We start from the raw sequence: 144,179 nt of genomic DNA on the forward strand, positions 1-144,179 counted from the left end.
CATTAGCCAATGATGGGACAGTAGTAGTCCCATCATCCGGCTAATGTGTTAAATGTTAAAAAAAAAAAAAAAAAATACTACATACAGTACATACTACATGCTACATACATACTACATATATACTACATGCATGCTACATACATACTACATGCTACATACATACTACATATATACTACATGCATGCTACATACATACTACATGCTACATACATACTACATATATACTACATGCATGCTACATACATACTACATGCTACATACATACTACATATATACTACATGCATGCTACATACATACTACATGCTACATACATACTACATATATACTACATGCATGCTACATACATACTACATGCTACATACATACTACATATATACTACATACATACTACATACATGCTACATACATGCTACATACATACTGCATGCTACATACATACTACATACATACTACATACATACTACATACATACTACATGCATGCTACATACATACATACATACTACATGCATGCTACATACATACTACATGCATGCTACATGCATGCTACATACATACTACATGCTACATACATACCACATACATACTACATACATACTACATGCTACATACATACTACATATATACTACATGCATGCTACATACATACTACATGCATGCTACATGCATGCTACATACATACTACATGCTACATACATACCACATACATACTACATACATGCTACATGCTACATACATACTACATACATACTACATACATACTACATGCATGCTACATACATACTACATACATACTACATGCATGCTACATACATACTACATGCATGCTACATACATACTACATGCATGCTACATGCATGCTACATACATACTACATGCTACATACATACCACATACATACTACATACATACTACATACATACTACATGCTACATACATACTACATATATACTACATGCATGCTACATACATACTACATGCTACATACATACCACATACATACTACATACATACTACATACATGCTACATGCTACATACATACTACATATATACTACATGCATGCTACATACATACTACATATATACTACATGCATGCTACATACATACTGCATGCTACATGCATGCTACATACATACTACATACATACTATATGCTACATACATACCACATATATACTACATACATACAATACATTAATACAATACATACATAGACATACAGTACATATAACATAGAGTAACATACTTACCAATACTTGTCACATTGTTCCCCGAAGCCATTGTCTTTTCCGGAATAAATATTAACATAACAAACCACAAAAATACTCACCCACGATCCGAAGCAGTCCACGAGTGTGTCCCACGACGATCTTGGGTAGAGAACTGCAGCATCAGCTGTTGCTGCCGTTCTCTACGGGCTGCAGGAATCCAATGACGGAAGGTAGGTATCCTTCCGCACTGTATTCCTCCGCCACTTAAAAAAAAAAAGTCCCTAGTCTCACTTTATGCCATTGCTGTGTGGGAATTTCCCACGCAGCAATGGCATAAAGTGAGACTAGGGACTTTTTTTTTTTTTAAGTGGCGGAGGAATACAGTGCGGAAGGATACCTACCTTCCGTCATTGGATTCCTGCAGCCCGTAGAGAACGGCAGCATCATCTGATGCTGCCGTTCTCTACCCAAGATCGTCGTGGGACACACTCGTGGACTGCTTCGGATCGTGGGTGAGTATTTTTGTGGTTTGTTATGTTAATATTTATTCCGGAAAAGACAATGGCTTCGGGGAACAATGTGACAAGTATTGGTAAGTATGTTACTCTATGTTATATGTACTGTATGTCTATGTATGTATTGTATGAATGTATTGTATGTATGTAGTATATATGTGGTATGTATGTAGCATGTAGTATGTATGTAGTATGTATGTAGCATGCATGTAGCATGCAGTATGTATGTAGCATGCATGTAGTATATATGTAGTATGTATGTAGCATGTATGTAGTATGTATGTGGTATGTATGTAGCATGTAGTATGTATGTAGCATGCATGTAGTATGTATGTAGCATGTAGTATGTATGTAGTATGTATGTAGTATGTATGTGGTATGTATGTAGCATGTAGTATGTATGTAGCATGCATGTAGCATGCATGTAGTATGTATGTAGCATGCATGTAGTATGTATGTAGTATGTATGTAGTATGCATGTAGTATGTATGTAGTATGTATGTGGTATGTATGTAGCATGTAGTATGTATGTAGCATGCATGTAGCATGCATGTAGCATGCATGTAGTATGTATGTAGTATGTATGTAGTATGTATGTAGTATGTATGTAGCATGCAGTATGTATGTAGCATGCATGTAGCATGCATGTATGTATGTAGTATGTATGTAGCATGCAGTATGTATGTAGTATGTATGTAGCATGCAGTATGTATGTAGCATGTATGTAGCATGTATGTAGTATGTATGTAGTATATATGTAGTATGTATGTAGCATGTAGTATGTATGTAGCATGTAGTATGTATGTAGCATGCATGTAGTATATATGTAGTATGTATGTAGCATGTAGTATGTATGTAGCATGTAGTATGTATGTAGCATGTAGTATGTATGTAGCATGCATGTAGTATGTATGTAGTATTTTTTTTTTTTTTTTTAACATTTAACACTTTAGCCGGATGATGGGACTACTACTGTCCCATCATTGGCTAATGTGTCAATCACTGTCATGGTAGCAGGCATCGCCCGATGGGACTTGTAGTCCCATCGGACGATGCCTGCACAGACCCCCGAAGCCTGCACAGACCACCGGCAGGCCGGCACAGCCCCCCGGCAGGCCGGCACAGCCCACCGGAGCCTGCACAGACCACCGGCAGGCCGGCACAGCCCACCGGAGCCAGCACAGACCACCGGCAGGCCGGCACAGCCCCCCGGCAGGCCGGCACAGACCACCGGAGCCTGCACAGACCCCCTGGCAGGCCGGCACAGCCCCCCGAAAGGCCCGTACAGACCCCAGAGAGGCTGTACAAGGCAAAAACAGGGTTTTTCTTATTCCGATACCGGAAGTCCCATAGACTTGAATGGGACTTCCGGTATCGGAATCGGCGATACCGATACTTTTTTTAAAGATCGGCCGATCCATTCCGATCCGATACTTTGAAGTATCGGACGGTATCGCTCAACTCTACTTAGGACATTATATTTTGATCGTTGATTGCTCAGTAGGATTAGCATCTCCTTATAACCAATTAGAACAAAATATTGCAATGGAGGTAAATGTACAGCTCTTAGAAGAATTACTATCGCATAAACTAAGAAATATAAAAAGAAAACAAACTAAGAATTGCTGAAACAGAGGTGACTTTTTTTACATTTAGAAATAGTCTTCATGTTGCAATTTAGATTCCCACTAACGTGAAAATTACCTTTTGCATCTTTTTATGGATAAAAAAACAACGTGTGTCTGGTCTATTTTTGCAAAGCAAAAGTGGGGATTGTTTGTGTAGTAAATCACTTTGCAGGTTAGAATTGTTGGCTTCTATATAAATAATGACATTCTATTATGGTGTTATTAGAAATCTTTAAGGTGAAGTTACTTTATTTTTATTTTTAGAAATCATTATCAAAAAATATATAATTTATATATATATCCAGTGATAATTCTTCCTCAATTCAATGTTGCTCTATTCAGCCTTGTTTTTATGTAAATCCAATGAGGCGGAGTCAAGTCTAGACAATCAGTGTTCGTATATTAGAAAATTAATGATTAGCCATAACATTAAAACCACGCATCTAAACTTTTGTAGTTCCAATTTGTGCCACCAAACCAGACATGACTTGATTATGTTGAATCTTCATTAGAACTCTGAACATGTCCTGTATCATTGTGCAATTACTTAGTTCCAATTTGGGCCACCAAAACAACTCTGACTTGCAAGGCATGAACTTCAGAAGACCTCTGAAGATGACTAAGATTTCATTCAGATATCAGGGTTTTTCTGTATGAAAAAAACAGTTTCATCAGTAATGAATTCATCTAAACGCTGTCAGAGTTTTTCACTGACCCATAGACTTGCATTGACAATTTTGACACAACACTAAGATCAGTATTGGACATGTCTCTGCAATTTTACATAGTCCACTCGGTCCGATGAAAAGATAGGACATGTGAACAGCCTCTAGACTGTCATAGGTACAGGTTATATTTGTGAAAAACGGATAGTGCTCACACCTGAAATACCGGTGTATGAATGAGGCCTTAGATGTTAACACAGCAAATCTTTTGAAGCACACATGTCAGCTCTGGCCCATGGGCCAAATTTGGCCCACAGGGTAATAATATTTAGCCCACGCTGCTGGCACTCCCCCCAGTGTTGCACATTCAGCTACATAGGCATCCTAGATGCTGATACAGTTGAAGCAATGATGGAAGAGGGGGCCCATTATTTCATCTCTGAATCTGATATATGAGTGTAGCAGGAGCAATGATGTCACTATTTCGCGCCCACTGTGCCGAGCAGTGAAGAGCTGCAGAAGACACGCTGCAAAGACCGAAGCAGCTGGGAACCGGGGTGGAGGTTTTTTTTTAATATGGGGCCCTTTATACTGTATGGAGGACTACATGGGGCCCATTATTCTGTATGGAAGATTATGTGAGGTCCATTATTCTGTATGGAGGACTATGTAGGGCTATTATACTGCATGGGAGACTATGTGGGCCCATTAGTCTGAATGAAGAACTATGTGGGGCCCATTATACTGTATGGAGGAATATGTGGGAATATAATACTATATGGAGGAATTTGTCACGTGATCAGGGGTCATCAGTTCGTCGGCATGACAACCAGAGGTCTCCTTGAGACCTCTATGGTTGTTGATGACGGATTGCTAAGAGCGCCACGCTGTGGTTGGCGCTCATAGCAATGCAGTAATTCTGCTACATAGAGGCAATCTGAGCATTGCCTCTATGTAACAGAGGCGATCGAGTTATGGCAGCTTCTAGCCTCCCGCACTTGAAATTATTTTCCCTTTTTCTGTTACACAACATGGTAAAACCAATGGTGTCTTTCAAAAGTACAACTTGTCCCACAAAAAATAAGCCATCACAAGGCCACATTGACGCAAAAATAAAAAAGTTATGGCTCTGGAAAGAAGGGGAGCTAAAAACGAAAACACAAAACCGAAACCGCTCCAGTCATTAAGGGGTTAAACAACGTTTAGGTTGGTGGTATACGTAAAGGTAAAATTCACATGAATGCCATGATGAAAGAATTCCTAGCAGAACATTACCCAGTCCATGACACAGCCTCAACTGGTTTACCTTCTTCATGTATTGCATCTCTTCCTGAGGTAAGCAACGCAAATGAACACGGCCATCTACATTTCGTAAAATAAAACACGATTCATTAGACCAAACAACCTTCCTCCATTGCTACTGTCACAGTGATCAGCGCTCCTACTAGCCTGGAGCTACAAAGCCCTTTAAAGAATAGTTCGGACAAGTTTCCAGGTTTAGTGGACTACATGACCTAGCTTTGTCTACACACGCACATCAATGAGTGTTGGATAACTGGATGTCCTTCGTTGGACAACATTTAGTAGGTATGAGGCCGGGATCACACTACCGTGTGTGATGCGAGAAACTCACAAGAGTCTCTCTCATCATCACCCGGCACTGTCGTCGGCGCCCAGGACCGGAGCTGCGGCTGCATGTATTTCTATGCAGCCGCAGCTACGGTCCTACGGGCATTTTTAAGTTTTAAATAATGTTTAATTTGTTTTAATATTCTACAAGTTGCAGTGCCGCAATGCAGGGCACGTACACACCTATTTATTTTCCAGAGCCCAGCTGGTGGCACTTCTCCCTGGTGTGATCCTGCTTTCACAGCTTATCGCTCCCTGCTTTCAGCCACTGCAGAACCAAGACCTCAAGCTTCACCATTTGCCGTGCTTCATTATGCTCCTACTGACTCATCTGCAAGAAGAGGTGGGTACAAGTTAGGAATTGTATCTGCTGTTTGTGATGATCAACATAGCAGTAATGATCGCAAGCAGCTCTGTCAGAGATTAGATTTAGTGAGTGTGATCAGTGTGTGATGAGTGTGATGAGTGTGATCACGGGAGCTTTGTGCTGTCTGGATGGTGCAAGATTACATTTCTCAATGACACACAGCACCGATCGGCTAGCATTGAAGCTCCGAGCACAGTCTTAAAGCACTGCTTGTAATGTCCTGCCAATACTCCTCTGATCTGGGCTATGGAGTAGGTGTCCCTTTGGTTGGCGTCGGTAGAAAATGGACCGATTCCAAAAATATATAATAAATTGGGTACAGTAGTATAATACAGTATGTGCAATAAATTTTTTCATAACAATTTGGGAAAGTTATGAAATGTCCTATAAATGTCTGTTCTGTACCTGATCGAAAGGATCTCGGATTTTAATTGAGATGAATCTGTGCTGCACTTTATGTACATGCTCTGTAGGGGGCAGTGCTGTGGAGATGGGAGTCAGGGAATTTAAAGAGTTGGAGCCTGAAGTTTAACTTACCGTCTCCACAGCCCTGGTTCTGATGAAACAAGGCTTGTACTGGTCCACTGGCCCTTAACCCCATTTTCCCCATCCAGTGGGGTGCATATGTTAAAGAGAACATGACAGCAGATACATGCTGCCTGTTGTCCAGGCAGCATATAACAGACACTGAATATATCATAAAAGTCAGTTATGTTGTACTCTAAAACACTGCAGCATTTCAGAGAAAACATACATTTAGAGGCTGACCGAAGACCATGATGCATGGAAGTCTAGTCCAAAAGGCTAATCCTCAAGTGTCATCTTCCTGCTCTGATACCCTTTAAGGAGATAATTTTATTTTTCTTCTCATGAGGCTAAGAACATACAGGCCGGTAGTTGCTAATTACATGCCTGTCCAGCTTGGCACTGATCTCTGCCAACTTAGAGCACTCACGGACCACTCTTGCTGGCGATTCTACAACTTCATTTGACTCCACATCATCAGAGCAGCTCTTTTTCTTCCGCTCTGAAGGACAAAGACCATATGTGCACTCTACCAAGGCACTTCAAGTTATTCCATCAGTGTGACCCCAGTGGCCTCCTGGCGAGAGGTATAGATCAAATTGTCTTGGGGGTTAGAGGTGGTGAAATTAGTCGTCCTCTAGATCATTTGGAGATGAGGTGGATCTTGACCCTGGAATCAGTGCATCCAAATGGGCTCAATAAGGCCCTTAGCTTCGCTCTATTTCGCTATGTCGTCCCCATCAATTTTAATCATACCTGTTTGTTTTTCTTTCTACTTGATTTTAATATTTTTGTTTTTTATTTCAAAGCATGGTGTTATTGTACATTGTATGGACTCTATTCATTGGGTATCACATTGAGTGTATATTGGTCACCAGTCTGTGGAGAAGTTGTTGGATTCTGGACCCTTTTCCTTCCCTTCCTCCCCCATCTTTTCTTTTTTAGGGGCTTTCTCCAATCAGAAACGTTAGGAAAATTGAACAAGAACTACGTGAAACTTTTTTCAAGTTGGACTACCTATACTAATATTCTGTATCAAGCACTATTCCTTGAAGTTAATTGGGATTTACCCTATGGATTTTTACATAGTTTATAAACTTCTTTAAATATAGTATTACATATCTCTCAGTATGTCTTATTTATGCATTATGATTTTCTATTGACCCTCCTCTTTTCTTCTATTTCTTCTTTCTTTCTTTTTATATGCATATATGCCATCCCATTTATATTTTCTCCATATTATTTTCTTTTTTTAGTGGTGATACACTTTGTCTCAATTTAACACACATTTCACTGCCCCTTCTACCTTCCTTTCTTCTTTATTGTGTAATATTACTTACCTTTACCCCTTATATAATGTAGGGTCACACGATCATATAGATTGGTTTACACCTACAGTTGTGGCCAAAAGTATTGACACCCCTGCAATTCTGTCAGATAATACTCAGTTTCTTCCTGAAAATGATTGCAAACACAAATTCTTTGGTATTATTATCTTCATTTAATTTGTCTTAAATGAAAAAACACAAAAGAGAATGAAGCAAAAGCAAAACATTGGTAATTTCACACAAAACTCCAAAAATGGGACAAAAGTATTGGCACCCTCAGCCTAATACTTGGTTGCACAACCTTTAGCCAAAATAACTGTGACCAACCGCTTCCGGTAACCATCAATGAGTTTCTTACAATGCTCTGCTGGAATTTTAGACCATATTTCTTTGGCAAACTGCTCCAGGTCCCTGATATTTGAAGGGTGCCTTCTCCAAACTGCCATTTTTAGATCTCTCCACAGGTGTTCTATGGGATTCAGGTCTGGACTCATTGCTGGCCACCTTAGAAGTCTCCAGTGCTTTCTCTCAACCCATTTTCTAGTGCTTTTTGAAGTATGTTTTGGGTCATTGTCCTGCTGGAAGACCCATGACCTCTGAGGGAGACCCAGCTTTCTCACACTGGGCCCTACATTATGCTGCAAAATTTGTTGGTAGTCTTCAGACTTCATAATGCCATGCACACGGTCAAGCAGTCCAGTGCCAGAGGCAGCAAAGCAACTCCAAAACATCAGGGAACTTCCGCCATGTTTGACTGTAGGGACCGTGTTCTTTTCTTTGAATGCCTCTTTTTTTCTCCTGTAAACTCTATGTTGATGCCTTTGCCCAAAAAGCTCTACTTTTGTCTCATCTGACCAGAGAACATTCTTCCAAAATGTTTTAGGCTTTTTCAGGTAAGTTTTGGCAAACTCCAGCCTGGCGTTTTTATGTCTCGGGGTAAGAAGTGGGGTCTTCCTGGGTCTCCTACCATACAGTCCCTTTTCATTCAGACGCCGACAGATAGTACGGGTTGACACTGTTGTACCCTCGGACTGCAGGGCACCTTGAACTCGTTTGGATGTTAGTCGAGGTTCTTTATCCAACATCCGCACAATGTTAACTGATACTCAAAGACAAGCACAGCTATACATATAGCAGCAAATCTCATAGCTGTATATAATATAGTTATATAGGGCTGTCAAGAGAAGAAACTCCGTAGCATATATTTAAAACGAAGAAATGGAGTGCTGACTTCAATATTACATAAATAGCAATAATTTTTATTAAATAAATTAACATATATGACACAAAATACATAAAGCAAGGCAAGATTCCACAAAAATACTCCTAGGGAAAATTGACGTGGGAAAGCTATGCAATAATTAGAACTATATCAATGGTTGCTGTACCACCCAAATGGGACACAAAATTAGAGCAGTAACTACAAAATGGTGCATAAGGTGAGCATAAAGTGCATAGTGCAAATATTTTAATCACAGCCATTTAGGCAAGCTTACCCATATTAGTAATCGCAAGTGCTGAACAGTTCCCTAGGAGAGACCCTGGATGCGCGTTTCGCGGGATGCTTTATCAGCACAATCTTACGTTGAAATCTCTTGTCAATTTTTCTTTTCCGTCCACATCTAGGGAGGTTAGCCACAGTGCCATGGGCTTTAAACTTCTTGATGACACTGCACACAGTAGACACAGGAACATTCAGGTCTTTGGAGATGGACTTGTAGCCTTGAGATTGCTCATGCTTCCTCACAATTTGGTTTCTCAAGTCCTCAGACAGTTCTTTGGTCTTCTTTCTTTTCTCCATGCTCAATGTGGTACACACAAGGACACAGGACAGAGGTTGAGTCAACTTTAATCCATGTCAACTGGCTGCAATTGTGATTTAGTTATTGCCAACACCTGTTAGGTGCCACAGGTAAGTTACAGGTGCTGTTAATTACACAAATTAGAGAAGCATCACATGATTTTTCGAACAGTGCCAATACTTTTGTCCACCCTCTTTTTTATGTTTGATGTGGAATTATATCCAATTTGGCTTTAGGACAATTCTTTTTGTGTTTTTCATTTAAGACAAATTAAATGAAGATAATAATAACAAAGAATTTGTGTTTGCAATCATTTTCAGGAAGAAACTGAGTATTATCTGACAGAATTGCAGGGGTGTCAATACTTTTGGCCACAACTGTATTTAAAGAACTCTAATATATTTAATATTTACTCTATCTGCACTTACACATATATGCATTGTAATATAGATACCATTTCCCCCTAGGTTGCTCCAGCTTCTTGGCAGGATAATGTTTAAATACGTGTGCCCACATCGCAAGGATGAGAGGTGATGTGGGATTTCACGGTTCTATGTCCTGGAGTGCAGCCATGCGGAGCGTGTCTCTTGGGTTGGCGCTCCAGTCATGTGACTCAGCCCATGCCTACGTGGGCGTGGTTTGACTCGCCGCCAGACCGCCGGTCTTGACCCGCTCCATGATTCCGCCTTCCCCACTTGCCGATGCGACATGCGCCGGCACAGTGCAGCACTCCTGGACATATACTGGACCTATTTTTTGTTCCAGCAAAAACCAATGTATAGGCACTACATGTTCATAATGTGGAGGCTCCTTCATATGCCTATCATGTGTGACATGCCTCAGTGACGCCCCTTGGGACACATGACTGGCTGAGTAATATCATGCTCATTTAAATTATTCTAATTACTCACATATTTCACATGCACTCTATCAGCCTTTCCATAAGGGGCTGTTTTCCTATTCATGAGACACAGAGATATGGAGATCAGTATAGTGATGCCCCAACTATATTACTGGTTGGCACTATACACCACTCCCCAAACATTACTACCTCCCACCCCATACTTTTGCATATTAAGTTCCAGACCTTCCTGCATATCTTTGACCATACAGAAACCCAGTTAGAAAATCCCTTTTTGCGATTCTTTCTATGATTGGTCTGCCATAAACTATATAACCATGCTCTTACTGGTGTGATGCCATCTCCCGGAAGAAGGCAATAGTCGAAAAGTGCGTAGGGGCAGGCACCATCACCCACACCCCACACGAGGTAATCTTTGTATTTGCTTGACTTTTTCCTTCTATTGTCCTTCACAGCTCGTTGAGAGCTATCCTATTTGGAGACGTGGTCTTTTTACTTCTTCACATTATGCTGTATTGTATTCTATTTACTTGTATGTACAACCTCTACATGTGATGTGGTGGGTGTATGGTGCCAATTCTTTGGTTTCCCACTGTATTACATTTTGTCTGTACTTTTTCTTTACTTTGTTAATAAAATGTTGTATTTTTTATTATAATTGGTTCTCGTGTACAATTTTTCTGATTCCGCGCTGCTCTGTAGATGGCGCATGACTGCTGAAGGTGCACTTAAATGTTTGGCCACACCAAGGGTGCATCGAACGCATACATTTGGATTGAACAATGATTCTTTGCTGACAGAGTTCCTTTACCAATTGCATTCCAGTAACAACTCATAAAACCTGCCATTTTGGAGATGCTCTCACGCAATTGTCTAGTCATCACAATTTGTCCCTTATTGAAATCACTCAGATTCCTTGACCTTTTTTATGGTTTGAACACATCAACAAGAACTGACTGCTCACTCGCTGTCTAATACACCTGACCTCTTCATAGCCATGACATACCAGTAGCTTATTGTTAGAGCTGGTCTTGTTAGTAGTAGAATCCATGATACTGGAATATACTGTTGATCCCTAACATAAAGTGTGAATGGATTCCTGAACTAGTCGCATCAATCACTTTGCTAGGGTGGAGTTTGGAAAAGACAAAGGACTACATCAGCGTGACTCACTGAAAAGAATCATTGTTAATTGGAAGAGATGAGAATAATCTTTTTTTAAGTGTAAAATATATGCAACAAAGTTATTTGGGAAAAAAATAACTTCTAATCTTTAATATCTAGAGATATTTCCTTAATTGGCAAAAAGATAGATTCCAATCTTCACATAATTCTACACTAATAATCTCTGTAGGGCACCGGAGAGGGTGGGATCCAAAAAGGACTGTGATAACTGATCACTCATTTTAATCAGAGCTTTCTTTCAACCATACGTAATCCATATCCACTGAGACCACATGTGATTAAGAATATTGGTTTATTTCTTTGCATATTTTTATGTGCTTTAATTTATGAACTACCCATTTACAAAAGCCCACTCTTTTGTTGATTTCCTCCATTTTATATCACTTTAATGCCTCAATCATACAATAATGTAAAAGGGCCCATGTGGTTTTCTTACTGTCATTTCTCTGGATTTATGTGTGCTAATGTGCCACTAAATGGTGCCTGCATACAACTTTTTATTACAGAGGTGTTCTCCCAAAGCAATACATAGTGGTAGATACTACTTTTGGATAGTAGCACAATTTTATTTAATTAAAATTTAGTTGCATTAAACTGAGAGGCATACGGAGTCACCGTATGAACTCCGACTTCTAGGTGGTGATATTACAGATCCCAACAACTCAGAATTTGACAAATTTACAATACAACTGTGCATAGGATGACTTATGCAGGAAAGAACAACTTTTTTTTCATTTAAATGACATATCTTGACTAAGGGCCCCGTTACACGTATCAATGTCCCAGCGATCCCACAAACGATCCGACGTGGATGGGATCGCTGGTGAGCTGTCACATAGACAGCCCCTCCAGCGATCAGGACCAGCGAGCAAGCTGGTTTCCTAGGTAAACAGCGGGTAACTAAGAGCCACGCGGCTCTTAGATACCAGCTGTTTACATTGGAAACCAGCGTAGCTGATCGCTGGTCTCTCGCTGCCACATGCAGCAATGCGCGCTGACCAGCGGGAGACCAACGATCAAAAAACGGCCCAGGACGTTCGAGCGCGATCAGCGATACCCAGCAGGGGGGGCGGTCGCTGATCCCCGTCACACACAGTGATATTGCTGGTGAGATCGCTGTGGTGTCACAAAATCAGCAATCTCGCTGTGTGTGACGGGGCCTTTAGCCCTTAAAAGGGGCTTTTCCACAATGTACATTTTAATCAATAGATGTAGGAATATTAATAAGTTCCACTATTGGATGTACCTGTATAAAAAAAATGTTCCTGTGCTGAGATAATCTAATAAATGTGCCCTTGCTGTTTACTGTGTAACGGCTGTGTATCACCGTTCAGGAACACGGTCTGATCATACCACATCTCCTGGGCATGGGAGGAAGCAGAAGTGTATACAGGCAGGACAGCTTGCGATCACAGCTGTTTGTGTGAGAGAATACATTTCCCTGCCTGTTTGTTTTATCACAGAAGCAAGGGATTGAGCCTTGTCACCAACCATGTGAGCTCATGCTAAAGCAAGTCAGTGATGTACAAGCTCGGCAGACACTAAGCTCTTATGTTACTGACGTGATTTATGAAGCGTTCACAGGATTGATGAGAAGGCAGAAACAATCAGTCATCTGAGAAAAACAAACAGATCCCTCAGAAGCGGCCAGTCTTCTAGGCAACGAGCCAAGGTTTGCAAACCTTGCTATAGAGCTTGAAAGTGCTCCTATTAAGCTGGCCAAATCGCTGGTTCCAGCCAGATTTGGTGCCCGTACCCACTTCTAATGCTACAGGCAAAAATCTACCTCTACCAGCAGCAAGGAAGAGTGCACAGTTCAAGCTAGCAGCAGAACCATGCCGCAGCTCAGAATTATCAATCATGAGCCCTCCTATTAAAAAATTTCATAAGATCACTTTAAAATGTGCTAAATGTATTGAACAGCATGGACTATTATGATGAATCTGGTGCATTTTAAGTTTGCACTGTATAAGAATTTGACAGTAATGATAAATCTTCCTCAAGATGTACAATTTTCAGTACTTATCACTACAGAAGCTTTGAAAAAAAGATGTCTCCTGAAATCCTAGGATGGACTATTATTTTTGTAAAGATCAGTGCCATTCTGAAAGCTATGTAAACAACCCTATTTTTATAATTTTTTTGGTTTTCAATGACATTCAGATCAGAGGACTGTGAGGGCGATTGTAAAACCTTCGGCTTCTGCCTTTTCAAGTCTACTGTGGATTTTGATTTGTGTTTAGGATCATTATCCATTTGTAGAAGCCATCCTCTTTTCAACTTTTTTTTTTTTTTTTTTTTTACAGTTGGTGTTACTCTTGCATCAAGAATTTGTTGAAATTTCATTGAACCCATTCCTCCCTCTGTCCGTGAAATGTTCCCGTGCCATTGGCTGCAATACAACCCCAAAGCATGATTGATCTATCCCCATGCTTAATAGTTGGTGAGATGTTCTTTTCCTGAAATTCTGTGCGTTTTTTTCTCCACATACACCTATAATCATTGTGGCCAAAGAGTTCTATTTTAACCTCATTGGTCCATAGGACTTGTTTCCAAAATGCATCAAGCTTATATAGGTGATGATGTTGCTGATGACCCAGGAGAGGTTTTCTTCTGATGACTCTTCCACGAAGACCGTATTTGTGCAGGTGTCTTTGAACACTAGAACAATGAACCACGACTCCAGAGTCTGCTAAATCTTTCTGAAGGTCTTTTGCAGTCACACAGGGGTTGATTGGTCTTTCTAGCAATTCTACTTGCAGCTCTCACTGAAATTTTGCTTGATCTTCCAGACCTTATATTGACCTCCACTGTTCCTGTTAACTGCCATTTCTTAATATTACATTTCAAACTGAGGAAATGGCAACTTGAAAACAAAGTTATCTGAGAATACAAATTCCTAAGGGTGCCCAAACTTTTACGTCAGCCCATTTTCATTTTTTTAATTTTTAAAATGTGAAAGATTTTTTTCCCTAAAATTCAAAGGAAATGTGTCATCTTTAGGTCTTTTAGAGAAAACTTCATCTTCAACTTGCTTAACTGCTCACAATAACAATAATTTCAACCAGGGTGCCCAAATTTTCACATGCCGTTGTATGTGAATAGAGTGTTTTTGTTGTGTTTTTTTTTTTTTTTTTTTTTAACGAAACCTCTCCAAATCCACCTTAAACATTCAAAACTCCTCAAAAACTTGGGAGGTTCTTCTCAGTTTCTGTTTGGAAAACTGCTATAAAGCAAAAAAAAAAAACACAGTGTACACATACTCTTAGGTTGTATAGGTATTGTTGTCACTTCCTTCTGCTGGAAACCAACTTACTTAAATGTACATTGAAAATTCAAAGTGTATAAGTGTATATTTACATGCAGCGTTTTTGCTACAGATTTTTCTGCAGAAAAAAAAATAGTATTGGTAGGAAGAATTCTGCGTACAATACTCAGGTTTGTCATGCACAGCTTTGTTTTCCAACATAATGTATTTTTCCCCAGAACCACCATGACCCTTTATTATTATTATGCATTTATATAGCCCCATTTATTCCATGGCGCTTTACATGTGAAAAGGGGAAATATAGACAAGTATAATAAACATGTGTAATACAAGGGACACACAAGTACATAAGGAGAGGGGACCCTGCCCGCAGGGGCTCACAGTCTACAGACTACAGTCCCTTGACCTTGGTCTTTCTAATCTTTCACTCTAGATTAATTTTACCTACATTTAAGAAGATTATGTTCATTCTAAAAGCCACACAAAAAACTCCCCTCAAATATACATTTCATATAGCTACAGTAATAGTTCCAAGATTTTTAGATCCGCACATGGCCTGTAGGTTTATATTGACCATAACAGTGTTGAAATAGTTGCCCACTTTCGAATCAACAACCATCCTTAGGAAAGATAGTTACGGCATATTGTTAAATGGTCATTTATCAATATATATTGGTAACAAATGGCAATTGTAGCTGGAGCAGAAACCACGTCACTCGTCTCATTTTATATGTCAAGTAGATTCTGAAAATGCACTTTCAGATGTAACATTTAGTTTAGATGTTGTGAAATAAAAAAAAAAGTAAAAAAAAACCCCAAAATCACATTCATAACTCAGTATTAAAAAAGTCCCATAAACTGAGTAAAAAACACAACGAAAAATAAAACCTTCACAAAATAGCCACTTGTTTAAAAAATTAGATGTGACATCAGATATAACAAAAAATGTTGTATCTATTTCTGCATGGAAACTAAAATGTTGCAAGTGCACTTATGCAGCAAAAAAAAAACCCAAAACAACACATTGTAGTTTCATTCACATAGTTTAGCTGCGGTGTGCAGTGCAGTTTTAAAGAAAATAAAAAAAAAAAAAAACGAACAATGAAATACTAAAAAATACAAACAATATTTAGCATGCACTGGAACATTTGTTAAACGAACAGTTCCAGAAAATATTAGCCAAATTTTTTATTTTTTTTTCACGAAATGGCTAACATTTAAAAAAAAAAAACAAAAAAAACCCATGTACATGCGTTATTACCTACTTTATGTCAATGAGCGAAAAGCAAGCAAAATAGAACCTTATTTAGGATAATAAAATCTATTGTTCTACAACGAGTAACGAGTGCGGAAAAAGAACAATCGTGCTGCACAAGATTAGAAAAAGTTATGCAAATTTGGAAAAAAAAAAAAAAACGATTCAAAATTCACTCTAAGGATATTTTTTTTTTTTTAATACTAAAGCATTTTTTTTTTTTTTGCAGTGTGTTGCCAGGGAATAACCTATTGTTTGTAAAAGCAATTTTCTATGTGGTGATTTTTATTACTTGTAATTTTTGAAGAGAATACAAATTCTCATGTAATTTCCAAGGACGGAGAAGAAAAGAAGAAATGCGCGAGCTCGGGCTACACAAAAGGTGAGCGTAAACATTTTCCTGATATTTTATTATAGCCATCTTAAAAGCAAGAGAAAGAGAAGACAACACCTTCGCAAAAATCTCAGCCTCCGAGTCCATGTTAACCATTTCGTGAAGGTGCTACAAAAAGCCATCTGAACGTACATCAGGCAAGAAAAGATATATTTTATGTTCCCCCCACAAAGGATGACATCACGGCACAACACTGGCAGTCAGTCCGGAAGATCCCTAAGGAGAGAACTGTGGTTTTTTCCTGTTGGAATCACCGCAGGGTAGGTTTCATCTTTGCCACCGCGATCTTGTTTACAATCTGCGCGCTTTGCGTGGACGGCAACCATTGTGAGGGATCGGGGTGTTGTCTGTAATGGAGATCACTTCCAGTCCTCCCATGGTTAACCCCTTGATGGCATGCTGTGAAATAAAAAATAAATGAAATAATTAATAGAAGAAAACCCACTCAGGACCTCACGTCTTTTCTATGGTTAATTGTGTAAGACAGTATATTAGTTGTTCTTGTGGATAGACGGAATGATTTAGCCTAGGTCATGTTTACATGCAGCATTTTTGCAGCAAAGAAGCCGTATTTTACAGTAACAGAAAAGTTGAGATTTCAAAAATATCAGGAACGGACAGCATGTCACTTCTTTCAGCATTTTTTAGTGTTTTTTTTCACCCACAGAAAAGAATAAGTAAAAAAAAAAAGCTACAGCTGTTTTTGTGAAAAAAAACCCCTAACTACTAAAGGGAATCTGTCACCTCAATTTTCCGATATGAGATACGGCCACCGCCATCTGGGGTTTATCTACAGTATTCTGTAATGCTGTAGATAAGCCCCCGATGTAACGTGAAAGATAAGAAAAACGAGTTAGATTATACTCACCGGGGGGGGCAGTCCGGTCCGATGAGTGTCGCGGTTCGGGTCCGGTGCCTCACATCTTCTAGCGATGACGTCCTCTCCTTACTTCTGTCGTGGCTCCTGCGCAGGCGTACTTTATCTGCCCTGGTGAGGGCAGAGCAGAGTACTGCATTGCGCAGGTGCCGGGAAAGGTCAGAGAGGTCCGGCGCCTGCGTACTGCAGTACTCTGCCCTCAACAGGTCAGATAAAGTACGCCTGCGCGGGAGCCGAGGGAGAAGCAAGGAGGACGTCATCGTATGAAGATGGGAAGCGCTGGACCGGACCGCGACACCCATCGGACCGGACCCCGGGGTGAGTATAATCTAACTCGTTTTTCTTATCTTTCAGGTTACATCGGGGGCTTATCTACAGCATAACAGAATGCTGTAGATAAGCCCCTGATGTCGGTGGACGCATCTCATAGGCCAAAAATGGGGTGACAGATTACCTTTAAACATGTACCGTATACAAATTTTATATGTAATCCGCAGCAAAAAAAAAAAAAAAAACGCAAAAAAGGAGGGAAACCTATATTTTGAACGCAGCGTTTTTACTGCCAAGAGAGTAGGTTTTGACTGCAAAAGAAAATCACTTCAAAAGCACTGCGTGTGAACATAGGCTTATTTTCTTAAATGGGTTTTTCCAACCCTAAAAAAATGTATTTTACACACAGCATACAAACTTGATATAAATACAGAAGTAGTACAACTCAGCTTACCAGCCCCCAATCCACGCTTCCCCGATGTCTATTCACCTGGCTCTAGCGATGTGTTGATACAACATGTGACCCCTGCAGCCACTCACTCACAATGATTGGTTACAGTGGTTAAATGTCACCATGACACAACATTATTGGAGTCTGGTAAACAGACAGAAAAGAAAAACGGAACCGTGGAGCTCGGAGATTGGTTAGGTGACTTATGCTTTTTTGGAAATTTACACCATTGTAAACCAATAATAATAATAATAATAAAAAAAAAAAAAAAAAAAAAAAAAAGTTTACCCATTTTATTTTTAGATATCTTTGGAAAAAACAGCAATTATTTCAAAGGCCAAACATATCTATAGATCTATCCATGCCTGGGCCAGTATATAAATCATGGAATCATTTACTGAGTGGCATTCTGAGGTCTCCTTAAAAACTGTAGACTCAAACATGAAGGGCCCATTTTATTATTGCATTTGCAATTGTTTGTTTTGTAGTTTTTGCTCCAAATTCTTTTCTCCATTTGCACCTTTTTTTAGTCTATTTTATGTGGTTGCCTGTTTTTTTTACTTTACACTTTGGGTGTGGTTTAGGGTTTTCAGATGTTTTCGCCCGATTTGGAATTTCCGACTTTTTGAAAAACCAAAGAACGTGTCACAAATGTATCCCGGTCAACCACTTTGGGGTGATTCTATGTTCAAACATTTTTGAGCAATTTTTGTGACATTTGGAAAAAGATGCAACTTTTTTGTTCAAAAAGTCACAAAAGTGGTTAAAAACTGAAAAATAAGACCATTTTGGAATTTGCCCAAAATTCACGATGAGTGTGTGCCATTTTGAGGAATTGGGTAAATAAACATCAGCAAAAGCCACAAGATAAAAAAAAAAAAATAGGGACTTAAAAAAACCCTCAAATGTTGAATTAAGCCCCAAGATATTAATAACCAAATGCACTGGGACAATTAAAATGTGACCCTTTAACTCTTTATTGTAGGCAGTGTTCATATAATTTTCAAGTCGCGACCACATGACTGATATGGACGTCTCTGGCGACATCCCGCATCTGCAGTTATTTTCAATTGAATCCATTATTGATGCCAGTGAAGGACAAAACCTGAAGGTCATCTATCCATCATATAATCGCAGATAATAAATGAACCTAGATCTCAAGCATCTTGTCTATTTAGAGACAAAGACAAGCTACAGCAGTTATGTATTGCATTTGTGTATTTCTTACAAAATAACTATAAGCCAGCCATATAGTTGTGCTGAATAGCCAATGCCCCAAAGAGATTACCAAAAATGAGCCTAAAGATATGTCTTATTACCATTTCCAATTCCCACCAGCTTTTTCATGGACGAGTACACGGAAGCCTGTAGGATATGGTTTCCTCACGGACTGCTCACATAACAGATTGTTGCCTGGATTTTGGAGCGAAAAATGTGCACATTCCGCCTCCCATTATTATCAATGGGAATCTGCTCTGTCGTTCATATGAGGTATAATTTTCTGCATTTGACATCGGCTTTGCGGAAAAAAAAAAAAAAAAAAAGTAGTGACACTAATGTGTAGACAGGGCTTCTACACTGAATCTGCCACACTTGGAATGGCCTCAGTAATAAGGTGGCTTTCAGGTGTAGATCCAATAAAAGGCAAATCTGCGGTAGAAATCCAAGATCAGTCTCCGTTTTCGCACGATGGATTCTGCAAAGGATTTTTTTGTAACTTTGTGTGCTGCACAATTCCAGCTATTCATGAGTGAATGGATTACCACAGCTCTATAGCTAGTAAAAGTAATGTCCACCTTTTGAGTATTATTATTGGATATTTATTAAAACCATGGTTGCTTATAGGCAGAGAACTTTTGGTTGCTGACATACAGTGGGTACGGAAAGTATTCAGACGCCTTTAAATTTTTCACTCTGTTTCATTGCAGCCATTTGGTAAATTTAAAAAAGTCCTTTTTTCCCTCATTAATGTACACACTGCACCCCATATTGACTGAAAAAAAAAACACCCAGAAATGTAGAAATTTTTGCAAATTTCTTAAAAAAAAGAAAACTGAAAAATCACATGGTCATAAGTACTCAGACTCTTTGCTCAGTTTTTCACATCTGGATTTGGGGATCCTCTGCCATTCTTCCTTTCAGATCCTCTCCAGTTCCATCAGGGTGGATGGTGAACAGCCATTTTCTGGTCTCTCCAGCGATGCTCAATTGGGTTTAGGTCAGGGCTCTGGCTGGGCCAGTCAAGAATGGTCACAGAGTTGTTCTGAAGCCACTCCTTTGTTATTTTAGCTGTGTGCTTAGGGTCATTGTCTTGTTGGCAGCTGAACCTTCGGCCAAGTCTGAGGTCCAGAGCACTCTGGAAGAGGTTTCCATCCAGGATATCTCTGTACTTGGCTGCATTCATGATTCCTTCAATTGCAACCAGTTGTCCTGTCCCTGCAGCTGAAAAACACCCCGATAGCATGATGCTGCCACCACCATATTTCACTGTTGGGACTGTATTGGGCAGGTGATGAGCAAAAAGTTCTATCTTCACCTCATCAGACCAGAGAATCTTATTTCTCTTAGTCTGGGAGTCCTTCATGTGTTTTTTTTTTTTAGCAAACTCTATGCGGGCGTTCAAATGTCTGTCACTGAGGAGAGGCTTCAGTCGGGCCACTCTGCTATAAAGGCCCGACTGGTGGAGGGCTGCAGTGATCGTTGACTTTGTGGAACTTTCTCCCATCTCCCTACTGCATCTGTGGAGCTCAGCCACAGTGATCTTGGGGTTCTTCTTTACCTCTCTCACCAAGGCTCTTCTCCCACGAGTGCTCAGTTTGGCTGGCTGGCCAGGTCTAGGAAGACTTCTGGTGGTCCCAAACTTCTTCCATTTAAGGATTATGGAGGCCACTGTGCTCTTAGGGACCTTGAGTACTGCAGAAATTCTTATGTAACCGTGGCCAGATCTGTGCCTTACCACAATTCTGTATGAGCCCCTTGGCCAGTTCCTTTGCCCTCATGATTCTCATTTGGTCTGACATGCACTGTGAGCTGTGAGGTCTTATATAGACAGGTGTGTGCCTTTACAACTCAAGTCCTATCAGTTTAATTAAACACAGCTGGACTACAATGAAGGAGTAGAACCATCTTAAGGAGGATCACAAGGAAATGGACAGCATGTGACAAATATGAGTGTCTGAGCAAAGGGTCTGAATACTTAGACCATGTGATATTTCAGTTTTTCTTTTTTAATAAATTTGCAAAAATGTCTATATTTCTATATTTTTCAGTCAAGATATGGTGCAGTGTGTACATTAATGAGAAAAAAATGAACTTTGTTTCATTGCAGCCATTTGGTAAATTCAAAAAAGAGTGAAAAATGTAAAGGGGTGTGAATACTTTCTGTACCCACTACTGTAATAATGACATGTACTGTGCAGACAGCCCTAACCTTTAGGCACTATTTCTGCGCTTTACTGGTGTTCATTAAAAAGACTTCCCCATTTCCTCTGCCAGGATGATTTATTCTCTACAGTATAATATATCTATCTGCAGTATATCACAAAAGTGAGTACACCCCTCACATTTGTTTACATTTTTTTTATGGGACAACACTAAAGATATGACACTTTACTACAATATAAAGAAGTCAGTGTACAGCTTGTATAACAGTGGAAATTGCGTGTGCCCTCTAAATAACTCAACACACGGCCATTAATGTTGAAACCGCTGGCAACAAAAGTAAATACACCCCTAACTGAAAATGGCTAAAATTGCGCCCAAATACCCATTTTCCCTCCCTGGTATCATGTGACTCACTGGAAGTTCAACATGGCACCTCATGGCAAATTACTTTCTGAGGATCTGAAAAAAGAATTGTTGCTGTATTTAAAGATTGCAGAGGCTGTAAGAAGATTGCCAACACCCTGAAACTGAGCTGCAGCACAGTGTCCAAGACCTTTCAGCGGATTAACAAGGCAGGTTACACTGAAAACTGACCTCACCCATGGTCGACCAAAGTAGTGGAGTGCATCTACTCGGCTTCATATCCTCCAGTGGTTATTTCAAAAACGTCATAGGAGTTCTGGCAGCATTGCTGCAGAGGTTAAAGTGGTGGTGAGGTAGTCCGCCTGTCAGTGTTCAGAATAGCTGTAAACAGTGTGCTGAAGACAAGCAAACTAAGGACATGGCTTACTGGAGTCATGTCCTGGGGTCTGATGAGTTCAAGCTAAATATATTTGAAGAGTACAAAGACAAGCGTGTCTTGCCCACAATCAAGAATAGTGGTGGGAGTGTCATGATTTGGGGCTGCATGAGTGCTGCTGGCAGTGAGGAGCTACAGCTCATTGAGGGAATTACGAATGCAAACATGTAGTGTGACATACTAGAGCAGGGTTCCCCAACTCCAGTCCTCAAGGTCCACCAACAGGTCATGTTTTCAGGATTTCCTTAGTATTGCTCAGGTGATAATTGCTTCACCTGTGCAATACAAAGGAAATCCTGAAAACATGACCTGTTGGTGGGCCTTGAGGACTGGAGTTGGGGAACCCTGTACTAGAGTAGAGCACGGTCCCCTCCTTCCGGAAACTGGACCACAGCATTCCAACATCATAATGACCTCAAACACACCTCCAAGATGACCACTGCCTTGCTAAAGAAACTGAGGGTAAAAGGTGCCGGCCTAGCCAAGCATGTCTCCAGACCTAAACCCTATTGAGAATCTGTGGGGCATCTTCAAATGGAAGGTGGAGGAGCGCAAGGTCTCTAACATCCACCAGGTCCTTAGTGTCGTCATGGAGGTGTGGAAGAGGATTCCAGTGGCAACCTGTGAAGCTCTAGTTAACTCCATGGCCAAGAGAGTAAAAGCAGTGCTTAAAAATAATTGTGGCCACACAATATATAGATACTTTGGACACAATTAGGCCATTTCCACTTAGGGGTGTACTCACTTTTGCTGCCAGCGGTTTTGACATTAATGGCTGTGTGTTTAGTTATTTAGAGGGCACACCAAATTTACACTGTTATACAAGATGTACACTGACTAACTTGTATCAAAGTGTTATATCTAGAGTGTTGTCCCATGAAAAGATAATAAAATATTAAAAATATGAGTGGTGTACTCACTTGTGATATACTGTGTATATACAGTATATCACAGTAATATATATATATATATATATATATACACACACACACACAAACACACCGTATATACTAGTGTATAAGCCGACCCCCCTAATTTTCATAGGTTCCCATTCAGATGGATACTTCAGTCTTAGTGAGGATTGGCATAGAATAGGGACCTGGAAAACGAGAAATGCCTTAACGTGGCTTCCAGGTACACATAACTTGGCCATTTTATGCGCTAAACTTTCTCAATTTTTCATACTTCTAATGCAGTAATGCAATTCATTATTCATTTTTCATGTTTGCAAGGTTTGGCACTACAGTATGCTTCCTTTTGTGCTAGAATGTATACGAGTTGGTGACTCTAGGTTAAGCACCTGTTCACACTATGCTTATACTTGGATGTGACAATCAGTTTTTGAATTTGACCCCCCTAATTTTGTCACAAAAAAACTGGGAAAACTTATTGACTCGCGTATAAGCCTAGGGTGCACAGTGAGTGGCCCCAGATTAATGCTGCACAGTGAGTGGCCCCAGATTAATGCTGCACAGTGAGTGGCCCCAGATTAATGCTGCACAGTGAGTGGCCCCAGATTAATGCTGCACAGTGAGTGGCCCCAGATTAATGCTGCACAGTGAGTGGCCCCAGATTAATGCTGCACAGTGAGTGGCCCCAGATTAATGCTGCACAGTGAGTGGCCCCAGATTAATGCTGCACAGTGAGTGGCCCCAGATTAATGCTGCACAGTGTGTGGCTCCAGATAATGCTGCACAGTGTGTGGCTCCAGATACTGCTGCACTGTGGCCCCATCATGTTGCTGCTGCTGCCACTGCCTCCGTTACAAAAAAAAAAAACAAAAAAAAAAACCCCAAAAAACTGTATACTCAGCTCCTGCTGCTCATCAGCGTTGCCGGCTCTGGAACGGGGACAGGTGAATATGGCTTCCCCCGTTCATACTCACCCCCTCCTGCCTCTTCTCTGCAGCGCAGCTCATGCTTGTTCATGTCCTCAGCGCTGCTGCTCTTCCTGCTTCAGCGGTCACGTGGTACCGCTCATTAAGGTCATAAATATGCGCATATTCATGAGTTTAATGAGCGGTACCACGTGACCGCTGAAGCAGGAAGCGCAGCACCGAGAACATGGAATAAGCAGGGGGGCTGCAGAGAAGAGGCAGGAGGGGGTGAGTATGATCTCTGACACCCCCAATCCCCCTCCCCCGCCGACCTCCCCCCCCGGTATATGACTGCTGTATAAGCCGAGAGAGGGACTTTCAGCCCAAAAAAATGGGCTGAAAATCTCGGCTTATACATGAGCATATACAGTATATATATACATATAATATCATTATCTTCTATGCATACATTTTAACACATACGGATATTCAATATAATTGGTCCTTGTTTACAGTAAGATATAGAAAAGGTTTATACAGGAGAAGATAAGCGTCCGCTTTCTTGGTTTTTCTCTGCACAGTCCATTTATTACCCTTAACAATCAAATGCTGGTCTAAACGTAAAATGATCACATGTGCACAAAAAAAAAACAAAAAAAAAAAAACAGACCTTTATTAATAAAAGCTGATTTTACCGAAATGTTAAAACAATCCTTATATACAGAGATGTAAAAAAAACAAAAAACAAAAACAAAAAGCAATGGAGGAAGATGAGAAACGATTGTAAGCAAATTTAATACAGTAGTTAGATGTGCGTAATAATATATAAACGAGTTTCACAAAATACATAAAGTATAACAAGGAACAACCATACCCCACTGATACGTTGGACAAGGATGCCAGCCTTTGATCATGTGCTGGGAAACATTTGATAGTAACTGAGGGATCAATGCCTATGGGGGCATAGAAGACTTGCAATCATCATTCGCCCCTACACTCCCTGAGAAAGCACATTTGCGAAACGTGTGTTCTAGTGAGGGGCAGAGAAGCGATTCTTAGATGATATCATGAACCCAGGTCATTCAATAGCAGCCTTACTGATAATATTGTGGTTACAGTAGCATCCATATTACCAGTAGGCTGCATTTAGTCTTGCACCGTTATCTCAGCCCGCTGCATAAATATCAGTGCGGCATTGGTGTACCTGGTAATACTGGGTGTTTTGTGACATTCATGTATATTATGATGGACATCCCACTATAAAATACACTTATGACCTCTGCTTCTGTTGTTTTACATGCCTCTTGTCTATCTGTGTTGTTTCCAACTTCGCTGTATAATCAGCTGCTATTAATAAAGGTCATTTTGGTTTGTGTTTTTGCATTAGCAGTAATTGTCATCTTAAACCTGGCTTTGGTTGGTTTTCTCTAGTGGTTAGTACCTGTATTGTTCAATTGGACCTGGACATATACCCAGGTGATTCCTTCATTATGGCTACGGTAATTTGTTTATAGGATTTATTCTACTTTCTACAGTTTCATCAGGCTGTCATAAATGGGCTACAGATCTAGAATACAATGGCTAGCCTTACAAATAAAATCTGGAAATTGGGGCATCTCACGCTTGGTTCTCTTACAGACAAAAACGATAAATTCGAAAAACCCTCAATTGAAATCTAAGGCAGTGTACACAGTACCAGCCTGATTTTTATCCAATCCAACCTTTTTTTTTTCAATTAGACTGATCTGCGGATTTGACCAAGAATCACGCTGTGCTGGAAAACAGCACGTTTATGCATGAGAAGCACTTGATGACACAAAGAGTTAAAACATGCTAATAGCTGGGCTACTTGTGTGTTGGTGGCACCTCGTGGTCTCAGACCCTGCAGATGCCTCACTGACCCTATGTGTCACATCTACCAGTCTATATTTTGGAAGCACAAATAGCTATTGACCTTCACCTTACTGTAGGTCTCCTCACATCAGTAAATGTCAATTGAGGCACTTGACATACATAAATGAGGTAAAGTACATGATTTAAAAGGTTATGTGCAGGTTTGACATCAAATTTGGTCCCAAAAGAGCTGTCAAATTAACTTCCTGGCCTGATATAGACATAGGCATTATCACCATTATGATCAGTTGACTGTCTAGGAAAAAAAGAAGCCACACGAGGAAAACCTCACAGGTCTGTTGAAAAATTGGATTTAAAAAAAAAAAAAAAACCCACAAAAGACTGTGTGAAGGTGTGATTTAAACTTTTATATATATATTTTTTACATTATGTGTAGTACTCCCACTAGGAGACTTTAAAGAGGTTGTCGGGTCAAAACCAATAAGTATGCAGTCACTGTGTGACTGCAGATTTATGAATACCCCCAGCCCCCCTACTGTGCGCTGCTGGGATTTGACGGTTTCAGACCCGACAAAGGAGGGTACGTATGAGTTATACATGCCAGTGGGCACGGCCTTGTTCACCATACACTTGTGTGGACTAAGGCCGTGCCCTTTAGCTGGACGCGCCCTCTGATCATCCGCGTCAGTGGTCGGGGAGCAACCTCCACTCCACACAAGTGTATGCAGCGAGGCCGCGCCCACTAGCATACATGCCCTACGTACCACATAACTCAAACAATCCCTCTGTACCGGGTCTGAAACCTCCGAATCCCCGCAGCGCACAAAACGTGCACTGGGGAATTTCGAAAGTCTGCAGTCACACAGCGTGACTGCAGACTTATCGGTTTTGACAAGACAACCTCTTTTAATCTTTGATTAGATATAGTAGACTCATGTGAAGATACGCCTATAGAGGAGCTTCAAAAGAGGAACAAGATGGAGGCAAAAGGGGTCATCAGCAAGCCCCCTAGCTGCCATGCTAACCCATCGGTGTATCACAAGGCGCCGGTGAGTGCTGGTAAGAATGCGCATCAGTGATTGCGCTAATTAAAATGCTGCTGTCAGTAACTGGCAGAGGCATTTAAATAAACAATAATGATCACAACTTGCAACAATCGCTTTTGTTAGGAGCAAATGCCGGCCATTTATTACAGCTGGCATCTGCTGTGCATACAGCGAGCACAGCTCCTGAGCCCGCTCCTGGCTGTGACAGACATGTATGGCAAGGTGCACAAAGGGGTTAAAGAGAACTTGTCAGCTTGTAAATGCTGTGCAAGCTAAGGGCGTCATGTCATAGAGCAGGAGTTAAACATATTGATTTACAAGGTTGTGGGAAAAGATTATTTGTATTTTCCTCACTGAAATCCCTGCCCATTCCGGGCTTAGCAGTATAGTGGGTGGTCATGATGAGTGATTGACAGGATTCTATTTAGAAGAAATTAGGTCTGCTCACTTGACTGTCAAGAACAGAACAAACAGGAATTTCAATTAATAATAATAATACAAATTATACTGAATCTTTTGCCACAAACCTACAGTACTGTGCAAATATTTTAGACTGGTATGTAAAATATGCTACACAGTGTTTGAAGGAACTTGACAGGGAGGTTATTCTCAACCTGTTGGAGAACTAACCAGATCTTCTGCGGTTGTAGACTTGCACAAATCCTTCTGTCTCTTCTTGTAATCCCACACAGACTCGACAGACACAAGATCGGGGCTTTGTGGGACCATATGGAGATAGTTCTTAATGACACTGGCTGTATGTTTGGTGTGGTCCTGCTGCAGAATAAATTTGGAGCCAATTACACATCTCTCTGATGGCATTACAAGATGGATATATATGTGTCTGTATTTCTCAGCATTGAGAACCAACATTCATCCTGACCAAATCCCAGAAACCAATTACTGAAATGGAACCACAAACTTGAAAGTGTCTTCCACCATGCTTCACCATTTCCTGCAGATACATTATTGTATCACTCTCCAGTTCGTCGGCAAACAAACTGCCTTCTGTTACAGTCAAATATTTCACATTTGGACTCCTCAATACAGAGGGACTGTTGTCATTTTTTTTTCCAACCCAGTTTCTATGTTTCTGTATATAGTTTACTTACTTTGCCTTGTTTTTCCATGTAAAAAGTAAAGTTTTTGGTAATAATTCTTCCATTAAGACCATTTCTGGCCAGACCTCTAAAAAAATAGATGGGTGTAGCTGGTTCCACTGGTTGCTTCTAGTTCTGAGCTGATGGCACTGCTGGACATCTAATGATTTCAAAGGGAAGCAAGATGTGTCTTGCATCTGCTGCACCAAGTTTCCTTGGTTGACCACTGCGTCTACAGTCTTGTCCATTTCATGATAACGTCAAAGCTGAGAAATACAGGCAGATACTTATCATCAAGTAATACCATGAGGGAGGCGTGTGATTGGCACCAAACTTATTCTGAAGCAGGACAAAGACCCCAAACATACTTCCAATGTCAATAAGAAATATCTTCAGTGTAAAGAAGAACGGGGAGCCCTGGAAGTGATGATATGGCCCCCACAGAGCACTGATATCAACAGCGAGTATGTCTGGGATTACATGAAGAGACGGAAGGTTTTGTGCAATCCATGAAGACCAGTGGTTAGATCTCCAGTTTGTTTAGTACAATCTCCCCATTGAGTTTCTTTAAAAACAGTGTGCAAATGTATATAGAAGAATTTACGATGTTTTCAAAGAGAAGAGTGGTCACACTAAATATTGATTTGGATTTGCCTTTTGTCCATTCACTTTATTTTTATGAATTTGTAAACTTTTAAACACGGATATTTTTTAAAGCATTCTTTGCAGCATTTTTTTCCCACAGCTGCCTAAAACTTTTGCAGAGTACTGGTCATATCATTCCGCTCAGCTCTTCTAGCTCTATAACATTATGTAGGCTGACGAGGCACCATGTGTGATAGGTTCCCTTTAAATGACAAAACGATACTAATGTCAGTGACAACTTGTGCAATAATGCTTACCACTCTCCCGGGTCCCATGCCTTTCACAACCACTCTGACATGAACAACTCCTTTATCGACAGCTTTCTGAAACAATAAAAAACAAGATAAATGATATTAAAAAAAAACAAAAACAAATAGGCAATACACATTTTAAAATACTATGAATTCAGGAAGTCCCAGGCGTCTGAAGCGACAGTACGGAGTTGACTGAATGAGCACGTGCAGAATTCCTACATGAGCTCTTATATATGCAATCTAAGAGAAAACAAAATTAAAAACACAAAAAGGGGGGAAGTGCAAATAATAATTTGTCTTAATGTAGTGAGGAAACACCCATACTGATCTACCTAGCAATAAACAAATGCAAAGTGGCAAACAGAGAAAATTATTAAGAGAAAAAGTGGCTTATAAATTAAGCTGCAGGGGTACCAGCTTGAAAAAAATGGAACAATAAGGTACTAATCCACACAGAAAATTCCTTTTAACAGAACACCTACTGACCATCAAGCTGAAGGACGCATTGTTTGTAAATGGCATGGAGTTCGGGAAGAGGGCCTTCCATTTCTAAGTAAGAGACCGTGTTTTTGTCCGTGCCTTGATGCAGATGCTTTGGTTTTTTTTTTTTTATACAAACCACATCATCTCCCCCCCACCACCCCAATCTCATATCCATTAAAATAAACAGTCTGGGGTTTTCCTGTAATGTAATGCAGATTTCTCCGAAGACGTTAATGGTAGTCATACTTGGACGGGACGTAGAAACATGAACACCTGCTGTTGCCCAGACAACTTAGTAGACGGACTAGATGTCAGCTCCCGTCGAGATAAAAGACTATGGGAGGTCTTAGAAAGCAGAACTGTCAGCGAGCTCAAATTTCAACACTTCCTAAAAGCAGAATCAGTCGAGAAATGGACAAGCCATTTCTAAAACGTGCGAGGCTCTGAAACCTCCCAGTCATTGTAACAAGGGCCTCCAGATATATTCACGGCAGCTTACGGTCTTCTCGCAGGTGCAGTGTGTAACCAGCAGGATTAACACTGACAAACCCACCTAATGTAAAGCCATTGCATGACCATTTCCTAATACAGAATTAGCAATCAGGCCCTTGAACAGCAAAAGGCAAGCCAGATACGGCAGCCTGTAGTCGGCGGTCCATAAACTGAGCAAGGGAATTCAATCTTCCTAATCTCTGTTCTTACTTTCACAGGAGCAGTCCACAATTAGTGGCAATATGTCTGGCTGTCTACTGTGCTAAGGCTGCATTCACACATCAACATGTACTGTACTGGTCCGAGCGTGAACAGTTATTCACGGACCAACTGTGGCTCTCCTGACCTGAACTTGGCAGCCACAAAAGCACATCTGAGACTGTAGAGTTCAAGTCAGGAGACCTATGACCTGTCTGTGTACCCTGCCCATAGCTGAATTGCATTATAGAAGTTAAGGAAAGCCAAGGCAGCAGATTCTTGATACAAAGACTGGTTCTTTATTCCTTGTCAATTAAAACCATAACAGGAAGACAGAGCAGGCAACGTTTCGGCCATACGTTGCCTTTTTCAAGAGCCCCAAAAATTCACACAGCACTTTTTTTGGGGGCTTTCGGCTTAACTGAACTTCTATATTGATTTTATTCCGTACAGCCCACAACATCAGTCCATCAAGCTTTGGTCTATTTTTCTTATAACTGGAACGAATACTATCTGGTTGGCAACATATTGGGCTTTCTTATGGTACAGCCACATGGCAGATTTCCAAGACACCATCTCAAGGTTTCACTGCAAATCTGGAGCAAATTCCACAGATATCTGTGATCCGATGTCTTCTTCCAGAGAAATCACCATTATCCCATATGTAAATAAGCTGTTCCTGGACTTTGGCCGGACACTGATCTGCATGAAAATCTGCCTCCAGAGATTATTATAAATGAGAAGAGGAGTTACCAGTGTGATACATGTACAGTCCTGCTCGTCGTTTTTGGCACCCATGAAGTTTAAGTACATAATGTGGAATATCTCCTGAAAAAAATGAATCAAGTGAAACGGTTTGGTTGTATAGAGCACTCGTGCTAAATGCAAAAGAGCAAATGATAAACAATAATTTAAAACAAAAAACAATGGGAGGTAAAAATAGAAAAACCTAAAGCTTGCCGTGACTCTGGTATTGGCACCCTTTACATTAAATTAGTATAGAAACACATTTGGAATTGCCTGTGGCAAATGACAAACGAGAATCACCTCTGATTGTCCGTGCTTATGTGACATGGATTAGCCAATGAATGATGGCTTCAGTGCTTTAAAAAGCTACATGTAGGCCCTGTTACTACATCATAACTGCAATTATTAGCAAACACAAGACAAGGGTATAAGGCGAAGACCTTGTTATCTCAGTTTCAACAGGGCACAGTGTTATTAAGAAGTTTGCCAAGCATGGAACCATTAAGAACCTCCTTGAACGTGGGGGAAAGAGGAAAAATGACAAGCGATGTCTTCGAAGGTTGGTGCGAATGGTGGAGAAAAAAAACATGTCAATCATTCAAAGACCTCAAAGCCACCCTGGAACAGTCTGGGGTTATGGTTTCAACAAGTACCATATGCCGCAGAGCTTTATGGGAGAAGGACAAGGAAGAAACCATTGGTGAAGAAAATTCATAAAAAGGAAAAAAATGAGTACCCTGACAAACCACAATCCACCAGCGTAAATGTTCTGGGCACATATGGAACAAAAATAGAGCTTTTTGGCAATGCAAAGCAAAAGTTTGTTTACAGACAACGCAATGAAGCTCATAAAGAATAGAACACCCTACCAACAGTTAGGCATTGTGGAGGATCCATAATGCTGTGGGGTTGTTTTGCTGTATCTGGTACTGGAGGCCTTTACCGTATTACAGGAATCATGAAATTAGAGAATTATCAAGAGATTTTACAATGAAATGTTCTACCCAATGTAAGAAAGCTTGGTTTGAGTCCTCCAGCAAAACAATGACCCAAAGCACACATCCAAAAGGACACAGGAATGGTTCAAAAAGAAAACATGGCCATCAATGAGACCTGACCTCAATCCCATACAAAATGTTTGGGGTGAGCTGAAATCTGCCATTGGGAAAAAAACCCTGCAAACATTCAAGAGCTTGAACAAACTGCAAAGGAAGAGTGGGAGAAAATACCATCTGAGAAATGCAAGAAGCTTAACTGGATGGACTAATGTCTTTTTTTGGCCTTACTAACTATGTTACTATGGTTATAGATGGCTACAAGAAATGTTTGAAGGCTACCATCTATGCCAAAGGGTGTGTGGCCAAGCATTAATTAGAGGTACCTTTATTGCTTCACATGTTGTTTATTCTGTTTCTTCTTTGAAATTGAAACATGTAAGTTGAAAAAACAACGTTTTATTGTTGTATTATTTGGACCACTAATTAAATGTACCAGTTATAGCCTCAGGATATTTTTTTTACATTTATTTCTGAAGAGAATATACAGTCTATGAAAAAAATGAAGGGGTGGCCAATAATGGTGAGCAGCGCTGTAACTAACAAAGATAGTAGAACTGCAATTTGTCTCCTTAAAAAACATTTTTCACAGCTCTCTGAGCTCTGCTATATTTTGACATTGCAGCCCTGTCTGCCTGTGAGATGAAAGCTGAGAGGAACCTGCAGATGTGACAGTTATAATCACACACAACACTGCAGGTAGATCAGGAGAACAGAGAGTGGCCATTACACATCACACTGATAATGACCCCTTACAGGTAAAAAAAAAAAAAAAAAAAAAAAATCTCTGGAGTCAGATTTTAATGCAGATCAGTGTCCGGTCCATAGTCCTAGAACAGCTCATTTACATATAAGAAACACACAGATTATTGTTGAATAAGACCACAGATATCAAGGCATCATTTTATTCAGCATCCTATGACCTACATGCCCGTATAGACGGTTGACCCTCAAGTTAAAAAATAAAGGATATGCTCAACCTTTATGCTTTTTACTAGCTGGTGCGAGATTGTATTGAATTGGTATCCTGAAAAAAAAAAATCTTAATAGGGAATCTGTCACCAGGTTTTTGTTACCCGATCTGAGAGAAGCATGATGTCTGGCAATGTTCCCCAACTCCTGTCCTCATAGCCACCAACAGATCACATTTCAGGATTTCCTTAATTCAATTACCTGTGTGATACTGCTGCCTGTGCAGGGGATGCAATTATCCCCTGTGCAATACTAAGGAAATCCTGAAAACATGATCTATTGGTGGCTATGAAGACTCGAGTTGGGGGACAATGATGGAGAGGCAGAGATTCTGGTTCCAACTATATATCACTTAGGCTAGTTTCACATTAGCATGTGGAGGAGCTGCGGACTTTCTTCGTGAAGCTCCACCCCCGGCCGCACCTCCTCCGGTCAGCTCCGCCTCTGTCGGCATGCGTACCCCATCTTTAGCATTAGGTATGCAGGCCGTGCCGATGTATGTGGATGCCTCCGCATGTGTTGTTTCGACGGTGCGGCGACCGCACCAAAATGCAACAAGCTGCGTTTGGCGCAGGTCGCCGCACCGTCAAAACGATGCATGCGGAGGCATCCGCATACATCGGCACGGCCTGCGTACCTAATGCTAAAGATAGGGTAGGCAGGCCGCATGACTGAGGCGGAGCTGACCGGAGGAGGTGTGGCCGGCGGCGGAGCTTCACAAAGGAAGCCCGCAGCCGTCCGCAGCTCCTACATACGCTAGTGTGAAACTAGCCTTATTGGGCTATTTTTCTGCGGTATTGATATCATCCCCATTTTCTCTGCTGCAGATCCACCAGTTCTCTGAATGCTGAGCTCTGTATATGTGCACCCACACCTCTGATTGGCAGCCCTCCGTGTACACTGGGCATAGTGAGAAAGCTACCGATCAGTGGTGATGGCGGGGTTATATAGGGATCATGAATATAGAGGATTACCCGGAAGCAGGTTTACTAGTCCTCTAGTGATAAAATCACTGATTTATCAGCAGGAGATTAACAAACCTACAGCAAAGGGCCTGGTAAGTGACATCACTGGAATAAAGGTCTCTGGCTTTACATCATGACACTCTCAGAATAAATGAGAAAAACCTGGTGATAGATTTCCTTTATTTTAAGGCAATTTAAGAAATGTCTGTCCAATCAGTATGCCACAATGTACAGAGGAAGCGCATATGTATACACACACTTTAGCCATAAGGTCCAGTTACATTTAGCGATGCACCAGCGATCCCGACGATACGACCCGGTCAGGATTGCTGGTGCATCACTAAATGGTCGCTAGTGAGCTGCCAAACAGGCAGCAGTCGGGGGTCGTTACTTACCTGTTAGACGGTAGCGATGATGACGACTTCTCCCGCATCCAGGAGTCGCTCGTCGACGCCAGCAGGAAGCCAGCGACGAGAAATGGACCAGGACGTTCTCGCACGATCAGCGTTATCCAGCGCGGGGGCTGGTCGGAGATAAGTGTCACATGTAGCAATATTGCTGTTGCATCACAAAATCGGTGACAGTTTAGCGATATCGCTAGGTGTAAAAGGCTCTATAGGCTTGCTTGATATTTTTTGTCTGTGAAGCGGATACTTATTAACACTGTTGGAAAACGTTCTGAGGCCGTACCATGGGCAACATGAAATGGTGATTTCAGTAACAATGGGCGTGCAGGTCATGAAGGCCTTTCATGTAACCGTGCACAGAAAACTCTGATGAGTTTATCATTTCACAGCCTTGCCCTAATTAGCTTTATTTTGTGAAGTGAAACATTGTGACCTGCCTGTGCGGCTTAATCACGCTGGGAGAGCTTGGCAGGAAGAAAGAAAACACAATCTATGGAACGCTATGGTCTCCTATCTGGCAACCTAAGGAGGGGGCTGCCACCTAGTGGAAAAGTTACAGCCCTGGCCTCTCACTTTCCAAAATCACAAATTTTAGGCATCGAAACAAGAAGAATCCTAGTGTTTGCAACCTGCGCATCACTCTCCACAATATTTCTATTAGGACGTTCAGCTTTTGTCCATTGCTGCCAATAATTTATCCCCAGGATTAGTTATAAATTGTAAATTTAACTCAAAAGGAGAGTATGAAAAGAATATGGCACAAAAAAGTTGCTTTGTTGCTTACTGGTAAACGAGTGATCACACAATAGGTAAGCATTGCCAATGAATCACATCTTTTGTATTCATGGGATTACAGTCTGAAAATAAATTCAATATCTTGAAAAGCATTCTAAAATGTCAACCTTTATTGTGAAAAGCACCACAAAATATAACACGTGCATGAAGATATACACAGTATATAATGTCACGGATACTTACCGTCGCTGCCGAGAGCCCGGCCGTCTGAGCGGCCACAGAAGAGCTCTTCTTGGCGTTTCGGAAGCCTTCCGTTCCGCAGGAGGTGCGTGTTATGTACTTATTGTCGGGCTGCATCACCTGGATGTGTGTGCTGCAACACAAAGACAGACAAGACACTTCTAGACTGAATGTATACCTGTACATGGCTGGACACATCTTTATCAAACCACACTTTGCCAGAAACGTTAACCCATTAATGTGTTGGTGGTTGCCATAACTGCAATAGCATTCATATTGGTCATCTGGTCTTCAATCTGATTTCTCCAAAGACTAATATCTTCGTCAAAACACTATAAAATATCATTCCATTTTCTATTAATGTTGTGATGCAGTGACCCCTGTGACAGCTAGGGGGCGCTGTATGGGTCATGCACACGGGCATATCCATTATGGTAATGGAGAAATGATGAATGGCAAGATGGTAGATGACTGATATGTATCCCAGGGTGGGTGGCCCTGGGATGGAAGCTGAAATATGTTTTAATCAGCAGAGGTAATGCTGAGTGTTTGTTACTAGGTATCAGGGAAGGCTTTCAGGTGGCTTGGTGATATGGGCGGTACCAGTCACCTACAAACCCACCCAGCGGCATGTGTCTGAATGCCCACAGTATAAGCTGTATATGTGTGTGAATGGCTGGGTGTTTGAATAAGACCTGCGATGAGTTCATAGCCATGTGATCCAGTGGGCATGGCTACGGACCATATAGGGTGACCAGGGTAGGTCTCATGGAGGAGAGTGTGTACATGAATGGTTCAGGGTGGAAGGTCCTGGAAGGTCTAGGTGTTGGAAAGTGTGCTGCCTTCCTGAATAGCACCTGATGTGACCTTGGACCTGGTGAGGCCAGTGTGTTGGGAGTACCTGGGAGTATTGACGGATCCCTGAATAGCACCCAGTAAAGCGTGAGTGTTGGACAGTCTCAGGAGGGGACGGACGTCCTAAATAGCACCCGCTGAGGCCCTGGACCTGGTGAGGCCGGTGTGTTGGGAGTCCCTGGGAGTAGGGACGGATCCCTATTAGCACCCGGTGAAGCGTGAGTGTTGAACGGTCTCAGGAGGGGACGGACGTCCTGAATAGCACCTGCTGAGGCCCTGGACCTGGTGAGGCCGGTGTGTTGGGAGGCCCAAGGAGTAGGGCTGGATCCCTGAACAGCACCCGGACAGGCCACCGGGTGTGAGCAGAGTCTGTGACAGCCTGCGTTTGGGGAAGCCACTGCCCGGCTCTGGTTCTGGAACAATTAGGCGGCCTAGTGATTAAGGCACTGTCCGGATCGGTAAGCCCAGTGTGGGCGCTTCCCCAGGAGAAAGGACTAACCAAGAGTCGGCATCTGGAGCAGGAGCTCCTCAGAGGTAAACCCCAAAAGGGGGAAATAACTGTGTTGAGGCTATAGAGCCTGTTACTGGACATGGCACAGCCTGTCTGGCCTCAGAACTGAGAAAGTGGAGCTCTAATGTGAACACTGATTTATCTGATACAAGACTGTTTTCTTTGTGTTGCCTTATATGGTTTATGGCGTTCAATAAACCACAGACTGTTTAACGGAAAGTGTTCCTGTGTAACGTGAATGTGCTGCCAAGCGAGTGTCCTCCAATACACTCGGTGAGCGCTACCTTACAATGTCTACAAAATATTTTTTTAAAAAGTTACCCCGGGGCAGTCTAACATGCCTTTCATATATACAGTATTGAATGCTAGGGATGGTATATGTCCATTCACAGGTCCCAATAGAGCGGCAACTTCAGTAATCAGTGGCTGCTGGATGAGAACCACCTTCTACCTCTAGGTACTGCGCCTCCTCTTTCGATTAGCCGGCCTAGTGCGACATCATCATCGTGTAGTGAAGCACATGTAACCTCGCACCAGGCCAGCTAATGAAAAGAACAGCCGTGGCTGCTAGGAGAGGTGGCTCTAAAGGCTCCTGTTCAATGGACAGCGATTAGGAATGTGGCACTGGATCGGGTGCTGTGAATCCATTTGCACCATTAATACTAAATACAATCGTAAATTGGGACGCATTTCCTAATTTACTATGATTTCTTTTATGAAGAAACCTGGAGTATATGGCATTGCTTATTTCAACCTTTAATGTATTATTACAGGGTCCTCGATGTAGACATGGTTCCATTATTAAATGGGTTCTCCATTACTCGGACAACCCCTCCTTAATCCCTATGTGCCCCCTTGTGAAATATTAATACGTATCACCCTTGCTGCTGGCGCTGTTCCAGCAGTGTTAACATTGGCAATCTATTATGTCTCCGATCAGCACTGGCATCACTCTCCTGCCTTCAGACAAATCACGTACATCTGGAGGAAGGCAACGCTGTTGCTCTCTCACTTCCTCCGAATGTATGTTATACGTCTAAAGAAGAGGAGAGTGAAGCCAGAGGGATCACGTAGCATAATAATGTCATGTGATCCCTGGGAGAGCCACTGCAGACACCACTGGAACGGCGCCGGCAGCAAAGGTGAAAGTATTATTATTTTACATGGGGGAAACTGGCATTGAGACTGGATTGATTGTGAGAGTATTGGACAACCCCTTTAAAAAAGTCAGCAAATCATATCTATAAATCAAGTTAACGATATTGTTCACTTACCACTTTCCTCCACAATGTTGCACATATTTGTCATGAATATAATTATTTGATTAGTGTTTATGTGGCTATGTGCACATTTGCAAGCTATGCAGAAGCAAAGCCAGAGATTATGGGGCAGATTTACCAATGCTGTCCAAATCTTAGTGTTCATACTTAGACTAGATAGTCACATAATGCAGCAGATTTATCATAGTGAGTCAGTGTTGGATTATTCTGGCTAATTTTAAGAGTGGAAACCAAGAGAGAACACCGAATATATGGTCAGAAAAGAGTATGGAACATAAGATAGAAGGACCTCACCCCATGACGAAATGCGCGTCGGGGTGTGAGTTGCACTTGGACTGTGAACCACCAAGGTAATCGTCTTTTGCCTGTATACTCATCTTGTATCGACATTTACTGCACAAATAGATTTCTACCATGCAGGCGCCGAGAAAGGTCAGAGAGGCTCAGTGCCTGTGCACTGCAGTACTTTGCTCTGCCCTCAACAGGGCAGATCAGTACGCCTGTGCACGAGCGTGGCACGAAGCAAGCAGGATGACGAAATCGCATGAAAATGGGAGGCGCCGGACCCGCGACACCAATTGGACAGGACCGCCTCCGGGTGAGTATAATAAAACTTGCTTTTCTTCTCTTTCAGGTCGGACCGGGGGCTTATCCACAGCATTATAGAATGCTGTAGATAAACCCCAAAGGCAGTGGCCGCATCTTATAGCAGCAAAACGCGCTGACAGGTTCTCTTTAAAAAATAGAAAAGAAAATATAATAAATAACAAATTGAAGCTCAATTAGTGATCCTACTGCAGAACGTTAAAATGAATACGATAAATTATTTGCCTTCATTCAACATTCTAATTTTTTGTGTAAACAAATTACAACTTATGCCCAGCAACTATGTACTGCGATCCCGGCAATCACATGATCAGTTATGAGATCACTGGGCCCAGTGGAAGCAATGGTTATGCCGCCTCCTTTTAATATATAGCATTGCTACTGTACTTCTGGTTTTTTTTCTCCTGGATGCTCATCAGTCACTGACCTATCACTCAACTGGCTTACACCTGTGTCATAAACGTGCATCGGTTTAGGATGAAATCCAATGTCTGATCGGACAGAGTGCGACACTAGACACCCCTGATCAGCTGTTTTCTGTGTCGGCGGCGGACAGAAGTGCTCAGTTATGGAGCTCCTGAGTCTACTGACAGTCTTGATTTGAATAGGGGACAGACTTGCAGTACCAGGCTGTGCCCACTATCAGCAGATGGAGCAGCTCCTTAACTCAGCACTTCTGACCTCCGCCAGCACAGAGAACAGCTAATCCGCGAAGGTGCCAGGTGTCGCACCCCCACCAATAAGACATTGATGACCTAGCTGTGGAGTCAGGGAAATTGAGGAGTCGGAGGTTTCGCTTACCAACTCTACAGCTCTGCTGTTGATCAGCGTTTTCCTTCTATTGGGTAGAAGAAACCAGGCAGAACCTAGATACGCTATGCTGATGTTGACCGCAGACCTGGTGGCATATCTGATTTATGTCCGGGACCTTAATGCTGAAACAGGTAGTTATAAATAATGATACCATGATCTGGAGTAATCATTCCTCATGCATCCCTTCTGAAGAATTCCCAAAATGAGCGTTAAAGGGTTACACTGTAGCTGTCTGAAACCTAGGTAACTAGGTTTAACACTTGTCATACAGCATACATTATGTAGCCAGGGTACTGCAATTTAAGGCTATCTGATTAAGAGAATCTATGGTGATGTTACCTCTGGGTCTCTCTGTGGAATGATTACTCCAGATCATGGTATCAGAATTATTGTTGTATAACTACCCGTTTCTGCAGTATAGACCAGAGATAAACCCAGCACCTTCCAGCAGTATTCTTTTCTGTGCCTGTTGATACAGCTATCCAGCTGTCTGTTTGCACTATATTGATAATGATTATCTTAGTATATCAAAACAACTTTGTGTGTATAATTGATACTTTATCCGTCCACTCATAGTTTATTCCCCCCTTCTATGTGCGATCAGGGACACAGTATACATAGAATTTGGTTTGTAAGCATCTCTGCACTTCTAACCCCTTAACGACCGCCGATACTTCTTTTAATGGTGGTAGTTAAGGGTACTTATTCCTCAGCACCACTTTTTGACTGTGCTGAGAAATAAGTGTATAACGCCCCCCAGCGTCACAAAATCTCCGAGGTCTCGGCTACCATAAAAATTTTAAAAAAAGTCTGGTTTTCCATTAATTTCTCTTCCCTCTGATGAGATCTAGCATATGAGAGGAGAGAGAAATGGGGCCCTCCGTGCCCCTCCGCCATCCCCGGACCCACTTGCTCTGTCCCCCGGCCCTCCACATCATCCTCCCGGAAGAAAATGGCGGAAGCATGCACAGTGCGCCCACCGAGATCTGCAGGCCAGTAACCGGCAACTATAGGAGATTTTTCCTATTGGTGAATTTTCATCACTGCAATAGACCCCATCACAATGATCAAAATAAAAATAAAAAATAGTAAATCAAACCCCCATTTGTCACCCCCTTAGTTAGAAAAAAATAAAATATTTTTTTTTTAATTTTTTCCATTCTTTGCAGTTAGGGTTAGCATTGTGTTGGGGTTACGATTAGGGTTGGTTTTAGGGCTGTGTTAGGGTTGAAGTGAGAATTGGGGGGGGTGGTTTCAACTGTTTAGGCACATCATCGAGTCTTCATACAGCACATGGTGCCTCGCCATCGATTCCAGCCAATTTTGCGTTCAAAAAGTCAAACGGTGCTCCCTCCCTTCTGAGCCTTACCATGTGCCCAAACATTAGATTCCCCCACATATGGGGTACCGATGTACTTAGGAGAAGTTGCACAACAAACGTTGTGATCCATTTTCTCCTGATACCCTTGTGAGAATAAAAAAAGAAGCTTGGGTCTAAAGTAAATTTTATGTGAAAAAAAAGCTAATTGTTAATTTTTTCCTTCCACATAGCTTTAGTTCTCGTGAAGCACCTGAAGGGTTAATAAACTTCTTGAATGTGGTTTTGAGCACCTTGAGGAGTTTTAGAATGGTGTCACGTTTGGGTATTTTCTGTCATATAGGCCCCACAAAGTCACTTCAAATGTGGTGTGGTCCTTAAAAAATGGTTCAGTAAATTTTGTTTGAAAAATGAGAAATCGCTGGTCAAGTTTTAACCTTTATAAATTCCTAACAAAAAAATATTTAAAAAATGATGCAGATGTAAAGTACAGTTGTGCTCAAAAGTTTACATAACCCACCAGAATTTTTGCTCTCTTGGCCCCTTCTCAGAGAATATGAATGATAACAAATGGAATCCAACGGCGTAAATTCACTTATCGGTCTGTTCACCAATTTATTATACATAAAAACATGGCACGTCACTATGGCCGTAGCTTCAATTTCTCTATCGCTTCACTGGGGGACACAGAGACCACGGGTGTATGCTGCTGCCACTAGGAGGCTGACACTATGCACAAAAAAAGGTTAGCTCCTCCTCCGCAGTGTACACCCCACCGACCGGCAGGAAATTCCTCAGTTTAGCTTAGTGTCAGTAGGAGGTGGACACGGGTCTTTCATTAGAACCATATCTACCTCGATGTGTGTCGTTCGTTTTCAGGTTTCCGGAGGGATACAATGTGAAGAGTCACAACTGTACTCCCACAAAGAGGCTATGCGTACGTCGTGTACTGCCACCCCGTATCCTCATAGCTCTCCGTGCGGCCCAGAAGCTCAGCACAGGTGCGTGCCAGCAACGGATGGTCCTTGCCCCCTGCCTCCCACCCACCAGAGCCTGTCGGTCGGACGAGGCGCGGACACGGAAAAGATTACAGACAGCGTTGGATAAAGAAGGTCCCTTTATGGAGCGGCGCCAAGGCAGGTTCTTATACGCTGCCCGCGCCTCCCGACGGTCGCCGCATTTCATCTAGGCCCCGGTGCAGGCCTTGTTCCTCCCCTGCCTGTATTCATCGGGGGGCTTCATCTTAGAGCACGGTTCTGGCGGTGTCTTCTTTGTGGGTGGCCGCGGTAGCGTTGCGGGACTTCCGCGCCGGCCCGTGCTGACAGGCGGCTGCCGTCTCAAATTTAGTCCCCGGCTTCATTTTGGGCCTTCGCGCTCGTCGCGGCCACGCCCCCCGTTCACTCACATAGGCCGGCTGCGCTCCCGCCCGTTCCTAGGCCCTCCCACCGCCTCTCTTGACCTGTGGCTGGGTAGAGGGGGCAGTTTCCCTTGGTTCAGGCGGCTAGCTCCGCCTTTCTTCTTGTCCCTCCTGAACCGCGCTTTTTCCTTCACCTCAGGCTGCCGCCATCTTTGCAGCCTGTCAGCCGGAGACAAAAAACGGATGTCAGTTTTACCCCCTGTTGGGGCCCTGCAATTTTCACGAGCCTGGTACATCGCTTTGGGGACACCGGACCGTGAGTAGTTCTGCAACTGCAGACTGACACCCTCCTCTGCCTTTCTGTCCCCCAACCTTCTGGCATTTCTTCAGGGTCCTTCTTTTCTTCCTTCATTATGCCTAACTCTAAGGCTGAGCGTGGCCGTCCACCGGCCCCCAAGGGCTCTCTAGTCCAGTTCTTCGCATGCTCCTCTTGCAATCGCAAACTTCCCTCAGATCAGCCTACTCCCCTCTGCCTGGACTGCAGCAATCCCATTCAGCATGACCCCGTCCAGGAGCAATCTATTGCATCACGTGAAAGCGAACCCCCCATTCCTGGTTGGGCTTTGTCTCTTTCACAATCTGTGGCAGACCTCACCAGAGTGTCTCAGTCCCTAGTAGCCGTCCTTGATAAGTTGACCCTGGACACTTCTGCAGGGTCCAGCAGGTCACATGAAGCTCCATCTGAGCCAGCCAGAAGCCACAAAAGGCCCAGACAGGATCTCCGGCGGGATCCTCTTCTAGCCTCACATCCCCACATAGTCCTTCCCAGCAGTCGCCCTCCCGTGCCTCCTCACCCGAGTCAGGTAAAGCGTTCTCGGATGTGTCATCCGAAGAGATCTTAGAGCTGGATTCGGACCAGGACGCGGACATGAAGGTTACGGCACAGAACCTCATTGCTGCGATTAACCACACCTTCGAAATCTCAGACTCCCCTGCGAAATCCTCAGAACAGGAGGTTTCGTTCAGACGGGCAGAAACACCTTCCAGGGTCTTCGCCTCCCACTCCGAGTTTGGCAAGATCCTTACCAGGGAAAGAGAAAATTCGACAAGGCGCTTTCAAAGAGGGAAGCGCCTCGGCGTGCTGTACCCGTTTGCCAAAGAGCTCACCGACAACTGGTCTGCTTCCCCCTCGGTAGACGCACCCGTGTCCAGACTTTCTAACAACACGGTCCTCCCGATTTCAGGTGTGGCGTCACTAAAGGGTTCTAATGATAGAATTCTAGAATCTTTAGCAAAGTCAACATTTGAAGCGGCTGCAGCGGTGCTAAGCCCAGCCTTTGCTTCATCTTGGGTAGCGAAGGCCATAGCCACTTGGGCAGAGGATCTCCGCAAGGGCATCCTAGATAAGGCCCAACCAGAGCAATTGGCCGAACTGGCCAACCAGATCTCCCATGCAGGGGATTATCTGCTCTCTGCCTCCTTGGATGCCGCGTCTTGCGCAGTTCAGGCGTCAAGCAACGTGGTGGCAATCCAACGTACAATTTGGCTCAAGGCTTGGCAGACGGATCTGTCTTCAAAAAAGTCCCTTACCAATCTGCCTTTTCATGGAACACATCTCTTCGGATCCCAGCTGGATCAGATTATTAAGGACACCACTGGAGGCACGAATTCCCTCCTTTCTCAGTCCAAGCCTCGCAGACCTCCGCTAAGACGTCAGTTTCGGCCCTTTCGGACTTTCCGCCGCTTCAATACGGCAGACAACTTCTCTAACCAACAGAGAGCGCAAGCACGCCAGGATAGAAAGGTGTCTTTCAGACCCACTCCCTCCGGTTGATCTCACTCATCCCAGGGCAGATCCTCCAGGTCCAGATCTGGACGTTCCACATCAGCATGACTATCAACGAACTCCCGAGGGTCCTTCACAAATGGGAGGTCGACTCCTTTTCTTCAGAGACGTCTGGCTTGCCTCAGTAGAGGACGCTTGGGTCAGGGAAGTTGTATCATCAGGATACAAGATAGAGTTCGTTTTTCGTCCCCGGGATCATTTCTTCGAGTCCCGACCTCCAAAAGATCCTGCCTTATTTCCGGGGTTCTTTGCGTCCATCGCCTCTCTCCTCAGTTCCGGAGTGATTGTGCCCGTTCCCGAATCAGAACATTTCACAGGGTTTTATTCAAACCTGTTTGTGGTGCCGAAAAAAGGCGGTACAGTTCGCCCCATCTTGGACCTCAAGTTACTCAACAAGAGAGTCCGACTGCGTCATTTCCAAATGGAGTCTCTTCGGTCGGTAATCTCTTCCATGGAGACGCAGGAGTTCATGTGTTCAATAGACATTCAAGATGCCTATCTACATGTTCCCATATTCTCCGTGCATCAGAAATTCCTGCGTTTCGTGATTCGCCAGGAACATTACCAGTTCGTTGCACTGCCGTTCGGTTTCGCCACCGCACCCAGAGTATTTACAAAGATCATGGCGGCGTTGATGGCCTTGTTGAGAATCAGAGGTCTCGTTCTTTTTCCGTACCTCAACGACATTCTGATCAAAGCTCCATCCTTTCATCAAGCTCGCCAAAGTTTTACCATCGTCCTCGACACCCTGTCCAATTTCGGGTGGCTCATCAAAAAAAAGAAGTCCTGCTTTGTTCCGACACAACGTCTTGTGTTTCTGGGTCTATTGTTCGACACTCGTCGATCGAGGGTTTTTCTCCCATAAGAGAAGATTGGCTCCCTGCAGCGGGATGTACGATCGCTGCAGATAATACGACTTCCATCTCTCCGGACAACCATGAAAGTCCTGAGAAAGATGGTGGCGGCGACAGAGGCGGTTCCCTTTTTGCCCAATTTCCCTCCAGACCTCTCCAACACACCATCCTGTCTCGGTGGAACAGGTCTGTTCTTTCCCTGGATCGCCCATTTCGTCTTTCATACTGGGTCAAGCAGTTCCTCAATTGGTGGCTGACGTCTCCTCTCATCTCCCTAGGACGATCATTCCTTCCCATTCACTGGCAGATTGTGACAACGGATGCCAGCCTCCTCGGCTGGGGGGCAGTGTTCCGCAATCACACTGTTCAGGGTCGATGGTCAGCTCAGGAGTCAGCCCTGCCGATCAACGTCCTCGAGATACGAGCGATTTATCTGTCTCTCGTTCACTGGGAGACTTCTCAGGGGCCTGCCTATCCGGATTCAGACAGACAATGCCACAGCGGTGGCATATGTCAACCGCCAGGGGGGGACACGGAGTGTCTCAGCCCTGGCAGAAGCGTCTAAGATTCTTCATTGGGCAGAGGTTTCAGTCCCGGCAATATCCGCGGTGCACATTCCCGGCGTGGAAAACTGGGCCGCCGATTTTCTCAGCCGCGAGTGTCTCGCGGCGGGAGAGTGGTCCCTACATCCGGAGGTATTTCTTCAGCTTTGCCGTCGTTGGGGTACGCCGGACGTAGATCTGCTAGCTTCTCGCCTCAACAGGAAAGTCCCACAATTTGTATCCAGGGCTCGAGATCCTCTCGCAGTGGGCGCCGACGCTTTGGCCATTCCTCGGCCGCAGTTCGAGCTCCCCTACCTGTTCCCTCCCCTGCCTCTTCTTCCCAGGCTGTTGAAGAAAATCAAGGCGGAAGGAATTCCAGTCATTCTCATCGCCCCGAATTGGCCCAGGTCTTGGTTCGCGGACATCATCAACCTTCTCGCGGACGCCCCCTGGAAGCTTCCAGACAGGGCAGATCTACTGTCTCAAGGTCCGATTTGCCACCCCAATTCTCGGCCGCTCAATTTAACGGCGTGGCTGTTGAGACCGAGGTTTTGAAACGATCAGGCTTTTCGGATCGAGTTATTTATACCATGATCCAGGCCAGAAAGCCATCGTCTTCCAAAATTTATTACCGTACTTGGAAGGCCTATTTCACTTGGTGCGAGGCCAACGACATTCCGCCCATGCGTTTTTCGCTCCCTTCTGTCCTGGCGTTTCTTCAGGCAGGGCTTGATGCAGGCCTTGCCCTCAGCTCTTTAAAAGGTCAGGTTTCGGCGCTGTCCATTTTATTTCAGAAGACGTTGGCCTCCCGTCCTCAGGTCAAAACCTTCCTTCAAGGAGTGGCTCATACGGCTCCTCTGTACCGAGTGCCCGAAGATCCTTGGGATCTTAATCTGGTTCTCGAGGTTCTGCAAGGTCCTCCCTTTGAACCTCTCAGGGAAGTTTCCCTATCTCTCCTTTCATGGAAAGTAGCCTTCCTAGTAGCCATCACCTCCATCCGGCGCATGTCGGAATTGGCGGCCCACTCTTGCTGCTCTCCTTTCTTGGTACTCCACCAGGACAAGGTAGTTCTGCGGCCTCCGCCCTCTTTCCTTCCTAAAGTGGTGTCCACTTTCCACTTGAATGAGGATATTGTTCTCCCGTCCTTTTGTCCGGGTCCAACTCACCCTCGGGAGCGCTCCTTGAACAAGCTGGACTTGGTCAGGGTGATGAAGGTCTACCTAGCTAGGACGACTCCTTTGCGGAAGACAGACTCTCTCATCATTCCAGATGGGGCGCGGAAAGGTCAGCCGGCCTCCAAAGCTACTATTGCTCGCTGGATCAGATCGACAATTTTGGAGGCCTACCGGGTCAAACATCGATTGGCCCCTCCGGGAATTAGAGCTCACTCTACCCAGGCAGTGGGTGCCTCCTGGGCGGTGTGCCACAGAGCTTCCGCGCTGCAGCTTTGAAAAGCTGCAACCTGGTCATCGGTTCACATGTTTGTGAATTGCTACAAAGTCCACACCTACGCTTCGGCGGATGCCAGCTTAGGTAGAAGGATCCTGCAGGCAGCGGTGGTGAGTCCGCTGGCCTGATAGAAGTTTGTTCTCCCTCCCCAGGGACTGCTTTGGGACGTCCCATGGTCTCTGTGTCCCCCAATGAAGCGATAGAGAAAACAGGATTTTTGGGTTGCTTACCGTAAAATCTGCTTCTCGGAGCCTTCATTGGGGGACACAGCACCCTCCCGTGTTCTACAACTCCTGTTCTTACAGTATGTTTGTTGGTTATTTACAGTTGAGTTGTCTGTTGTGTTTTTCAATCTATTCTGTTACTTCTCCAACTGCTTTCTCACTAACTGAGGAATTTCCTGCCGGTTGGTGGGGTGTACACTGCGGAGGAGGAGCTAACTTATTTTGTGCATAGTGTCAGCCTCCTAGTGGCAGCAGCATACACCCGTGGTCTCTGTGTCCCCCAATGAAGGCTCCGAGAAACAGATTTTACGGTAAGCAACCCAAAAATCCTGTTTTTCCCTGGCCTTTCCTTCAAACCGCACATCCAAACTCTTGCCACCTCTTGTCGTCTCCAGCTCAAAAATATGTCCAGAATCCGACCTTTCCTCAACCCTCACTCTACCAAATGCTTGTGCATGCCCTAATTCTCTCCCACCTCGACTACTGCAACATTGTGTCCTCCCTGCTAACACTCTCGCACCCCCTCCAGTCCGTCCTTAACTCTGCTGCCCAACTAATTCATCTCTCTCCTCGCTACTCCTCCGCTTCTCCCCTCTGCAAATCTCTTCACTGGCTCCCAATTTCCCAACGTATCCATTTTAAACTACTAACACTGACCTACAAGGCCATCTATAACCTCCCTCCTCCATATATTTCCAAACTAATTTCTCAATATCTTCCCTCACATAATCTCCGGTTCTGCCAAGACCTCCTTCTCTCCTCCATACTTATTCTCTCCTCACCCAATCGCTTCCAAGATTTCTCCCGAATACCCCCCATTCTCTGGAATTCTGTGCCCCAACACGTCCGGTTATCCACCACATTTGGATCCTTCAGACGGAACCTGAAACCCCACCTCTTCATAAAAGCTTACAACCTGTTATGACCACGCGGCCACCTCAACACCATCGGAGCTACTGCAACCCCCAACCTACTGTCTCCTTCCCCATAATCCTGTAGAATGTAAGCCCGCAAGGGCAGGGTCCTCTTCCCTCTGTACCAGTCTGTCATTGTTAGTTTTGTTTACTGTGATATTTGTATTTTGATGTAACCCCGTCTCATGTACAACACCATGGCATTAATGGTGCTATATAAATAAATAATACCAAAACTTTTTCTCCGCTCATAATCAATGGTTGGGTGAAGCCATTTATTGTCAAAACTACTGTGTTTTCTCTTTTTATATCATAATGACAACCCAAAACATCCAAATGACCTTGATCAAAAGTTCACATACCCTGGTGATTTTGGCCTGATAACATGCACAGAAGTTGACACAAATGGGTTTGAATTGCTACTAAAGGTAACATCCTCACCTGTGACAAATGCCATGACAATTCTTCGGGATGAAAAGAAAAACCCACAAATAATATCAACTGAAATACTTGACTCTCTGAAAACTAGCGGAGTGGCTGTTTCAAGATGCACAATAAGGAGGCACTGGTCCAGAAGGATGAATCCAAGGGCGCAGGGTGAGGTCGATGACTGTGATGGCAGCCATGTGCATGTACAACACTTCCATATCCCGTCATCAGGACAGTGTGAGAACATATCGGGACACAAAGCGATCAGTCATAACCACTGAGCCACTTATCACAAGAAAGAACTACTCATTCCTTTCACACATCGGACTGCTCACTGCTGACTATCCTTGATAATTACTGTCGCCAGGTAAAAGCTTCAGGTCCCAAAACAGAGGCCATCATTCAGTGAGAAGAACTCACTGAGCAATGGGGACCATACAGGCTTATTACTAGAATTATTGCTGCGATAAAGGGATAGATCTGGATACTAAGTATATATTACATCCCACAGGTAGTGCAAGGCCTTCAACTAACTTACGGTAACCCCTTCATGTTTTTTGTGGGACATGTTGTAGTTTTGAATGGCACAATTCATTTTACCATACAGTGTACTAAAAAAAAGGCAGAAAAAATTCAAGTGAGGTCAAAAGGTAAACTAAAAACAAACCTGGGTTGTTGTCTTTGTGCACCAAGCTGATGTTTTTTTTATTGGCACTATTATGGGTTACATACAGTGTTTTCATTGCTTTTTATTACATGCTTAGAGGAACAGTGGAAACTGAAATATAGCAATTCTTTTGTTTCGATTCGCTTTCTTTTTGGCGTTTAATATATGGTCCAAATTATATTATATTTTGAAAGATTGGATTTGTATGGACATGTCTAACAAATGTGTGTTTATTTTTTTACTGGAAAAAGTGGGGCAATTAACATTTTTATATATGTATTTTTTTTCAAACACTTATTTTTACTTGTATTTTTTAGTCTGCTTAGTGGTCCTGAACCCTGTGATCAGTTGATCGCTTATACTATAAAACAGAAATACTATACTATATACTGCAATAAACTTAAAGGGAATATGTCCTCAGATTTTGGCTACCTCATCGGAGAGCAGCATTATGTAGGCAAAGAGACCATTATTCCATGGATGTTTCACTTAGATTACCGGGTGCAGCAGCGGCGACACAATCAGAGTTTGTAGATTTAGCATGTAGCAGAGGTTGAGAAAGCTAACCCCGCCCCCACCAGGCTCTGTATGTACATTGTCTATAGACAGTGGGGTGCTTATCAAAGGAGGGGGTGGAGTCAGGTGCATGCACACACCACTGTAGTCTACATAGCAAAAACCTGCTGACAGATTCCTTTTAACTAATTACAGTATATGTTAAATTGAGGCTCGCCTGTGAGACCAAGCCTCAGTATTTGAACAGTATTTGAACAGTATTTCAACAGGGCATTTAAATGGTTAAACATATAAACTCTGTGTGGAAACTGCTCTTACAGACAAGTATCTAGACGTGACGTCATTGGCGCCACTCACTTCCTGATGCCTAAGCACACTGAATTATAAAGAACGCTAAGGAATGATGGGTCAATATTACTGCAACTAACAAATACCATAATGATATATTTTCTAATCGTGAAATAAACGCCACTATCCTCCTGAACTTGTCGTTTTCCTTTTCTTCCTCCGTTTCTCCTTTCCAGAGATATGTTCTCTACTTCCCTGTATGTAAATCTAGTCCTCTAGACGACGTCCATAGAAAAGATCAGAGGAAGACGCTCATATATCAGGAATGTAGAGGTGCAGGAACGAAAGAAAACTGCCAGATTCAGAGGAACAGCGGAATTTATATCAGTGCCATAAAATTATATCTTTCCGGCAGGTGAGAGATCCTCTGTAATACACCACTTACTTGTTATATGTGGCTTTGATATGGACGATTGGCACTTCTTCATACTTCAGTCCTCTCCACCGTAATGAACATGGCTCCCCAGGCATAGGTGGGAACAGGCTGTTGGACGATCAGACAATGCAATGAGTTGAAAAAAGCCATTTGTTTCACTTATTTTTGGACAGTGAGGTTACTGGTATCAAGTATGACCAGAAATGAGACATTTTTTCTGTTGCCAGATGTTCTCAACACCAGAATACCAAATAAATCACACTGCCCCATCCATTCATCTCGCAGCTGAAAGCCCATGTGGCTTCTCCTCTGCTGGGAGCGGGAGCCTTGATCTAGGAACAGAGAACACCTATACACAGCGAGGAAAATAAGTATTTCATACACTGCTGATTTTGCAAGGTTTCCCACCTACAAAGAATGAAGAGGTCTGTAATTTTTATCATAGGTACACTTCACGTGTGAGAGACAGAATGTAAAGACAGAGATCCAGAAAAATCCCATTGTATAATTTTTACATAATTAATGAAAGAAGTTTCTGATCACTTACCAACCAGCAAGAATTCTGGCTCTCACAGAAAGGTTAATTTTGCATTAAGAAGCCCTCCTACTCTGCACTCATTACCGGTATAGAAAACACCTGTCCACATAATCACACTACAACATCTCCACCATGGCCAAGACCAAAAGAGTTGTCTAAGGACACCAGGGGCAAAATTGTAGATACACAAGGCTGGGATGGGCTACAGTACAATAGGCAAGCAGCTTGGTGAGAAGGCAACAACTGTTGGCACAATTATTAGAAATTGGAAGAAACATTGGGGTAAGGAGGATTCTGAAAAAGGTCAGGAATCAGCCCAGAACTACATAGGAGGACCTGGTCAATGATCTGAAGAGAGCTGGGACCACAGTCTCAAACATTACCATTAGTAACACACTATGCAATCATGGATTATAATCCTGCAGGGTATGCAAGGTCCCCCTGCTCACGCCAGCATATGTCCAGGACAGTTTGACGTTCGCTAATGACCATCTGGATGATTAGGAGGAGGAATGGGAGATGGTGAAGTGGCCAAATAAGACTAAAATAGAACTTTTTGGTATCAACTCCACTTGCGGTGTTTGAGTGGTGGGGGGTGGGGGAAGGATGAGCACAACCTCAAGAACACTGCCCCAAACGTAAAGCATGGTGGTGGGAAACATCATACTTTGGGGGAGCTTTTATGCAAGTGGGACAGAACGACTGCACTGTACTGAAGTGAGGATGGATGGGGTCATGTATAGCGAGATTTTGAATAATAACCTCCTTCCCTCAGTAAGAGTATTGAAGATGGTTCATGGCTGGCTCTTCCAGCATGACAATGACCCAAAACAAACAGTCAGGGCAACTAAGGAGTGGCTCCATACAAAGAATTTCAAGGTCCTGGAGTGGCCTAGCCAGTCTCCAGACCTGAACCCAATAGAAATTCTTTGGAGATGAAACGCAATGTTGCCCAACAGCCCAAAACCTGAAAGATCTGGAGAAGATCTGTATGGAGGAGAGGGCCATAATCTCTGCTACAAATGTTGGCAAACTTGGTCAAGAACTACAGGAAACAGCTGACCTGTGTAACTGCAAGCAAAGGTTTCTGTACCAGATATTAAGTTCTGTTTTTCTATTGCATCAAATACGTATTTCATGCAATAAAGAAAATGCAAATTAATTATGTAAAAATCATACAGTGTGATTTTGTTTTTTATTTTTAGATTCTCTCTCTCACAGTTGGAAGTGTACCAAAGATAAAAAGGACAGACCTCTCTATTATTTGTAGGTGGAAAAACTTGCAAACTCTGTAGTGCATCAAATATTTATTTTCCCCACCATCACCTGCTATCTAATGGGTTGTTCTGGTCAGGGCTGTGGAGTCGGTAAACCAAACCTGCGACTCCGACTCCTCAATTTCCCTTACACCGACTCCGACTCCCACATATATTGCTTATATTTAAATGAAAAATTTATTGTAGTACAATGTGAACACCAGACAATTGATCATTTCTATGATCCAATAATCAAGATATTTAGGTAGAACATAATATCTATTTATTGGAATACAACTTTAGAACACAAAAAACTGTAATAAATTGTAAATATGTAATACACTATGTAATATCGATTACATATATACAGTACAAACCAAAAGTTTGGACACACCTCATTCAAAAAGTTTTCTTTATTTTCATGACTATGAAAATTGTAGATTCACTCTGAAGGCATCAAAACTATGAATTACACGTGGAATTATATAATTAACAAAAAAGTGTGAAACAACTGAAAACATGTCTTATATTCTAGTTTCTTCAAAGTAGCCACCGTTTGCTTTGATTACTGCTTTGCACACTCTTGGCATTCTCTTGATGAGCTTCAAGAGGTGGTCACCGGAAATGGTCTTCCAACAGTCTTGAAGGAGTTTCCAGAGATGCTTAGCACTTGTTGGCCCTTTTGCCTTCACTCTGCGGTCCAGCTCACCCCAAACCATCTCGATTGGGTTCAGGTCTGGTGACTGTGGAGGCCAGGTCATCTGGCGTAGCACCCCATGACTCTCCTTCATGGTCAAATAGCCCTTACACAGCCTGGAGGTGTGTTTGGGGTCATTGTCCTGTTGAAAAATAAATGATGGTCCAACTAAACACAAACCGAATGGAATAGCATGCCACTGCAAGATGCTGTGGTAGCCATGCTGGTTCAGTATTCCTTCAATTTTGAATAAATCCCCAACAGTGTCACCAACAAAGCACCATCACACCTCCTCCTCCATGCTTCACGGAGTGAACCAGGCATGTAGAGTCCATCCGTTCACCTTTTCTGCGTCGCACAAAGACATGGTAGTTAGAACCAAAGACCTCAATTTTGGACTCATCAGACCAAAGCACAGATTTCCACTGGTCTAATGTCCATTCCTTGTGTTCTTTAGCCCAAACAAGTCTCTTCTGCTTGTTGCCTGTCCTTAGCAGTGGTTTCCTAGCAGCTATTTTACCATGAAGGCCTGCTGCACAAAGTCTCCTCTTAACAGTTGTTGAGGAGATGTGTCTGCTGCTAGAACTCTGTGTGGCATTGACCTGGTCTCTAATCTGAGCTGCTGTTAACCTGCGATTTCTGAGGCTGGTGACTCGGATGAACTTATCCTCCGCAGCAGAGGTGACTCTTTGTCTTCCTTTCCTGAGGTGGTCCTCATGAGAGCCAGTTTCTTTGTAGCGCTTGATGGTTTTTGCCACTGCACTTGGGGACACTTTCAAAGTTTTCCCAATTTTTCGAACTGACTGACCTTCATTTCTTAAAGTAATGATGGCAACTCGTTTTTCTTTACTTAGCTGCTTTTTTCTTGCCATAATACAAATTCTAACAGTCTATTCAGTAGGACTATCACCTGTGTATCCACCAGACTTCAGCACAACACAACTGATGGTCCCAACCCCATTTATAAGGCAAAAAAATCCCACTTATTAAACCTGACAGGGCACACCTGTGTAGTGAAAACCATTTCCGGTGACTACCTCTTGAAGCTCATCAAGAGAATGCCAAGAGTGTGCAAAGCAGTAATCAAAGCAAAAGGTGGCTACTTTGAAGAACCTAGAATATAAGACATATTTTCAGTTGTTTCACACTTTTTTGCTAATTATATAATTCCACATGTGTTAATTCACAGTCTTGATGCCTTCAGAGTGAATCTACAATTTTCATAGTCATGAAAATAAAGAAAACTCTTCGAATGAGAAGGTGTGTCCAAACTTTTGGTCTGTACTGTGTGTATATATATATATATATATATATATATATATATATATATATATATATATATATGCACACACATACACACACTATGACTTATCTCAGCTAAGACAAAGCCTAGATCCTCAGGCTACATTCACACTATGGACGTAGCCAGGACCAAACCTAGGGGGGGGGGGCAAAACCTCATGCTGCTCCGCAGAACTTCATACTGCACACCTCAGCTGCGGCAGAACCTCATACTGCACACCCCTACACTTGAAAATAAAGCCTGCACCTTAAGAAGATGTGGTGATGAATGCAGTCTATTTATTCCAACTATCAGTTGATGTTGATGTGTTACTGAAGACGACCAATGCCTGTCCTGGGCGTCCTTTTGGGCAGCTATGAGGTGTCCCTGACTGGTGCTAAAAAAAAAGGAGTGCTATCCGGCTTTCATTCTTTTTGGTACAGATATGATATGGATACAGATATGGATAAATGGATATATACGTAGATAGCAAAAGCAGATTAGAAATCTGCTCTATTGAAAACATTATCTATGAGCTCAAAAACCTTTCAGGTGATGTGGTTTTTTCAAAAGCTGATCTGCTTTTGCAGCTGAAAAACGTATCCTCAAAAAACGCAGGAAAAACGCTGTGTGAATGTAGCCTTAGATCAGGAATAGAACAGCCATTTATAGGACATTTCATAACTTTCCCAAATTCCTATGAAAAAATATTCAGCACATTCTGCATTGAACTACTGTACCCAATTTATTATATATTTTAGGAGTCGGTCCATTTAATACCGACTCCACCAAAATGAGCACTAACTCAGATTCCACAGCCCTGGTTCTGGTCCCAAACAATATCTGCAAATGTGAACAAAGAGCGGCATGTAGGACTTATTCATACTAATTAAGGCTGCTTTTACACTTACTGTGTTTCAAGGCCAATTTTGCGGCCCCAATAGATTCCTATGGGGCCGCAAAATCGGCCCGCAAAAATTCCACGGTGCGCCGCATGCCACACAGGCCGTATTTGCAGCCGTGATAAAAGATCGAGCTTGCTCGATGTTTTATACGGCATATGGATAAGGCCCCCATTGAATAACAACCGTGACTTCCAGTTTTGCGGAACGCCATTTTTTTTACCAACATTATTTCCATAGTATTGGAAAAATAAAAAACTGTGATCCACAAACTTTTTTGTTGCCTGTTATTGCGATGGTCTGTAAAAATTGTGGATATACGGTCCGCAAAAAATGCGGTAAGTGTAAAAGTAGCCTAACAGAGGTGAAGATAACTGTGCCAGTCCCTGCTTCCTACCTTCCAGCTTGTGGGCGACACAGAGAAAAGATTATTTATAGCTCTGAATCTGTTTGATTTTATTGTCCGGATAAGATAAGACTTTGCCCAGCGGACTGGATATGTGTAAAATAACAAACGCAGTCATACTCACCTACCTGCACCCACTTGCCTCTTGCACAGGCAAAATAAGTGTCGATTTCACAGTTCCACCACCTGCCAGACTGCAACAGCTCGTGATTGGCTGCAGTGGTTACATTACTTTGAGGAGTGTATCACTGGATATTTTATGATGATCCGCTACTCAAAATCACCTGTCTAATGCAGCCAGTCATGGGTTACAGCAGTTTGGCCAATGGTGGAGCTGACGTCACCGCTTTCTAACTATGTAGTAGCCTGCGCTGGATCCAGCTGCCAGTAAACTCAGGGAGAAGGACTGCTTTTTTTTTTTTCTCTTACATATTCAGTCCAGTGTCCAAACTTTTAGCTTGCTCTGACAACCCCTTTAAGGCCAGGGTCACACTTGCAAGAAACTCGCACGAGTCTCGCACCTTAATACTCGGCACTGCTGACGGCACTCGGATCGAAGCGTTCAGCTGCATAGAAATACATGCAGCCGCATACGCCGGTCCTGAGTGACGGTTATTGAGGTGCGAGTTTCTCGCAAGTCTGACCCTGGCCTAAAACTATCACCAGCGGTCTGGGAGAACCAGAATGTTGGCCACTTTGTAAAATGTGGTACCCTGCAACATGACATGCTGGCAGGTCAATAAATGTAGTTTTCTTCACTGCAACTAAGGCTGACAAGTTCATTTTAATACCTAAGCCAGGCCCCTTGTCTGTTTATGCATCAGCTGTTACAGAAGGGGGCTGACATGCCTACTGAAATAGGCGAGTCAGCCAGACCCCTTCGCACCCAGCACTGATGACATGGTGACATAAGACGCTATTATTGGAGTTATTCACAGGCCAGATTTGAAGCTATCTGGACCTGAAGATCAGGTGGCTTTACTAACAGAAATACAATAGTAAGTTCTATACCTTGCCTTTTTGAACATATATACTTTTTTTTTTTTAGCTCTACAACCAATTTATCATATTCATGGGCCTGAAATTTTTTTTATTCCATTACTAGTGGTCAATAATACTCAATATACTTGAGTATTTTTTTTTTTTAAGAAATGTTGAACCCAGCACACACATACTATGATGGCTGTACTAGGCAAGTCGATTTGTTTGGGTACATTATTTTCCATTTAAAATACAATTGATAAGTTACATGTAAAGCAATAGATAATTCTATCTTCCCCGTTCTTTTCTGCACAGTAAATTTTGCTTTTTATAATATTGCTGTTTTCCTGCACTCACCGTCCCTATAGGAACCTGCATTATGGATCTGGGGCAAGCAGCTTGTGGTCTAGCGGCAAATCACTGCAGGCTGCAAGCACTTTCAATGGCGGTAATAAAGCTACTGCCACGTAATTCAACAACGATAATCAATAAAAATGTGTTACTTATCCATTGTCTGCAAATGTAAAAGAATATAAGCAAAACAGAAAAAAAAACTCAGTCTCCTTAGAATTTGTTGTGATCAATGAAATACAAACAAAACTAACATTTCTAAATGAAAATAAGTTATTGATGTGACAATTTTCTATTGGTCCACTTTATTTGCTGCTGTTATTTTTTTCTGCTGTTATTTTTTTCCAGGCCGATAACTAGAAATGTTAATTCTTATCTTGCAGCAGACATAGGTTAAAGAAGACCATAACTGGCCAATAAAGGGGATTTCTAAGTTCCTATCAAATGTGTAGAAAGGGAGTGAATGGTATAAAATAAATAAGGCATCAAGAACCCTGGTGACCCACATAGGCCTTTGTTGCTGCAAAGTTTAAATTAGTGATTGGCAGCAGCGGTCAATAGTCAGGGTGTCATCACTGCAGTCAATTATACAAAGACCAACAGGGAGCATCGATACAGCAGGTGATTTAAAAGCCGGGAATAGCTTCATTTAGCAATTTTTTTATTGTTATTGTTCTTGTCTTCTGCACAGGAACTTGAAAAAAATCGAATTAGTCTTACCGGTAATTCGGTTTCTAGGAACCTTCCACGACAGCCACCTTGGAGGTTGTCTCCCCGCCCTAATAGGGGACAGGAACACAAAGAGGTTAAATAAATCTCCCCTTCCTGCTACCTCAGTGTTTTTTCTGACATACTAGCATGAATAGTTACCGCCAGTAGAGCAGGAATCATCAGGCAAACATATCATATAGGGAGGGAAATTAGTGCTGTTGTGGAAGGTTCCTAGAAACCGAATTACCGGTAAGTCTAATTCTATTTTCTCTAGTCACCTTCCACGACAGCCACCTTGGAGTCATGCCAACGTTAATTTTTCTAGGGAGGGACTACGGCTTGCAAGACGCGTCTGCCGAACGTCAGATCCCTATTGAAATCCAGTCTATAGTGTCTAGTAAAGGTGTGCACAGAGGACCAGGTGGCAGCTCTGCATATCTGCTCCGACGACGTATTTCCCCTCGCTGCCCAGGACGTAGCGACTGATCGAGTGGAGTGGGCTGTTAACGACTCAAGAGGAGAGAGATGTCTTGAAGAATATGCCAGGGAGATTGACTGCTTGATCCAGCCCGCTATCGTGTTCTTTGCCGCTTTCTTCCCTTTGTTTCTTCCTGAATACTGGAGGAACAGGTTCTGATCAATTTTCCAATCCCTGGTTGCCTCGAGGTAGTGGAGAACTACCCTGCGAACGTCCAGGGTATGAAACCTTCCCTCCTTCGGATTAGAAGAATTTGGGCAAAATGAGGGCAACACGATATCCTGGCTTCTATGAAAGTCTGACACCACCTTGGGCAAAAAGGAGGGGTCTAGACGTAGTACTATACTGTCTGAATTGAGTAGGAGGTAAGGTTCCTTTACTGATAGGGCCTGTAGCTCCCCATCCGTCTAGCCGATGTGATTGCCACCAGAAACACTGTTTTGAGTGTAAGAATCTTTAATGAGATTTCTGACAGGGGCTCAAACGGGACATGTGTCAGGCTGTTGAGTACTAAATTAAGATCCCAGGGGGGAACCCGATTAGGGAGTGAAGGGCGAATCCTGCCTGCCGCTACCATGAATCGCTTGACCCAGCAGTGTCTGGCTAGGTCTTGGTCAAAAAAAGAACTAAGAGCAGATACCTGTACTTTCAACGTACTTGTAGTAAGGCCTAGATCTAACCCTTTCTGCAGGAAGTCTAATATTTGGGCAATATTTGGATGGGAGGGGTCAGGGGCCCCAGGGAGGCACCAGGAGCAAAATTTTTCCATATTTTGCCATAAATTGCATTCGTCACCAGCTTTCTACTTTTTTGAAGGGTCCGAATTACCTCATCCGACAACCCTTTACCTTCAGAATATTGGCTTCAATAACCAAGCTGCTAGGCGTAGCCTGGTCGGGTTCGGGTGTAGTAAGGGACCCTGAAACAGGAGGTCGGTCCTTTGGGGTAGAAGCAAGAGACCTTCTTGGGCCATGTCCAACAGAGCGCTGTACCAGTTCCGCCCTGGCCACATGGGAGCCACTAGGATCATTGTGACTCCATCTGCTCTTATCTTTTGTAACGTTCTTGCCAGCATCGGGATTGGGGGAAAAAGCGTACGCCAGTCTGAAAACCCATGGATGGGCAAATGCATCCGTCCCCTGGGCTCCGTATGTGAGACTGAGGGAGAAATAAGTCGCTGCTTTTGCATTCTGCACATTCGCGAACAGGTCGACTTCTGGGTCTCCCCATCTTGAGGCTAGGGTCTGGAAGACCTCCTGGTTCAGACACCATTCTCCTGGATGGACGTCCTTCCTGCTCAAGAAGTCTGCTTTGATGTTTTCCGACCCCTTCAGGTGTACTGCGGAAATGGATAACAGGTGCTTCTCTGCCCAGAGGAAGATTCTTGTTGCTACCTTCTTTAGACTGGCGTACTTTGTGCCCCCTTGGTGTCTGAGATATGCCACCGTGGTCACATTGTCGAAGTATATCCGAACATGATGGTTCTTGACCAGGGCTGATGCGGCTTTCAGTGACTCCTCCACCGCCGTCAACTCCCTTAGGTTTGAAGATCCGGATCTTATGTTCTGGGGCCACTGCCCCTGAAAGTATGAATCCTCGACCACAGCCCCCCAGCCCTCAGGCTGGCATCGGTACATAGTACTTTTAGAGGAAGTTGATCCCAACTTACTCCTCGTCTCAGGTTTCGGTAACTCAGCCACCACCAAAGGGCCGCTTTTACATGCCCTGGAAGCAGAACCTTTTCTGATAGGTTGCTCGGATACTTCCTCGCGTTCATCAGGACATATGATTGGAGGACTCATGTATGAGCTTGTGCCCAGGATACCGCCTGAATGCACGCCGTCAGGGAACCCAGGATGGACATGGCGTCCCTCAACGTTGGCGCCCTTTGGTCTCTGAACCTGATTATTTTTTGCCAAAGGTCTTTTTGCCGATCTTCGGGGAGAAAGGAGGTTCTTTTCTCCGAATCCAAAAGGATCCGACTTCTAGAGATTCAGTATCCACCCTAGGCCTTCGAGTATCTGTAGGGTTCTTGATACGTCCTGGTTCAGCCGGGTTACCGATGGTGCGACGATCAGATCGTCTAGATACGGCACAATGCATATCCCCTGAAGCCGGATAGAGATGACTACTTCCCTCATGATCTTCGTGAATACCCTTGGTGCTGGGGATACCCCAAACGGCAGGGCACTGAACTGGAAGTGGCTGATTCCTTGGTCGTGGGAGACCGCGAACCTCAGAAACTTCCGGTGATCTGGATGAATGGGAACGTGGTAATACGCGTCCCTTAGATCTATCATAGCCATTTGCCAGTTTTGCCCAATGAGCGGGATCGCTGACTTCACCGATTCCATCTTGAACCTTCGTTACTTGATGAAGTGGTTCAGGGGCTTTAGGATTATTAAGAGCCTGTGTTTCCCTGAGGGTTTTTTTATTGGGAACAGGCGAGAATAATGTCCCCTGCCCTCCTCTTGCGGAGGTACATATGAGACCACTTCTTCCCGTAGGAGTTCTTCTATCTGACGTAACAATATTTTCTGCAGACTTGGGGACTGTGCCGGGGTAATTCTTAGGGCGTTTGGGGGGGGGGGGTGCTCGAACTCCAGCTTCAGCCCATATTGTATAGTGTGCAGGACCCACTGGTTCGAGGTCGTGGCCTTCCATTGGGCGTGAAACTGTGTGAGTCGACCCCCTACCCGGGAGTCACTGCTTCTCCGGGGGCTGCTGCTGTTGGGGCACAAGGATGTTTCTTCCTTTACCCCCTTTCGGGTAGCTCCATCGACCCGTCTTGCCCTTTCCCCTGAATGGCCTCTGGGAGGTCTGCTCTCTTGAGGGACGATAAAACCGCCTTTTGGTGGATTTCTTTTCTGGCAGTGATTTATTCTTGTCTGAGGCCTTCTCCAGGATATCATCTAGGACCGGCCCAAACACGTGGTGTCCCTGGAAGGGGATAGCACACAGTTTCGTCTTGGAGGTGATATCACCCCCCATGACTTCAGCCACAAGGCTCTCCTGGCCGAGTTTGAAAGGACAAGGGACCTTTCTGCTACCCGTACCGTTTCTCCTGAGGCATCAGCCAAATACCCTGTTGCCTTCTGGAGGATTGATAGGGAATCTAGGATTTCCTCTCTTGGAGTGCCCCCCGATAGGTGGTCTTCCAACGTGCGTAGCCAGAAAAACAAAGATCTGGCCACGCAGGTGGATGCAATATTTGCTTTCAGCAGGTTCGTAGAGGCCTCCCAGGACTTTTTAAGATGGCTCTCTATTTTGCGATCCATTGGATCCTTCAATTGGGAGGCATCCTCAAAGGGTAAGGACGTCTTCTTAGTGACCCTAGATACTTGGACGTCTATTTTAGGGATCTCCCAAACAGAACTATCACCCTCTAGGGGAAAACGTTTTTTTAGCTCAGAGGGCACACTAAGTGCCTTCTCGGGGGAGGACCACTCCTGAGCTATTAAATCCTTTATAACCTCATGAACTGGGAAACCCTTTCTACCTCTGGGTTTCAACCCTCCAAACATCTCCTCCTGGACTGAGAGCTTGATCTCCTCCTCCTCTAATCCCATGATATTTCTCACCATGGATACTAACTCCTCCATATCCTCCGAGGAGAAATAATATTTTTTTCGCATCATGACTGGAGGTGGACATGGAGCCCTCATTTTCCCAAATATCCTTCGATCTGAAGGAACGTACCCCTCCCCCGAGTCAGCCTCCACGGGTGCCCTTTTCCTCTTTTTTGAGGCAGGGCCCTGGGCCTCGGGGGTCTGGGCTGCTATGGAGGTCTGAACCTCCTGCCTAATGAGAGTCTTTATGCTGTCAAACAGGGAGGGTTGTTCGGTGCGCAGGATATTTTGCATACAGGGATGGCATAACTTCTTTCTGTAGTCAGAAGGAAACCTGGCACCACAAATACCACACTTGCGGGGGGTTTTAGGGGCAGAGGCCTTGTCTTCCTGCAAGAAGAAGAGAAAGCTTACTCAGACCTGTGCCACCATATTTTGACAGACAAGGGACCTGGCCCTGCTGCTCACTGTAGGAGGGGGAACGCTGGGCTCCGCAGATGCTGCATCTGAGGGCTTCTCACCATCCATGTCCGTACACACCACAGACACACTGCGCTTACCTGGAGCTGCTGTACCCTTTTTAAGGCTGTTGCTGGCGTTCGTTCTCTGGTGCTCCTCCCTCCTCCTCTGTCCCTGGGGAGGACGCTGGTCGACCCCCGCCGCTGTTCGAGCCAATTCCTGGATCCCCCGGGCGCCGGCGCGCGTTTCCCCATTGCAGGACGCCGGAGGCCGCAAACCGGAAGTGCGCGTCATCGCTACTTCCGGTCTACTGCCCGTCCCCTCTGGCGCACGCGGCTTCCCCATGCAGCGCTGGAAGGAGGAAGGACGCCGGGGAGCTGTGCAGGACCCCGGCAGGCACCATACCGCCCGCTTTACCCCGGAGGGCGCGGGAAGGGCGGTCATGTCCCGAGTCACACCGGTGGTGGAGACGGGAGCAGCGCATGGAGGAGGAGAGGAGAACCCCCTGACCTCGGCTGCCCAGCTTCTGGTAAGTATCTAGGGCTCCGCTCGCTGGCCACGGCAGCCCCTTGTGACCTCTTCATGCCCCGATAGGGGACAGGAAAAACACTGAGGTAGCAAGAAGGGGAGGGTTATTTAACCTCTTTGTGTTCCTGTCCCCTATTAGGGCGGGGAGACAACCTCCAAGGTGGCTGTCGTGGAAGGTGACTAGAGAAATACCCTTTAAAGAGTTACTCCATTCTGACAAAACTAGTCAGTGGATAGTAAAGTGGATAGTATTCCACCACTTTATAATCAGTGGGGATTAGAGCTCTGGGACCCAAACAGACCCCAATAATGATGTGGCCACAATCCTACCTAACTAATCGCTGCAGCCCCTTCACAGTTCCCCTTGCACAGCACTTCCTGCTGCTCAGCTGTGCAGGGAATTGCTGCTGGCCACACTCACTTATATGGATCGGACTGCAGTGAGTGGAAGGAATCAACTGTGCAGCGAAAGAGTTCCACCCGTTTTATTCTCAAGATGGGTGGGGGGCAGGGCCATCAGGGCATTACTGCACTTACTGGTGAACGGGGCCCAGTGAGCAGACGGGGCCCGGACCGGGCCATCCTCTGCTCACTGGGCCCCATGGGCAAGAGGATTCTGCCGGTTCAGTAACTTAAAGGGAATCTGTCACCCATTTTTAGTGATATCATGAAAGATTTTACCCAATTGTGCGTCCCATAAGGATTCTATTAGGATTTTTTATTCGCCCTGTCCCCGTATCTTTGAGGCATAAATACCTTTTTTTTTTTTTTATCTTGTTGGAGATGTATGCAAATCGCCATGGTCTGGTCCGATGGGCATGGCTTAGTCACCTTCTTTCCCCTCCTCCTCGGCTTGCTGAACATAATCTTCATATGTGAATATCACAGATAACGTTGATTTCCGCGCTTGTGCATTGAAAAGGGCGCCTGCGCAGTATGCTTTGCCCAACTGTGGGCGAAGCATATAATCGGTACTGCGCATGCGCTGGTATTTTGCAGTGCGGTCTATGCCCCGGAGGTCTTCACATGCAGGACACACTTCCGGGGCATAGACCGCGCTGGAAAATACCGGCGCATGCGCAGTACCGCTTATATGCTTCGCCCACAGTTGGGCAAAGCATACTGCGCAGGTGCCCTTTTCAATGCGCAAGTGCGGAAAACAACGTTATCTGTGATATTCACAGATGAAGATTACGATCAGCAAGTCGAGGGGGGGGAGAAGGCGACTAAGCCACGCCCATCGGACCGGACCACGGCGATTTGCATACATCTCCAACAAGATAAAAAAAAGGTATTTATGCCTCAAAGGTGCGGGGTCAGGGGGAATAAAAAATCCTAATAGAATCCTTATGGGACGCACAATTGGGTGATATCTCTACATGATATCACTAAAAATGGGTGACAGATTCCCTTGAACGCGTGTCCTTGGATACACGTTCAGTTAAAATCTATTGCCGAGCGGGCCCGCACGGCAATAGCTAAAAGCCGCCAGCCAATCACAGGCTGGCAGCTGAAGTCAGTGCACACACCGTCGGCATACGACGTCACTATCATACGCCGGCTTGTCCGCGCTTCAATTGGATGGAGGACGCTGGACTGCGGCCAGGTAAGGAAAAAGTGTTTTATTATTGAAAGCTGCAAGGCGCAATATGTACGCAAATTGGGCAGCATCATGGGACACATGGGGCAAGATTGAGACACATGGGGCAAGATTGAGACACATGGGGCAGGATCATGGGGCACGATGGAGACACATGGTGCAGGATCATGGGACACAACATCGGGGCAGGATCATGGGACATCACATCGGGGCAAAATGGAGACACATGAGGGCAGGATGGGATAACATATGGCTGGAGCCAGGAATGAGACATAAGGAGGCCAGGATGAGGGATATTATTATTGTATGTGCTAATTAATGGGCATTATTACTGCAGTGATGCATATTTGAGGATACTGTTTTCAATGGAGGGGGGCTGGTACTGTGCAGGGCGAGACTGTCGCCTTTTTTCTTCATCTGGTGCAGTGTAGAAGTTGGGAAAAATTAAGTAATATTATCTGAAAACGGCGCTCTAGAGAACTGTTATTTTCTGCAGAGACGAGTCCTGGCTGGAAAAAGTGATGGTGTGTGCTGGAAGAAGAAGAAAAGAGAAGATGAAGGACATCAACTAGAGACGTCTCCTGTGAGTCAGTGTATTACCTGTACACTTAAACTATACACTGTATATTTTATACAGAGCTCGTGTATAATGTCACCAGTGATCACTGTATTACCTGTACACTGACACTGTATACTATATAGAGCTCCTGGGTATAGTGGCACTCATGATAATATTAGCATTGTGTTTTTTTTTTTTTTTTTTTTTTGTATTAATGATCAGTATTGTAGTATTCGGTCACTACATGGTGGTAATATGTGATCTGGTCATGGCGTGATGGTATTTTTTCCTTGTATGTCATATTATTCGTCATTTTAAAAGTTTAAAAATATACCTAACTTGTACTGGATATTTTAACAAATGATTAATAGGTTAGAGTAGAGTAGGGCTTGGCCAGAACAGTCTACCTTGTTGTGGTGGCGGATTAAAAAAATCTTTTAGCCAAAACAAGAGCTGCCGGCTATATGTGTGATCTGGAGATGGGTACCGTTAATGTGTGATTGGTGAGGACGTGGTGCAGAAGTGGAGTTTTTCCAAGAGTGGGCGATGGGCCTGTGGAAGGTTTGAAGGGAGGAGGCGAAGCTGGGGTGGAGCCTGGGCGGAGTCTCAAGGGTGCTTGAAAATTTTTCCAGTATGGGGCCCCGAAATTCCTCGTGGCAGCCCTGGGTGGGGGTCCTAAGGCCATGAATCATTAGATCCAACCAGTCAGAATGTGACTTATGGCTATACAATTGTATCAGGGAAGAGGGAGGGAAGATGCAATGCAGTCCAATTCACATTGAAGTTCGATAATCATGATTATATAAGATTACCAGTAGGATGATAATTGCGGTTCCCTGGCACTGGGTGCTGAAGACAGCTCTCATCATTCTCCCCTGCTCGCGCTGGGATCAGTGCTAACATGGGACAATGTTGAGAGTTGTATTCAACTGATAACAGTGAGAGCAGGCAGAGGCGACAACTGTTGGGAGTATTCATCAGCCGCCACCTACGCTATAAATAAATATGTAATTTTAAAAAATGATGTGGGTTCCCCTGTATTTTTGATAACCAGCCAGGCAAAAAACTGACAGCTGTGTGCTGCAACCCTCAGCTTTAGCAAGGTTGGTCATCAAGAATAGAGGGGTCCCCAATTCGTATTTTTTTAATTATTTACATAACATTCTCCCCAGTTTTCAACCTGGAGAGTGCCAAGACGCGACCATCCCGGCTGAGAACCACTGAAGAATGAGCTGCCAGCAGCGGTGACGTCATCAAGGTTACCGCGGATCACTGAGGCTGCGATCCCAGATTTCAAGAAATCCCATGTCCACTAAGCGTCCACTGACATGTGGTGCGTCTTTCCAGACCGCATGTCAATTTCAGAGAAATTTGATTACATAGAACATATTAAACGCGGTGAATCCGTATGGTTCAGTGAACACAAGCGAATTCACCTGCTTTCAATAGACGGCAGCGCTTTGGACACAGCGAACATACTTCCGGATCGTGGGCACCTGGCCTAAGTGTGTTTTGTTTTTATTTCAAACTAGCTGAAGAGCCCGGGCATAGTAACTAACTGGTTAGTTATAACAAATTATAATGATTATCCTCCATCCCATAGTCCCGTGCCCATATACCCATCCTCCATCCCATAGTCCTGTGCCCATATACCCATCATACATTTTCTCCATCCCATAGTCCCGTGCCCATATACCCATCACACAACCTCCATCCCATAGTCCAGTGCCCATATACATATCACACATCCTCCATCCCATAGTCCAGTGCCCATATACCCATCACACATCCTCCATCCCATAGTCCCGTGCCCATATACCCATCACACATCCTCCATCCCATAGTCTTGTGCATATATACCCATCACACATCCTCCATCCCATAGTCTTGTGCACATATACCCATCACACATCCTCTTTCCCATAGTCCCGAGCTGAGTGGCGCTGAGCAGGGAGTTCCTGGAGATGTGCTGTTATGTAACCTGGCAGTGCAGCCGCTGACGATGTGATTTTCTATGCCGGCCGGTAACAATAGAACCTGGCAGAAATAGAGGAAGGGGTGATTCCTTTCCGTCATGTGCTCTCTGCTCCTTTCTGGGGGGCAGACAATGGTTGGGAGCTTATGTTCCCGGGGATGCTAGATTTCTCCCACCCGGTCAGTGTCTGCTGAGGTGTTTTGGAGTGGGAAAACTGCTGCTCGTAGCAACCAATCACAGCTCAGCTTTCATATTTTAAATCGCTCTGGTGAAATGAAAGATGATTAGTGATTGCTATGGGCAACACAAGCAGTGTAACCTGTTGTGGTCAAGAAGATGTGCCTATGAAATCTATAATTTTACCGGGGCAGCATCACTCTGTCTGAAGCCTTTATAGACTGCGCAAGCGCGACGCACCTGTGCAGTCTGGACCCAGAGTGACGCATCCCCCCCAGGAAATCGCGGTATGCGTAAGCACTGAACGCAAACCGTGATCTCCGCAACACCTTGCCGAACCCGGTGTTGCTGTTGCCGGCGGGGTCTTGCGTCTTCAGATGACGTCTGGAGTGGGCGTGTTGTAGCGCCGGAATCGGCGCCTGCGCAGTTCGCGCTTACCACCGCCATTTCCTTGAAGACACACTGCAGTGTGTCTTCAAGAACATGGCGACGGAAAGTGAGGACTGCGCAGGCGCCGAGTCCGGCACCACAACACGCCCAGAACAGGACAGCCCTGGACACAGGGAAGAAAGGGGAGTATAAATGTTTTTTTTATTTTTAAGGTGTGCAGTTTAGCCCCTTAACCCCCAATGGTGGTTTGCACGTTCATGACCGGGCCGATTTTTACAATTCTGACCACTGTCCCTTTATGAGGTAATAACTCTGAAATGCTTCCATGGATCCCGGTGATTCTGACATTGTTTTCTCGTGACATATTGTACTTCATGTTAGTGGCAACATTTCATTCAAATAACTTGCGTTTATTTGTGAAAAAAACGGAAATTTGGCGAAAATTTTTATGCCCTTAAATCACAGAGGTACGGCACTCAAAAAAACTTAATAATTACCATTTCCCACATGTTTACTTTACATCAGCAGAATTTTGGAACCAAATTTTTTTTTTGTTAGGAAGTTATAACGGTTAAAAGTTGACCAGCGATTTCTCATTTTTGCAACACCATTTTATTTTTACGGACCACATCACATTTGAAGCCACTTTGAGGGGTCTATATGATAGAAAATACCCAAAAGTGACACCATTCTAAAAACTGCACCCCTTAAGGTGCTCAAAACCACATTCAAGAAGTTTATTAACCCTTCAAGTGCGTCACAGGAATTTTTTGAATATTTAAAAAAAAATGAACATTTAACTTTTTTTCACAAAAAAAATACTTAAGGTTTAATTTATTTTATTTTACCAAGGGTAACAGGAGAAATAGGACTGCAAAAGTTATTGTGCAGTTTGTCCTGAGTGCGCCGATACCTGATATGTGGGGGGAACCACTGTTTCGGCGCATGGCAGACCTCAGCAGGGAAGGAGCGCCTCTTGACTTTTTCAATGCAAAATTGGCTGGAATTCAGATCGGACGCCATGTCACGTTTGGAGAGCCCCTGATGTACCTAAATACTGGAAACCCCCCAGAAGTGACCCCATTTTGGAAACTAGACCCCCCAAGGAACTTATCAAGATATGTGGTGAGAACTTTGAACCCACAAGGGCTTCACAGAAGTTTATAACGTACAGCAGTACAATTAAAAAATCATATTTTTTCCACAAAAATGATCTTTTCACCCTCAATTTTTATTTTTCCAAGGGTAACAGGACCCTAAAAGTTATTGTGCAATTTGTTCTGAGTACGCCGATACCCCATATGTGGGTGTAAACAACTATTTGGGCGCATGGCAGAGCTCAGAAGGGAAGCAGCGCCATTTGACTTTTTTGGCTGGAATTGAGATCGGACACCATGTCGCGTTTGGAAATCCCCGGATGTGCCAAAACAGTGAAAACCCCCAACAAATGACACCATTTTGGAAACTAGACCCCCCAAGGAACTTATCTAGATGTGTGGTGAGCACTTTGAACCCCCCAGTGCTTCACAAAAGTTTATAACGCCCGGGCGTGAAAATAAAAAAATTGTATTTTTTCCACAAACATGATCATTTAGTCCCCAATTTTTTTTATTTTCCCAAGGGTAACATGAGAAATTGGACCCCAAAAGTTGTTGTCCAATTTGTCCTGAGTGCGCTGATACTCCATATTGGGAGAAAACTGCTGTATGGACACACGTCGGGGCTCGGAAGGGAAGTAGTGACGTTTTGGAATGCAGACTTTGATGGAATGGTCTGCGGGTGTCATGTACGTTTGGAGAGCCCTGATGTACCTAAACTATTGAAACTCCTCACAAGTGACCCCATTTTGGAAACTAGACCCCCCACGGAACTTATCTAGATGTGTGGTGAGCACTTTGAACCCCCAAGTGCTTCACAGAAGTTTATAGCGCCCGGGCGTGAATATAAAAAAATCATTTTTTTCCACAAAAATGATATTTTTGCCCCCAATTTTTTATTTTCCTAAGGGTAACAGGAGAAATTGGACCCCAAAAGTTGTTTTGCAATTTGTCCTGAGTAGGCTGATACCCTATATGTGGGGGTAAAACACTGTTTGGGCGCATGGCAGAGCTTGGAAGGGAAGGAGCAACATTTGACTTTTTCAACGCAGAATTGGCTGGAATTGAGATCAGACGGCATGTTGCATTTGGAGAGCACCTGATGTGCCCAACAGTGGAAACCCCCCAATTATAACTCCAACCCTAACCCCAACACACCCCTAACCCTAATCTCAGCCCTAACCCTAACGGGAAAATGGAAATAAATACATTTTCTTTTAATTTTATTATTTTTCCCTAACTAAGGGGGTGATAACAGGGGGGGGGGGGTTTGATTTACTATTTATGGCGGTTTTTATTTTTGGCAGCTGTCACACGCTAAAAGATGCTTTTTATTGTAAAAATAGTTTTTGCATCACCACATTTTGAGCGCTATAATTTTTCCATATTTTGACCCACGGAGTCATGTGAGGTCTTATTTCTTGCGGGACGAGTTGACGTTTTTATTGGTATCATTTTCGGGCACGTGACATTTTTTGATCGCTTTTTATTCCGATTTTTGGGACACAGAATGAACAAAAATCAGCGTTCCATGAATTTCTTTTGGGGGGGTGCGTTTACACCGTTCCGCCTGCGGTAAAATTGATAAAGCGGTTTTATTCTTCGGGTCAGTACGGTTACAGTGATACCTCATTTAGGTCGCTGTGGGGGGCTCAGGGAAGCACGGAGGGAGCCTCCTCCCTGCCGATGCTTCCCTTTAACCCCCGTACACCGCGATCGTGTTTGATCGCGGTGTGCAAGGGGTTAACGTGTCGGGGGCGGTCCTTGACCGCCCCTGACACATTGTGCCGGGTGTCAGCTGTGATAATCAGCTGACACCCGGCCGCGATCAGCGGCGCTCACCACGTGGGCGCCGATCGCTGTGACGTACTATCCCGTCCCTGGGAATTAAGTCCCAGGGCACATGGACGGGATAGTACATCACATGGCAGTAAGGGGTTAATAGTGGTGAGGGGGACCATGCATACCAGGATTTGGGGGATGAGGGGGACCATGCATACCAGGATTTGGGGGATGAGGGGCAGGGCTGTGGAGTCGGAGCACATTTTGGTGGAGTTGGTATAAAATGGACTGACTCCGACTCCTAAAATATATAATAAATTGGGTACAGTAGTTCAATGCAGAATGTGCTGAATATTTTTTCATAGGAATTTGGGAAAGTTATGAAATGTCCTATAAATGGCTGTTCTATGTCCGATCTAAGGCTACATTCACATAAGGCGTTTTTTGCTGCATTTTTTGAGGCTATGTTTTTCAGCTGCAAAAGCAGATCAGCTTTTTATAAAACCACATCACCTGAAAGGTTTTTGAGCCAATAGATGTTTTCAATAGCAAAAGCAGATTAGAAAAACGCCACACAAACTGACATGCTCATTCAGCCCAAAAACGGATCCTCACAAAACAATGTGTCTGAATTTCATATCTTGAAACCCATTGACTTTGCTGGGATGCCCAGAGTCACTGCATTTTACTGCAAAAAAACGGATCCGCAAAAACGCTGTGTGTGAATCATGGCCATAGCCAGCGAGGGGCAGCTGCCCCCCCCCAGAAGCAGGGGCACACACCTATCAAAACTCACTTGTATGCTGCAGTGCCCCTATCTTGCACCGGCTCCAGACTGCAGGGGGGCAATCTCCCTCCTCTTTCCTGTCTTCTGCCATCTTCACTAGAAAGAGGAGGGGGGTGCCTGCCCTGCACAGGATCCGATTCCTGGGCCCCGAGCTGGAGAAAGTGGGAAAGTTGTGCACACGCTGCAGCTGGCAATAAGAGATAGTCTGCAAGAGGGACATGCTGGAAATCTGATTGGAAAAGTCAGGAAATTTGTTATTGCTGCCTGAACCCCTAAAATTGATTCCATCTTGAAGAGACGTGCTGGGAAAGGGGCAATTGTCGATCAAGCCACTCGGTGGAGCAGCACTTATTTAATGAATGGGGGGTGAGAGGACCATGCATACCAGGATTGGGGGGGTGAGGGGACCATGCATACCAGGAAAGGAGTTTGAGGGGACCATGCACACCAGGAAAGGAGTTTGAGGGGACCATGCACACCAGGAAAGGAGTTTGAGGGGACCATGCATACCAGGAAAGGAGTTTGAGGGGACCATGCATATTAGGACACAGATGGGGGGTTGTGCTCATAGAGCAACACCGTGCAGGAAGCTTGGCATTTGCCACAGAACACCAGGATTGGCAAATTCGCTACTGGCGCCCTGTGCTCTTCACAGATGAAAGCAGGTTCACACTGAGCACACGTGACAGAGTCTGGAGATGCTGTGGAGAGCGATCTGCTGCCTGCAACATCCTTTAGCATGACCGGTTTGGCAGTGGGTCAGTAATGGTGTGGGGTGGCATTTCTTTGGAGGGCCGCACGGTGTTAGTCTGTGAGCACAATCCCCATCTGTGAACGTTGGGCCCTCAGACCATCCTCATGGAGTTGGTTTCTAACCGTTTGTGCAGACACATGCACATTTGTGGCTTGCTGGAGGTCATTTTGCAGGGCTCTGGCAGTGCTCCTCCTGTTACTCCTTGCACAAAGGCGGAGGTAGCGGTCCTGCTGTTGGGTTGTTGCACTCCTACGGCCCCCTCCACGTCTCCTGGTGCACTGGCCTGTCTCCTGGTAGCGCCTCCAGCCTCTGGACACTACACTGACAGACACAGCAAACCTTCTTGCCACAGCTCGCATTGATGTGCCATCCTGGATGACCTGCACTACCTGAGCCACTTGTGTGGGTTGTAGAGTCTGTCTCATGCTACCACGAGTGTGAAAGCACAACCAACATTCAAAACATTTAAAAGTGACCAAAACATCACATGATAATTGCCAATAATTTCCATCTGTTGTCTATTCCATTTGCACAACAGCATGTGAAATTGATTGTCAATCAGTGTTGCTTCCTAAATGGACAGTTTGAGTTCATAGAAGTTTGATTTACTTGGAGTTATATTCTGTTGTTTAAGTGTTCCCTTTATTTTTTTGAGCAGTGTGTGTGTGTGTGTGTGTGTGTGTGTGTGTGTGTGTGTGTGTGTGTGTGTGTGTGTGTGTGTGTGTGTATATATATATATACACACATATACAGTACAGACCAAAAGTTTGGACACACCTTCTCATTCAAAGAGTTTTCTTTATTTTCATGACTATGAAAATTGTAGATTCACTCTGAAGAGCATCAAAACTATGAATTAACACATGTGGAATTATATAATTAACAAAAAAGTGTGAAACAACTGGTAATATGTCTTATATTCTATGCTCTTCAAGTAGCCACCTTTTGCTTTGATTACTGCTTTGCACACTCTTGGCATTCTCTTGATGAGCTTCAAGAGGTAGTCACTGGAAATGGTCTTTCAACAGTCTTGAAGGAGTTCCCAGAGATGCTTAGCACTTGTTGCCCCTTTTGCCTTCACTCTGCGGTCCAGCTCACCCCAAACCATCTCGATTGGTTTCAGGTCTGGTGACTGTGGAGGCCAGGGCTTTTCTGACCCGAGCGTGACAGCTTCATGTATTTCTATTCAGTTGTCTCATTTGAGAGCCGCCGGCAAGTCCGTGCATTGCGGTCCAATCTCGGTCTGATTTATACAGCAGTAGGAGTGCACCCTATAGTTGACTTTTACCCCCCCATTCATTAATAGAGTCTATACGAGGACACATCTCATCATGACAGATTGGGTGTGACATTATACTTACCTTAGTTCTTTTGAGCTTCGTTCACTGGTGGGATTTTCTGATGAGCTGAGAGTTTTCTGGGCGCTCACACACAGAGGCCGGAGCCAGGACGATCCTAATGCTCTGAATATAAAGAAAATGGAGTCATAACATGGCACAGTGCGGCATCTTGCCTGCTGGGTTCTCTGGAGAACGCCACCACTATAATTATTATCCACCTGCACAAATTCATTACCTGTTCCATCCGCTTAATGATCCTTGTCTATAACATTTCTTGTTTTCATCTATTAACACAAAGGCCATTGTGTAATGTCACATCCCATCCATGATGTGCAAGTGTTGTAGTCACCAGGGTGATCTACAGATAAGGAGGAGCGGTGTGTACGTGGGCTCATCCTGATGGCAGAAAAAGCTTGTGCCCAAATAGAATGGGGGGGATAAGACAACCGAAAATACGCAACATGACTGGACCACCAAGGAAAGATGGCCACACACTAAAGTCAGCCGACGTGCTCAGCGTGCGGACCCCGGACTCCAGATTTTGGGGGAGGCTTGGCATCTCGCCTCTGCATGTCTATGGCCGAGTTCACATCTATCAGGTTTGCCCCTTTATTTTTATACCTGAGCCAACTTCTTGTAGACATAAGCAGGGCAGCAAGACTCATGGCAGCCTCCGCACAACATCCTGCCGGTATGTGAAGGGGAGCGGTGACTGTGCAGAGGGGTCTGGATAGGGGCAGGGGTCTGTTCAGGTGTATTAGACGGGCTGGATAACTGAGGAGACTGCTCTGTTTGTATCTAGGGGGGGTTGCGTCTATGGCCGGCAGAGCTGTGGCGTCCATTTTAGGGTATAAGGGGGTCTGGATAGAGTAGGAATCTGGTCTGAGGGTCTCTGCTGGTCTAGCAGGTCCCAGTGTAGGTATATTACTTATTGGGGTGCATGTACTATTTTTACTTAGAGTGCCATGTGTTACAAACATCTTCCCTGACTAGGCAGCGCATGAGCGAGCCCCGGTGGTGTGCAGCGCTGCCTTATTCCCTGATGCCTCTCCTCATAAGTTGGGGAGACAGTCTAGTCTAAACCTCTGTGAAGAAAATGTCACGTACACAGCAGTGGTGGACCAAAAACAACCAATCAGACTGCAGCTTTCATTCTTAGGGCAAGTGAAAAAATGTAAGACGTGATCTGATTGGTTGCAGTCTACAGTAGCTGCTGAGGAACAGTAAGTCACGTGGCTCAGTAGTATATAGCGTGTGCTCGTCAGGCTTTCCGTCACTACACTGCACAGTGCTGCGGTCCCCACTCACCCCCATGCTTGCTGCAGTATTCCCGGGAGCAGCACTGCCCTCCTCATTGCCAGGCTCATAGCTGCCGGTTCAGCATCACACTTCAACAAGCAGCAAGGTCACTGGTCCATACCATGTCACTACACGATGAGGGGGGGGGCGTCCAACAGGTCATTATTCTCCAGGCTATTTACCCACATAATGGAGTGACTGTTATTTCTTACCAATAGATTACATTTATAATAACATATTTCTATTCAATGTTTTTCATAGTAACACAAACTAAACCCACTGAGGGAGAAGAATAACATTGCAGGTCCCCCGCCTGGAAAATGAGCAGCGCTAACCTCTGGACTAAACCATTTCTTCTCAGAAGGAAAGGGGAGTATACGACTAGGAGAGTTATTTAAGGACTATAGAATAAAGCTGAAAATAACGGATTTGTTCTAATATTGAAATTTAAATTTATTTGTATAATTTTTTTCTTCATGAAGAAAACTTTAATAGCTACGTAATGGCAAAACAAATCCGCCCGCCCCGTAAAGCGTGTGCTGTAGTATGCCCTGTCAGCAGCGGGCGCCGGCATCACGTGATCACAAGATGGCTGCGCCTGTACGGAGGCTGCTGGCCGGCGCGCTGTCGTGCAGGGTATTGGGTTTTCGGGCCTCGGTTGCGGGATGCCGGGGTTTGGCCTCTGCACCTGGGTCTCCATGGAGGCTGCACGGGGCTGTGTGTCTGAAGAGGCCGGCAGTGGTGTCTCAGAGCAAGACGCCTCTACAGCGGGAGGTGGAGGAGCTGCTCAAGCAGGTACAGGGGGAGCCCGGCCGCTGACCCCGGCGAGATGCGCTGCTGCTGCTCTCTGCTATCAGCTGTAAAGCAGAAATGGGAAACTCCAGGGAAAGCCTAATTAACCCCTTCACGACCCAGCCTATTTTGACCTTAATGACCGGGCCATTTTTTGCAATTCTGACCAGTGTCCCTTTATGAGGTAATAACTCGGGAACGCTTCAACACATCCTAGCGATTCTGAGATTGTTTTTTTTTTTTCGTGACATATTGGTCTTCATGTTAGTGGTAAATTTAGGTAGATAATTTTTTTTTTATTTGTGAAAAAATCAGAAATTTGGTGAAAATTTCGCAATTTTTACTTTCTATTCTGTTAAACCAGAGAGTTATGTGACACAAAATAGTTAATAAATAACATTTCCCACATGTCTATTTTACATCAGCACAATTTTGGAAACACTTTTTTTTTTTTTTTTTGTAAGGCCGTTATAAGGCTAAGTTCACACGTAGCGGAACTCTTGCGGAAATTACCGCGAGAGTTCCGGAATTCCATTCCGCGGGAAAATCGCATTTTAAATTCCTGCGATTTTCCCGCGGAAAAACTAGCTTTTTCCAAGCGATCTGTAGCATCGCTTGGAGAACTGATTGACAGGTTGGTCACACTCGTCAAACATAGTGTTTGACAAGTGTGACCAACTTTCTACTACTGAGGCCACTGCAGCATCAGTAGTAAAAGATAAAATGTAAAAAATGGTGTTATTCTCACCTTCCGACGTCCCGCGCAGCCTTCCCGCCTCTCTCCACGCTCCCATTCCCAGTAATCCTTTGCGAAAATGCCCGCAATGGCGTCCGTTCTCGCGGGATCGCGACGTCTCGCGGTAATTTGTGATCCGTGGGTACCATCCGCAATTTTTCTGCTTACTTTTCACATGGTGGGCACAGCCACATGCAGAAAGTAAGCGGAACAATGCATTCCTATGGGTGCGGGATCGCCGCGATTCCGCAAAATTAATGAGCATGCTGCGTTTTTTACCGCAAAGCGATTCTGCCGCGGTAAAAACCGCAGCATTAGCACAGCATTGCAGAATCCCATAGGAATGCATGGGATGCTTATTTTTCGCGGCAAAATCGCGTGGTTAAAACCGCCGCGGAAACGCGAAAAGAACGCCATGTGTGAACTCAGCCTAAGGGTTAAAAGTTGACCAGCGAATTCTCAGTTTTACAACAAAATTGACAAAACTATTTTTTTAGGGACCACCTCACACTTGAAGTGACTTTGAGGGGTCTATATGGCAGAAAATACCCAAAAGTGACATCATTCTAATAACTGCACCCCTTAAGCTACTCAAAACCACATTCAAGAAGATTATTAACTCTTCAGGTTAGGAAGGAAAAAATGGACATTTTAATTTTTCCAACAAATTTTCTTTTCAATTTCAATTTTTTCACTTTCACATTTTCACATGGGCAACAGAATGAAATGGATCCTAAAATTTGTTGGGTAATTTCTCCTGAGTACACTGATACCTCATATGTGGTCATAAACCACTGTTTGGGCGCACGGCAGGGCCCGGAAGGGAAGGAGCGCCATTTGACTTTTTGAATGGAAAATTATCTCCAGTCATTAGCCCCTGTGTGCCTAAGCATTGAAGTTCCCTTGCAAGTGACCCCATTTTGGAAACTAGACCCTCCATGGAACTTATCTAGATGTTTTGTGAGAACTTTGAACCCCCAAGTGTTTCACTAAAGTTTATAGCACAGAGCCGTGAAAATAAATCATTTTTTTTCCACAAAAATGATTTTTTTTCCCTGCAATTGATATTTTCAAAAGGGTAACAAGAAAAGTTGGACCCCAAAAGTTGTCCAATTTGTCCTGAGTACACCGATACCCCAGATGTGGGGGGAACCACTGTATGGACACACGTCGAGGCTCGAAAGGGAAGTAGTGCCATTTTGGAATGCAGACTTTGATGGAATGGTCTGCGGGCGCCATGTTGCGTTTGCAGAGCCCTTGATGTGCATAACAGTAGAAACCCCCCACAAGTAACCTTATTTGGGAAACTAGACCCCCCCCCAAGGAGCTTATCTAGATGTGTGGTGAGCACTTTGAACCCCTAAGTGCTTCACAGACGTTTGTAACACAGAGCTGTGAAAATAAAAAAATAATTTTTGTTCCCACAAAAATGATTTTTTAGCCCCCAATTTTTTATTTTCCCAAGGGTAACGGGAGAAAATAGACCCCCAAAGTTGTTGTGCAATTTTTCCTGAGTACGCTGATGCCCCATATGTTGGAGTAAACCACTGTTTGGGCACACATCAGGGCTCGGAAGGGAGGGAGCACTGTTTGACTTTTTGAACGCAAAATTGGCTGAAAGCAATGGTGGCGCCATGTTGCCTTTTGTGACCCCTGATGTACCTAAACAGTGGAAACCCCTCAATTCTAACTCCAACCCTAACCCCAACACACCCCTAACTCTAATCCCACCCCTAATCCTAACCCTAATGGAAAAATGAAAATAAAATAATTTTTTTTTAATTATTTTTCCCTCTCTAAGGGGGTGGTAAAGGGGGGGGATTTATTTACTCATTTTTTTTTATTTTGATCACTGTGATAGACCCTATCACAGTGATCAAAATGTACCTGGATTGAATGAATGGAATCTGCCGGGTGCCGGCCAGCAGATCTATGTTTGAGCACTGCGCATGAGCCCTCCATTTTTTAACCGGAACAAGATGGTGTTGCCCATGGAGGGGAAGGCCTGGAGACGGAGGGACATCGGGAGGTACCCTGGGGGAGGGGGGGATCGGAAGGCAGAAGAGGGGAGCGGAGGACAGGACAGACGGGAGGAAAGACTGACGGAGGAACCATGGGAGTAAGAGGCACCTAATATAGGCTCATGCGACTTAATGAATGTAATGCTGTGTGCCTCTGCCAGAAATGTTCATGCCACTAAAGTGCATTTTTACAGAGATTGCCTGGCTGGCTTCACCCCGCGCTGTCCCACCCCTGTTTTGCCCATTTTGGCAAAGCTGGCCAATGCCAAAAGTCACAAAATTTTTGCATGACTGTAAGTTGTATAAACAATTTGCAATAATTGAAAGTGTTTTGTTCCAGAATCCTGGCATAGACATCATGATGAGTCAGGACCTAGGAGAGGCAGCTATTGCTAATCAGCATGTGGGGGTTTATTGTCATATTCTTGGTATATTCCAGATTGACCTAGAGAAAAGTTTCTATTCAAATCACGAGCTCCAGCTTATGAAAGATGCAGAGCGTCTGAGGAGGAAGCAGTCTGATACATACGATTCTGATGATGAAGAGGAGCAGGACATTGTGATAGCGCAAGACATGGAGGATACATGGGAACAAAAGTGGAAGCAAATGAAACTTGCTCCAAGAGTAACAGGTATTGCTCCCTTCCCCCAAGCAGCTCGATGTGTAGATACAGGGACTGACAATATTAAATGGGGAGGAAATTTGCAAAGCGACATGCCTCTTTTCAGATTAACAAGTTCTTTCACTCAAACAGCACAGTGGACAGCACAGCCACATAAAGGAAAATGCGACCACGTTGTCCATGGTATAAAGCGCTCACAAAAGCTTAGAAACCTGACGCCTTAATTGTGAGCCCCATCGGGGCAGTAATGTATGTAAAACTATGCAGAATAGCCCATAAGCAAGTATAATCCATGTATTTACAGAATAGGTAATTTGCTGATTACTAGGAATCCCAGTGATTCCAAGAACAGGGCATTTAAAGAGGAATGTGACTGCACACGTGAGCTAACACTTTATTTATTGCTTATTGGACCACCAGTACTGAGCTTATTTCTAGTGATCCCATATACAGAGAATGGAGCGCTGACAAGCATGCACTTCAGAGCCCCATAATAGAATCAGCACCTTTTCTTGTAGATAGTGTAGGCATGCAGCTGGACAGATTCTTCGGGGGTGATATGAGTAACAATTGGCGCTGAGCTCGTTAATGGGACGTAGCAAGGGTTCGGTTTTTAGGAGCAGTCATAAATGGGTGGGTCTGTTTGCTCCCATATCTTCACCTTTGGGTGTGTCACAGCCAGGCTGTCTCATTAGGTTAGTGTGTGTATGGAGAACGACCTTGCTTTTGTGGCAAAATGAAGGCTTGGCATCTAAACGGGTGAGCACATTCTGTATATCGACTGTTTATTTTCCGTTTTGGTTTTGTTATACCTTTTGTACACAGAAGAGGCTGCTTTGTTTTGTTAAGCTGGACGGTTTATGGACATTTAATAAACTCTCTTGTTTTGAACTAAAGATCAAGATCCTTGTGTGCGCACCAGCGTCTACCAGAGAGCTCATCCCTTACAATGGGTTATAACTTGGTAGAATGGGAATAACACTCTTTACAATATTGATGTGTCTACAATGAATCTTTGGCACCTTATGAATATGTTCCATGTAGATTTGGGTCTAATTAGCTTCAAATTTACTTATTGGCTTAAGGTAAAAACTGCAGCAAATCCACATTCAAATTGCATGTACCATGTGGAATTTGGAGCAGATCCTCATCCCTTAAATCCATGTGCATCCACCTTATGTCCCTATGTAGCACTCCATCCATGCTACACACTTGATTCTAGCTGGGCTGGTGCGCTGCAACACAGTGGGATTGTAGTTATTATTATTATAGCGCCATTTATTCCATGGAGCTTAACATGTAAGGAGGGGTATACATAATAAAAACAAGTAAAGTAATCTGAAACAATACAAGCCATGACTGGTACAAAAGGAGAGCGGACCCTGCTCACGAGGGCTCACAATCTACAAGGGATCGGTGAGGGTAGAGCTGGTCGTGCAGCGGTTTGGTTGATCGGTGGTTACTGCAGGTTGTAGGTTTGTCGGAAGAGGTAGGTCTTCATGTTCTTTTTGAAGGTTTCGATGGTAGGCGAGAGTCTGATATGTTGTAGTTGAGAGTTCCAGAGTAGAGGGTTGCACGGAAGAAATCTTGTATGCGATTGTGGGAAGAGGAGATAAGAGAAGAGTAGAGAAGTAGATTTTGTTGTGAGGATCGGAGACTGCATGCAGGTAAGTACCAGGAGACGCGGTCACAGATGTATGGAGGCAACAGGTTGTGGATGGCTTCTGATAGTTCTGATACGTGGTGCCGTCCAGAGGTGTTCCACGGAAGAAAGGAAAAGCCATTAATGTACAATCCAAAAACAGCTGGTGCTATGGGAAAGGAGATGCAAAGATAAAGATTTATGAAACAGTATTAAAAATGTAATAGTCTCTTTTTATCTTCCCGACTTCTTTCCCTGGGCAGCGTCTGATTTTTGTTTGTACATTAATGACTTTTTCCTTACACACTAGACTCTTCTCTCTTCTCTTTTAAGCTTGGTACGCTCTTGGTTCATCCAGTGACCTGTTATTCACTAGAAGCTCTACTAACTCCAAGATTTCTGCTGCTTCTAGAACACTTTGCCTTAAACAGTTGGTTTCATCACTGCTATGTCAAAGTTAAAAAATCATCACTTTGTAGCTTACAGGCCGTGTCATATCATGCTCTAGTTCCTAGGAGTGCTTCCAGGTTTTTGTCCAACGCATGTGGTAGGATTTTATTTTCTCTATAGATTGCCAAATTCATTGTAGGGGCACAGCCTGAGCCCTGCCTTTTTTATGCTCTAGGTCTTGCCTTAAACTTAATATAAATGACAGCTGAACCCACCATAATCGTTGAACTTGGCTGAGCATCTTAGGTGTATGTGATACAGGAAAGATATATATCTTTGTACCGTGGACATTAAATTACTTGTATTAGAAGGTAACTTCAAGTCTCAGAGAGAAGAATCTCAGAGTACAAATTTATGAAAACTTTCCAAACATTCAGTGCAGGAATGAATGTGTCACATGGATTTATGTCTTTTTACATCAATTAAGGAATTTGCTCTTTAGACCTTCTGGGGTCATCACAACACAGAACCAGACAGATGCAATCAGAGGGCAATAAAACCTTCACACTGCTTATCTATGAAGTGTTCCAAGATTTATGCTCATCACTATCCCCATAATGACTATTCCACTTCACAACACTTGTCTTAGCTATTGGGTTTTTTCTGTGATGTCTTTTTTATAAATATGTTATCCTTCAGATTTTGTATCAGTCTAGCCTGATGAAGAGACCTGTGTATTCTCGAAAGCTTGCAACTTGTTACCATCTTTTCAGTTAGCCATTAAAAGGTATCAACCATTGAGGACTCTCAATATTTTAGGTGTATGTGGTCCCACAGTTAGTCAGAGGATCCTTTGTTCCCTTGACACATAAATCGCTGTCAGAGGGTGGCTTAGTCCTCATTTTCCATTGACTTCATAGCTAACTGTATCACCATTGTATGGCCACATTAGTGCCTCTGGGAACTACTAATAGGGGCTAGACTCCATAGTGTAGATGGCACAAGACTGGTGCATATGATGTAATATTTGAGGAGCATGATCACTCTATTTTCCGTTTGTTACAGAAGCAGATGAGCAGAACGATCAGACGTCGCTCAACAGGAAACTAGAAATCCCTTTAGTTCTATTGGTTAAAGAAAAGATTGGCAATGAAGAAGTCTGGATGTTCCCTCAGGTTGAGTGGCTGGCTGGAGAAACAATGAGGCAGACAGCAGAACGAGCCCTTTCTAACTTATCAGGTATCTACTTTAATCAGTTTAGTTTTGCAAGACCGGGAACTTTAAAACCTCCTCAATGCCGGTTTCACGTACCGGAGACACTGACACACATTGACCCATTCAAATGAATGGGTCTATACAGATGTCAGCGGGTTTTCACGGACCATGTGTCCGTGTGCAAAACATGGAGACATATCAGTGCTTATGGGAGCGCACGGTCCGCAGAACGTGCTGAACACGTGCACACGGAGAACAGTTCACGGACGGCCGCCAGGCAAGAAGCGCTACTGTAAGCGCTGTTCCCTTGCGGCTGGTGCTGAACGCGGCTGTCATTCTTCTCTCCTGCTCTGCCGACAACAGTGAGCAGGAGAGAATGAATGAAAGAAAACCCGACGTGGGGTCCCCCTCTGTTTGTGAAGCAACCCGGCAAAACTCACAGCTGGGGGCTGCTATTCTCAGGCTGGTAATCTATTATATGCGCCTATTCTGAAGCTTTGTAGGGTTCTTCCCACTTCCCTGTATTGGTGGCAAGTGGGGTTAATGTCACCTTGCTATTGTAATTAAGCTTGGCCTAGTAATGGAGAGGTGTCAATAAAACACCTATCCATTACTAATCCTAGAATTATTCAAGGGTTAAATAAATGCACACACAATAAGAACTAAGTATTTTAATGAAATAATACACTACACAGTATTAAAATCTTTATTATACTGCTAATTCCATATTGATGCCATTGTTCTGTAAAAAATTACAAACCAACAATATACATGAGCTGTCCGGCGTACAGTCAAGTCCCACGGCGTAATTCCATCTAGGGGGGAGGGGTTAATCAATTTACAGCCGGAGCGATGCTAATGCGACTGCTCCGACTGTAAACTACTGAGGAATGAACAGAAGCAGCCGGCGCATGCTCAGTAACTAGTGGTGACGTCACTGAGCCTGTGCGCGCTGCTTCCATTCATTCCCCAGTAGTTTGCAGCCTGAGCGGCTGTATTGGCAGCGCTCCGGCTGTAAACTGATTAATCCCCCGAGATGGATTTACGCTGTGGGACTTGACTCTATGCTGGACAGGTAATGTATAGTGTTGGTTTGTTTTTTTATTTATTTTTTTACAAGAGAACAATGGCTTTGCTATGGGATTAGGAGTATAATAAAGATTTTAAAACTGTCCTGTATTCTTTCATTAAAATACTTTTGTTCTTATTGTGTATGTGTTTATTTCATCCTTGAATAACTAGGATTAGTAATGGATAGGTGTCTTACTGACACCTCTCCATTACTAACCGGAGCTCAATGTCACCTTACAATAGCAAGGTGACATTAATCCCTTATTAACACCACTTGCCACCACTACAGGGCAGTGGGAAGAACCTGACAAAGCTCCAGAATAGGCGCATCTAATAGATGTGCCTTTTCTGGGCAGCTGCGGGTTGCTATATTTAGTCTGTGGGGGGGCCAAGATCAATGGCCCCTTACCAGCCTGAGAATAGCAGCCCCCAGCTGTGAGTTTTGCCACGTCGGGTTTTTATTCATTCATTCTCTCCTGCTCGCTGTTGCTGGCAGAGCAGGAGAGAAGAATGACAGCCGAGTTCAGCACCAGCTGCAGGGGAGCACGCTTGCTGTAGTGCTTCTTCCCCCGGCGGCCGTCCGTGTGGTCCCAATGCGGCAGACATGCGACACACTGTTGCCACATGGATGTACCACGTAACCACACGGAGAGCTCCGGTACCATTTTTTCCTGTTCCGTGAATTATCTGGACATGCGAGACTGCCCTAAAGGGAACAGACAGCATGAGTTGGAGCCTAGCTACACGATTGCAGCCAGGTATATATTTCTCTGAAACGCTGCTTTGGGAAATTCACAGATCTACAACTATGGAAAAAATCTGTCAAACACTTGGCGCGACGTTGGAAATGCTGGATGGGGACGGCACCAGACTCGTCACAAGCCACATCTCCTAACTACGTTTCAGAGGAAAGTATACTTGGCTGCAGTTGTAATGTTGAGGGGAAGGGGGCAGTACATCAGAGCTGATGAATGGGTTTGTAATGTGACATAGCTAAACTATCGTTCTATCCTTACAATTCTGCGGTTTACACACATCTTGAAATTAGCTTTACATTAGGAGGTAGCGCTAAAATCAAAATTGTGCAGAAGTGAGGCAGCTAGCTATTTTAATTATTTCAATTATTGCTGCTGTTCTAAGTTTGGATATTAACCCCTTAGTGACCACCAATATGTCTTTTTTTTTTTTTTTTAATAAGATAAATTTTTGTTAAATGATAACAAGTATATCATATGACATCAAGCAGTTGTTCACATATAATCATAAATTTTTATTAACAAACTCCCCCCCCCCCCATCCCCCCCCTCCGAGACCCCTTCAGTGTCTTCCTCGTTTCTATTCCGATACTCTTTCCCACCTCCATATATACTTGTTTATTATGAACATCATCTATATCATAATACATCCTCCCCACAAATCTAACTCCATTCTACCCATGGCTGCCATATCTTATGAAATACATCGAGTTTATTTCTCTTAGTATAAATACTTTTTTCCAATGAAATTATATGCTCCACTTGCGTAAGAAAGTCTCGTCTAGTCGGAGGCTCTTCTCTGATCCAGAACCGAGCGATCAACTTCCTTGCTATGAACAACAGTCTAGCAATCGCCAGTTTGACCATGGATACTGCTACTAATTCCTCTACATACCCTAATATACAGACCAAAGGGTCTCTGGGGACTGCACAACTATATATCAATTCAATCCGACTCAATACGACTGTCCAGTACGTAGACAATCTAGGGCAATGCCACAGCATGTGCAGCATGTCTGCCCGTTCCTGCGAACATCGTGGACACTCGGAATCGGACCTCAAACCCATCTTGAACAGTCTATCAGGAGTTCTGTAAGCTCTATGAATTACGTATAACTGAGACATCCTCCCAGGTTCGCTCATAGAAATCTTAGGCACATATTCTAAAATAGATTCCCATCTATCGTCATTTATCTCTCCCAATTCAACCTCCCATTTCACTCTAGACTTGATGGGATGTTTGACTAGAAAAGTGAACAATAAATCTCTATACACTTCTGAGATTGCCCCCCTTGTCACGCTGTTCTCCAAAATGGAGGCCAGCGTGATATCAAACTGGATCTCAATAAGTTTTCTCCGACATTGCGACCGATACGCATGCTGAATTCTTTTATAATGAAACAAATTTGAATGCGGTAACTGGAATTCTGTCTGCAGCTCCATAAATGACTTAAGTCTTCCCTGACCCATTAGCTGTCCCATCCTTCTGATTCCTGCCTCTCTCCAGGGCCCAAATCCTTCCATTTGCCCGAATTCTGGCAAATTTATATTATCCCATACAGGAGAGTATTTGGTAAGGCCCGTGACACCCCTTATCTGTTTAACTTTTTCCCATACCTTATGAATTAGGAGAACAGTAGGAAACCGGGAGCCTAATTTTAAAAAATGCCCCCCTTCTAAACTCTCTCCCAGAGGCCATTTTCCAAACAAATATCTCAAACTACTGGGCGATTGTCCCTGTCCCGTCTCCACCCCCCATCCTCCGATATGCTGGCATTGTGCTGATAAAAAATATACCCAGGGGTTGGGAAGCGCCAAACCTCCTTCCTCCTTCGGCCTCTGCAAAGTTTCTTGTTTAAACCGTGGGCTTTTCCCCCCCCATATTAGGTCATCAAACAGCGATTTAATTTTGTGGAACCTACTCTGCGAGATCCAAATTGGAGAATTATGCAGTACATATAACAGCTGTGGCATCACAATCATTTTTAAAAGGTTCACCCTTCCAATTACCGAAAGATGTAATTTATTCCATGCTGATATTTTGGAACAAATTTTTTGTAGCAAAGGGCTTAGATTAAGTTCTTCAAACCTAGTCAAAGGAAGGGCGATTTGTATCCCCAAATATTTAAATTTCGAAACTACCTTCAATTTTGCAGACCTTCCCACCTCCCCCATATCCCCATCTACCTCATCAATGGGCATTATGCACAATTTGTCCCAATTGATTTTGAGTCCGGAAAATTCCCCGAATTCCTCAATTAATGCCACCGCGTTATCCAAATTCTCCCCTGAGTCCTCCAAAAATAGCAAAATATCATTGGCATACAAAGACACCCTTTCCTCCTTCACTCCATAGACAAATCCTTTTATCTCTTGTGCATCCCTTATTTTAGTGGCCAGAGGTTCCACGGCGAGGGCAAACAGCAACGGAGACAACGGGCATCCCTGCCTCGTACCCCTATGTAATGAGAAACTATCAGATAATTCATTATTCACTCTAATTTTTGCCGTTGGAGAGGAGTATAGCAACCCCACCCACGATATAAACTTGGGCCCAAACCCAAGGCCCATCAAAACCGACCATAAGTACTTCCATTCTACACAATCAAAGGCCTTATGGGCATCCAAAGACACTACTACTCTCTTTCCAGCATTTTCGGCTGGAATTTGCATATTTAAATATAGCCTCCTTAAATTGATTGCTGTAGATTTATTGGGCATAAATCCCGATTGATCTGGGTGGATTACTTTATCAATCACGTGGGTCAGTCTGTTGGCCAAGGCCTTCGCCAGAATCTTTACATCTGCCGTAAGGAGTGAAATTGGTCTGTAGGACTCCGGATTCAATGGGTCCTTATCAGCTTTAGGAATGACCACCACAATGGCCTCTCTCATAGATGTAGGTAACATTCCCCTCTCCAACGACTCATTAAATACCTTCTCCAATTTGGTTATTACTTCTTCATTAAAAATTTTATACACCTCTGCCGGAATGCCATCCGCCCTCGGGGCCTTATTTCCCGCCATGTCCGCCAGTGCCACCCTCAACTCCTCCGCTGCAAGTGGCCTATCCATCCATTCTCTGTCTTCATCCCCTAGTCTAGGAAGCTTAATCGCCCTCAGATACCTGTCCATCTCCTCTTGACCTTTATGTATCTTTGAGGAGTATAGCTCACTATAAAATTGTTTAAATACATCCAAAATTTGATCCCCCTTTGTAACCACATTACCTTCCTTAGATTTAATTGCTTACACATGTGAGGATTCCCGTTGTGCCGAAGCTATCACAGAGAGCAGGTGCCCCACTTTTTCACCCTCCGCATAGAATGCCTCGTTCTGAAATGCCCGCCGTCTCTCCGCCTTACGGATGTGAAGTTTATTAACTTCCGACTGGGCCGCTCTCTTGCGGGTCTGCGTAACTTTAGTACACTGCGCACCCAATGCTTCCTCCGCCGCCCTTAATTCCTCCATCACTGCTTCATCTAGATTTTGAGACCTAGTCTTATATCGAGACACTTCTCTGAATAAAATCCCTCTCAAAAACGCTTTTATAGTATCCCAGACTACATGACCCTCTGCACTACCTTCGTTAATCCTAAAGAATTCTCCCAGTTCCTCTCCTATCTTTCCCATATCCAGCAACCGTAGCCAAAAGGGATGAATTTTCCAACCCATACCTGTAAACCTCCCCCGTTCTCCCAATTGTAGAGATATCACCAGTGGACAATGATCCGATAGGACTCTGGGCAAATATTCCACTTCCTGTACCAAGTTATCCATCCCCTCATTTCCCAAAGCCACATCAATGCGAGATAGGGAGCCATATGTCGCCGAGTAGCACGAGTAAGTGTAGTTCTCCATATTCCGAACTCTCCACAAGTCTATCCAACCAATTTCCCTCATGTAATTTCCAAAAGGTGTCACGTTCCCTCCCTCTCTGCTCCCCGCATGTTTACCCTTATCCCAATGATCATTTGCAATATTATTCACATCACCTATTACAAGCAACGGGACCCCAGTCCATTTCCCGGATAAGTCCAGAATTTCCTGTATCTTCTTTCCAGAAAACGGTGGAGGGATATACAAAGACACAATACATAATAGTCTATTCAATATCTTACATACAATAAACACATATTGCCCATCCTTGTCTATTATAGCCTCCACTTCTTCATATGGAGTAGAAGTGTGGATCAACACCGACACTCCCCTAGCATAGGCGGAGTACGTCGAGTGATAAGCCTTCCTCACCCACCTTTTTTGTAACATAGCTACTTTGTCTTTTACCAGATGTGTTTCTTGGAGGCAAATCACTGAGGTCCTCAGCTTCAGCAGATATTGTAAAATTGCGGCCCGTTTTGAGACGTTAGCGAGACCCCTAACGTTCCAGCTTTAATTCTACCCCCCATGATATGTTGCAATACCAAACATTTGACACGTTATACCTGAAGTCTCGGTCCTCCCCCCCACCCCCCCTTTCCCGCCTCTACCCCCTGTCTCAACCTTCCAACTGAAATAACTCTCATCCTTCTCCCCCACCCGAAAAAAAACAGCTATCTCCCACAACATTTAAGCCGAAAAGAATTCTCTCTTCCTCTCTATTTGAGATCTAGGAGGGCGTTTTTACAGCCTAACAATACAAGCTCTGCACTCCAACTACTCTCCCGTCCACATTTATCAAACTGCAATAATCGTTGCCCCGCCGAACACAACCCACATAAACCAACATGGCATTACTTCATCTCAGAGATGACCATTAACTTGTCAAATTCAAACTAAATCACAGTTAGTCACTATTTCAACATCACTCAGAGTATGCTTCAATGGGACTGTCCCGCTCTGATATTCTTTATGTTAGAGTCAAGCCAGAGTGTCGCCTCCTCTGGATTTTGAAAAAAGTGTACTCGATCCAAAGCTACAACTCTCAGCTTAGCTGGGTAAATCATTGAATAGCGCACATCCATATCTCGTAGTCGTCTTTTAACTTCTCCAAACGTCATCCGGAGCTTCTGAACCGCTGCAGAATAGTCTGGGTAGATGGAGATGCGATTGCCATCTATAGTAAGTTCCGCACAGGTCCTGGCTTTCCGCAGCAGAGTATCCCGGACCCGATAGTTCAGAACTTTGGCCAAGATGACTCTTGGGGCTGATCCTGGGGGCAGGGGTCTAGTGGGCACACGATGTGCTCTTTCAACGGAAAACATTTTAGTGAGACCATCCCCTCCTACAGTATTTTTCAGCCATGACTTAATGTACTCAGTGGGGTTATTTCCTTCCGCTTTTTCTGGTACCCTCACAATCCTCAGATTGCTCCTACGGGAGCGGTTCTCCAGATCATCGGTTTTAAATTCCAGTTCAGCTATACGCTGCACATACTTTTTTTCCCTTTTCAACAGATCATTAACCTGCTCTTCAGTGCTCCCCACACGTTCTTCCACCACCTCCATTCTCTGTTCAACTTTGCGCAGTGCAGCATTAATCGCAGCCATCTCTCCCTTTAAATCATCCACACGACTGTTCAAAGCTGCAAGGGCAGACTTGTTGTAAATTACCACAGAAAATATATCTTTGAGCGTCGGCTCTGCTATATCTAATGTGTCCGGCTGCTCAAGCTGGCCAGCGCGTGCAGCCACAACAGGGGATCTCTGTTCCTCCCCACCACTCTGTGGGTGGCCCCCTCCTTCCTGCTGTTTCCCAGGGATCTGCGTTGTCAGGTCTCTCACCTTCAGCCTCTGACCTCTCATTAGCAGCCTCCTCTGACCTCGCAAAGCGTTCCAGCCGAGCGATCACCTCCATCCGTCTTTGATATTCCGCGCTCGCCCCTGCCGCCTCCTCTGCAGCCTCGGCGCCATCTTGGGCCTGAGCGCTTCCCGACGCTGCCAGCTCCTTCTGTCTCCTGCGCGTCATCCTCGTGCAGGACTCCTTTCCACCAGACCGTCCTCCACTCACTGCTACTCCCCGGATCTCTGCACACTCCTTGGAGCGATTTCAGCGTTCGGCGGCGCCTCAGGTATCCTTAGTAAGGGAGATTGTGGCAGGAGAGCTCCACTGCACGTCCTCTCACATCGTGCGCTAGGCCACGCCCCCACCAATATGTCTTTTTACCGACCTGCAATATAAGAGACTAGCTTCCCCGACAGGTGACAATCCAGCAGCTGTCAGCTGTACACTGTAGCTGACAACTTGCTGCATCAGCCATGGCCCGTGTTGGCCCGACAATGGTTGTTTAACCCCTTAAATGCTGCCATCAATAATGACTACGGCATCTAGATCGTTAACAGCATGTGGGGAGGCTTCTTTTTTAACCCCATTGGCTCCAAGAGATCTTGATCATGTGATCCTGATGTTTGCCATGGTAATTCACAACCAAATAACTGCCTTAGGCATGTTTCACACTTCCGTTTTTGACCATCAGTGAAAATCCGCCGTTTTTGAAAAAAAAAAAAACCGGATCCACCATTTTTTTGGCGGATCCGTTTTTTTCCCCCATTGATTTGCATTACCGGCGAATCTTGACGGATGGCCATCCGTTGGATCCGTTTTTTTGCGGATCTGTCAATTTTTTTGCGTCCGCCGAGATGCCTGGACGGACCATGTAACGTTTTTTTTTTTTTTTTGCTGCAGGATCCGCATTTTTATAGTGCGCATGCCCGGAGGAATGAAGTCAGCCGTAAATTTAACCCTGAACTCATTTCTTGTGGACAGAAAAATCTCTCTCCCCCTCTCTCCCCCTCTCTCCCCCTCTCTCCCCCTCTCTCCCCCTCTCTCCCCCTCTCTCCCCCTCTCTCCCCCTCTCTCCCCCTCTCTCCCCCTCTCTCCCCCTCTCTCCCCCTCTCTCCCCCTCTCTCCCCCTCTCTCCCCCTCTCTCCCCCTCTCTCCCCCTCTCTCCCCCTCTCTCCCCCTCTCTCCCCCTCTCTCCCCCAAAAAAAAACGGTCCGGTGGCATCCGTTCACATCAGTTTAGCAACGGATCCGCCATTTTGACAGATTTTGACTGACACAAAAAACTGAAGTGTGAAACAGGCCTTAGTCTGCCAGCTCTAGTGGCCTGTTCAAAAGTTATCAGAATTTACGTGGTAAAGATAAAGTTTTGCATTAATTCCAAAAAAGCACCTGAAGAGTTAATGAACTACCTGAAAGCAATTTTTTGGTTTTTAAAATGGCATAACTTATGGGGGTTTTCCTACGTATGTATGTATATGTGTATATATATATATATATATATATATGTGTATATATATATATATATATATATATATATATATATATATATATATATATATATATATATATATATATATAATATATATATATATTAGTCTCTTCAAAACTGAAAGGTCCCTAAACAATACATTTTGTAAATTTCCTTGAAAACATGAAAGATTACTGCTAAATTTTTAAACCTTCTAAAATGCTAACAAAATAAAACATTTTACAGATGATGCTGATGTAAAGCAGACATGAGGGAAATGTTAGTCATACCACACAACATTAATAAATATCTGGATTATAGGTATAGTAATTCAAAGTTTCAAAAATTGCGCATTTTTTAAAATTTGTCACAATTTTGATATATTTATAAATGGAAAACATATCAACCTAAATTTACCATTATCATAAGTATGATGTGTCACAAAAACACTCTCAAAATCAATCAATGGGATATGTTGAAGCATTCCAGAGTTATAACATAACTAGATGGAGGCCTGATGCTATCGCATCGGAAGAGTGGTAATGTGATGATGGGTGCAGGCTTTGCAGCATTGAGAATCTCCCCCTCCCCCATGTGCTCACCCACCTAGCCACTCTCTCTTTTCTCATGTGCGGACTTCTGTCTGTGCTCTCTTTGACCTGTCTACCCCATGTGCTATCCCCCTTGTCTGCTGTCTCTCTCCTTCCTGTGCTGTGTTCTCCCCTCATGTGCAGTCTTGTGTGAGCTGTCTCCCTCCTGTGCGCTTTCTCCCTCATCTGCTATCTTCTCTCATGTCATCTCTTGTTTAACCTGTGTACCTCATCACTAAACAGTGCACAGCATGGCAGGAGGAATTTCAATTTAAAGTGGTTTTCCCACGAACGAAAGTTCATTTTAAAAATTTTCTGTGTCTGACCGTATACAGAACATACCACACCTCCTTGGCAGGGGAGGAAGCAAAAGACAATACTGAATTACAGCAGGGGATCGCAAAGGATACATTTTGTGTGGTAAAATATTGTTTAAAAACAGTAAGTGAAATATTTTACCTCACAAAATGAATCCTCTGAGATCTGCTGTAATGTCAGTATTGTCTTTTTGCTTCCTCCCCTGCCCAGGAGATGTGGTATGCTCCGTACACGGTCAGACACAGACAGTTTTTAAAATGAACTTTCGTTTGTGGGAAAACCCCTTTATTGTGACCGGCTTCCTCTGCCTGTAGACACATCACGCATCTGTCACCGGGATCAGCCCAATGATTCACTGCGCCTGCACGTAATTTGCACAAGCACAGTGCGACTGTGTTCCGCCGGTGGTACCGTGTGAGTGGTACGTATGGCGTATAGTGTGTGTGTGTGTGTGTGTGTGTGGTGCGACGGTGTTCCGCTGATGGTACCGCACAATAGGTTGGTACCAGCAGCAGTTTCCATATTGAGACAAACATCACTTGGGTGTCCCAATATGGCGGTCGGTGAACTTCCTCCGCTTGGAATCCTGGGATACGGTGACATCTGGACAACAGGAAATGAAAACATTACAAGGCAATTATATAAATAGAAGTGACATGTCAGATTTTAAAAAATTGCCCCTGTCACTGAGGGGTTAAACTCAAGATCCCCTTATGAATGGAGAGGTAGTCGATCATGTGCACTACCACGAGAGGTGGTGAGTTCTCCTTCAATAGAAGTCTTCAAACAGAGGCTGGACAGACATCTGTCTGGAATGATTTAGTGAATCCTGCATTGAGCAGGGGGTTGGACCAGATGACTCAGGAGGTCCCTTCCAACTCTACCATTCTATGATTCTAATTCTCTGTGACCACCATAGATAGCGAAGCACAGCATTCGGCTGGGCTTCCCCACTTCTATTAAGAATGAATAAAGCAGTGGTGTGCATGATTGACCTCTCCAGTTCTTTGGATTGGTGGAGTTCCCATTGGTCGGGAGCACAGCGATTTAAGAAAAGGATAAGTGATTACTTCCAAACTTGGTACAACCCCTTTAATTTCCCAGCATTTTGCTGTTGCATGTTTCACAGAAATCCATGTTACAGTGGTACTTTCATAATGACATCCAGCATGATTAATTGCAGCACAACTTTCGCCTGTGTTTACATGCTGCACACTCATTCTCCTCCACACTCAGCGCTTTGTTAAATCATTGAGACAATGGAGATCACGACTTAAGTCTCCATTTCTCACCCAACCGCCTCCAAGACTTCTCCCGAATAGCCCCCATCCTCTGGAATTCTTTGCCCCAACACATCTGGCTATGAACCACACTCGGATCTTTCAGACGGAACCTGAAAACCCACCTCTTCAAGAAAGCCTACAGCCTGCAATGATCCCCGCTGCCTCCTCACCACTGCTGGAGCTACCGCCTCACCATCACTGGAGCTGCTGCAACCCCCCAACCTACTGTCTCCTTCCCACCATCCTGTAGCATGTAAGCCCGAAAGGGCAGGGTCCTCTCTCCCCTCTGTATCAGTCTGTGATTGTTAGTTTGTTTACTGTAAGTGATATCTGTAATTTGTATGTAACCCCTTCTCATATAGAGCACCATGGAACCAATGGCGCTATATAAATAAATAATAAATAATAATTTCTGAAAATACCGGAACTATATTAGGTAAAAAAAAATTCTTAGCTCCTCAAATTCTTTTTGAGAAAGATTGTATAATTTGATGGTCTTTTAGGTCATTTAATACCATGAAGTGATAGGTCCTCTACTTGGACAACCCTTTGTCAGTCCATATGTTTCCTCACCAGTAAAATAACACCTATTCTTGGTGCCGGCGCCATCCCAGCAATGAGTGCACTAGCTCTAATGGAGCACTCTTGACATTGTCATGTCATCACTGGCATCACGGTCCCCTCCTCCAGACAAATCAAGACAGCCAAAGGAAGTGGGAGAGCAGCCGCAGCTCTTCCTTCTGATTTCAATTACCTCCATAGGAGAGTGAAGCCAGCGCTAATTGGATGCAGGGATAACACTGATATGTCACTCAAGCCCGGGAGAGGCAATGCAGACCTAACAGTGCACCATAGGTGACATTAAGTGTTATTATAAAACTCAAAACCTAGACCCCTACTGATCAACTTGCAATTAAGAGGCACAAAGAAAAATCTCAAATGTTTAGTTACTCTGTTCAGTAAAGGTACTGTCACACTTAGCGATGTACCAGCGATCCCGACCAGCGATATGACGCGGTCAGGATCGCTGGTACATCGCTAAGTGGTCGCTAGTGAGCTGCCACACAGGCAGATCTCACTAGCGACATCGCTGGGGACGGGGGTCGCTACTTACCTGTCACACACAGCGATCCTGCGTCCTCCCGCCCGGCTCCACGCGTCGCTCGTCCTCACAGCAGGAAGCGCCACAGGAAGCTGACGACGAGAAACAGTCCAGGACGTTCTCGCGCGATCAGCGATAACCAGCGGGGGAGCGGTTGGAGGTAAGTATCAGACACAGAGATATCGCTAGCAATATCGCTATAACGTCACTAGTTATAGCGATATTGCTAGCGATATCTCTTAGTGTGACATGCCCTTAAGGGAGTGTTGAGTGGGATGAAGAGCAATCACAGGGCTGATCCCCACCTATACACTTGTTCTTATCTTTAATTCTGTCTGACTATAGGTCACAGTGAAATGTTAGGGGGATTCTGCTGGCCTTGCAATGTGAATGGACACAGCCCAGCTATCTGCCGTCTCTAACATTTTTTTTTTTCTCTTTCCACAGAAAATAGCATTGAGGCTCATTTCTTAGGTAATGCCCCATGTGGCTTTTACAAGTACAAGTTTCCCAAAACGTTGCGAAGTGAAGATAAGATGGGAGCCAAGGTTTTCTTTTTCAAAGCTCTGCTCAAGAACAAATCTGTGCCCACAAATAAGAAAAAGGGAGATTATGTTTGGGTTAGTAAGGATGAACTCAAGGACTATTTAAAACCAGCATATCTATCTGAAGTGTATAAATTTGTAATAGAGGTATAATATATAGTATACAATTGTGTAAATATGCTAATAAAAACTTTGTATAATACATGTTAAGTGATTTTATTACTTTGCATCAATTGTCTTTTAAAACGTGGTTATGCTATCACATTGACTTATATTGATGACTTATCCAGTGGATAAGATCAATGTAGGCCCGGATTTCCCACCAATCAGCTGTTATAAGCTCTGGTTGGCTGCCAGATGTGAACCATTTTAAAGAAGCTGCAATGCACAGCTTTATTTATTGTGTAGCAACCACTGGGTACTGCAGAGCAGCTCCTATTCTTTCAAGTAGGATCTGATAAACTGTTTCACGCAGCAGCCATCAGAGCTTGTACCATTTGATCAGTAGAATAATCGACAGCTTGCTATGTACACTGTGTATAACACAGCCAGCACCTGATGTGGTGGAGCTGGCCAAGCTCTTAAATGCACTCTATACATCCGCTCCTGCCATGTGACATATATATGTACAGGTAAGGAGCAATAGTCCGTTATATAGGTTGAAAAAAGACTTGTTCCATCAAGTTCAACATTTCTCCACCAATTATAAATTTTTGGGCACTCAATTATCTATATTCCACAATGCCATTTTTGCAGAGGAAAGCATTCAGACCCCCCCTTTTTTTTTTTTTTTTTTTTTTTTTTTTTTAAAGTAAATCTTTTTATTTTTGTTAAATGGTTTCCTTAAAAATATGCTGATCATCAGATCTCACTGTTGGGAGACCTCAGAAATCTGCTGCACTCTGTTAGAGAACCTTGCAGCAAGTGTTTTGAGATCTGTGAGGTGTCTAATACATGGACATGTCAAGTCCTCCACAGGTAGAGTTGCTGTTTTGCTTTGCTTCTCTAGCTAATTGATAAGGCTTTAGAAGGGGCAACCTCAAAAAGACAAGTGATAAAACAGGCTTTTACTTCATCACAACATTTAATAATGGTGCCCAAGAGTTAAGATCTATCTTGAGTAAATATTAATTCATCCTCAGAATGGATAAAGACATTGACAACTTGATTGCATCTTACCCCCAAACCACCTTTAAGAAGGTGAAATCTTTAACCCCTTAATGACCGCCGATAAGCATTAACCCCTTCACGACCTTTGACGCCACGTAGGCGTCATGAAAAGTCGTGCCAGAACGACCCATGACGCCTATGTGGCGTCATGACTTTAAAGCCCCCCCTGCGGGTCGGGTGACCTAGGTCACTGAAAGGTCACCCGACCCGCAGATACAGGGGGCTTTGTTCTTCGCCCCCACGTGGCTACGATCGCTCTGATTGGCTGTTAAAAGTGAAACAGCCAATCAGAGCGATAGTAATATTTCATCAATGAAAATTGATGAAATATTACAATCCAGCCATGGCTGATGCTGCTGTAGCATCGGACATGGCTGGAGACACCGATTCCGCCCCCCCCCCGGCGATCGCCCCCCCCCCCGCAACTGAATGACAGCGGCGATCTGCCGCCGCTGTCATCATCTGCCCCCCTCCCATTCCCTCTGCTCCCCGCCAGATTCCGATCCCCCCCCTCACCCCCTCTCACCTCCCCCGGCACCTTCTAAGTCCCCCTGTCGCTCCCGGTGTCCGGCGGGTCCGGTTCATGGGCGCCGCCATCTTAGAAAATGGCGGGCGCATGCGCAGTGCGCCCGCTCGAATCTGCCGGCTGCAGATTCTATTCTTTCATTTTGATCACTCTCACAGTGAGAGTTCCTTGGAAGGTCTAGTTTCCAAAACGGGGTCACTTGTGGGGGGTTTCCACTGTTTAGGCACATCAGGTGCTCTGCAAACGTAATGACGACCGCAGACTATTCCATCAAAGTCTGCATTTCAAAACGTCACTACTTCCATTCCGAGCCTTGACGTGTGCCCAAACAATGGTTCCCCCCCACATATGGGGTACCAGCGTACTCAGGACAAACTGGACAACAACTTTTGGGGTCCAATTTCTCCTGTTACCCTTGTGAAAAAAAAATTGCGTGCTAAAATTCATTTTTTTTGAGGGAAAAAAAATGATTTTTTATTTTCACGGCTCTGCATTATAAACTTCTGTGAAGCACTTGGGGGTTCAAGGTGCTCACCACACATCTAGATAAGTTCCTTGGGGGGTCTAGTTTCCAAAATGGGGTCACTTGTGGGGGGTTTCTACTGTTTAGGCACACAGGGGCTCAGCAAATGTAACATGACGCCCGCAGACCATTCCATCAAAGTCAGCATTTCAAAATGTCACTACTTGCCTGCTGAGCCCCAACGTGTGCCCAAACAGTGGTTCCCCCCCACATATGGGGTACCAGCGTACTCAGGACAAACTGGACAACAACTTTTGGGGTCCAATTTATCCTAGTACCCTTGTGAAAATAAAAAATTGCCAACTAAAAAAATTTTTTTTAGGAAAAAAAAAGATTTTTTATTTTCACTGCTCTGCATTATAAACTTCTGTGAATCACCTGGGGGTTCAAAGTGCTCACTATGCATCTAGATAAGTTCCTTAGGGGGTCTAGTTTCCAAAATGGGGTCATTTGTGGGGGAGCTCCAAAGTTTAGGCACACAGGGGCTCTCCAAACACGACATGGTGTCCGCTAACGATTGGAGCTAATTTTCATTTCAAAAAATCAAATGGCGCTCATTCCCTTCTGCGCACTGCCGTGCACCCAAACAGTGCCCCCCCCCCACATATGGGGTACCAGCATACTCAGGACAATCTGGACAACAACTTTTGTGGTCCAATTTCTCCTGTTACCCTTGTGAAAATAAAAAATAGCGTGCTAAAAAATCATTTTTGAGGAAAAAAAATGATTTTTTATTTTCACTGCTCTATGTTATAAACTTTTGTGAAGCACTTGGGGGTTCAAAGTGCTCACTACACATCTAGATAAGTTCCTTAAGGGGTCTAGTTTCCAAAATGGTGTCACTTGTGGGGGAGCTCCAATGTTTAGGCACACAGGGGCTCTCCAAACACGACATGGTGTCCGATAACGATTGGAGCTAATTTTCCATTCAAAAAGTCAAATGGCGCTCCTTCCCTTCCAGGCCCTGCCGTGCACCCAAACAGTGGTTTATGACCACATATGAGGTATCGGTGTACTCAGGAGAAATTGCCCAACAAATTTTAGGATCCATTTTATCCTGTTGCCCATGTGAAAATGAAAAAACTGAGGCTAAAAGATAATTTTTGTGAAAAAAAAGTACTTTTTTTTTTTTTTTTTTATGGATCAATTTGAGAAGCACCTGGGGGTTCAAAGTGATCACTATGCATCTAGATAAGTTCCTTGGGGGGTCTAGTTTCCAAAATGGGGTCACTTGTGGGGGAGCGCCAGTGTTTAGGCACACAGCGACTCTCCAAACGCGACATGGCAAGCGTTAAATATTCCAGCATATTTTCCATTCAAAAAGTCAAATGGCGCTCCTTCCCTTCTGAGCCCTGCCGTGCGCCCAAACTGGTTTTTGACCACATATGAGGTATCGGTGTACTCAGGGGAAATTGCCCAACAAATTTTAGGATCCATTTTATCCTGTTGCCCATGTGAAAATGAAAAAATTGATGCTGAAAGAAAATTTTTGTTGGAGAAATTAAAATGTCCAGAAAATACCCAAAAGTGACACCATTCTAAAAACTGCACCCCTCAAGCTACTCAAAACTACATTCAAGAAGATTATTAACCATTTAGGTGTTTCACAGGAACTAAAGCAACATGGAAGGAAAAAAATCCTTCCATGTTGCTTTAGTTCCTGTGAAACACCTAAATGGTTAATAATCTTCTTGAATGTAGTTTTGAGTAGCTTGAGGGGTGCAGTTTTTAGAATGGTGTCACTTTTGGGTATTTTCTGCCATATAGACCCCTCAAAGTGACTTCAAATGTGAGGTGGTCCCTAAAAAAAAATGGTTTTGTAAATTTTGTTGTAAAAATGAGAAATCACTGGTCAACTTTTAACCCTTATAACTTCCTAACAAAAAAATATTTTGCTTCCAAAATTGTGCTGATGTAAAGTAGACATGTGGGAAATGTTATTTAGTAACTATTTTGTGTCACATAACTCTCTAGTTTAACAGAATAAAAATTCAAAATTTGAAAATTGCGAAATTTTCAAAATTTTCGCCAAATTTCTGATTTTTTCACAAATAAACGCAAAAATTATCGATCTAAATTTACCACTAACATGAAGCCCAATATGTCACGAAAAAACAGTCTCAGAATCGCTAGGATGCGTTGAAGCGTTCCAGAGTTATTACCTCATAAAGGGACACTGGTCAGAATTGCAAAAAATGGCCAGGTCATTAAGGTCAAAATAGGCTGGGTCATGAAGGGGTTAAAGCTGTGATCGTTCATTCACTCATTGCTGTTTTAAACCTGCGATGGGGAATAAGGGAAGAGCGTCGTTCAGCGGCAGTGTTTCCTGCCGGTGTCGGCTTTACATGCAGCTGACACCCTGCAGTATCCGAACCGGACAGTTTTGCAACTGATTGGGGCCAATTTAACCCCTTAAATACTGCTGTCAATCGTGAGTGGTATTTAAGTTGTCAGAGGGTCACAGACCCCGTTAGTAACCATTGGACCTCAGCAATGAGAATCACTGGTCCCGATGGTTACCACGGTACCCTGAGGTCATGTGATGACTAGAGATGGGCAAATTTGTTCGGATTTTGTCCCCAAATCTGATTTTGCCATATTTGAACACTATTCGTGCCGAATGTTTGTCTTATGATCGGTTCCGAACATATTCGTTAATTTATACTCCCATTGACTCTAATGACGTTCAGCTGTGTTCGCAGAATATTGCAAAAACAATATTCGTTTCTAATCATATTCGGAACCAAATCTGAACAAATTAGCTCATCTCTAGTGATGACCCCAGGGTACGGTGGCCTGTGAGATCCCACTATAAGCTGGGTCTCGCTGGCTGTCAGTGAGACACTGCTCTTATGCACTGCAGTACACGAGTACAGCATTGTTATGAGACCAGCAATCAAAGTAAAAATTATACATGTCCCACAGTGGGACTAAGTGGGGGGGAAGGTCAAGAAAAGCACACACATCACAAAAAAAACCATACACATAATTGATCTCGCTGCTTCCGGAACAACCCGCTCTATAAAACTGGCACGTCATTTATTCAGTTTGGCGAACGCCATAAAAAACATGCCAAAAATGTCACTTTTTCATCATAGTGACTCACAAGTGAAAAAAGTAATCAAGAAGTCATATGTGAAAAGAAATGGTATAAATGAAAATGCCAGCGCTTTCGGCATGGTTTCCGTGTAAATTCCCCAAAACCGCCATTTAGACAAAGCCTCGGACGGAACCACCTACTTATGAGGCAGATGGAGCCACTGTGGGCTGGTCTGTATTACGGCGGTGTCCCATCATTTAATGGTGTGTTTTTAGCGCACAAGTGTGGGCGACCACAGGTCTGTGAAAGCTTAAAAAGATGGCTAACACCTGTGCAGATTCTTAATGGAGTGTGAAGTGTTTCCTTCTGCCTCATGGTGGGTGGTTCTGTGGGGGTTTAGTCTGGATCGTATTTTTGTGGCATTTACACGGAAACCCCAACGTAAGTGCTTGGCGTAGAACACAAGAATGTGATCCCAGCCGTATAATGAAAGTGATTTAAAAAATGTTATGTACCCCAAAATGTTACCTATAAAAACCCTAATTTATCCTGCACAAAACCAGCCCCCACTCAGGTCTGTCATCTGTCACTGGAACTATAGGGGGTTCCCACTTTAAGTAGAACAAAAACTCTAAAAAAGCGACATGGCCCCAGTCCCCTCAAATAAAATCCAGTGAATTCTGCCCTTCCAAATGCCCTCGCTTTCTGAGTCCCACTGTGCCTAAACCAATGTAAGCGGCCTCATGTTTGAAATTATTGTAGTGGGGAGAAGACAATTTAAGGGTGCGTATCACCATAAGCACAAGCTGAGCACAATGTATGGGGGCGCTACAAAATATGGGGGCTCTACACTGTATGCAGGCACAATGTATGGGCACTAGACTGGCAGATCTGCCGTTCTCCGTAATAATGCCTGGATGTTACAAAATAGTCACTGCAGCAGTAGATGAATTCATTGAAAAGTGCAGTTTCTACAATAGGGTCAATTTGGGGGGTTTTCTGTTCTGGCATCTTCGGGGCTCTGCAAATGTCACCTACAAACTGTTCTCGCAAAATCTGTGCTCCAAAAGCCAAATAGTGCTCCTTCTTTCTCAGCCCTGACGTGGCCTAACAGTAATTTCTGACAACATATGGTGCAGCACCGCATTCGGGAGAAATTGTGCAATAAATTGCATGGTCTAGTTTCACCTAATTCTTGTGCACCTGACAAATTTGCAGCAAATACAAAAATATTTTTTTTACCACTAAAATGTCATCTTTCTGTGTCTCAATGCTATAAAATTCTGAGAGGCACCTAAGCGTTCAAAATACTCACTACACTCTAGATGAATTCCTTGAGGGGTTTAGTTTTCAAAATGGTGTCACTTGTAGCGGTTTTCCACTGTTTAGGCACATCAGGGCTCTCCAAACCCGACATGGCGTCCACTCGATTCCAGCCATTGTGTTCAAAAAGTCAAACAGTGTTCCTACCCTTCTGAGATCTGCTGTGTGCCAAAACAGTGTTTCACATATAGCGTATCGGCATACTCATAAGAAATTGCACAACAAATTTTAGGGTCCATTTTTTTTCCTGTTGCCCTTGTGAAATTAACACATTTGGAGCTAAAGTAAAATTTTTGTGAAAAAAAATGTATATGTTAATTTTTTCTTCCACATTGGTTTAGTTCATGTGAAGCACCTGAAAGGTTAATAAATATCTTGAATGTTGTTTTAAGTACTTTGAGGGGTTCGGTTTTTAGAATGGTGTCGCTTTTGTTTGGGTATTTTCTGTCATATAGACCCCTCAAAGTCAGTTCAAATGTGAGGTGGTCCCTAAAAAAATTGTTTTGTAAATTTTGTTGGAAAAATTAGAAACTGCTGGTCAACTTTTAACCGTTTTAACTTCCTAACAAATTGTTTAACAAATGATGCAAATGTAAAGTAGGCATGTGGGAAATGTTATTTATTAACTATTTTGTGTAACTTAACTTTCTGATTTTAGGGCATAAAAATTAAGTTTGAAAATTGTGACTTTTTTTTAAATAAACGCAAGTCATATCGACCAAATTTTTCCAATATTATGAAGTACAATATGTCTCGAAAAAACAATCAGTGGGATACGTTGAAGCATTCTAGAATTATAACCACATAAAGTGACACTGGTCAGGTTTTAAAAAAAAAAATTGGCCTGGTCATTAAGGTAAAAATTGGCTCGGTCACAAAAGGGTTCAAAGATCGGCTGGTGTACAGTCATTTCACCTCACCTAGGCATAACATGTGGATACCAGGGACCACAATAGGGTGCTACAAATGTAACAACTGGGGCCTGCAAAGCTATTGCTGTATGGAAAACCTTCAGTACAGTTACAGGGGAGAGTTAGAAGATTAAATCCTTTTATCAATTATTGGACTAAAGCCCCCGTTACACACTGCGATATCGCTAGCAATATCGCTGTAAAGTCACCGATTTTGTGACGTTGCAGCGATATTGCTAGCGATATTGCTGCATGTGATACTTACCTCCGACCGGCTCCCCCGCTGGTAATCGCTGATCGCGCGAGAAGCTGCTGGATCATTCCTCGTCGGTCACTTCCTGCGGCGCTTCCTGCTGTGACGATGAGCGACGCGTGGAGCCGGGCGGGAGGACGCAGGATTGCCGCGTCTGACAGGTAAGTAGCAATCCCCGTCCCCAGCGATGTCGCTGGTGAGATCTGCCTGTGTGGCAGCTCACTAGAGACCACTTAGCGATGTACCAGCGATCCTGACCGCGTCATATCGCTAGTCGGGATCGCTGGTGCATCGGTACCCTAAGGGTGTTCAGTATAAACACTATGGCTTAGAATACATTGGCAAGATGAAGAGTTTAGAAAAAGAATAGGTGAACATTTGTGACATTAAGAAAAATAGGAACACCCCAGTGGGCAAGTAGATCACACTGGGCATGTATGTAAATGTGAACAAATCCAAATCGAACAAGGAAGCATAAGACATAGAGTAAAATTAATTAATCTTTATTAAGAATATTCAAATAAAAATATTCAATAAAATATGAGATACAAATACAATGAAGTACTGACTAATAAGGTTATAGACCTATAAAGTAAATCAACTAATATCTTTGTAAAAAGCCTATCTTAAGAGTTATAAATTTCCTAAAATGTCAGAAGGATACGTGTTTTAATCCCAAATATAGAAACCAAACTAGGTTACAGTAAAAAAACAGATATAGGTAAATAGCCGCTAAATCTTGCTGACAGCCAGGAGCAAATACCCTAAGTGTTAATAACCATAAACAATGTGTACAGGCAATTAAAGGGATAAATACTAATACTGCTGAAAAAGCTGTCCAAAAAATTTGCCCTTTTAATAGACCAAGCACTGTGCATCATCTAAGTAGCTTGCTAGCCCCGGTGATATGGATGTCGTCATGACAACATTGGGTCACACTGCCCTTCGTGATGACATTGCGGAGCGCCGATCAGAGGGCACCTCTCCTGGCAGTACTTCCCAACCTGGACGTATGGATACATCTAAGGTTGTGAAGGGTTAAATAGGGTATAACAGGATCAGTTATATAGGGCCAGACGATGAGGGATTAGGGCGCCATCTGCACAGGTGTTACGGTGCCAACCCCTGCGGTCAGACGGTTTTGTACAGTAGTTGGGGCATTATAGGGCTGTGTAGCTATACCAAGCTCGGTACTCTTAACTTTGTTTATATACTCCATCACCTCACCTATCATCATCACCCTGGACTGTATTACTGATCCACACCACAACAGCCTCATCAGTAGCTAAAATTAATTGACTATTCCCCCAGTCCCTCTGTAAAAATTATTCTCCTTTCCCAATAATTAAGTGTCCGTACCCACCCTGTGCCCCATCTTTTTGTTTCAACATACCTTTTCACATACCTATATACCTATTCCTAACTTAGGAAATAATTTTGTCAGCTCACCAAACCGTAGCAAATGCGGAGTCTGGAGGAATGCAATCAATCCTGGGCGGTGCAGGGAACTTGGAATCCGGAAAATCTTGTAGGGACAATACTCAGGAGGTGTTCCAGCAACTTCGACCAAAGGATGGTTAAAATCAAAAGACTTTATTCCAAAAAAAATGATTAAAAACAGAATAGAAGCATAAAAAACATATGGTTGAGTAAGGACCCTCCAGTCCGAAACGCGTAAGCGTCTGTCACAATGGTGAACCATATGTTTTTTATGCTTCTATTCTGTTTTTAATCATTTTTTTTTGGAATAAAGTCTTTTGATTTTAACCATCCTTTGGTCGAAGTTGCTGGAACACCTCCTGAGTACTATTCCTAACTTACTATTTCTAATATCTCTCTACTTTAGAATTTAAAGAGGTGGGCATTTTACTGTCCAATTATCTCACTTCCAAATGCCTTCATGGTGAAATATAATTTTTTACTCATTTGCACATAATGCAGTTAATGGCATAAATACACTATCGTATTTCTCGTGCGAGAATCTGATCGTAAAACTCGCACTGGCTGTTGGCTCTCCTGACCTGAACTTGACAGCTTCAGAGTAATCCATCACGCTGTCATGCTCAGGTCAGAAGAGGTGCCGGCCAGTCCGTGCTGTATGATGCGATTATCGCAGGAGAAATATGGCAGTGTGACTCTAGCCTAAGGCTAACACTAACTATGCACCCTGCATTCAAGACAGCCTGTTATATACTACAAAGAATGTCACATGATAATATCCCACACCTACCTCCGTCCTAATCGCTTTATGGTAACCAGAACTTGGTTTGCGGTTCGCGAGTCTCCCAAGGTGACATTAGCGGTTCATACACTGACACCCCGGAAGTGACGTTTGCATGTCACCACAAACAATAGTGTGCTTTCCAAAAACTGGATATGTCACCCGGAAATGACTGGGAACACTAAGTATGCTCAGCTTTAAAATGAAGCATAAACGGTAGTAATGAGCAAATGTGCTCGGTGATACTCGGATATCACTCGAGTATCTTGGTGCTCGAATATGCTCGGCAGTCGTCGAGCATTGGCTGGTACTCGGATTGAATGCTCAAATACCCATCCCACTCGTTTGGCGCCTGTTACACAGCTAACAAACATGCGGGGATTGCCTGCTAGTCACTGTAATGCCATAGCCATCTTGGTAGTGGCATTACTGTGATTGGCTGGCTGCATTACCTTATCAGAGGTTATAAAAGCATCGGCACCACCACGCTTGGCACACTGACGCCATTGCACAGCTCAGGGACAGTTCCGATTGGAGGGAGAGAGTAGTTATCCAGGCCTGTGTGCAGTAATGGACGAGGCCATGGAAGTACTGATGATGGTGCACATAAACGGCGAGGGTGTGGGGCAGATGTGACTGTCTGCTGGAGCACAAGCAACATGCCCATCTGCGACACATAACTTCTTGTACCACTTTGCAGGGAGGCATGGTACACCACTTCTGAAGCCACAGCACTGCAAATAAGTGGCCGGTTGGATAGCAGATAATGCTTCCAGCATGCTTGCCAGCACCAGCTAGTCTTCCACACAGTTCAATCTTACCAGTTAAGAGTCTGGATCACTTAATCCTCATCCTCTTCCTCCCACCATGTCGAGTCCCAGGAGACTAGTGATTTCACCCTAGGACACTCTGAGGAGCTCTTTACATCATCATTTCTTGATTGTTGCCTCTCACTCTGCATGTTTCAAGAGGGACAGGAGGACATGCTGTTTAGTGATGCACAAAACTTAGAGCAGCCACGGTCACAATATGACGATGGGGAACGGCAAATTTTGTATAAGGAAGTAGATGATGAGAGAGAGTTGCTGATAAGTCAGGTTGTTGTTAAGTCACTAAGTCAGGAGGATCAGGGTGCGGCCGTGGAAGACAAGATGGTGGATGACAAAGTCACTGGCCCAACCTGGGAAGCTGGCATACAGAGCGAGGCCAGCAGCGCTGAGGGGTAAGGATCGGAAGCACCAAAACAAACAGGCAGAGGGGTGATCAGAGTGAGGAGGCAAGCAACTGTTACACGAAGCACTGACACTAGTGTATTTCTACATCAAAGAGTTAGGTGTTCCCCAGTCTTGAGACTTTTTGAAGAGAGTTCTGAGACAGAAAAAATTGTCATTTGCAGCCTGTGTCATGCCAAGATTGGCAGGGACCTAAGAGCCTAACCACCACCAGCATGATCAGGCACATGTTATTTAAGCACCAAATTCGGTGGGCCAAATGCCTGGGTCTACAATTGGTGTCAGTGCGTGACAACACTGCCTCCTTGCCTCCTCCCCTGTGATAGGTGCTTGCCAATCCTCTGTACATGACACTGGCACAGATGCCTCGTGCCCTGCACCTGTCCTTGTGCATTCTGAGGCACCATCATGAGGCACTTCCAAATCCTTGTCCCAGCCTAGCGTTAAGCTGTCCTTACTTCAGGCTTTGGAACAAAAAGGAAAGTTCCTAGCCACCCACCCTTAGGCCCAAACACTAAGCAGGCACATTTCTAGGCTGCTTACCGTGGAAATGTTGAGCTTAGGCTTGTAGACACGGAGGATTTTCTTCGACTTATGGTGGCAGTAGTCCGTTGGTACTCGGTCCCCAGCTGCCACTATTTCTCCCGGTGTGGAGTCCCCATCTTGTACCATCATGTGTCTAGGAACATCAGCCGTGCCCTTACCAACACACTTGATGGGATTGCCCTCTTAACAACTGACACATGGACAAGCTCTTAAGGCCAAGAAAGCTACTTTTCCGTGATGGCACACTGGGTGAACATTGTGGAGGCCTGGGTCCTACTTCTATCAGGGTTTCCTCCACCTCCTACACCAGTTCCTGCACCCCCTCCTACTCTTCCTCGTCTTCCATCTTTGATGTGTTATCTCAGAGCTCATTGTCCACATCAGCTGGAAACTCTGCATCAATGCCTTAGTGAAGAGGCAACAGGCTCTGCTGAAGCTAATTTGTCCAGAAAACAAAACCATACACCGTGCCAGAGTTATTGAAAGAAATAGCAAAGCAAACATTTCTGTGACTCTCATCGCTGAACCTACATCCTGGCATGGTCTTGTGTGATAATAGCCTTATCCTAGTGGCGGCTGTGAAGCTTGGCAAGCTCACACATGTACCGTGCTTGGCCCACATGTAACTTGGTAGTTTAGCAATTTCTGGAAACCTATCCAGATTTGCCAGAGCTTCTGGTCAAGGTACGCCACATCAGCGCCCTTTTCTGTAAGTCAGCTACAGCTGCCGCTGTTTTCGCACTGCTGCAGCAGAGCATACCCCCTTCTGTGTTCTCATCAGTCCCTGCACATAAAAACTGATGAGTGGGCATGGATGTCTGACATTTCTGCGGTTCTCCAAGACTTTGAGGACTCCTCAAACATGGTGAGCGGTGATGATGCCATAATCAGTGCAACATATCCTCTTCTGTGCCTACATAAACAGTTTCTGCTAACAATTTAACAAGAAGCTTTGCATGCGGCCCAGATGGAGATGGAGGAAGACATGAGACAGAGAAATACTACCCAGTCCAGCCTCATCTCATCCTCTCCGAGTGGATTCGGTAACAATGTGGAGTTGGAGGCTGAGGAGGAGGAACAAATACTGATTGCTAGCGCAACAGAGGCTAGTACCCACACAAGCTTCCTCCCATCTCTCCTATGTTGATGAGCTGTGAAGAGGAATGAGGAGGAGGAGATAGAGAGTCGTCATCATTGTGGAGACCGGGAAGTGTTGGCTGCAGAACGCTTGGCACATATAGCCAACTTTATGTAGTTGTGCCTTTCCCATGACCTTTTTTGTTATATTCATCTTGGCCAAAAAGGAGGACTAGTTGTTCACTCTGCTAGATGCACGCTACAAGGAGAACCTTGCGTCTCTTATTCCTGAGGTGCCGAGGTCTATTAAAATGGTGCTAGACCAGAAGGCCATTGTGACAAATATGTTGAAAAAATTCCCATCAGATAACGCTAGGGGCAGGGAGCAAGCTTCCTTGCTCAATCAAGGAGGAGAGGCAAGGGAGACACACACCAGGTTTAGCAGAGACAGGGGTACACCGTCGAAGGCCTGGGCCAATTTCATGACACCCTCTGTGTCCAGGTCCTGATGATCAGGTATTTTTGAAGAGGAAAAGTTTTTAAAGATGGTCAAGTAATACCTGAATGACAACAGCAGCATGTTCCATAATTCCTCTGCAACCTGCAACTATTGGGTTTTAAAGCTGGTCACCTTGCATAATCTGTCTCTTTCTCACCTTCTTGGAGGTGTTGTGCTGCCCTGCTGCTAGGGTCTTGCTTGAGTGGGTTTTTGGTGTCGTCGGAAGTCATAACAGGATAAGTGCTTTTGCCTGTCAACAGAAAATCCTGACAGGCTTACTCCGATAAAAATGAACAGCCTGGATTAGACCCGACTTTTCCACAACACCAGATGACAGCAGCACATACAGTGTTTTTAATCTTCAATATTTGAATGAGACCCCCTTTTATTGCCTTCAAGGGTATATGGACCCCCAGGTTTCCCAGGAAACCTCCTATGAAAGGCCTGGACCAACCGATCAGCCTTTACAGAATAAGCTGGAACCCTCGGGTCCATACCCCTTCCAATGTACCAGGTATTGAAGGGACTTTCGGACCATTTGGAAATCAGTATCCCTTTGTACCTCATATTCCAAGCTTCCCAATAGACACTGGAACATTGGGAATAAATTCCTTCAACAACGATTTGTGGAACACATTATGAATACGGAAAAACTGAGCGAACTTTAATCTGAAGACAACTGGATTGACCACCTCCAGAATTTCATACAGACCAATAAATCTAGGACCCAACTTTAGCGAAGGCACCTTCAACTTAATATTCTTAGAGGAAAGCCATACCTTATCTCCCACTTTGAAGGCGACCCCTGACAAGTGCCTCCTATTGGCCTTCCGCCGATGCTGAGCCACCCCAATGTTCTTTTTAACTTTCCTCCAAGCATCCCCCAGTTCTTAAATGGTGACCTCCACCCCAGGACACCCAAAACGTATCCTGGGAAACTCACCAAAATGAGGATGAAACTGTAATTACAGAAAAACGGCGAGGTCCCCGTGGACTGATTAACCTGACTGTTAAAGGCAATCTCAGCCAACGGAAAAAACGATGACCAATTCTCCTGCTGATCGGCGACAAAACATCTTAAAATTTGCTCCAAAGATTAATTTGTCCTCTCTGTCTGACCGTTCGTCTTAGAGACGAATTGTACACCCCTATCAAATATAATATTTAGAGGAATCCCATATCACATGAACAATAAACAGTTTGGAGAGAGTTTCAGCTTTGGGCATTATTTATTTATTTATTTGTTATTTTACTCAATTATATAGTGCTATTAATTCCACAGCGCGTTACAAACATTATCGGCACTGTCCTCATTGGGGCTCACAATCTAAATTGTGGTAACCCAGATAATGAGATGAAGTGAGCTTGTTTGCTGAAGCAATCGAATACCACCCAAATAGCAGTTGTCCCCCCAGACCGCGGTTAATCTGAAATGAAATCCATGGACAAATGAGTCCATGGTCTTTCCGAAATTGGCAAAGGAGCCAATTCCCCGGCTGGCCAGCAATACTGTACTTTGGCGCGTGCACAAGTTTCACAAGCAGAGACAAAATCTCTAATATCCTTATGCATAGCGGACCACCAAAAGAGTCTAGAACAGGCTGCCACGAGAAGTGGTGAGTTCTCCTTCAATGGAAGTCTTCAAACAGGCTGGACAGACATCTGACTGGGATGATTTAGCGAATCCTGCTTTGAGCAGGGGGTTGGACCAGATGGCCCAGGAGGTCCCTTCCAACTCTACGATTCTATGATTCTATGATTCTAGAAACTGCCTTCTGGGTGGCAGTGACCCCAGGATGACCTTTCAGCACAGAATGATGGAATTCCTGCAAGAAGGGTAATCTGAGAAACACAGGGACAAACAGCTTGCATTCAGGGGTATTGGAAGGAGCCAAGGACTGAGCAGTATGGATTTCAGCTTCCAGCTCAGGGGAAACCATGGCCACAACAACACCCTGAGGAAGAATGGAGGAAGGAGGTTCTAGCGGAGGCTCAGAATCAAGACTACGAGACAGGGTATCGACCTTCACGTTCTTAGACCCTGGTCTGAACGCAATAGAAAAATTACATTGTGAAAAAAATAAAGACCATCAAGCCTGTCTAGGTGTCAACTGATTGGCAGATTCAATATAAGCAAGATTTTTGTTATCCGTCTCCACGGTGACTGGATGAACAGCTCCCTCCAAAAAATGCCTCCACTCTCCAAATGGTAACTTGACCGCAAGCGACTCCCGATTACCCACATCATAGTTTCTGTCGGCAGGAGAAAGTTTTTTTAGAGATGAATGCACATGGTTGCAGGTTAGTTAAAGGCTCAGGACCTTGAGACAATACAACCCCCACCCCAATCTCAGAAGCATCTACCTCCACATCAAACAGCCTCTGGAGGTCTGGTTGCACAAGAAAAGAAGCAGACATAAAACATCTCTTCAAATTTTCAAAAGCCCCAACCGCTTCCAGCTACCAAACCTTTAGCTCCACCCCTTTACGAGTGTGGTCCGCAAGAGGCTTGACGATCAGAGAAAGTCCTCTAATAAATTTTCTGCAATAATTTGCGAACCCTAAAAAGTGCTGCAGAGCTTTAAGGTTTCTGGGTTGAACCCAATCAATGATGGCCTGAACTTTCCCAGGATCCATCTTAAACCCGGAGGCTGACACAATGAAACCCAAAAATGATATTTCTTGAACAGAAAAGGTACATTTTTCAATTTTAGCGAACCTAAATACCTGGATGATAACAGCAGCATGCGCCCTAATTTCTCTGCGACCTTCAACTATTGGGTCTTAAAGCTGTTCACTTGACATCTGTCTCTCACCTTCTTGGAGGTGTTGTGCTGGCCTGCTGCTAGCGTCTTGCTTGAGTGGGTTTTTGGTGCCGTCAAGGGTCATAACAGATAAGCACTTTCGCCTGTCATCAGAAAATGCTGACAGGCTTACTCTGATAAAAATAAACAGCCTGGATTAGCCCCGACTTTTCCACACCACCTGATGACAGCAGCACATAGTGTTTTTAATCTTCAATATTTGAATGAGGCCCTCCTTTTGTTGCATTCAAGGGTATATGGATGACCCTCCTTATACTTTTTCTGGATTTGTACTGTGTGCAGAGCCTTTATGAGAGTAGAAGTACCACAACTACACTTTCATTTTTTATGAGGCACTCCATTTGGCGCCTTCAAGGGTTTATGTTTGCTCCTCTGGGACGTGAGTCACTATAGTAAATATATATACTACTTACTGTAGTAGAGGTCAAACCATCCGAGGTCAGGTCCAGGAAATGGTGCAGTACAAAAAGGGAAGTCAGAGAGGATGTCCAAGACATGAGTCGAGGTCAGGAAAGCCAGAGAGACAAAACAGTATACAGGGAGCAGGCACAAAAAAGTCAGATCACAAGCAAAGGGTCTGAATCCGGGAATAGAATCAAGTCAAGCTTGGGTCAGGCACAGAGGGATCAATGTTACACACTCAACAGCAAGTGTGCGATTGACACTGGGGGAAGGAACTAGCATGCTTAAGTAGAAGCCTGATTAAGGAAAATGAACACAGGTGATTGCAGCACAGACCCTGCACAGACTGATAGCCCCAACACAAAGTAACAAAAAGACAGACAGAGTGGAGATCTTGCCCCCCTCCTTAATTTTTTTTTCTGGATTTGCACTATATACAGACCCTTTATGAGTGTGGTAGTGCCACAACTACACTTTCTTAATATTTTAATGAAGCTCTCCAGTTGGTGCTTTCAAGGGCCTATGGATGACCCTGCTTGTAATTTATGGCAGGCTTTGCACTGTGTGCAGAACGTTTATGAATGTATGAGTACCACAACTACACTTTATTCCCAATATTTGAATGAGGCACTACAGTTGGTGCTTTGAAGGGTGTATGGATGACCCAGCTTGTAATTTTTGGCAGGCTTTGCACTGTATGCACTCAAATAAATAAGGCAGCACTCTGTAGCGCCAAAGCTTGCAAACATGAAATATGAAAGTTGAACTGCATAGCTGCATTAGAAATATGAAAAATTGAGAATGCTTAGCTCATAAATTTGCCAATTCATGTGTACCTGGAAGCCACGTTAAGGCAATTCTCATTTTCCAGGACCCAACACTGCCAAACCTCTCTTAGACTAAAGTCTTCATGTGTATGGGAACCTGTGAATCCTCTCTTGGACTGAAATCTATATCTTTGTGGGGGTAGGGTCCTGCTATAATTAAAAACACCTGCGGCTAAAAGGCGGAGTACTCAGTCAGAAGGCTAATGAATACAAATTTCAAAAAACTGACTGTCACATTCCAAATATAGGCTAGGTGTGAACAGGTGCTTACCTAGAGTCACCAACTCATATATAATCAAATAAATAAGGCAGCACTCTGTAGCTTGCAAACATGAAATATGAAAGTTGAACTGCATAGCTGCATTAGAAATATGAAAAATGCTTAGCGCATAAATTAGTCAATTCATGTTTCATGTTTGCAAGCTATGGTGGGCAGGGATGTGATCCCGGCAGCTCCGCTGCCTACAAGTGAAAATGACAGTGGAGCGGAGCTGCAGGGATCTGTCTTGCTTCCTGCCCGCATTTCCTCTCACACAGACAGCAGTGCTGCTGGATGATGTAATCATTCAGTGGCCGGCTGTGCCAGAGAGAGGAAGCTGCCGGGCAGGCGACGGTGATGCTTCAGCTGCGGGAGAGCGTGCGGAGAGGTGTGTCGGTGTTTTTTGTATGTATGTGTGCTGTGTGTGTGTGTGTGTGTGTGTGCAGAGATGAGTGATGGTGTGTGTGCGTGCATGTGTAGTGCTGCGGGGGAATGTGCACAGAGGTGAATGGTGCTGTGTCTGTGTGTGTAGGTGGAGGAGAGGGCAATGATCTGGGTAGAAGGCAATGATAGGGTGATGGAGAGGGCAATGATGGGGATGGTGGGGGAGGAGGAAATGATGAAAGTGGTGGAATGGGCAAGGATGGGGATGGTGGGTGAGGAGAAAATTATGGACTTGTTGGGTGGTGGGGGGAGAAGGCAATGATGGGCGTGGTGGAAAGGGCAATAATGCAGGTAGAGGGGGAGGAAATGATGGAGGTGGTGGAATTGGCAAGGATGGATGGAGGTGGTTGAAAGGGCAATGGTGGGGTGGGGGAGAAGGCAATTATGGTGGTAGTGGAAAAGAAAATTATGGGATTGGTGGGGAAGGAGGCAATGATGGAGATGGTGTAAGGACAATAATGGGAGTGATGGAGAGGGCAATTATGGGGTGGTAGGAGAGAAAGCAATGATGGAGGTGGTGGAAAAAGCAATGATGGGGTGGTGGGGAGAATGCAATGATGGTGTTGGTGGAAAGGACAATGGTGGTGGTGGAAAGTACAATAATGGGGGTGGTGGGGGAGGAGGAAATGGAGGTGGTTGAATGGGCAATGTAGGGATGGGGAGAGGACAATAATGGGATGGAATGGAGGAGGACAATGAGGGGTGTGGGGGATTGGGATGGGAGGAAGGGGAACTGATAATAGACTTACTATGGGAACAGGGGGAGGAGGAGGAAGACATTATTATTGCTTATTATGTCTAACACAGCTCCTTAGTATATAGTGTACTCACTTATGTCTAACACAGTCCCTTTGTATGTAGTGTACATAGTGTACATACTTATTATGTATAACACAGTCCCTTAGTATATAGTGTACTCACTAATTCTGTATTACACCATCCTTAGTTACATAGTTTCCTCTTTTATCCCTTATTACGTACCATTCTCTTTAGTTATATATGGTGCCATCCCATATTATATAGCTTCCTCTGCTCTTATGTATAGTGCTGTCTCTTACATAGTGTATTCTTGTTAATTTTGTTATTCACAGCTCTCTATTTTATTACATAGTCCCCTCTCTTGTTAGATATAAAATGACTGCTGATGGAGGAGTCGGTGGCCAGACAACCAGTCCATTATCTCCTACATTAGAAAAGAAGCTTTCCCTTGCTCCATCAGCCATCATTGCATTATACAGCTAACAAGACAGGACAGTATGTAATAAAAAACAGGGCTCTATATAATCCAATATGTAAGAGACAGTACTCTACATAAGAGAGAGCACTGTATAATAAGGGATGGCAATATACATAATAAAGGAGACTAATATATATACATGTATACATATATATATGTGGGTTTGTCGCTATAAAAAGAAGGGGGCCCAGACACATTTTTTGCACAGGGGCCCCAAGCTGTCAATGTCCGCCCCTGGTGCGGCTGCATGTATTTCTATGCAGCCGCACGCTCCGCTCCCGAGTGTCGGCGCCAGTGCCGGGTATTAAGATGCGCGTCTCGTCCCGAGTTTCTCGCATGTCTGACCCCGGACTAAATTTGATACTCACGTACAACTCGTCAGATGTTGGATTAATTGCAGCGTATTCATTTTTTTTATATTGGGCATTGGTAGAAGCCATACAAACTTTATATAATTCATGGATTAGTCAAGAATATTGCTTGAAAAAAAAAACAAAAAACAAAAGATATTATCCTTCCAAAATGAAACAATTAGGAGGTATAATGCGCAACTTGATTGTTTAGTAAATCACATTATATATATTAACACACAGTTGTATTGTCATCCTTTTCTTCTCCCTGACAGAGTAATAGAATAAAACGTGTTACTTAGCAGCAGGACAGACGTATCAATAATGCATTGCATCTAATTAGCATTGTGACAGCAGAAGTTGGGAGCTCGCATTCACAAAACACAATGTAATCCTAAAGCAAATTGTATTCTCACACTAAAGAGGTCACAGTAAGATTACAGCATGGAAGGCACGTGTACAGGGGTAATCCGTAGCGCTGACACACAACTGCAAGTCATTTTTTATATTAGTTGTATATACAGTAAAGGCCCCATTACATTTAGCGATGCACCAGCGATCCCAACCACGATATGACTCCATCAGGATCGCTGGTGCATCGCTAAATGGTCACTAGTGAGCTGCCAAACAGGCAGATCTCACCAGCGATGCAGCGATGCTCGGCGATCGTTACCTGTCAGACGCGGCGAGGGTGACCGTCTTCCGCCCGCGTCCATGGCTCGCTTGTCGGCGCCAGCAGGAAGCCGACGACGAGAAATGGACCAGACCAATCTCGCGCGATCAGCGATAGCCAGCGGGGGAGCCGGTCAGAGGTGAGTGTCACAAAATCGGTGACGCTTTAGCGATATCGCTATGTGTAACAGGCCCTTTTGTCTGCTGTTTTAAAAAGAAAAAAAATAGCAAATGAGTATCCATGGATCCTCCGCCTGCAGTCCAGATCATGATTATGGAGGACTGGCGGACTACGTGGCAGCAGGTTTACTAGTCCTTTATTGATAATCTGCTGCTAAAACTGTCATTTTATCAAAACTACAGCATGCAGCCCAGTAGGTGACACATCACTGTAATCTGGGTCTCTGTCTCTAAATCATGCTGCTCTCGGGTAAGATTTAACGCAATATCATGAACAATTGCAGTAAGTGATCGATTATGGAGGGGGCCAGGAGCTGTGCTCTCCCCACAGATGACAAATACCAGCTATATTACATTGACAGCATTTCTTTCCAACAGCAAAAATCAAAGATAAATTACTTACACCACAACTGATAAATCAGGAGTAAGATTGTAGTGGGGCGCATGCCACTTTTTAGATGTCCTGGATTTATTAAGAGGCATGCACCTCTTAATGAATCAGAAGCATCTTACTCAAGCATGCTCCCTCATCAAGACCATCAAGAAAACCAGCGGCATACTATTTGATCCTTATTTTTAGTGACTTTCACCTACTGATTTAATGTATATTTTGGAAAATTAATTCTTAATCAATAACTCTTTAGAAGAATTTGTCTGTGTTGACCAGGAAAATGTAGATTGAATAACATTTGCATCATCTGCATTTTATTTGCTGTCCTCTCCAGCATAATTAAGAATTTCAGTCAAGACCCAGACAGACCATGGGCATAGGCTCTGCCTTTTAGATTTAATTTTTTCCCCAAGCAAAAATGAAATGTCAAGAAGCATGTTTTCTTTTTCTTTATTATTTCTGTTCTGTTCAAAATTGGATCTAGAACTAGATAAGATTTAGAGTTAATGCTCTGGGATGTGGCAGAACTTGGAAGGGAAGGAGCACCGTTTGACTTTTTCAACGCAGAATTGGCTGGAATTGAGATCAGACGCATGTTGCGTTTGGAGAGCCCCTGATGTGCCCAAACAGTGGAAACCCCCCAAATCTAACTCCAACCCTAACCCCAACCCTAACCCCAGTCTTAACCCTAAGCCTAATAGCAAAATGGAAATAAATACATTTTTTTATTTTATTATTTTTCCCTAACTAAGGGGGTGATAAAGGGGGGTTTGATTTACTATATAGCGGGTTTTTATGTTTGGCTGATGTAACACACTAAAAGATGCTTTTTATTGCAAAAAGTTGTTTTTGCATCACCACATTTTGAGAGCTATAATTTTTCCATTATTTGGCCCACAGAGTCATGTGGGGTCTTGTTTTTTGCAGGACAAGTTGTCGTTTTTATTGGTACCATTTTCAGGCACTTGACAATTTTTGATCACTTTTCATTCTGATTTTTGGGAGACAATGAACAAAAACCAGCAATTCATGAATTTCTTTTGGGGGGGCGTTTATACCGTTCCGTGTGTTAAAATTGATAAAGCAGTTTTATTCTTCGGGTCAGTACGATTACAGTGATACCTCATTTACATCTTTTTTTATGTTTTGGCGCTTTTATACAATAAAAACTATTTTATAAGGGGGCGGGGCGATGTAGCAGAGCCGTGAGGACACACCTTGGGAGAGCTCCTATAATCCGGGCAATTATCCTGACACAGAGCCTGCTGAGAGTGATTTATTTGCCTGCGGCACGGTCCCCCGGGCTCCTGACAACATCCAGCTTCCCGGGAGGTGCGTGGGCAGCTTCAGTGAGGAGGCCGCGGCTGTTCCAGCAAGGAAGTGAGGCCTGTAGTGGATGCGGCGGCCATCTTATCCTGTGTCTCCTGCAGAGAGACGAATCCCATCTGTCGGATCCCGCTCCTTAGGAGACCTGTGGGCGGACTCAGCGATTCTCGGAGGTATTTGCAGGGGAAACGCCGGTGTGAGCTCTGAAAAATGAGCCCCGCGCTCTCCTGGTCACAGTAAACTAGCCCGCAGCTCCTGTCATTTCAGGGGTCTGTACACACAGACTGTTGCCTCCCCCTGTAGGCACTGCAATACACCCTGTGCTGCGGGACCTGGGTGACGACCTCAGGCTGGTCATAAATCAACACTTCACCCTGTGACCCTTTTCTGAGCTGGCTGCATTCCCTTCTACTACCGAGCTTAAAGGAGTACATATATATTGCAGATTAACACTACAGCTGCTGGAGTCGGAGGAAAGGGGATTTTGTGGGCACACGTTTATTCAGCTTGCCATTTGAATCACTGTTCAATAGGAATCGTTCAAAAGGGTCGGGGGAGGCTGACAAACTGAAAGAATATGCAAGAACTGATCCATCCGACAGTGCACGATCTCAGGTATAACCCATCACATGCTAAAACTACAGATCAGCGTAAAAACCATGCTTCTGATAGTGATGGAGGTGGGGACCAGGATGGTCTGACTCTTAGACAAGCATCCAAACAGTTAACGCAGGCCATATCTTTAACTAGAGCGTCCCTGACCGAAAAGATAGAGGATGTGCATTCAGAGGTGGGCCGTCTCCAACAGGATATGCAAACCATGAGAGGGGACACATTACAGAAGTGGAAACGAGAGTATCCCACTTAGAAGATAATCTCCCACCCATGGAAACTAAGTTAACAAGACTGGTCGGCTCTATAAATGCCTGGAAGCAAAAAGCGGATGATCATGAAAACAGACTGCGCTGAAATAACATTCGGATTATAGGATTGCCGGATCGCTCGGAGGGTCAGCAACCTGAGCAATTCTTAGAGGGCTGGCTTAAGGATAACCTTGGAGATGAATTCTCCTCACGTTTTCTGTGGAAAGGGCTCACAGGGTCCCCACAAGGCCACTTCCACCGGGTAGTCCATCTACAGTTGTGGCCAAAAGTATTGACACCCCTGCAATTCTCTCAGATAATACTCAGTTTCTTCCTGAAAATGATTGCAAACGCAAATTCTTTGGTATTATTATCTTCATTTAATTTGTCTTAAATGAAAAACACAAAAAGAATGGTCCTAAAGATAAATTGGATATAATTCCACACCAAACATAAAAAAGAGGCAGCAATATCTATAAAAACTAGAACAAACAAAACTAACAAGAAAAAGAGAACAATAAGAAGTTCAAAAATAAATGAGCAAAGTCCTGCGCTCCTATCATACATCCATCATGGAGATACCCTCACTGGAAACAGTGTCCGGTATAGTTGTGAAGTCGGACACCAGTGGAAGGAGCTCCAATGCTACAGTTCTTTGGATAAATCTCAATTAGCTGCAAACATATCAGGACTTATTTACATGAGATCCCGTGTGAGAGTGTAACGACTCAGCCCCCTCCGCCGGATTCATAAAGAACATGGAAGAGCCCTCATGGACAACGCGGAGATGAGCTGGATATACCATTGAATATAAGACGTTCTTTTCTCTGAGCTGCTTCTTAACGTCCATGAATTGTGCCCTTTGCTTTTGGAGTTCCATAGAGAAATCGGGGAAGATCGAAATCGTGGCATTGTTAAACTTAATAGGGCTTTTCTGATGTGCCAGACGTAATATAGCATCTCTGTCTTTACAATTGAGGAGACGCGCCAGGAATGGTCTACAGTTGTGGCCAAAAGTATTAATACCCCTGCAATTCTGTCAGATAATACTCAGTTTCTTCCTGAAAATGATTGCAAACACAAATTCTTTGGTATTATTATCTTCATTTAATTTGTCTTAAATGAAAAAACACAAAAGAGAATGAAGCGAAAAGCAAAACATTGATCATTTCACACAAAACTCCAAAAATGGGCCACACAAAAGTATTGGCACCCTCAACCTAATACTTGGTTGCACAACCTTTAACCAAAATAACTGCGACCAACCGCTTCCGGTAACCATCAATGAGTTTCTTACAATGCTCTGCTGGAATTTTAGATCATTCTTCTTTGGCAAACTGCTCCAGGTCCCTGATATTTGAAGGGTGCCTTCTCCAAACTGCCATTTTTAGATCTCTCCACAGGTGTTCTATGGGATTCAGGTCTGGACTCATTGCTGGCCACCTTAGAAGTCTCCAGTGCTTTCTCTCAAACCATTTTCTAGTGCTTTTTGAAGTGTGTTTTGGGTCATTGTCCTGCTGGAAGACTCATGACCTCTGAGGGAGACCCAGTTTTCTCACAATGGGCCCTACATTATGCTGCAAAATTTGTTGGTAGTCTTCTGACTTCATAATGTCATGCACACGGTCAAGCAGTCCAGTGCCACAGGCAGCAAAGCAACCTCAAAACATCAGGGAACCTCTGCCATGTTTGACTGTAGGGACCGTGTTCTTTTCTTTGAATGCCTCTTTTTTTCTCCTGTAAACTCTATGTTGATGCCTTTGCCCAAAAAGCTCTACTTTTGTCTCATCTGACCAGAGAACATTCTTCCAAAACATTTTAGGCTTTTTCAGGTAAGTTTTGGCAAACTCCAGCCTGTCTTTTTTATGCCTCGGGGTAATAAGTGGGGTCTTCCTGGGTCTCCTACCATACAGTCCCTTTTCATTCAGACGCCGACGGATAGTACGGGTTGACACTGTTGTACCCTCGGACTGCAGGACAGCTTGAACTTGTTTGGATGTTAGTCGAGGTTCTTTATCCAACATCCGCACAATCTTACGTTGAAATCTCTTGTCAATTTTTCTTTTCCGTCCACATCTACGGAGGTTAGCCACAGTGTCATGGGCTTTAAACTTCTTGATGACACTGCGCACGGTAGACACAGGAACATTCTGGAACATTCTGGTCTTTGGAGATGGACTTGTAGCCTTGAGATTGCTCATGCTTCCTCACAATTTGGTTTCTCTGACAGAATTGCAGGGGTGTCAATACTTTTGGCCACAACTGTATATGAGGGAAATCTATACCCAAACTTAAATTATCCACTCTACAGAGGTCTAGACACATGGGGGGAGCGGCACTGACAGATTTTTATTTACACTATCTGGCAGTACAAATTAAAGCTTTGAGTAAGTGGATGCCAGAAAATAATCTACCTAACTCGGAACATCATCTCATTCATGCTGCAGAAATTAACTGTCCATTAGGTTTCTTAGAAACAGATAAACTTATTGCCCCCTAATTGTTACCTCTACTCCGTTTAGCAAGGTGGGTCTGGAGACAGATCAAAAAAGTGATCCGCTTTGAGGGCATCATTGCTGAAATGCCACTATGGAACAAAAACTATTTCCCGGTACTGTTGAACCACCCGTCCGCTGGCTTTTGGATCTCACATGGTGTTTCTTTAATAAAAGACCTATATGAAGGTAATATCTTTATGTCTTTTGAACAAATCCAACTTAAATATAATGTCCCTAGATCCCAATTCTTCCGTTATCTTCCACTCAGATCAGCTGTCTATTCGCATTTACGGTATTCAATTACGACCCAACCCATTTCGTCTCTCCCTTTAATAGGAATCCTTAAATCCCAAGGCCCTCAGGGCCTTATCTCTACTCTTTAAACGTACATGTTGTCGGCAGGAACTGACTCTGCTATAACGACAATTAGGGGAAAGTGGGAGGATCTCATTCCTGATGCTCAGGCTGAGGGTTGGGAGGAGATTCTTGAATCTCTAACTAAAGTATCTCCATTAATCTGTAGGGTTCAGCAGGTTCACAGGATGCAGTGACGAGACACGAGACTGGGTGTGGTTTGTGGAAATAACTTTTATAAACTGTAGCCGCTGGGGCTATATTGAGCAAACAAACAGTATTAACAACAACCAGTCCATGCAGGGACTCAACAAACCTAACAACACTTTCTTTTGGTAAATGCGACTAATCCGGTTGGCCCGGGTGCTATAGGCCACGTATGACCAAACTGGGGGTCCTTATCTCCTATAGTAAACTTATCCTTCCAGGGGTCTGTCAGGATCACAGGCATGGCCGCGTAGAGGTCGCTGATGCGGCTGCCTTGATGCCTCGATATTCCGGGATGAAACAGGGCTCGACAGGCAATTGAAGAAACGATGACGGTGGGGCATAACAGGCCCTGAAGAAACGATGCTGGTGGGGCGCAACAGGCCCTGAAGAAACGATGCCGGTGGGGCGCAACAGGCCCTGAAGAAACGATGCCAGTGGGGCGCAACAGGCCCTGAAGAAGCGATGACGGTGCGGCGCAACAGGCCCTGAAGAAACTGTGCCAGTGGGGCGCAACAGGCCCTGAAGAAACGATGACGGTGGGGCGCAACAGGCCCTGAAGAAACTGCCGGTGGGGCTCAACAGGCCCTGAAGAAACTGCCGGTGGGGCGCAACAGGCCCTGAAGAAACGGTGCCGATGAGCACAACAGGCGTCTCCTTGCGGCTCTCGTCTCACAGCGGAGTTATGACATAGTCTCTAAATATAACCGTTCATCAATCTCTGCTCAGGGTCCCTTAGCAAACCGGATGGGGGCCTCTACGGCCGCCTGTAGCGAGGTGATGTCCCCAGGGGCCGGTGATGACAGGGCCACAACTGGGGGAGAAGGCAGGGGGGCAGTGTCCTGACCGCTGTAACGGAATGGTCTGTAGTCGCAGCGGTCACTGGGGGTCACGGAAACAGCGGGGGCAGCTGTATGCGACCGTATGAGGGGAGCGGCCGTCGGTGAAAATCTCTCACGTGTCACTTGTCGGTAAGTGCGCAGCTTTCCTTTCCCAGACCCCTGTCGGTCTCTCCAGAACACACCGTCTGCTCCCTCGGTCCTCTCTGTCTCACACGGCTTCCTTCCTGTTGTCCAGCTCTCTGTCAACTGACACCAGAGCGCGCCCCCTGCTCCTTTTTTCCTAGCCCCGCCCTCTGTTGCCCTGACACCCTTAGTCGTGTCTCTCCCTTTGTCATCCCTCTGGTGTGATTCCTTCAGGAACCCTGATGGCGGTCCCCTTGGTTCCGGCCCAATCACTATATGGGGGTCCTCCTCCCCACATATCAATAATAGAATGACTCAATTATATATCTTACACCAGTCATATCTAACTCCATCTCGACTTTTCAGGATGGGTCGTCTCAAATCCTCGGAATGTTTGAGGTGTTATATAATGGAAGCAAACATTGTACATATGGAATGCCCCATTGTCCTTTCATACTGGTCTGAAGTAACATCACTGCTAACATGCTTAGTGCAAATTCCTGTTCCTCTTAGTCCATCAGTTTGTTTATTCGGGGTGCTAGATGAGAATTGGTGACACTATGTTAGGATCTTTCTATGCGAAACACTTTTCTTGGCTAGGAAGGTGCTGGCGTTACGTTGGATGGGAAGGGCAATCCCCTCTCTTAGAGCCTGGATTGACCTGGTAAACTCGGTCATCCCATATGAGTGAACACGTTATCAAAACAGGGGCTGTATGGGGAAATTTGATAAAATCTGGGAAAAGATGGAATTCCTCTCATCTCACTATATTGGGGAGTGGAGGCTCGGTACCACCGTGACTGTTATAGTTGAAATCTATCGAGATGTATTTATGGCATCACATAATTTTTTTTAGTATTATATAATGTACTAGGCAGCGTGTTAGGTTGTAGTTTAATTAGAGTGGTAGTGCTTTTGTGATATGTACTGTACTTTCAAAGATATAGAGCTTGACAATGCTTCTGTTCACCTGTTTAATAATTAATTATCTAAGCAATAAGTCATAGACCTGTGAAACTAAATTGTATAAACAATTTAATGTGTGAATTGCTATTCACTTACAATTACTTTGGCAAAATGCATGTGTATTATTTTGATGTATGCATAAATGTACATGTGGTTTCTCTTTCTTGGTTAATAAACAAATTAAAAAAAAATTACTATTTTATAGAAAAAATAATTATTTTTGCATCGCTTTATTCTGAGAGCTATACATTTTTTATTTTTTCGGTGATGGAGCTGTATGGGGGCTTGTTTTTTTGCGGGACAATATGACATTTTCAGCGGTACCACGTTTAGTTATATCCGTCTTTTTGATCGTGTGTTATTCCACTTTTTATTCTGCAGTATGAAGATAAAGCATTGTTTTTTGCCTTATTTTTTTTTAATGGTGTTTACAAAAGGGGTTAACTAGTGGGACAGTTTTATAGGTCAGGTCGTTACGGACGCGGCGATAATAAATATGTGTACTTTTATTGTTTAGATTTTTTTATTTAAATATTTATTTATTGATTGAATAAATATTGATTTTTTTAATTAATTTTTTTATATATATTTTTACAATTATTTAAAAAATTTTTTTTATTTCATTCTAACTTTTACACTGTGTCCCACTGTGGGACACTCATTTTGTGCAGGCTGATCGCTTATATAGCATGCAGATCTGTGCACACTGACCTCTGAGACATCCTGACATGCACTGCGCATGACTGGCAGTCTCTGAGCTCTGATAACCTGGATGTCGTCATGATGACATCGAGTTACCATGGGAGCGGTCGGGACCCCGCGTCATGCCGCGGAGTCTCCGATCCAAAGGCAGAGGGGCTGTCAGAGCTGACTGTCCCTCTGCCTGCTCCCGGAATGCTGCGATCAGTATTCCGGGGGTTTAAGTGCCGGGAGCTGTGAGAATCAGCTGACACCCGGCCACGATCAGCCGCGCTCCCCCCGTGAGTGCGGCTGGTCGCATATGACGTACTAGTCCGTCCATGGTCATAGGGGCCCAGGTCACATGGTCGGAATAGTACGTCTAAGGTCAGAAAGGGGTTAATCCTTGTTTGAAGTTTCCTTGTATTCATATCTTGATGCATCGGGGCGGAACTGTGGTTAGGGTCTTCCTTTTTGTTCTGTCCCCTCTGCCATTTCTGTGTGTCTCGTCATCTTTAAAATTTTGCTTTGTCGCTGTCCTAGCCACGGGCAGCGCTAGCACAGACTGAGCTCTTGGAAGTCTTCAGGAAAATGGGTCCGGAGGCACTGAGCAAACTACGCATGCGCAGCTCAATCTGCCCACAAGCGCTGCCAAGGCTAGGATATTGCCTGCGCAAAATTTTAAATAAAAAAGAGACAGCCAGACACAGCAGAGGGGACAAAGCTGAAAACCCTACTCACAGTCCCGCCCCAATGCACGAAAATATGAATACATGGAAACTTCAGAGATTAAAGAAAATCTACAAAATGGATTTCTTCACCTGAGGTATCATTTTAATCAGTATGACAGCACCAACATGGCCCTCTCTGTACTTTACTTAGTAAAATGCTGCTGACCGCTTCTCTTTAACCTTTTTTTCTCCATGGAATGCCCACTTTTTGATGGGTTTTTGCACGAGTCAGCTCTTGACCGCATTTCTTGTATGGGCAATTTATGTATTTGTCCAGGTTAAACATGTCCTCCTTTTGATACCTCTTCTGAAGACTAGAGACGTGTAATTATGTTAGTCTTTCATAAATAAGATCCTCCATTTCCCTCCATGGCTATTTGTAATTTTCCTAACTCCAGGGGCCTCCTTTTAATATACTGGTGTCCAGAACTGAACTGCATGTTCCAGATGAGGTTGCACTAATGCTTTGTAAATTGGTAGTCTTACATCCCTGTCCTGCAGGTCCTTGCTTCATAACACATAACAGTAATGTCTCTCTGGCTTTAGAGACCACTGACTGCCATTCATTGTTGCATTTGCTCCTGTTTTTTGACATGTTTTTAGTCTTTTCTGCATTTTGTTTTCCACACATATTCATCTTTCCATTTGTGACTTTTTTAAATGTTTTTTTTTATTTCACTACTTTGCACAGAGGTTAAGGTTTCCAGATGTTTTTGCCTGATGTACTCAAATCGCACTTGGAGTGTTGTAATTTATGCCTAAAATGTTGGCGCTATTTTTGCAACATTTTAGTGGAGCATTCGACTTTCTTCACTAAAAGAAATCTGCTGTGGAAAAGCACTAAAACAGCATATGTGTTTTTGACTGCGGATTTTCAGCATTTATTGCAATTCTATGAGGATAATCCATGCAGAAATCTAAACATAAATGTAAAACAACTAGCTACTATTTATAAGAATATGAGTATGTCCTTTATTGCTCTATATAGTCTGGTTTTTACCTTGATTTCATCCATACACTGCCTTACTACTGACATCCCCAATCAAGCACCAAGAGAACACCCAAAATCATAAAACCTAAACTATGTATCCAATGTCTTAATACATCCTTACATCTTGGAGGTAGCTCATACTCATCAATGATTTTACTGCTTCCATTTAATGCTTTTTCGCAAGTAATGGAGCATCCTCAAAGTACAAAGTGCAGCTCAAGCAAGCTCCGAGCAATTACCATAATTTACTTGTACTGTGCATTATGGCAGAACCAATGAAGTGGAGCAGCCGGTGCCACCGAGAACGCCAAACATTCTGTTCTGTGATACATCCAGTGGAAGACAAAGCTGATTTCTTTATTTATTCTAGTAATGCTTTTCTGTTTCCATCACCGGTACATAAAGTTCTAAAGAAAAATTATTCACCTATCAGAATCATTTCTGGCTGAAAATCCCCAGCAGAAAAATCACATTAATGTTAATGCAGAACATCTGGCGTCCGCTTCAATTTCATAGATCGGTGCATTAAGTCTATGGGAATTTATCAAAATCAGCTGTAGCAATAGAATGAGTTTCAACATAATTTTTTGTTTCACAGAGTCAGTAATGAACAAGTCTATGTCAAGTATGTCTATGCCAGCAAATTAAATAGTTTGTTGAATATCCCAACACTTGTCTAGTCTGATGCAGGACTTTGTGCTCTTAGTCTCGAATACGTTATTTTGTTAGCTGGAAAAAATAATGTTCAATAATGGAAGTCTTCAATAATTTTAGTCCTTTTCTGTGTCAGAACATGACTTTGCTCATCTGTATCTCTGCCCTGTAATATGCTCGCCTGGCAATCGATTGTGAGCAGGGGTTTGATTTTTTCCTAGATGCAATGGTTAACCTTTAACGGTATGTTCCCACAGTAAGTAAACGCTGCGAGTTTGACGCTGCGTAGATCCGCAGCATCAGACCCGCAGCGGCCAGATGTTACAGCATAGTGGATGGGATTTCAAAAAATCCCATACCCACTATGCGTTCAGAGACACCTGCGGCATCCCTGCGTAAACAGACATGCAGCGCTTCTTTCCAAACCGTAGCATGTCTATTTATTTTGTGGAGACGCTCAGTCTCCGCAGCGTAAATTTCCCATAGGATTTAATTAGATGCGGTAAAACCGCATTATCTTTATAGTCACATGCGTATTATTATTATTATTTATTTATAAAGCACCATTGGTTCCATAGTGCTGTACATGAGAAGGGGTTACATACAAATTATAGATATCACTTACAGTAAACAAACTAACAATCACAGACTGATACAGAGGGGAGAGAGGACCCTGCCCTTTCGGGCTTACATGCTACAGGATGGTGGGGAAGGAGACAGTAGGTTGGGGGGTTGCAGCAGCTCCAGTGATGGTGAGGCGGTAGCTCCAGTAGTGGTAAGGAGGCAGCAGGGATCATTGCAGGCTGTAGGCTTTCCTGAAGAGGTGGATTTTCAGGTTCCGTCTGAAGGATCTGAGTGTGGTTGATAGCCGGACGTGTTGGGGCAGGGAATTCCAGAGGATGGGGGCTATTCGGGAGAAGTCTTGGAGGCGGTTGGGTGAGGAGCACATAAGTGTGGAGGAGAGAAGGAGGTCTTGGGAGGACCGGAGATTACGTGAGGGAATGTATCAGGAGATTAGTTCAGAGATGTATGGAGGAGACAGGTTGTAGATGGCCTTGTAGGACAGTATTAGTAATTTGACTTTGATACGTTGAGGGAATGGGAGCCAGTGAAGAGATTTGCAGAGGGGAGAAGCGGAGGAGTAGCGAGGAGAGAGATGAATTAGTCGGGCGGCAGAGTTAAGGATGGACTGGAGAAGTGCAAGGGTGTTAGCAGGGAGGCCACAGAAAAGGATGTTGCAATAGTCGAGGCAGGAGATGATGAGGGCATGCACAAGTAGTTTAGTAGATTGAGGGTTGAGGAAGGGACGGGTTCTGGAAATATTTTTGAGCTGGAGGCGACAGGAAGTGGAGAGAGCTTGGATGTGCGGTTTGAAGGACAGGGCAGAGTCAAGGGTTACTCCGAGGAAGCGTACCTCCGGAACGAGGGAAAGCGTGATGTTGTCAATTGTTATAGAAAGGTTGGGTAAGGAAGATCTGTGAGATGGGGGAAAGATGATTAGTTCACATTTGTCCACATTGAGCTTGAGGAAGCGAGAGGAGAAGAAGGAGGATATGGCTCATAGACACTCTGGGATTCTGGAGAGCAGAGAGGTGACGTCTGGACCAGAGAGGTGGATCTGAGTATCATCAGCATAAAGGTGGTATTGGAATCCGTGGGACTTTATGAGTTGCCCCAGGCCAAGTGTGTAGATTGAGAAGAGTAGGGGTCCTAGAAGAGAACCTTGGGGGACTCCAACAGAGAGAGGGCTGGATGAGGAGGTAGTGTGGGAGTGGGAGATGCTGAATGTGCGGTTGGAAAGGTATGAGGAGATCCAGGATAGGGCGAGGTCTTTGATGCCAAAGGAGGAGAGGATCTGTAGTAGGAGGCAGTGGTCAACTGTGTCAAAAGCAGAGGACAGGTCTAGAAGGAGGAGTATGGAGTATTGTCCGTTAGCTTTGGCTGTAAGTAGGTCGTTGGTAATTTTGGTCAGGGCTGTCTCAGTGGAATGATGGGGCAGAAGCCAGATTGTAGATTTTCAAAGAGCAAGTTAGATGAGAGGTGGGAGGAAAGTTCAGCGTGGACATGCTGCTCCAGGAGTTTAGAAGCGAATGGGAGCAGTGATATTGGGCGATAGCTGGACATGGCTGTTGGATCGAGGGTTGGCTTTTTAAGGATAGGCATGATTGTGGCATGTTTGAAAGCAGAAGGGAAGATACCAGAAGTTAGTGATAGGTTGAAGAGGTGGGTTAGGGATGGGATAAGAGTGGCTGTGATTTTGGGGAGGAGGTGGGATGGGATAGTGTCAAGCGCACAAGTGGTGAGGTGTGATTTGGAGAGAAGATGAGCAAGCTCCCCCTCAGTGATGTTAGATAAGGAGGTTATGGCGTTTGGGCATTGGTCTGGTATGCAAAGGGGTTGTGGTGGTTGAGCAATAAAGACTTGCTGTGTTTGGTCTATCTTGTTTTTGAAGTGTGTGGCAATGTCCTCGGCAGAGATTAGGGAAGTCGGAGGGGGCAGTGGTGGGCGTAGGAGGGAGTTAAAAGTATTGAACAACTGTTTGGGGTTGTGGGATAAGGTAGATACAAGGGATGTAAAGTAGGCCTGTTTAGCAGCGTATTAAGTGCGGGAACGCAGCTTACTACGCATGTGAACTAATTTAATTCAAGATGTAACTTGTGCCACAGCCGGAAGTTTGCGTCCACTGCAGTTCTCGCTGAGCTGAGCTGTCCACGAGTACTGTCGTGCACGTGATCGCAGGGGATGGGGTTATCTCGGGTCACTTGTCAAGTTCCCACGATCAGCTGACCATGACAACTGCAGTGCAGGTTACTGCCGGGGATCGAGCTATCTCCGGTCATCAGCAGTCATCATCTTCAAGCTCTGTTGTGTCTGGATGTCAGGCTGGATGGTGGCATAATGCCACCGTTCAGCCAAAGACATCCAGATGTAGCAAAGCTAGACTCGTTGTGGGACAGTATGTATATCTTCTTGGCGGACATGTAAGGATATTGTTGCTTTTTTATTTTATTTCTCTTACAGGAGATCGAGGGCTTCGCTGGAATAGGCGATGCAGTAAGTATGGTTTAATTAAGATTATTAAAGGAGTCGGTGTCATTATTTCAATTAAAGGACTTTATTCTGACTGTGTCTTTATTTACCATGTATCTATATGATTATTAATGGATAAGGTGTCTTATAGAAGCTTCTCCATTAGTAAGCCATGGGCTTGATGTCACTTGACAATACAAAGGTGACATCAACTCCACAAATATGAACTCCACTTACAACTGCTACAGGGCAAGTGGGAAGAGCCGGGTAAAGTGCCACAACTGGCGCATCTTTGAATGCGCCAATTGTGGAGCGGCTGCGGGCTGATATTTTTAGGCTGGTGAGGGCCAAAATCCATGGGCCTCTCCAACCTGCGAATACCAGGCCGCAGCTGTCTGCTTTATCCTTGGCTGGTTAACAAAATAGCGGGAACCCATGCTATTTTTTTGCAGGGGATCCCACTATTTTTGCTAGCCATTCAAGGTAAGCAAACTGCTGCAGCCTGGTATCAAGCTAGTAAGGTTCATGGATATTGGTTCCTTACCAGCTTGAACTACCAGTCCCAGTAGTCTACTTTACTCTGGCTGGTTAACAAATCTAAGTCATTCACCGTGTAAAAATACTGTACTTAAAAATTACCTTTATTTATGTCTTAATGCAAGAAACATTGATTATTAAAAAGAGACCACTACCACCATAAAGGATACCAAGAGGCGCCTGTACCTATCACTGTACTAGACTGTTCCTGCCTACCAGCAGAAATGTAGAGTGCCAACCTCTGCTGGTAGGCAGGAACAGTCTATTATAGTGATAGGTACAGGCACCTCCTGGTATCCTTTATGGTGGTAGTGGTCTCTTTTTAATAATCACCGTTTGGTGCATTAAGACGTAAATAAAGGTAATTTTTAAGTACAGTATTTTTACACAGTGAATCAATTGTCTTGTTATATCTGTACAGATAATATTTACTAAAAACTGGGCGTTTTTAGCAAATATAGGGGGACCCCAGACCATTTTTGTTTAAATTATTACTTGTTTATTAAAAGGAGGGGACCTCTCTCTGTGCTTCCCTTCACTTTCTGTGTCATGTACTTCTGGCTTTGTCACAAGATTCACCATTATGTAAATTAGCACACATACGTAGTAAGCTGCGTTCCCACACTTAATACACTTGTGACTAGGAAGATAATATGGATTTACCGCATCTAATGAAAGTGTACGGGTAATTTACGCTGCAAAGACTGAGTGTCTCCATCACATAAATTGACATGCTGCGGTCTGGAAAGATGCACCGCATGTCCGTCTCTGCGGGTGAGCCGCGGGCATTGGTGCAAGCATAGTGGGCACGGGATTTCTTGAAATCCCATCCACTATGCTGTAACAGCTGGACGCTGCGGGTTTGACTCTGCGGATGTATGCAGCGTCCAACTCGCAGAGTTTACTAACCGTGGGAACATACCCCAATATATCTGCAAACAGGAAATCACTTTTTTTTTCCTTCCCAGAAGCCAACTTTCAATTAGCTTTATTTGAAGTGACAAAAAAATGCATGCAATGAAAAAACACATGTAAAAAATGCAGGTGACCTGCCAATGACCTCAGATGCAGATTTGTTGCAGATTTCACCTGCATCAAATCCTGAGCCAATCCTGACCGTGTGCACATACCCTAAAGGCCCCGTCTCACATAGCGAGATCGCTGAAACGTCCCAGATTTTGTGACGCAACAGCGATCTCGCTACATGTGACACATAGCGGTGACCGCCCCCCCCCCGCTGGATATCGCTGATCGTGCACGAATGTCCTGGGCCACTTTTTGATCGCTGGTGTCCCGCTGGCCAGCAGGCATTTTTGTGTTTGACGCCAACGAGCGACCTCGTTGGTGACTCAGAACTCAGTGACGCAGGCGGGAGTTGTCAGAATAGCTGCTGTGTGACAAGGTCCCAACGACCACCGAGGTCGTTATACGGATCGCCGGATTGTTGCTGCGTCGTTGAGTAGATCTGTCTGTTTGATAGCTTACTAGCGACCATTTAGCGACGTACCAGCGATCCTTACCAGGTCGTATTGTCGAAATTCCTGGTGCGTCACGTAGTGTAATGGTACCCCAAGAGTACTGCATAGACAAGGAGTGTTCCTATTGTTGCAGAGCACATTTTGTACTGCTTCAAAAATAACCATTCAAGGAAAGATAACATGCTATTTATACAGTTGCATTATACTGTTAAAGAGGTTGTCTAGGTATTTTTGAATTGATGGTTTATCTTTAGGATAGGTTATCAATATCCGATCGGTGGAGGTGCGACACTTGGCACCCTTGGCAATGAGCTGTTCCCGGTGCCAGCAGTGATAGGATAGGATCAGTTACATAGCTGCACAGCACAGTATAGTAACTTGGGCAAATTATTATCACTCGCTACCTATACAAACCAACATGAGGCAGATGTGCAGTTCCCAGCCGCGGCCACTAGGCAGTTGATAGAGCTGTACAGTGCACATTCAGCAACAGGAACAGCTGATCGGTGATAAACTGATTGTGGATACTTCAAACTAGACCTTGGAAATCAAGGTCCCAGAGTCTGGAGGAAGAGTGGAGAGACAGACAATCCAAGCTGCTTGAGGTCTAGTGTGAAGTTTTGACAATCAGTGATGGTTTGGGGACCCATGTCATCTGCTGGCATAGATACACCGTGTTTTACCAAGACCAAAATCGGTGTGGCCGTCTACCAGGAAATTTTAGAGCACTTCATGCTTCCCTCTCCCGACAAGCTTTTTGGAGATGGAAATTTTATTCTCCAGCAGGACTTGGCAACTGTCCACACTGCCAAAAATACCAATACCTGGTTTAAAAACAACGGTATCACTGTGCTTGATTGGCCAGAAAACTCGCCTGACCTTAACCCCATAGACAATGTATTGTCAAGAGGAAGATGAGAGACACCAGACCCAGCAATGCAGACTAGCTGAAGGCTGCTATCAAAGCAACCTGGGCTTCTGTAACACCTCAGCAGTCTCACAGGCTGATCGCCTCCATGCCACGCTGCATTGATGCAGTAATTGATGCAAAAGGAGCCTCGACCAAGTATTGAGTGCATTTACTGAATACACATTTCAGTAGGCCAACATATCACATTTTAAAATAATTTTTTCAAATTTACTGACATAATGATTTTTGGGTTTTCATTGGCTGTAAGCCATAATCATCAACATTAACAGAAATAAACACTTGAAATAGATCACTCTGTTTGTATTGACTCTATGTAATATATGAGTTTCACTTTTTATATTGAAGAACTGAAATAAATTAACTTTTGAGGATATTCTAATTTTGTGAGATGCACCTGTATATACACAAAAGTACTGGGACATATCTTAATCATTAAATGCAAGTTTTTCATTCAATCCCATTGCCACAGGTATATATAATGCAGACCATAGCCCTGCTGTCATTGATACAACATTGATAGCAACAAGCGTAGATGGAATGAAGGACTTATTATAGTGTGTCAAGATGCAAATCTTGAACGAACATGGGACTGCTACTCAATACAAAGAAGACAAAGATATTGACTGCTGTCAGGTACAACAGGGACACATTTGAGATGGACAGCAACAAACTGGAAGTTGTAAAGGACTTCAATGTACTCGGATCAATGATCACTTAAGATTCAGCAATGACACCAGAAGTCAATAGGAGAATAGCTATGGGCAAATCAACAATGAAGTCACTGGACAAGGTCTTCAAATCAAGGAACATTTCACTGGCAATGAAGACTCGACTCGTATATTGTTTGGATTTTTTTGTAGTAACATGGATGCAAAACATGTACAATAAAGAAACAAGACAGAGAAAAAAATCAACGACTGAAGAAGAATGGATGGCAAGAAAAACAAATCAATTTTGGAACAAATTAAGCCAGATATGTCACTTGAAGCAAGGATCACCAAGCTTGGACTTGCCTACTTTGAACACACCTTGCGAACACAGAAATTACTGGAGGACACCATGGTCTGAAGAATAGAAGGAAAAAGACGAAGAGGCAGACGAGCAACCTGATAGATTGATACTATCAAGATAATGGCGGAGAAGACCATGATGGACCTATCTAGGCTTGCACAAGATCGATCGAAAGATTGAGCCAAATGCTGTTAAAAAAAAAAAGAAAAAAAAGCCATGCTGTCTGCCTTTACTAACATTTGTGAAATAATGTGATGTTATAGATGTGAAGAGATCACTGATATCAGGACGGTCCTGTAATTGAACATCACCAAGACAGTTTGTAAAAGTCACCAACACTAGGTAGATTCAGTAACTTGAGAGTTCACAACTGCCACTGGCATTAACATCAGCACAACAGTTTTTTGACACAATTTTTCATGGCCTGGCAGCTAATTGCAAGTCTTACATCACTAATTACAATTCCAAGTATTAGATAGACCTTGTGGCTGTCTACCTGCTGTGTTTCCTCAGAGCTGCCTTCTTTTTTGTCTGTCACAAGCCGCTTCTCTCTAGTCTGGAACTTCTGGCCATGATCAGGCCTCTGAGGTCACCGTGACTAGAGATACACCAGAACATATTAATGGGCATTCAATTTGTGGAGGATAACTTTGCAGAAAATCGAATTTCCCAGGAATATCCGCATGATTTTTCAAATTCAAATCTTGTCAGTTCCACTCATCACTAGTATTATGTAGACACATTGAGGCACCACACACCAGTAGGCACAAATATAAGTTTCTGTAATTTTATTGATATTTTTTTCTCGCATGTAAAAATCACACTACATGGAGTGCACCGTACTGTAATTATTTTTTATAAGTTGAAAAGAAGCAATGTTCCAGGTATTATAGCCTTTGTCCGGTGTAAGAAGTTTAATTTGGAAATGGTTCCCTTTTGAAGAACCTTCTCTCCTAGGGTAGATTCACACAACAGTATAAAAAAGCGTTCAAAATTTCATCCAGAAAATTTACACAATTTTTTTCTCACTTGTCATCAACAAAAAAGAAAATATAGGGCTTGTACACCTTTTAGTATTAAATTAATGTACTGGTGCACAAATACGCTATGTCGCCATTACACAAACACCATGCGTCAGCATACTGCAGCTAATATGTACAAGAACTTCAATATTGCTGTAAGCTTTAAAAACCCAAGGTACTTAGCATTTTTTTTTTATCAAAGAGCGCAAAGGTCATCCAACCTCGTCAAGGTGCACCTTTTAATATGGCTGGTCCAAATGTTCACTAAATATCCTACCTCTCCATGTGCCAATGCAGCTTCACGTGAATGGGGACACACAAGGTTTTAATATCAAACTGTGCCTGTGTCCTATTCAGATCAGGCCTGGTTTGTCACATGGAGAGGTAGGACATTAGTGTTTGGGACCATCCAGATTAAAAGGTACACCTTGACAAGGTTGGATGGCTTTTGCGCTCTTTGATTGAACAGTTGCTTACGTTTCTAATGTTTACTGGAGTTGATGTAGGCATTAATCACAATATGCTGAAGCCTAGTGCTTGTATATGTCATCAGTATGCAGTCCATATACAATTTGATTTTTACAGCAGCAGCAATTGATCATTTCAAGACCTTTTACAGTTTCCTATGCTACAGAACTGCAATGTACCAGTAAAAATCAGATGCTATACTATGGTATCCAATATTTTTTTTTTTATACACCCATAAACTTGAATGGGTGGAAACGAGTACATGCTGCTATATTTTTCACATGCAGATTCAGGCAGTGAAAAAAATCAGGCATCTGAACTGCCTCAATGAACAGCACTGATCCTAGTGCGGTCCGTTATTTTCATGGACAGCACTCAGACCGAAAATATGGTCGTGGGAAGGCTGGTGAAAAGAAGATTGTAGGCTTGAGTAAAACAGCACAAAGCTCCTGACTTACAGTTCTTGTGCTGGTGTCACTAGATTCAGTTTGGAGCAATGCAGCAGGGGAGAGAGAGCCTCCATAAATCTGCCTTTTTTCTTCCAAAATATTCTGCAAATGCTCAATTGTTATGAAATCTGAGGAATTTGGAGGCCAAGTTGACCCCTAAAATTCATCATGTTTCTCAAACAAATCCGGAACAATTTTTGCAATGTTGCAGAGTGCATTATCCTACTAAAAAGTCACTGACATTATCAAATACCACTGCTACAAACACGTTTAGGTATGTGGTACATGTCAATGTAACAATAACATGCACATAAATGCCAGGACCCAAGGTTTCCCAATAGATCACTGCCCAAAGCCTCACATTGTCTCTGCCAGCTTGCCATCTTCCCACAGTCCCATAACCCTGGTTCTACCGCTTTCCCATGTGGTGGCCACAGACCAGGCCATCCAGGCAGATACGAATCATCAGTCCTGACCCCCTCCTTCATTGTGCCACGGTCCATACATTTTTTTATGGTGTATCCTAACTAAATACAAGTGGTCTAAAACCCTACAGCAAACTAGAAACCAGTCAGTAGGATCTGAAAATTGAATGAGAATCTGAAATCTAACCAATCCCTACCTATAAATGTGAACAGTGTATCACAACATACCACATAACCGTGACCGAACAGCTAATGGATGCATAGCGAGACTCGCCCCAGGCTCCATACCATACTATAAATGAGATAGGAAGCCATGTTTCAGATTGCTTTTTAACCTTTGGTGGAGATCCTCTTGACTCTGTTGTATTTTCTGATTTCTCCCTGATGTATCTTGTGCTCGCTGATGATAAAACCCATGAATTATTGTGCACTTGTATCATCACGTTCTAGTAGTCTCTCCATGCATAATGTTTTCTCAAGTGAAAAGAAAATATCCCCATTTTACTTGTTGGCCATCACGGTAAGTGCCTTTATCCCCAGACAGGTCCAAAGACACATTCAATTTGTCTCGGCTTTGTTCCCCGCTACAGCAAACATTGTATACAGATTGCATCTAATAGTACTGCCACATTGTGAATGGAAACATTTTCTGTATGCCAGGATGGCTTCTAAAGGAACGATATGGGAGTTCTTGTATTCCATTATTCTACAGTCTGGTGGCATTGTGATCATGGCTGTAGGATATTTGCAGAGATCACTCGAACGCACAGGCTTTGCATGAAGGGGAATTGGCAATGGAAATAATACACTACAGACAATATCTGCGTGCAAATCTTTGTAGAATGTGAGTCCTTGTGACCAGTTTTTAGCATTTTCTTTTTACTTTCCTTTATATTATCATCGCAAAATATTATTTTAAAACCGCTCTGACTGTGATTACCCAGAAACATTTATTTTGTGCTCTTAAAAGGAATGTGTCATCAGAAAATTCCATATTATTAAAATCATTTTATTTCATTTTCAACAATTTTTTTGATATACAGTTTACAAAAAAAAAGAAAAATCTCTTTGACACTAGAAGAATCACAATATAGTAGGTTCATGAATCCTTAAAGCAGATCTGTCAGCAGAATTCATATTTCAAACTGCATGCATTATTGAAAAGATCCCTTAGACCCGATGAGGCTAATGTTCATACTTTGAAAATCCATGGAGGAATATATATATATAACCATTTTTTAAATCAATCTACACCCGCTGAGCTCCTCAGTGTCCCTCTTCCCTGCTACTGCTGACATCTCACACTGCTCGGTATAAGCTGCAACTGTCAGTCAGGATGGGTGGACAGAAATTGAATACACTTGGAGTTTTCTCTATAGCTTAAATAATAAAATGCTCATTTATAGATCACTGTTACACAACCATTCTTACATGAATTGTCAAAGTAAGTACATCAGTCTCACCAGGTCTAAGATATCTAATTAATAATGTATAACATTTGCATGATGAAATCTGGTGACAGATCCACCTGAAAAATATTTGCCTGGACTTGCGAGAAAATCTGCTGTACTCAGAATTTGAAAAAGAACATGTTGCTTAAGTCTATGTGCCCATGATGTTCCAGATGTAGCAGCACTTTGGACACAGCGTATTTTCCAAAACGCTGCCTTCTATTGAACGCAGATAAATCCACATGTGTTCACTGAACCGTGTGGATTTACTGCAACCAGTACATTTCTATTGATGTAATTTAGCGTCTCCGCAAGAGAAATTGACATACTGCGGTCTTGAATGACGCACCGCATGTCAGTGTCCGCGGGTGATCCGCAGCTGCACCAAGTCGCTCAGTGGACTATGCTGTAACATTTGGCCGCTGCGGGTTTGACGCTACATAAATACGCAGCTTCAAACCCGCAGCAATTCCTGAACGTGAGAACGTACACTTTAGGGAATTTGTCACCCTTTTGAGGTTTTTGGGTTAATAATATGGGCATACACGTTGTATACAGGTGAAATTAGTCATACCTGTATGCCTCCTGGATGTGGTGTTGTTAAGGAAAAATCATCTTTCATAGCGTCAATCTTCCAGGCTATGGGGCGTAGGCTGCTTGGAAGATAAGACTGTCTCCGTCCCGTCTTTATTATCCAGGTTTTCTCCCCCTCCGACACAGAAGAACGGAGCAGGAGCAGGATGAAGAACTTCTAGCTGAAAACTCCAAGGCGACAAATGTTTGGACCAGATTTGAAGACTCCCATTCATTGTACCTATATTTTAAAGCTGTCCATATAAAAATGGTGAACAAGTTGTAATCCACATTGGCTGCAGATCATCGTTTGTGATGTTTACAGATTACATCAAGTAGGGGGGGTATTTTTTGGTCTTGTTGAGTCTTGTAGAGCATGAGCGTTGACTAAATCTGTTGTATGCTTGTCATGGCAGCAGTAAGACAAACTAAAATCTACGGTGCTCTCACACCTTGGACAGCTGTCGGCTGAATGCTTCTTCTGCGGACAGCTCTCCTACCGCTTCATGCCATATAGACTTGAACCTATGGCTCAGCTCGGCTTCATGATTTGTCAAAGATGAGCAAGAAAAACCTCTGCCAGAAACCTTTGCAGCAGCCTGTCTTATGGAATTGAAATAGTAAATTGATCGCAAGTCTCACAAAAGGTAAAGTTAAAATTAGTAAACTAGAAACATTTTGACACTATATAGTTTACAAAAGATTTTCTGATATCTGTGGGAATACAAAAACCTGTTTTCCTATGACGGATTAGCCAAGAAGAATGAATCCTATGTGAACTTCCCTGCCAGTCTTTCTACATCTAACACTTACGGTAAGGTTTGTAGGGTTAGCCTTTGTAAACAGAAGCTGATCCAGTGATCCATGATCACTGTATCACATCAGCACTGAGCTCTGTCTCAGAGAGGGCCCTAAAAAGGGACCACCCTCTGTGGCATTGACATGTCCCATTCACGTTGGGACCCGCTGAGAGGTTCGCCGTGACGTGGCAGCGGGCTTCATACAGTCTGATCACAATGAAACCTCATGTTCAGTAATGTACCGTATATTTTTGCCTAGAGGTATTAGATCAATATATAATTTTTTAGATGTGTACATGCTCTTTTTTCAGCATATGGTATGTTCCAGTAGGTGATATGAAATGTTTATGTCATCTGAGACAATTCTTATAATGCTTCTAACAATTAATAAAGAAATTACCAGTTTTCTCGTTTGTATTTTTTCCACAGGGTAGATTTGTGAACTTGAGCCCTGTGACCTGACAAATAAATTGGTTCTTATTTCAGAAGAGACAGAATTGTGCCATTATTACATAGACCACTAGATGGCACACAATGATCTGAGCAATCGGATAGAGAGCGGCAAGTGTAGAAATATGTATTTACATGCTGTAACATGGGCTTATGTCCTACGCTTAGTCAATTATTTGCTCCATACTTTGCTAGGTGGCAATTTAAAGAATAGTTTAATTAATGATAATATCCTGAGAGGTACAAATTAGAAGGTCCTTCAACCCTCAGTATTATAGTCCTGGAAAAAAAAACCTTTAAGTGTAATAACAAAGAATGCAGATTATGTTTGGTATAAATAATATTTAGAAAGTTCCATCAGCAGAACAATTGCAGAGCTTTGCTGCAGTGTCTGCTCACTGTGACAGTACTGTGCATAGAGGACCCCACATGCCGGTCCGGACTGGGGCTGAGTTGCCCTGGCTTTGAAATCACACAGGCCCATTCTGTCCCCGTCCCAAGCCCCGGATGGGATATATTACTCTGGATGGAGGAAAGCAAGATTTACTACAAGACCAATATATATATATATATACAAGACTTCCCTGCTGGGGGAAGTGACGGAGTCAGCGACTTTGTGCTCGGTCACAACTCTTTGCAGTACGGGTGTCTTGAGAACATACTGTAGATTCTGTTAATAACGTAGCAGACAAGGCAGCCCACAACCAGACAGGCCCTTCTCGCATTTGCCAGAATTGCCAGATGGCCAGTCCGGCCCTGCCCACATGTCTCTATGCAGAAATATACATGTTACACTAACATTCATGAATCTCTCCAGGACTTCATTTTGATATGTTAAATGAAATGGTTCCCAACCGTGCAAATCTCCAACATCCCGCCTGCTGCACTGAGACAGTAAAGATGGCTCGCTCACTGCCTCATTAGCCTTTACAGAGCTTTAAAGGGATGCAACACACCCCCAGTAAAGGCCAGTATTATTCCCCAGGACAGCTGGAGCCTGTGTGTCCCTGGTCATGCCTACTCCTGTGTTTCTGCCATACATAATCCACCCCTGCTCTTTATTACAGTAGTCTAGAAGCTGCAGCTCTCCGCAATCTATTTCAATGGTGGAAGGGTGGGCACCCGTCACACTTCATTATCCCTTTACATTCTCATTTGCGAGCTCAGAACCCCGTGTGGGACCTTTAGGCTAAGTGTGCACTATGCGTTTTTGCAGTGTTTTTCATTAATGTGTTTCTTAATGCAAATTTTCAGCTGCTTTGTACAGTACCAGCAAAGTCTATGAGATTTCAGAAATCTCTTGCACACAGCTTGTTTTTTTTATCATGAGGATTTTGGGCTTTGCGTTGTTTTTTGCACAATGGAGCAAGTCACTTCTTTCAGCGTTTTTCACCCATTGAAATGAATGGGTGGTAAAAAAGAACAATGAAAAAATACTGAAAAACACAGGTATCAGGTTTTGCTACGTTTTTTGCGCCAAAACCTGATTCTATATAGTAAGACTTTTTTTCATCCCTATACTTTATCAGCATGCACAAGAGACAAGTCTAGCATGCCAAAACCGCAGCAAAAAACACGTAAGGAAAACATGTTTATTTTTCTGCAGTTTCTTTCCTGACAAGAGATCAGGTTTTGCTGCAGTAAAAAAAAACGCTGAAAAAACGCCTAGTGTGAACTTAGCCTAAGAGGGAAAGGTCAGGCAATGTGAATGTCAGTGGAAATTATGACACCACAAGCCCCGCCGACTCTGGTACTATTCAGAGGACTCACAACCGTGAACAATACGTTCAGCAAGAGGGATAATACCAATTCAGTGACTTCTGCCTCATGTCTCCCACAGAGCCTTAAAGGGAATCTGTCAGTAGGTTTCTGCTATGTATGAGGACAGCATGAAGCACACAGAATTCAGCGATGTGTCACATGTCGGGCTGTGTGCTGTTTACTTACAATGAAGGATTCATCACCTGGTAATTATCATTGTCATCAGCTGCAGCAGCGTGTGTATACTCATCCTTCTCCACCCCCTCCTCTGATAAGCAGCTGACTGTCAATAGACAATGTACATAGAGAGCCTGGTGGGGGCGGGGCTAGCTTTCTCAGCTCAGCTACATGCTACATCTAAATACTCAGATTGTGTCAGAGCGGCTGCACCCAGTGATCATCGCGGGATTCAGGGTCTCTTTCCCTACATCAGGCTGTTCTCAGACGAGGTGACAATAATCTGCTGACAGATTCCATTTAAAAGGTACACACTCTTGCCTAAACTACCCCTGCCGCTGGGTGCAGCTGCCCCAGTTACATGGCAGCTATAGGCTCCAGCTTTGAGTTTATAAGGACAACTTCCCTTGTGGCATCAATGGTAGCTAACTCCACAATCAGTGTCCAAACCCGGCCTTTCTAAGGTCCCAGAACTGGCTGGTAAGGCAATGTCACCGATACTGCCCCTGAGCTAGAATTTAGGGGCCCACAGAAAGTGTTTAAATGGGCTCTACCTCTTGAGCACGAAGATTTATTGTAGCAGATTTTATTCACCACATATTTAGTTACAAAATCTGTAGCAAGATATGCACGTGCAGCATGCTGACTTTATAGCGGATTCACTTTGCATTTTACCTCTCACATATTTAACGGGGTGAAAAGAAAATTGACATGACGAGAATATATGAATCTGCACCAAAGGTCAATTTTCACAAAGAAAAATTCGTCAGCATGGAGAAGAGATTTACAAAATCTAATTCTCGTCTGATATTGTCATTCACAGTGCATTTTCACTGCTGAAATTTGCAGGCAAAATTTGCAATAGTATGTGTAATTCCATGTCTGAACAACGTTCTAAATGTTCCCTGAAGTGCTGTTTTACCACAAGTATTTTTTGCTGTATACTGCGAAAAAGAGAGTGTGCACATTATATACATATACTGTATGGACAAAGGCAATGGGTCACTGAATTCAGGCTATTTATTAGCTCCATTGCCCTGAGTATAAAATCCAGCACTTAGCCATGTTGTCTGCATTTACTAACATTTGTGAAAGAATGGGTTGGACAAAAGTGCTCACTGAATTTGAATTTCCTTTAATAGTATGCCAGCGTTGTAACGTAGTAAAGGCAGGTCTTCCCTCCTAACTATTCCATAATTATATGTGAGCGGTAGTATTAAAGATAGGAAACTTTCAGGAACAACAGCAACTCAGCCACAAGGTGGAGACCATGTAGAGTAACAGAGGGAGCTCCCAGAGTGTAAAAAGTCACCAATGCTCAATAACTGCAGAATCCACACCTCAGTGGTGCATCTGGGCTTTCTGGCACCCGGGGCAAGAATTTGGTTCGACGCCTCCCCCAAGCACACATACGATTTACACACTCAGGCTAGCATTCAGGTGGGATGCAGATGGCAGCCACTTCCTCCTTTCTTCCTCCGTGAAGCTCCACCCACGCTCCGCCTACTGCCGCATGCGTCCAGTGTATCTATCTTAAACATTGGGTACGCAGGGACATGCGTTGTATGCTGATTCGTCCACATGTGGCGATTTGATGTGTGCGGCGACCACAAGGAAACGCATCTCTGGGACACAGAACCCGTCTCCTTCCTGAGCGGTATGATGGCTGGACATTCCCATATTGTTTGTACTTGCATACAATTGTTTGTACAGATGAACGAGGCACCTTCAGGTATCTTGAAATTGTACCCAAGGATGAGCCAGACTTGTGCAAGTCCACAATTCTCTTCCTGATATCTTGGCTGATTTCTTGAGACTTTCCCATGATGCTACACAAATAATCAGTGTGTTTTAGGTGTGCATTAAAATACATCCACAGGTGTGTCTCTAATTAACTCAGATGTTGCCAAACAACCTATCAGAAGGTTCCAAACACATGACATCATCATATGGGCAGTCCAGAATTGTTTAAAGGCATGGTAATCTTAGTGTATGTAAACTTTTGACTTTGCAGTAAGTAATAAAAATGCATTAAAACATTCTCTCTCTCATTATTCTGGCATTTGGCAAATGTTAATAATTATAATAATTCTAATTGACCTAAAATGGGAAATGTTTATTCTGATTTCATGTCAGATATTGAGAAAAACATGCATATATGTCTTTTTATATAGTGTATGTAAACTTCTGGATTCAACTGTATCTATTATACACACATTATGAACATATTAATACATATATTGCACACACAAATAAATATATATATATGTATTACACATACTGTATGTATATACATTTTACACACATGATGTATACACATTACACAACATTTATGTACATTAAACAAATATATTCACATTTCACATAAATATACAATATCTATATACAAACTATACACACAAGGATAGGCAGTCACTGATTCCAGTGATTGTCTGCAGAGGTCAGTTACTATAGCTGTGATTTCATCACCACTGCTCCCATATCAGCAAAGATTGGGTGCAGTCGACGAAAGGTGGTAGGGAGTAAATAAGGCAGATTTTTTTTCTCCTGAAGAGCATATTTATGCACGAAACATATGAAACCTGGAAAGCCTGTTTGACAAAGCGTCTGAAAAAAATAACAGGTTGCACTATAGAGTTCAAGTCCTCTTTCTCTCTGAAGAGGCAATTTGCATATTAAATTTCCCAGAGGAGCGTTGCACGGCGAATAAACCTCCTTTCCTTGACAAGCCAGAGCTGGTATGTCACTCTCCACAAGGAGAAACCTTACCCCTTAGACCTCCGTCCAGATCCTCTCACCTAGCCAAATCAGATCTCATACTTTGCACTGATGAGTGCCAATAGCCCAAAACACCATGTCTGCAAAAAGAGATTCTGATTTATCTTTTATCCTAAGTCTTATTACAAGACTCATTAAAGGGTTGATTGTGACTTGTAGGATCGCTACTACCAACAGGTGGCGCTATAGAGTTCAAGTCCTCTTTCTCTCTGAAGAGGCAATTTGCTTATTAAATTTCCCAGAGGAGGATTGCAGGGCGAACAAGCCTCCTTACCTTGACAAGCCAGAGCTGGCATGTCACTCTCCACAAGGAGAAACCTTACCCCTTAGACCTCAGTCCAGATCCTCTCACCTAGCCATATCAGATCTCATACTTTGCACTGATGAGTGCCAATAGCCCGAAACACCGTGTCTGCAAATTGAGATTCTGATTTGGCTTTTATCCTAAGTCATATTACAAGACTCATTAAAGGGTTGATTGTGACTTGTAGGATCGCTACTACCAACAGGTGGCGCTATAGCGTTCAAGTCCTCTTTCTCTCTGAAGAGGCAATTTGCACATGAAAAATAATATCCATTTTACTTTTTGTTTTCCGCATATTCAAAAGTTGAGTGTCTACATAACGTGTAAAACGATATGTAAAAAAAATATTATTTGTATTTTCCAAATATTTTTTCTGCAGTCTAGTTTTTGTAATATGCGCTTATGTTATATGGATATGACTTGCATTTAGACAATACTGTAAATGAAATTATCTACTGAAGTTAAAAAAAAATCCTTTAATTTAGAAGAAAGGCCATGGGATCATAAGTAAGAGAGAGAATGTCTCTGTTTTGCTATGTGTACAGTTTATTTTTCCTCAGCAGGATATATGAAGAGACTCCCTGTGGATGTAAGCATATGCCACATTCATATTTCAAAGCAATTTGCCCATGGGGATCAATATAAAGAATTTGGCATCACCCACTATAGCTTCAGATCGTCCACCATTTGTGCGCTGCAAATGTAAGCTTTACATGGAAGAAAGAATGCGTTCTGCTGCAGGCGTCTATTAAATCTGGCATTATTGCAGCAAAAGCGACTATCCCAATCATTGCAGATTTGCGGCGCATCTAATGATTTTACAGTTATTTGCATTCCCTGACAGTGTTAATTTTGGTTTAGGCTTTTGCTT

At 43.7% G+C, this 144,179-nt stretch overlaps 2 protein-coding genes across 4 annotated transcripts; one reads left to right on the forward strand and one right to left on the reverse strand.

Moving 5' to 3' along the window:
• Positions 1-16,634: 16,634 nt before the first annotated feature.
• On the reverse strand, positions 16,635-74,399 carry MRPS11 (mitochondrial ribosomal protein S11). 3 transcript variants are annotated; one of them, XM_073568718.1, is made up of 6 exons: positions 74,258-74,398; positions 72,971-73,072; positions 50,340-50,438; positions 35,429-35,558; positions 29,135-29,200; positions 16,635-17,034 (listed from the first exon to the last, which is right to left on the reverse strand). In XM_073568718.1, the coding sequence occupies exons 1-6, from the start codon at positions 74,314-74,316 to the stop codon at positions 16,927-16,929; spliced, it is 564 nt and encodes a 187-aa protein (XP_073424819.1). In that variant the 5' UTR covers positions 74,317-74,398; the 3' UTR covers positions 16,635-16,926. The 3 variants fall into 3 exon arrangements, with proteins under 3 accessions (XP_073424819.1, XP_073424820.1, XP_073424821.1); XM_073568719.1 differs by lacking the exon at positions 50,340-50,438 and having other exon boundaries at positions 74,258-74,399; XM_073568720.1 differs by lacking the exon at positions 72,971-73,072 and having other exon boundaries at positions 74,258-74,370.
• A 362-nt stretch (positions 74,400-74,761) lies between these two features.
• On the forward strand, positions 74,762-94,724 carry MRPL46 (mitochondrial ribosomal protein L46). Its single transcript, XM_073568717.1, has 4 exons — positions 74,762-75,043; positions 78,237-78,429; positions 81,518-81,691; positions 94,425-94,724. The coding sequence occupies exons 1-4, from the start codon at positions 74,795-74,797 to the stop codon at positions 94,673-94,675; spliced, it is 867 nt and encodes a 288-aa protein (XP_073424818.1). The 5' UTR covers positions 74,762-74,794; the 3' UTR covers positions 94,676-94,724.
• The last annotated feature ends 49,455 nt before the right edge of the window (positions 94,725-144,179 follow it).

The sequence above is a fragment of the Dendrobates tinctorius genome, unplaced genomic scaffold, assembly GCF_039654945.1.
Source record: "Dendrobates tinctorius isolate UK_male_01 unplaced genomic scaffold, ASM3965494v1 ptg000022l, whole genome shotgun sequence".
Classification (NCBI taxonomy): Eukaryota; Metazoa; Chordata; class Amphibia; order Anura; family Dendrobatidae; genus Dendrobates; species Dendrobates tinctorius.

Excerpts from the sequence above, each read along its gene's own strand:
- MRPS11 (XM_073568718.1), bottom strand. The coding sequence starts at position 74,316 with ATGAGCCTGGCAATGAGGAGGGCAGTGCTGCTCCCGGGAATACTGCAG. Across the intron at positions 73,073-74,257 it reads ATACTGCAGCAAGCATGGGG|AGCATTAGGATCGTCCTGGC; the intron begins GTGAGTGGGGAC and ends CTTTATATTCAG. Across the intron at positions 17,035-29,134 it reads GCATGGGACCCGGGAGAGTG|CATGCCATCAAGGGGTTAAC; the intron begins GTAAGCATTATT and ends TTTATTTCACAG.
- MRPL46 (XM_073568717.1), top strand. The coding sequence starts at position 74,795 with ATGCCCTGTCAGCAGCGGGCGCCGGCATCACGTGATCACAAGATGGCT. Across the intron at positions 78,430-81,517 it reads ACTTGCTCCAAGAGTAACAG|AAGCAGATGAGCAGAACGAT; the intron begins GTATTGCTCCCT and ends CGTTTGTTACAG. Across the intron at positions 81,692-94,424 it reads AGCCCTTTCTAACTTATCAG|AAAATAGCATTGAGGCTCAT; the intron begins GTATCTACTTTA and ends CTCTTTCCACAG.